At 37.6% G+C, this 108,017-nt stretch overlaps 3 protein-coding genes and 1 pseudogene across 10 annotated transcripts; 2 read left to right on the top strand and 2 right to left on the bottom strand.

Annotated features, from left to right (window-relative positions):
* The first annotated feature begins 7,924 nt into the window (after positions 1–7,924).
* On the top strand, positions 7,925–57,705 carry FASTKD1 (FAST kinase domains 1). 5 transcript variants are annotated; one of them, XR_010410177.1, is made up of 16 exons: positions 7,925–8,055; positions 10,982–11,500; positions 13,238–13,303; positions 28,984–29,109; positions 31,287–31,685; positions 34,525–34,635; positions 35,513–35,644; positions 40,292–40,778; positions 42,268–42,382; positions 44,324–44,452; positions 45,729–45,860; positions 46,222–46,335; positions 51,895–52,033; positions 52,897–53,011; positions 53,973–54,179; positions 54,873–57,705. XR_010410177.1 is itself a non-coding variant. In XM_064586654.1 (15 exons), the coding sequence occupies exons 2-15, from the start codon at positions 11,166–11,168 to the stop codon at positions 54,066–54,068; spliced, it is 2,496 nt and encodes an 831-aa protein (XP_064442724.1). In that variant the 5' UTR covers positions 7,925–8,055; positions 10,982–11,165; the 3' UTR covers positions 54,069–54,221. The 5 variants fall into 5 exon arrangements, 4 of the variants coding, with proteins under 4 accessions (XP_064442724.1, XP_064442727.1, XP_064442726.1 ...); XM_064586654.1 differs by lacking the exon at positions 54,873–57,705 and having other exon boundaries at positions 53,973–54,221; XM_064586655.1 differs by lacking the exon at positions 54,873–57,705 and having other exon boundaries at positions 7,948–8,055; positions 11,149–11,500; positions 53,973–54,221.
* Positions 16,533–24,237, top strand: LOC135363721 (large ribosomal subunit protein mL52-like; annotated as a pseudogene).
* Positions 57,706–59,065: 1,360 nt separating the features above from the next.
* On the bottom strand, positions 59,066–75,095 carry KLHL41 (kelch like family member 41). Its single transcript, XM_045868666.3, has 6 exons — positions 73,896–75,095; positions 69,680–69,837; positions 69,449–69,556; positions 65,253–65,438; positions 63,454–63,600; positions 59,066–59,410 (listed from the first exon to the last, which is right to left on the bottom strand). Exons 1-6 carry the CDS (start codon positions 75,003–75,005, stop codon positions 59,299–59,301), a joined length of 1,821 nt encoding a protein of 606 aa, XP_045724622.1. The 5' UTR covers positions 75,006–75,095; the 3' UTR covers positions 59,066–59,298.
* Positions 75,096–77,879: 2,784 nt separating this feature from the next.
* On the bottom strand, positions 77,880–100,795 carry BBS5 (Bardet-Biedl syndrome 5). Of its 4 annotated transcripts, none has more exons than XM_045868667.2 (12): positions 100,612–100,795; positions 98,392–98,474; positions 93,810–93,875; positions 93,071–93,120; positions 92,813–92,940; positions 90,294–90,429; positions 87,399–87,494; positions 86,124–86,186; positions 84,361–84,495; positions 79,720–79,803; positions 78,770–78,793; positions 77,880–78,616 (listed from the first exon to the last, which is right to left on the bottom strand). In XM_045868667.2, exons 1-12 carry the CDS (start codon positions 100,668–100,670, stop codon positions 78,515–78,517), a joined length of 1,026 nt encoding a protein of 341 aa, XP_045724623.1. In that variant the 5' UTR covers positions 100,671–100,795; the 3' UTR covers positions 77,880–78,514. The 4 variants fall into 4 exon arrangements, with proteins under 4 accessions (XP_045724623.1, XP_064442728.1, XP_045724624.1 ...); XM_064586658.1 differs by having other exon boundaries at positions 100,516–100,652; XM_045868668.3 differs by lacking the exon at positions 100,612–100,795 and adding an exon at positions 100,350–100,509.
* Between the last annotated feature and the right edge of the window lie 7,222 nt (positions 100,796–108,017).

The raw sequence follows: 108,017 nt of genomic DNA, 5'->3' as shown, positions 1-108,017 counted from the left end.
AATATTCTTATTGTATATACCTTGTGATTCCAGTATTGGTGAGAGCCCTCATTTGCAAATAAACCCAGTTTGAGCTAGTTTAGGTAAAATTAGGAATGTATTGCTTCATGAAACAAAACTGTTGCACAGTGTGGTGACTTTAAAATGTCTATAAATTCTCTAATGTGACTTTCTTTTAATGAATAGTAAAAGGCAGAGTGACAGTGTGATTTTGGAGACTAGGTCATAAAAGGCATTTTGATTTCCTCCTCGCTGTATCTCTTGGATCACTCATTCAAGGGAAAATCAACTGCCATGTCAAGAAGATGCTTAAGCAAACTATGGAGAAGCCCATGTGACAAGAAAGGCTTTTTGGCAAAAGTCAGAAAGGAACTGAGTCCTCCTGTCAAAAGCCATGTGAGTGAGCCGTTTGGAAGCAATCCTCCAACCTCGTTAAGGCTTCAGATGACTATAGTCCTTGTTGGTATCTGACTTCAGTCACATAAGAAACTGTGAGCCAGAACCGCTCAGCTAAACTACTTCTGAACTTCTGACCCACAGAAATTGTGGGATGATAAATGTGTTTTAGGTCACTATGTCTTGGGAAGATTTATTACAATAGCAATGGATAACTAATACAGAGAAGAAAGAATAGATTGAATATCAGGGAACTTGCCTCTTGTCTAATTTGGCTTACCTGTTTTTTGGCTACATTCTCTAGACTGAAGAGGTTACCTCACATTTTAATAATCTAAGTCGCGATGGGCGCCTGGGTGGCTCAGTTGGTTAAGCGACTGCCTTCGGCTCAGGTCATGATCCTGGAGTCCCTGGATCGAGTCCCGCATCAGGCTCCCTGCTCGGCAGGGAGTCTGCTTCTCCCTCTCCCACTCCCCGTTTGTGTTCCCTCTCTTGCTGTGTCTTTCTCTGTCAAATAAATAAATAAAATCTTTAAAAATAATAATAATAATCTAAGCCGCTGCCAGCTCCAATGATAAAACTCCAGAGAAGTCTTTGATTAGCACTGTAGTGACAGCCCCAAAATTTGTACTCCCACTTACATAGTGAGGGGTGTTGCTGGGAAGTGTCTGACCTGCCTATATATATATTTTTTTAGCTGTCCCTTTGCATCTAAGTGAGGATAGGTGAATACTTCTCATCAGTGGAAAATAAGTGAAAATTATGTATATTACATCCAGGCCAAGATGTTTACAAAGTGCTATGTCTTCTCTGTGTCCTTTCTTCCTATTTTTGTTAGTTGGATCCAGAGAGTTTCAAGGCCCTGGGAGATTATAAAAGAAGTATAATTTCCTGAATCTCCATATAGTGAAAATTCCTCCACTGACTAGGGATATCCACACTGGAATGTGATATGATCAAGAAATCAAATTATGTTGATGCTAAAGGGCACCTGCACCACAATGTTTATAGCAGCAATGTCCACAATAGCCAAATTGTGGAAAGAGGCAAGATGTCCATCAACAGATGAATGGATAAAGAAGGTGTGGTATATATACATGGGATATTACTCAGAAAGAATGAATACTTACCATTTATGTCGACATGGATGGACCTGGAGGGTATTATGCTGAGCTAAATAAGTCAATCAGAGAAAGACAGTTATATGGTTTCACTCACGTGGAATATAAGAAACAGCACAGAGGACCATAGGGAAAGGGAGGGAAAACTGAATGGGAAGTCATCAGAGAGGGAGAAAAACCATGAGAGACTTTTTTTTTTTAAGATTTTATTTATTTATTTGACAGAGAGAGGGAACACAAGCAGGGGAAGTGGGAGAGGGAGAAGCAGGCTTCCCGCTGAGCAGGGAGCCCGATGCGGGCCTCAATCCCAGGACCCTGGGATCATGACCTGAGCCCAAGGCAGACACTTAACGACTGAGCCACCCAGGTGCTCCACCATGAGAGACTCTTAACTATAGGAAACAAACTGAGCGTTGCTGGAGGGGAGGTGGGTGGGAGGATGGGGATATTGGGTGATGGGCATTAAGGAGGGCATGTAACCTGATGAGCACTGGGTGTTATATGCAACTGATGAGTTACTGAATGCTACATTTGAAACTAATGATATACTATATGTTAGCTAATAGAATTTTTAAAAAAATCAAATTATGTTAGGTAAGCCACTGACATTTGGCTTTATTTATCACAGCAGATAGCATTACCCATCTAGTAGGCTATGGGCCTGAAGTACTAGATTTGGCCTAGCCTAGGTCATTTCAGTCTTTGTAGTGTGAAAAATGGAGTCTGATACCAAAAGAGGGGAAGTTGCTGGGCTGGGCTACTACAATTAACTTACCATTATTTTATTATTTTTAGAGATTTTTTTAAAAAGTATTTTTACTGGGGCGCCTGAGTGGCTCACTCGTTAAGCGTCTGCCTTTTATTTTTTTTAAACATTTTATGTTTAAGTAATGTATATACCCAACATGGGGCTTGAACCCTGAGATCAAGAGTCACAGCCTCAGGGTACCTGGGTGGATCAGTCGGGTTGGGCATCTGTCTTTGGCTCAGGTCATGATCCTGGGGTCCTTGGATCAAGTCCTGCATCAGTCTCCCTGCTCAGCAGGGAGCCTCCTTCTCCCTTTTCCTCTCCCTCTGCCTCTTCCCCTGCTTGTGTGGTTTCTCACTCTCTCTCTCAAATAAATAAATAAAATCTTAAAAGAAAAAAAAGAGGGCGCCTGGGTGGCTCAGTTGGTTAAGCGACTGCCTTCAGCTCAGGTCATGATCCCAGGGTCCTGGGATCGAGTCCTGCATCGGGCTCTCTGCTCCTTGGGAGCCTGCTTCTCCCTCTGCCTCTCTCTCTCTGTCTCTCATGAATAAATAAATAAAATCTTAAAAAAAAAAAAAAAAAAGAGTCACAGTCTCCACTGACTGAGCCCACCCCAACTTACCTTTTTTTAGAAGAATGAAAAATTTCATTTCTACCCACAGAAAATGACAAATTATTGTTTGTTCTTATTTTCTTCTATATCACCAATCATATCATCAAAAATGTTAAACTTTTCAAAAATACATGCTTGTTATCACATATATTTTACAATAATATAAGGTATTGTAAAATTCTGAACATTCCATAGAGGTTTAAAAATAATTGCCCCTTTTTCTAATTCCTTTCCCTTAAGATACCCAATAATATTCTAACTTTTTCTAATTCCTTTCCCTTGAGATACCCAATAATATTCTATTCCTGTACTAACATTTAAAATTTTCTCTCCCTTCCTTCAACAAAAATGAGATCCCTTCACACATATTACTCTTAAAATGCTTTTCTTTGCATAAAAATATATTATGTGCATTTTTTGATATCTATATACCATTCCATAGTATGGATATACTACAATATATCCAGCCATTCTTCTCTTGGACATTTCAGTTGTTTCAAGTTTTGGTTAATACAAAAATTACTGTAATAAACATCTTTTACATATATCCTTATGTATTGATGCTTATAAATCTGCAGGAAAGATAGCCAGAAGTGAGATTAATGCATCTCAGAATATGTACACTTTTCAATGTGACATATAGTGCCCGATTAGTATCCTGAAAGGTTGAAGCACTTTAAGATTGTATAAAAATGGCTCTTTTCCTTCATGAAGGTTTCCAATTTTTTTAGTTTTTGCCAATTTGATGGATGAAAGAATCTTATCATCTTATTTTGTAATTTCCTTATTGCCAGTGAGGTTGCCCTTTTCTTTTTAATTGAATACCTTTTTTTTTTTTTAAATTGTAGTAAAATACACAATCTTAGCTGTTTTTAAAAAAGATTTTACTTAGGGGCACCTGGGTGGCTCAGTCATTAAGCGTCTGCCTTCAGCTCAGGTCATGATCCCAGGGTCCTGGGATGGAGCCCCGCATTGGGCTCTCTGCTCAGCGGGAAGCCTGCTTCTCCCTCTCCCACTCCCCCTGCTTGTGTCCCCTCTCTTGCTCTCTCTCTCTGTCAAATAAATAAATAAAATATTTTTTAAAAAGATTTTATTTATTTATTTGAGAGAGAGTGAGCACAGTGGGGGGGAGGAGAGGGAGAAGCAGACTCCCCACCGAACAGGGAGCCTGACTGGGGACCTGGACTCCAGGATCATGACCTGGACTCTGAGATCATGACCAGAGGCTTAACTAACTGAGCCATCCAGGTGCCCCAGTCTTAGCCCTTTTTAAGTGTATTGTTCAGTAGCATTAAGTATAGTCACTTTGTGAAATCAATCTTTAGAACTTTTTGTCTTGCAAAACTGTAGCTTTATACCCACTGAACAACTCTCCATTACCTTTTCCCCACATCTCCTAGTAACTGCTATTCTACTTTTTGTTTCTATGGATTTGACTACTCTAGGTACCTCATATGAATGGAATCATACAATATTTGTTCTTCTGTGTCTGGCTTATTTCATTTAGCAAAGTGTCTTCAAGGTTTATCCATGTTGTAGCATGTGTCAGAATTTCCTTTCTTTTTAAGGCTGAATAAAATCCCACTATATGTATATATGACATTTTCTTTATCCATTTATCTGTCAATGGACACTTGGGTTGCTTCTACATTTTGGCTATTGTACATAATGCTGCTACAAACATTGCTGTTTAAATATTTGCTGAAGTTCCTGCTTTTAATTCTTTTGAGTATTCAGAAATAAAATCACTAGATTACATGATAATTCTGTTTAATTTTTTAAGGAACCACCATACTGTTTTCCCCACAGCAGCTGCACCTTTTTACATTCCCACCAGTAATACACAAGGGTTCCAGTTTCTCCACACCCTTGCCAACACTTGTTATTTTCTGATTTTTTTAGTAATAGCCATCCTATTGGGTGTGAAGTGGTCTCTCATTGTACTTTGGTTTGCATTTCCCTAATGATAAGTGATGTTGAACATTTTTTCATGTGCCTGTGACCATGGAGAAATGTCTGTTCAAGTCCTTTGCCCATTGAAAAATTTTTTTTTCACTGATTTGTATGAGTTCTTCACATTTTCTGGATATTAATCTATCAGATATATCATTTGCAAATATTTTCTCCCATTCTGTGGGTTGCCTTTTCACTCTATTAACAGTGTTCTTTGATGAATGAAAGTTTTAAATTTTGATCAAGTCAAGGATGCCTGGGTGGCTCATTCAGTGAAGTGTCTGCCTTTGGCTCAGGTCATGATCCCAGGGTCCTGGGATCGAGCCCCGCATCAGGCTCCTTGCTCAGCGGGGGGCCTGCTTCTCCCTCTCCCACTCCCCCTGCTTGTGCTCTCTCTCTCTCTGACAAATAAATAAATAAAATCTTAAAAAAAAATAAATTTTGATGAAGTCCAATTTACTTAGTTTTTCTCTTCTTGACTGTGCTGTTGGTGTTATATACAACAAACACATTTTTACTGGCAGAATTACTCCAGGAGAAAAACATTCAAATTAATTTGTGAGGGGGAAGAAAACAGTCTCTGATGTTGGAGAAACTGGCCTAATGCTCATTGTTAAGACTCAATGTTATTTCGGGGTGCCTGGGTGGCTCAGTTGGTTAAGTGGCTGCCTTCAGCTCAGGTCATGATCCCGGGGTCCTGGGATCGAGCCCCGCGTCGGGCTCCCTGCTCGGCGGGGAGCCTGCTTCTCCCTCTCCCTCTGCCTGCCTCTCTGCCTACTTGTTCTCTCTATCTCTCTGTCAAATAAATAAATAAAATCTTAAAAAAAAAAAAGACTCAATGTTATTTCAAACTATTCTGGCAGGGCTTAAAGCATATTGTCCTCCTGTTGGACATAAAAAATCTCACAGAACATTGACATCAGACAAGCTCACCGTGCCACACAAAATACCAAAGATACACCTCTCATTAAATGAGTGAATGCTACTTCTTTACCAATTTCAGCTTTATCCCCCCGTTAGTCTGCTTTTCTTATACTTAGATGTATTAGATGCCCAATCATAGAATTGCCCTGCTTCCTTAGAGCACCCAAGATAGAGCAAACATTTTCTTCCTTAGACCTTCCCCAAAATTACCCAATCAAAGCCCAAATCCTATAACAGTTTCTTTCTAGTACTCTTTTACTGAGCAGCTAAATGATTCCCTGCAGTGTGCATTTTCCTTAGCTGCAACAAGTAATAAACCTCAACTGCAGGCTTCTTGTGATTTTTGGCTGAAGGGCATTGACATTTGCTAGGAGGAAATTAAGAGCCATACTTTGTTACCCACTTGTTAGCTCTTGTAAAAGATGCTTCAGCTAGAATACAATTTTATAGCTATGGACTTAAATTATTACCTTAATTTTGTTCTCAGGTGTGATTTATACATAAATATATATCTTATGAATGCCCTAGACTGCAAGTAAAGAAAAAAGTTGCTAACAGTGACTAAACAAAAGGGTTTCCTTTCCGTACATAAACAAGATTCCAAAGGAAGGCAAGCTTCTGGTATTCGTTTCTTAGGCCAGTCTCCTTACAATTTTGCAAACTGGTGAGAAGGAGATGAACAGGTCCCAACAGTGAAGCAACTATAGTTAGTTTCTTCTAGATAGTCCTGACACTATTATTTAGGCCTTATTGTTGCCAGGAGCTGGTCTGGCACTCATAGCTCAGCGTTGGTATTCTGTTGAACAATTGCACAGAACACCAACATGAGACAAGGCCACTATCTGACTATGATGGAACAAGACACAGACAAGACCATTCCATAATCATACAGAACTGAGACCAAAACAAGAACATTGTCCAAATCACAAAAAATGACCAAACATCTACCTATCCTGGCTTTTATGAGTGACTGCTCCCTCTTTATCAAATACAGCTGTAACCTCACTTCATTCCTCCTGCCCTATAGACAAAGTTTATTAAGTTACCCAATAATGGAATTATCCCTGCTTCCTCACAGCATCCAGTCCAGAGAAAAGCTCCCTTAGCCTGCCCCAAATCACTTAACACAAGGCTGAATACCATAATAAGTTCTTTCTAACACCTTCTTAATTTGACACTCCTTGGGGTGTGTTCTGCTTCATTGCAACTGGTCAGTAATCCCAACTTTAACTATAGGTCTTTGACTGAAGGGTATTGACACAGGTTATGCCCAGTTTCATCCCTATGCTTTTTCTGATGTTTGTTCTGAAACTCTATCTATTCTGTGCATTAAGGTCAACCTCAATCTTCAAATTTGTTATCAGTTGATCTGTTTCCAAACAATCTAAATCAGTGCAACTCAAAATGTGCTCTCCATTAGCGGTTGTCTATGGTGTTGGAGGTGGGGGATGGGAAGTGACTGCTATTGGTTAGCCGGTTTCTTTTTGGACTTAATGAAAATATTTTAAAATGAATTGTGGTGATGCTCCACAACGCTAATTAGGAAAAACATTGAATTGTACACTGTAAATGGGTAAATTGCTCGGTGTGTAAATTATTTTAAAGCTGTTAAAAAAAAAGTACGGTTCCAAAGACTGGCCTCACTGTGACACAAGGGCTGATACTGAGAGTAAGAGTTTACTCTTATAGACATTTGACAGTTATTTCATATATGTTGAATATTGTAAGAAACAAAATCCACCTGTTTTTTCCCTGTTTACCTTTTCAAATCTCTATTTTCTAAATATTCATTTTTATTATACATATATTTTAAAGATTTTATTTATTTGTCAGAGAGAGAGAGAGAAAGAGAGAGAGAGCACAAGCAGGGAGAACAGCAGGCAGAGGGAGAAGCAAGCTCCCTGCTGAGCAAGGAGCCTGAAGTGGGACTTGATCCCAGGACCCTGGGATTATGAACTGAGCCAAAGGCAGACGCTTAACTAACTGAGCCACCCACGCGTCCCATTTTTTATTATATATTATTAAAATAATCAGTCTTCCATGGACTGGGAGAAAACCTCAGATGATTGGGAAACAATGACCTAAAGCACCTGTAACTTCAACAGTTTAAAACGTGTTGTCCCAGAGTCTCTCAACGTGGAACTACAATGCCCAGAATTCCCCGCGAATGCGTAAGCGACGTCCATTCCGTTGGCCTCGCCGCTGCGTCCTCTGGGGCATGTAGTACGTGCCTTCCGCTGAACACGCTCTGCTGTCCCGGCGTTTTCTCCCGGTTTGGGGACTGGATCGTCAGAAGATAGGTGATGTCTCTCGAGGAAAGGCTGCAAACTATGTGATGTGGGGGGACGGGAGGGAACGCCACAACCAAGCCTGTTACGTCACTTGTTGGGGACCAGAAATAGCCCTGACTTTTGAGCTATCGTGACGAGCGTTACCTGGAATCCTCCAGAAAAGTTGGAGCTTGTTGAGGGAAGAGCTTAACCTGCAAGTCAGGGCCGGGTAGCGGCGGCAGGTTTTCTATCACCCAGCGTGTTTTCGGTCCCGAGATGCAGGGTTTAGCTGAGAACCTCCTTCCGGGTATTGGATTTTTCCAGTGCTTGGAGGAGGGCAGGGCTGAGCCCACTGCTAGAGGGGACGCGGGAGATCACTTTCATTGGTTCAGGGCTTACTGTGCGCCCAGCGTGGAGAATGCTTGTCATTTACACAGGGTTTCACTGTTTACCCTGCACTCACAGTCCCAAGGCCCCTCCTTTGGTTAAATGCCTTCCCCAAGGTCATTTATCTGGGGGCAGATCTGGGGACTTGACGTGTTGGTATTCTAGCCATTGAGCTGCTTCCATTTTCTTTTCTTTCTTTTTTTTTTTTTTTTTAAGGTTTTATTTATTTGACAGAAAGACAGCCAGAGAGGGAACACAAGCAAGGGGAGTAGGAGAGGGAGAAGCAGGCTTCCTGCCGAGCAGGGAGCCCGATGCGGGGCTCGATCCCAGGACCCCAGGATCATGACCCGAGCCGAAGGCAGACGCCTAACGAATGAGCCACCCAGGCGCCCCTGCGTCCATTTTCTATTGTGGGTAGATAGGAGAATCTTGAAGATATCCTTGCTGTGTACAGGGTTTTTGTGTATGTGTGTGACCCAGGTTGGCTTTGGTCAGCATGCTGTACTGATAGCCACAAAGTACCAATACTGTTTTTTTTCTTTCTTGTGAACAGCCTAGCATAGCTATAGAGAGGAGTCTGAGGCAATCTTTTAGTGTTGGTTTTGTTGATGTAAGGTGTTACAAATTGAAAGAATTGAAATAACTGGGTGATTGTCTCAGCTTCACAAGTACTAGAATAGTTTTTTAACCTTTTTGAAAATAGCTTTTCTTATCTGTAAAATGCAAATGATAATATCTACCTGATAGGTTAGTTGAGAGAATTTAATGGAATAATGTATTTTAGAAGTCCTTTGTGAAATGTTTCAGAAGTGTTAGATGCTATGATTTTAGTCCCAGCTTTTCTGTTGTTTCTGAATTAGAAATATAAACATTTATAATGTATTTTTAAAACAAATTATCCTTTTTCATAATTATCTTCGGTTCTTAAATTGCTTCATCATGTCTTGATACATTTCTTGATTTCTTTATATGTCCTGATTGGAGCTTTAATCATCTTGCTTATTGGTTTAAACTGATCTAAGGTCAATAGTGACCAAACCATTTGAGTTCTTTTAGAGTACCAGAAGAAAGGGGCAAGAAATTATCCTGAAAGTAAATATACCAGAAACTATTCTGAAAAAAATTTTTAAAAAACATTTTACTTATTTATTTTAGAGAGAGAGGGAGAGTGCACACTTGCAAGCGGAGGGGGAAGCAGAGGGGCAGGGAGAGGGAAAGAATCTCAGGCTGACTGGGTGCTAAGGGCAGAGCCTGGTCCTGGACTGTATCCCACCACCCTGAGATGACCTGAACAGAAACCAAGAGTCGGTTGCTTAACCAACTGAGTCACCTAGGTGCCCCTGAAAAAAATTATTTGTTCACTTATTTTATAAAAGGTTTTATTTATTTATTTGACATAGAACAAGAGAGAGCATGAGTTGGGTGGGGGGGCAGAGGGAGAGGGAGAAGCAAGCTCTCCACTGCGCAGGGAGCCAGACATGGGGCTTCATCCTAGGACTCTGGGATCATGACCCAAGTTGAAGGCAGATGCTTAACTGACTGAACCACCTGAAAAAACGTTTTTAAAAAAATGTATGGCTCTCGGGTGCCTGGGTGGCTCAGTCATTAAGCGTCTGCCTTCAGCTCAGGTCATGATCCCAGGGTCCTGGGATCGAGCCCCGCATCAGGCTCCCTGCTCCGCGGAGAGCCTGCTTCTCCCTTTCCCACTCCCCCTGCTGTGTTCCCTCACTTGCTGTGTCTCTCTCTGTCAAATAAATAAATAAAACCTTAAAAAAAAATGTATGGCTCTGAATTAATGGCTGTTCCTTGTAAACATGTTAAAGGTGATTGGGCGCCTGGGTGGCTCAGTTGGTTAAGCGACTGCCTTCGGCTCAGGTCATGATCCTGGAGTCCCGGGATCGAGCCCCGCATCGGGCTCCCTGCTCGGCAGGGAGTCTGCTTCTCCCTCTGACCCTCCCCCCGTCTCATGTGCTCTCTCTCTCTCTCTCAAATAAATAAATAAAATCTTAAAAAAAAAATTTAAAAAAAGGTGATATATTTATTTATTGCAAATAGTTTGACTCATTTGTTTAAAAAGATGGTTCTGAGTTTAAGATTTTTTTCCCTTCTGCTTTTGTGATCAAATTTGAAAGCTACATATATGTCAGATTTAACAGACATTTTTTAAATGGAGTGCAGAAAGAAGTCCTTTTTCCTGGACACTTAGTTTCGGACCAAATCCTGCTGTTTGCTTCAGACTAAGAACAAAGTCTCTAGTGGGGTGCCTGGGTGGCTCAGTTGGTTGAGCATCTGTCTTCGGCTCGGGTCATGATCTCAGGGTCCTGAGATCGAGCCCCACATCAGGCTCCCTGCTCAGTGGGGAGTCTGCTTCTCCCTCTTCCTCGGCCTGTCTACCCCCCACCCACCCCTGCTTGTGTACTCTCTCTCTGAAATAAATAAAATCTTTAAAAAAAAAAAAGAACAAGGTCTCTAGTTAATGCAGAAAAAGCTTGTTACTTTAATTTGAATTTTGGAACTCATTTGTTATTAATAATATTAGCATAACCATGTTAAACCAATCCTTTTACAGAAGCTGCATGTTGGAATGAATGGGATTTGGAGTTATAATGGAAGCAAAATACGTGAAGGAAAAATAGTTACCTTTTTATCAGCATACTGCACCTGACTACTAGTTGCAAATGGTTTTCGTTACCTAAGAAAATTTGTGATGTAAATGAAAAATTACCTTTCTTTTAGACTCATTGTTTGTAAATATGCTTCGCCTAAGAGCTATTTGTCCGTTCTCCTGGAGAGTGTTTCAATTTCGAACCTGCAGCTGTAAACCACTAATTAGCCAGATGATTACGTGTACAGATGAAGAGCAAGTATTTGATCTTATTGAAAAAAACAAAGCCATACTTTCAGAAAAGCAAGTGGAATGTGCATTTAATATACTTTGGCAGTTTCAAAAGCAGAAGACCAGCTTTTTGAAAAATGTTGAATGTATCAGAGACCATCCCCAATTTCTTACTCTTCATAATTTAGCTACAAGTCAAATGGAATTCATGAATGATGATACCCTGGTGAATGTCTTGTACATCACACAACAGTAAGTAATGTACTTTCAGATTTTATAGAAATGATTGTAGTTTATTTTTATATCTTAATTTTCTAAAAATCTTTTTAAAATGAAAAACTGCGGTTTTTTTCTGTAAATAGTTTTCCTGATCATCTAATATTTTTAAGATGTTTAGAGGATATTCATTGTATATGTATATCAAATATCCTGTTTTGCAATCTAAATATACACAATTTTTATTTGTTAATCATAATTCAGTAAAGCTGGGAAAGCATAAAAAAAGAAAAGAAATTTTACATTGTTTGCAAGGGAATCCAGCCTGCAGAAGAACTGGATTTTCTGAATAAAGTATCTAGCAGATATATAAGAGAAAAATAACATACAAAAGTTGCAATAAGTCTGTTTCTTTGTCTCACTGATGGAAAAACAGCAGTTTTCTCACATGATTATCCAGGCTGTATATCAGTATACATTTCCTTTCTCAGTGGTCATGTTAACTTGGAAAATGATGCATAAGACAAAATTAAACAAGTATTTTTTGCAGGACTCTTCAGAGCCTTTAATATGTTAATATATATTATAAATATCTATGCAAGGTCAGGTTCCAACTTACCAAAACATTGTGTTAAATACCTCATCAGACTCATTTCTGTTAGGCAGATGGAGAAATGCTGCTTGGTGATGATTTGTCTAAAAACTATATTTCTATGTTTCCCTTCTAAGTCATATTTTAGTAATGGAAGGATTTCAAGAATAAAATATAATTTTGTTTTCAAGTTTTAAAAACAACATGTAGTTCAATTTTGCTTCATGGCTCAACCTGAAAGTCTTTGATTTTTAGGAGACAAACTGATATAGCCTTAACAATATAAAGATGTTGAAATTGGTTAAAAAGAGATTTTTATACATACAAAATACAGTATATGTGTTTTAGTTATATAGAAAGTATTCATTGTTAATGAAGATATACTGGAAGAGGGACTCTTATGTGCTCTGGTGGTACAGTATATATCAAAAACTATAAAAATAGCCTGGATCCAATAATTTTGCTTCTAGGATTTATCCTAAGAAAGTAATTGGAGATACATATAAAGGTTATTGTACATTGATACTCATCTCAACATTTTTTATAATATTGAAAAACTAAAATTCTAGAAGTAGTTGTGTGTTTAAATGATATTATATTCACGTAAGGGAATAGTGTACAATGTTTAAAAATTGTTGTGAACAATATGTCTTGGGCAAATGTCCATAATATAATGTTAACTTACTGAAAAAGGCAGAATATAAAAGTGTAAAAGAAATATGTGTATTTCCTATGTGTGTAGAAAAGATAACTGGAATGAAATGTTCCAAACTAATGATGGTGGTTATTTATTAGTACAGATACCTATAAATGATTTTTAGTACCCTGTTCAAGTTTTTCTTTATTTTACAAACTCTCTCCTATAAAAATATTTTTGTAATCAGAGCAAATTAATATATATTATGTGTACTTATAATATGTATCATTAAACATTTTCATTGTTCAGTGGAAGGCATTGAACAGATAAAAGAATGAGAGAGGCATGGGATAAAATGTAGATGTTTATTATATTGTATCAAGGAAACAGAATACTGAAAAGGGAATGGACCAGAAATAAGGACTGTGTAAGAGTACGATAACTTGAAGTTCACTTTTGCATTATAATTCTTACTTGCATAATTGTTTTTAATAATTTAAAAGTGTTTATGTATGGAAAATGATTTTCTCTTGATTTTATTGAGGTGTGCTACTGAGGCCCATGACCTGGTTGCAGCCCTAGTTACAGAAGCATGGAGAAGACTGGAAAGGCAAGTACTCTGGGTTCATCATCTTAGATCACAGTTACCCTATTGAAGGTTAGCTCAGTAAAATCTTGTAGAGAAAGAATGGGGAGTTGCTGCCTACCTATCAAGCTTCACTGAAAAAAAAATGTGAACTCATTTAGGTTGAGGATTTTTTGATTGTGTAAAGGAAAATAATAAGGAATGTGTATTTTCCCTAAGAGAGAAAGAAAACTCGAATATTTTCTCTTTAAGAGTGGGAACAGTGTGCTTTTGCACATATATAATTAATCAAAATATAAGTAAGGTGCAGTGACAGCTATTTGGCTTTTTGGATCTTCTTTTCTGAAAGATTCTACTTCAGAAAGAAAAGATTCAAGGTGCTTGGTTGACTTAATTGGTAGAACATGAGATTCTTGATCTTGGCATTGTGAGTTTGAGCCTATATTGGGGGTAGAGTTCACTTAAAAAACTTAAAAAAAAAAAAAGAGAAAAGATTCTCTGAGTGATAGTTGAGAAAAGGAGACACCAGTTTACTAGAAAGGGAAACTATTTAACATTGTTTAGCAGCATTTGTAGGTACTTATTCATCACTTCTTTATGGAGAGGCAATGAACATAACTCATAGGTGACTTAGAAGTTTTCAAGTCTACTGCTGTGAATACGATCAGATCTCTTTCCTGTACATAGCTATATTTGTAGCATGTTGCCATAATCAGTAATCACCTAGAAAAATGTAAAATTTGTTCAGGGTGTTCTTATGAGCATAGAGAAGTCTATTTTTTTTTTTTTTTTTAGAGATTTTATTTATTTATTTGAAAGAGAGAGAGAGATCACAAGTAGGCAGATAGGCAGGCAGAGGGAGAGGGAGAAGCAGGCTTCCCGCTGAGCACAGAGCCCGATGTGGGGCTCGATCCCACGACGCTGGGATCATGAGCAGACCCTCAACTGACTGAGCCACCCAGGCGCCCCTAGAGAAGGCTATTCTATAAATAAAGAACTATATTATTTATACTTTATAAGAATATGTGAGAAACTCCATTTATAAAAAAAAGGGAGATAATAACAGACCTTATTTTGGAAAATGTTTAGCTATTTCTGAAAATTTTGAACTTTTTGACATAGGGATTCAGCATAGCCTGTATCCATTATTAGTGGAGTATAACAAATGTTAGTGAAGAAAGGGAAAATCAAAGTGGGAAAGAGAAAGGAGGATTTAAAAAAGAACAGAGAGGTGGTTCAAGATGGTGGCATAGGAAGACCCTACTCACTCTACCAAGGACACACCAAATCTACAGATACCTATGGAACAACTGTCTCTGAAAAAGACCTGAGGACTAGCTGAACAACTCCTCCAAAACAAATGATCCAAGGCCACCTCGAGATAGGTGGGAGAGGCAGAGACATGGTCTCACCAAGAACCCCACTCCCGACTCAGTGACTCACAAGAGGGAGGAATCTAACAAATATGGAGTGGATCCCTGAGGAGTGAGGAGTTTGAGCCCCACATCAGGAACCCCAACTCTTGGGACCTGTACCAGAGAGATGAGCTCTCAAAATTGGCTTTGAAAACCAATGGGGCTTACATCAAGGAAACCCAAGGGTTGTAGGAAACTGGGACTCTGCTCTTAAAGTATTCACACACAGACTTACTTGTCCTGGGACCCAGCATGAAAGTAGCAGTTTGGAGGTGCCTAGGCCATATGTGAGGGATTCACTGGGTAAGCTCAAAGTGCCTGTCAGAGGGACAGGTGTCTGTTGGAACCCTCTCTGTGGCTAGAGGCACTGGTGGGCACTATTTCTGCACTCTTCCACCTTGCTAGCACCAGCACTGGCAGGTGCCATTTTTGCACTCTCTCTCTACCTTGTAAAAGTTGTTTGCCCTGCCTTTGTGCTCCTCTGTGGCTCTGCCCCACCAAACCTGTTGGGCCAGCTTCCCCTGGCCCAGTGCCCCTTGCAGCCCCACACTGCGAAAGCTGGTAGGCAGCTTTGCCTTGGCCTAGTGGTCCTCCTTGGCCCTGCCAAAGCTGGCAAGTATGGCAGTCCATAGAAGGAATGCCCTTTGAACACCTGCCTCTGGTGTCCAGGGAGGCTTGTGTTTCTGGGACCCATGGGACTGAACCAGTCAGAGTTTTTGGCAGGCTAATACCCACAAAGCACTACACAGATAGCAGACTGAAATATCCCAGTCTTTCTGTGACCACTCCTTCAAGACCGAAGAGATAGATGTTTTGCCTAATACATAGGAACAGACACTGAAAGTCAAGGAAGAAAGAAAACAAAGGAATATGTTCTAAATGAAAGAAGATAAAACCCCTGAAAAAAACTTAATGAAACAGATAAGTAACTTACCTGATAAAGAGTTCAAAATAATGGTCATAAAGATGCTTACTGGTCTCAGGAGAAGAATGGATAAACACAAAACTTAAAGAAAGAGATGGAAAACATAAGAAAGTACAAACAGAAGTCATGGAACTGAAGAATGTAATAACTAAACTGAAAGACACACTACAGAAGTTCCAACAGCAGACTAGAGGAACCAGAAGAAAGGATTAGTGACTGGGACCAGGGGACTCAAAAGAACAGCAAGAAAAAAAAAAGTGGAGTTACCTTATGGGGGCTATGGGACAACATCAAGTGAATAATGTTCTCATAATAGGTCTCCCAGAGGAGAAGAGAGGGAAAGGGATAGAAAGCTTATTTGAAGAAATATTAGCTGAAAACTTCACTAATCTGGGGAAGGAAACAGACGTTTAGATCTAGGAATCCCAGAGAGTTCCAAATAAGATGAACCCAAAGAGATTCACACCAAGACACATTATAATTAAAACGTTAAAAGTTAAAGAGAATCTTAATAGCAGCAAGAGAAAAACAGCTTTTTATGTATTGTTATGTACAAAGGACCCCCCCCCCTGCCCCACCGCCAAGACTCTTACCAGGTTTTTCAGCAGAAACTTCGCAGGCCAGAAGGGAGTCACATGATATATTTAAAGTGCTGAAAGCAAAAAAACTTCCAACCAAGAATATTCTACCTGAGAAGATTATCATTTAGAATTGAAGGAGAGAAAGTTTTCCCGACAAGCAAAAACTGAACAAGTTCACCAGTACTAAAATAGACTTATAAGACACGTTAAAGGTACTTTAAGCTGAAAAGAAAGGCCAATTGGTAGCAAGAGAATATATGAAAGTAAAAATCTCTCTGGTAAAGGTAAATATATATATTAAGGGTAGTGGACTAATCACTTATAAAGTTAGCATGAAGGTTAGAAGATAAAAGTAGTAAAAATAAGTATAACTACAACAGTTAGTTAAGGGATATACAAAATGTAAAGATGTAAAATGTGACATCCAAAACATAAAATGTGGGAAGGGAAGTAAAAATGTAGAGTTTTAGAGTACATTCAGACTTAACTTGCTATCAACTTAAAATACACTGGTATATGTATAGGCTAATATATGTAAGCCTCATGGAAACCACAGAACAAACATGTATGGTAGATATACAAAAGATCATGAAAATGGAATGGAAACATAACACCAAAGAAAGACATTAAGCCATAAAGGAAGAGAGCAAGAGTTAAAAGGAGCAGAGAACTACGAAACAGCCAGGAAACATAGCAAAATGACAGTAGATACCCATCTATAGTTATTTTAAACATAAATGGGCTGATGCCCACTTCTGGCTCTGTGGCTTCAGCATGGTTGCTTTAGGTGTCCCGAGGCTGCACAGTAGTGTGGTGGCTCAGGTGGGCAGCCAGTGACAATTCCAGTGAGTGCCAGTCTGGGGAGAACTGGGGGACCAGAAGCTGGGCTGAATCCTCACCGGACTGTTTTTCTCCACCCAGACGGGGCCTGGCTGCCAACCCCTCTGGCTAAGGGCCCCTTACAGAGTTCCCAAACTGGTCTTACACAGATGGCTGCCCTGCACTCCAGTGAAAGGCTAGCTTCAAAGAAAAGCCCAAAGGGAGAAGTTTGCAAGATGAGTTATATTGCTGTCAGAGGAAATGGATGCTAGATTACAGGCATGGCAGCTAGGCAGCAGGAGAAGTTGCAGAAAGGAGAAAGGAAGCAGAAAAAAATGCCCTTAAACCTGAAGGGGCTCTACTGCAGAACGCACTACCAAGTCAATAAAAAGCAATTCCTGTCTCCTTTCCCCAGCCTCTCTCTGGCTTTCTTTTCCATCACCTACATGCCTCATCCTAGCCAGAAAAGAGCCTTCATGTTCCCCATCTGTCTTCAGAGCACAAGATCACTGCTTAGAGGGGTTGGCTCAGTGCCCTCATCCCTGGCCCCATTCCAGTTCAGCAGAATCTTGCTCTGGGATACTTACCCCTTTCGCAGCCCATAAGGCTGGCCCAACTATGAACAGTAACTGCTCTGTGAAGGTGAAGAAGGGGCAGCAGTTTTCCTGGTTTTAGCTAAGGATTTAAGCCTTTAATAGCCCATACACAACTCAGGCTGAGTGTGGTTATTCATTTAATAAATGTTTTGATGAAAAGGGCAACCCCTCCCCCCATAAATGGACTAAATTCTTCAATCAAAAGATATAGAGTGGCTGAAAGGATAAAAAAAAGCAAGACCCATCTATATGCTGCCTATAAGAGGCTCCCCTCAGATGTAGTGACACATACAGGTTAAAAGTGAAGAGATGGAAAAAGTTGTTTCATGCAAATGGAAACCAAAAGTAAGCTGGGGTAGCTACACTTATATCAGACAAAATAGACTTAAAACAGACTGTAATAAAAGGAAAAGATGGGCATCACATGATGATAAAGGGCTCAATCTAGCAAGAAGATACGTTTGCAAATATTTGTGCACCCAACATAGGAACACCTAAAAGTATAAAGCAATATTAACAGACTTAAAGAGAGAAATTAACAGCAATCCAGTGTTAATAAGGGCTTTTAATATCCCACTTACATCAATGAATAGATCATCCATACAGAAATAATAAGGAAACATCAGCCTTAAAATACATCAGACCAGATGGATTTAGATATATGCGGAACATTCTACCGAAAAGCAGCAGAATACACATTCTTCTCAAGTGCATGTGGAATATTCTCTAGGATAGATAATATGTTTGGCTATAAAACAAATCTCAAGAAATTTTAGAAGATTGAAACCCTATCAAGCATCTTTTCAGACCACAATGATATGACAGTGGAAATCAATCACAAAAAACTGGAAAAATTACAAATATGTGGAGATTTAACAACATGCCACCAGACAACCAATGGATCAATTAAGAAATTGAAGGAGAAATAAAAAAATGAATAAATAAATGAAAATGAAAATATAGCTTTCCAAAATTTGCAGCAAAAGCAATTCTTTTTTTATTTAAAGATTTTATTTATTTATTTGACAGAGAGAGACAGCGAGAGAGGGAACACAAGCAGGGGAAGTGGGAGAGGAGAAGCAGACTTCCCGCTGAGCAGGGGGTCCAATGCGGGGCTCGATCCCTGGACCCTGGGATCATGACCTGAGCCGAAGGCAGACACTTAATGACTGAGCCACCCAGGTGCCCAGCAAAAGCAATTCTAATAGGGAAGTTCATAGTGATAGAGACCTACTTTAAGAAACAAGTAAACTCTGAAATAATCTAACTTTATACCTAAAGGAACTAGAAAACAGAGCAAATGAAGCGCAAAGATAGTAGAAGGAAGGAAATGACAAAGGTCAGAGAAGAAATAAATGACATAGAGACTAAAGAGGGGTGCCTGGGTGGCTCAGTCAGTTAAGTGACTCTTGGTTTCAGCTCAGGTCATGATCTCAGGGTTGTGAGATTGAGCCCCGAGTCAGACTCTGCTCTCAGCATGGAGTCTGCTTGAGAGATTCTTTCCCTCTCCCTCCTTCTCTTTTCCTCCCCCCATTTGTGCCTGTGTGTGCTCTCTCTCAAATAAAACAAAATAGAAAATAGAAAAGATTGATGAGGGGCATCTGGGTGGCTTAGGTGGTTAAACATCTGCCTTTGGCTCAGGTCATGATCTTGGTGTCCTGGGATAAAGCCCCACATTGGAGTCTGCCTCTCCCCCTGCACCCCCCCACCCGGCCTGCTTGTGCTCTCTCTTTCTCAAATAAAAAAGGAAAAGATCAATGAAACTAAGCGGGTTCTTTGAAAAAGTAAACAATTGATAAACCTTGAGCTATTTACTAAGAAAGAAAGAGAGCTTAAATAAATGAAATCAGAAATGAAAGAGGGAATATTATAACTGATACCAAAATAATACAAAGGCTAATAAGAGGCTATGATGAACAATTATATGCCAACAAATTGGACAACTTAGAAGAAATGGATAAATTCCTAGAAACAGTTTTCCGAGACTAAATCATGGAGAAATAGTTTGAATAGACCAATTACTAGCAAGGAGATTGAATCAATAATCAAAACACTCCCAACAAACAAAAGTCCAGGAGCAGACAGCTTCAGTGGTGAATTCTACCAAACATTCAAAGAAGATTTAATTCCTATTCTTCTCAAACTCTCCCAAAAATTTGAAGAGGAGGGAACACTTCCAATCTCATTTTACAAGGCCAGCATTACTCTGATACCAAAAGCAGACAAGGACACCATAAAAATGAAAATTACAAGTCAGGGGCGCCTGGGTGGCTCAGTCGTTAAGCGGCTGCCTTCGGCTCAGGTCATGATCCCAGGGTCCAGGGATCGAGTCCCACATTGGGCTCCCTGCTCAGCGGGAAGCCTGCTTCTCCCTCTCTCACTCTCCCTGCTTGTGTTCCTGCTCTCGCTGTCTCTGTCTCTGTCAAATAAATAAATAAAATCTTTAAAAAAAAAAAAAAGAAAGAAAATTACAAGTCAGTGTCCCTGAGGAACATAGATGTAAAAATCCTGAACAAAATATTAGGAAGCCAAATTCAATAATACATTAAAAAGATTTGTGGTTCAACATCCACAAATCAATCAACGTGATATAGCACATTAACAAAATGGAGGATAAAAATTACATGAACCTCTCAATAGATGCAGAAAAAGCATTTGACACAATTCAACATCCATTTATGATAAAAAAAAAAAAAAGCTCTCAACAAAGTAGGTAGAGAGGAATGCCCCTCATCATAATAAAGGCCATAAATGACATACCCACAGCTAAGATCATGCTCAGTGATGGAAAGCCCAACATTTTTCCTCAGGGTCATGAGCAAGACAAAGATGCTCACTCTTACCACTTTTATTCAATACAGTATTGCAAATCCTAGCCAGAGCAATTAGACAAGAAAAAGAAATAAAAGGCACCCAAATTGGAAAGGAATAAGTAAAGCTGTCACCACTTGCAGGTGACATGAAAAAATATTTTTCTATATATAAAACCCTAAAGACTCCACCAAAAGCCTGTGAGAACTAATAAAGTAATTCAGTGAAGTTACAGGATACAAAATCAATATAAAAAAATCTGTTGTGCTTTTGTACACTAACAAACAGAAGTAGAAGGACAATCCCATTATAAGAGAACAGTCCCACTTACAATTGTTTCAAAAACAATTAAATACCTAGGGATAAATTTAAACAATGAAGTGAAAGACCTGTATACTGGAAATTAAGACATTGGTGAAAAAAATCATAAGAGGACACAAAAAATTGGAAGATACTCCATGGTCATGGATTGGAAGAATTTATATTATTAAAATGTCTATGGGCGCCTGGGTGGCTCAGTTGGTTAAGCCACTGCCTTCGGCTCAGGTCATGATCCTGGAGTCCCGGGATCGAGTCCCACATCAGGCTCCCTGCTCAGCAGGGAGTCTGCTTCTCCCTCTGACCCTCCCCCCTCTCATGTGCTTTTTCTCTCTCATTCTCTCTCTCTCAAATAAATAAATAAATCTTAAAAAATAAATAAATAAATAAATAAAATGTCTATATTACCCAAAGCAACATACCGATTCAATGCAACTCTATCAAAATTCTAATGGGGTTTTTCACAGAATTGAACAAATAATTCTAAAATTTGTATGGAACCACAAATGATCCCTAATAGCCAAGCAATCTTTTTTTTTTTTTTTTTTAAGATTTATCTATTTATTTGAGAGAGAGAGTGAGCGAGCGAGCACAAGCAGGGGGGCGGCAGAGGGAGAGGGAGAAGCAGGCTCCCCGCTGATAAGAGAACCCGGTATGGGGCTTGATCCCAGGACCCTGGGATCCTGACCTGAGCTGAAGGCAGCTGCCCAACCGACTGAGCCACCCAGGTGCCCCAGCCAAAACAATCTTGAGAGCAAACAGGGGAGGCACCATTCTCCCTGATTTCAAGCCACATTAGAAAGCTATAGTAATCAAACAGTATATTATTGGCATAAAAACAGACACATAGATCAATGAAACAGAATAGAAAACCAGGAAATAAACCTGTGCACATATGGTCAATTAACTTATGACAAAGGTGACAAGAATATACAATGGGGAAAGAATAGTCTCTTCAATAAATGGTGCTGGGAAAACTGAATAGCCCCATGCAAAAGAATGAAACTGGACCACTGTCTTACACCATACACAAAAGTAAACTCAAAATGGAGTAAACCACTTGAATATAAGACCGGAAGGCATAAAACTCCTAGAAGAAAACAGGCAGTAAGCTCCTTGAGATTGCTCTTGGTGATATATATATATATTTTTTTTGGATCTGACTCCAAGAGCAATGGCAACAAAAGCAAAATAAAGCAAGTAGACTACATTAAACTAAAAAGCTTTTGCATAGTGAAGAAAATCATCGACAAAAAGGCAACCTACTGAATGGGAGAAGATCTTTGCAAATCATGTATCTGAATAGGGGTTAATATCCAAAATATATAGAGAACTCCTACAACTCAATAACAACAACAACAACAACGTGATTAATTAATTAATTAATATGGGTAGAGGACTTGAATAGATCTTTCTCCAGAGAAGACATACAGATGGTCAGTGGGCACACGAAAATATTCTCATCATCACTAATCATTGGAATTGCAAATCAAAACCACTATGAGGTATAATCTCACTACTGTCAGAATGGCCATTATAAAAAAGACAAGAAGTAACAAGTGTTGATGAGGATTGGGGAAAAGGGGATCCTCTTGCACTATTGGTGGGAATATAAACAGTACAGTCACTATGGAAACCATTATGGAGTTACCACAAAAACAAAAAGTAGAATCACCATTGATCCAATAAGTTCACTTCTGGGTATTTATCCAAAGAAAATAAAAATACTAATCAAAAGAAATATGTTCATGGCAGCATTATTTATAATATTCAAGATATGGAAACAACCGAAGTGTCCACTGATGGATGAATGGATAAGGATGTGGTGTGTGTACATACGTGAACACACATAATGGAATATTACTCAGCCATAAAAAAGAATGAAATCTTGGCATTTCTAAACACACAGATGGACCTTGTGGATATTAGGCCAAATGAAATAAATCAGACAAAGACAAATATGATTTCATTTATATATGGAAATCTAAAAGCAAATGAATGAACAAAACAAAACTTTTAAATGCAGAGAATAGATTGGTGGTTGCCAGAGGGCAGGGGAGTTGGAGGTTGGGCAAAATAGGAGAAGGTGGTGGGCAGGAGGTACAAACTTCCAGTCACAAATAAGTCATAGGGTTGCAATGAACAGCATGATGACCATAGTCAGTGATACTATGTTACATATTATGTAACTTTATATGATGACAAGAGGAAACTAGACTTATTGGGGTAATCATTTCACTGTATATAAATATCAATTCATCATGTTGTATACCTGAAACTCATGTAATGTTAAATGTCAATTATACCTCGATAAAATAAAATAAAAACCATGGAGGCTAAATAACATGTTACTAAACAATGAATTGATGAACCAAGAAGTCAAACAAGAAATCAAAAATTACATTGAAACAAATGAAAATAAAGAAACCAAGTTTCCGAAATCTTTGGGATGCAGCAAAAGTTCTAAGAGGCAGGTTTATAGTAATACAGGCTGACATCAAGAAGCAAGAAAAATCTCAAACAACGTAACCTTACACCTAAAGGAGTTAGAAGAACAAACAAAACCCCAACTGAGCAAAAGGAAGGAAATAATGAAGATTAGAGCAAAAATAAATGATATAGAAACTAAAAATACACAATAGAAAGACCAATGAAACCAGGAGCTGGTTCTTTGAAAGACAACAAAATTGATAAACCTCTAGCCAGAGTTATCAGAGAGAACCCAAATAAACAAAATCACTAATGAAAGAGAAAAATAACAACCAACACCACAGGGGGCGCCTGGGTGACTCAGTCAGTTAAGCGTCCAACTCTTGATTTTTGGCTCAGGTCATGATATGGTTCTGGGATTGAGCCCTATGTCGGACTCTACGCTTAGCAGGGAGTCTGCTTAGGATTCTCTCTCTCCTTTTCCCTCTGCCCCTCCCACTGCTCATGCTCTCTGTCTCTCTGTAAAATAAATAAAATCTTTAAAATAACAACCAACACCACAGAAATACAAACAACTGTAATAGAATATTATGAAAACTTATATGCCAACAAATTGGGCAACTTAGAAGAAATGGATAAATTCTTAGAAACATATAACCTAGGGCGCCTGGGTGGCTCAGTCATTAAGCATCTGCCTTCAGCCCAGGTCATGATCCCAGGGTCCAGGGATCGAGTCCCACATCGGGCTCCCTGCTCGGCAGGAAACCTGCTTCTCCCTCTCCCACTCCCCCTGCTTGTGTTCCTGCTCTTGCTATCTCTCTCTCTGTCAAATAAATAAATAAAATCTTTAAAAAAAAAAAAAGAAAAAGAAACATAACCTATTAAAACTAAAGCAGGAGGAAATAGAAAATTTGAACAGACTGATTACCAGCAATGAAACTGAATCAGTAATCAAAAAACCAAAAATCAGAAGTCCAGGACCAAATGGCTTCACAGGTGAATTCTACTAAACATTTTTTTTTTTTTTAAGATTTTATTTGTTTGACAGAGAGAGACACAGCAAGAGAGGGAACACAAGCAGGGGGAGTGGGAGAGGGAGAAGCAGGCTTCCCGCTGAGCAGGGAGCCCTGTGCGGGGCTCAATCCCAGGACCCTAGGATCATGACCTGAGCTGAAGGCAGATGCTTAACGACTGAGCCACCCAGGTGCCCCTCTACTAAACATTAACTAAACAGAGTTAATACCTGTTCTTCTCAAACTATTCCAAAAAATAGAAGAGGAAGGAAAAGTTTGAAATTCATTCTGAGGCCAGTATCGATGCTGATACCAAAATCAGATGACACCACAAAAAAAGAGAACTACAGGCCAATATCTCGTATGTATATAAATGCAAAAATCCTCAATGAAATATTATCGAACCAAATTCGTAATATATTAAAAAAACCATACATCACGATCAAGTGGGATTTATTCCAGGGATGCAAGGGTGGTTTAATATTCACAAAATAATCAACGTGATACATCATCAATAGAAGAAAGGATAAAAACCATATGACCATTTCATTAGATGCAGAAAAAACATTTGACAAAGTACAACATCCATTTATGATAAAAACCGTCTGCAAATTAGGTCTAGAGGGAACAAAGCCCAACATAATTAAGACCTTATATGAAAAACTCACAGCTTACATCATTCTCAGTGGTGAAAAACTGAGACCTTTTTCCCTAAGGTGAGGACAGCACTACTTTTACTCAACATAGTACTGGAAGTCCTAGCCATAGCAATTAGACAACATAAAGAAATAAAAGGCATCCAAATTTAAAGGAAAAGTAAAACTCAAAATTCGCAGATGACATGATACTGTATGTAGAAAACCTTAAAAACTCCACCAAAAAACTACTAGAACTGATAAATGAATTCAGTACACTTGCAGGATGCAAAACCAATGTGCAGAAACTTGTTGCATTCCTATACACTAATAATGAAGCAGCCGCAAGTAAAATTAAGAAAACATTCCCATTTACAATTGTATCAGAATCAATAAAATATTTAGGAATAAACTTAACCAAAGAAGCAAAAGACTTTACTCTGAAAATTATAAAATACTGATGAAAGAAATTCAAGATGATATAAAGAAACAGACATTTATGCTCATGGATTGAAAGAACAAATATTGGTAAAAGTCTATACTACCCAAAGCAATCTACAGATTTAATGCAATCCCTATCAAATACCAACAGCATTTTTCACAGAACTAGAACAAACAATCATAAAATTTGTATGGAACTACAAAAGACCTCTAATAGCCAAAGCAATCTTGAAAAAGAAAAAACTGGAGGTATCACAATACCAGATTTCAAGTTATATTACAAAGCAGTAGTAATTAAAACAGTATGGTGCTGGCATAAAACTAGAGAGATCAGTGGAATAGAACAGAAAACCCAGAAATAAACCCACAATTATATGGTCAATTAATCTTTGACAAAGGAGGAATGAATATCAAATGGGCAAAAGACACTCTCTTCAACAAATGGTGTTTTGAAAGCTGGACATCCATATGTAAAAGAATGAAATTGTACCACTTTCTTTTTTTTTTCACCATACACCAAAGTAAACTCAGAATGGATTAAAGACCTAAATGTGAAACCTGAAACCATACAAATCCTTGAAGAGAGCATAGGCAGTAATTTCTCTGACACTGGTCATAGCAACATTTCTCTAGATACATCTCCTGAGCCAAGGGAAATAAAAGCAAACATCAACTATTGGGACTACATCAAAATAAAAAGCTTCTGCACAGCAAAGGAAATAATCAACAAAACCAAAAGGCAGCTTACTGAATGGGAGAAGATATTTGCAAATGGCATATCCAATAAAGGGTTAGTATCCACAATATATAAAGAACTGTTATAACTGAACACCCCAAAAACAAATCATCTAATTAAAAATCGGCAGAAGACATGAACAGGCACTTCTCCAAAGAAGACATCCAGTGGCCAACAGACACATGAAAAGATGCTCAATATCACCCATCATCAGGGAAATGCAAATCAAAACTACAATGAGATAATTCCTCACACCTGTCAGAATGGCTAAAATGAACAACACAAAAAACAGGTGTTGGCGAGGATTTGGAGAAAAAGGAACCCTCTTGCACTGTTGGTGGGAATGTAAACTGGTGCAGTTACTGTGGAAAACAGTATGGAGGTTCCTCAAAAAGTTAAAAATAGAGCTACCCTATGATCCAGTAATGGCACTACTGGGTATTTACCCCCAAAATACAAAAACACTGGGCGCCTGGGTGGCTCAGTTGGTTGAGCAACTGCCTTCGGCTCAGGTCATGATCCCGGAGTCCCGGGATCGAGTCCCACATCGGGCTCCCTGCTCGGCGGGAAGCCTGCTTCTCCCTCTCCCACTCCCCCTGCTTGTGTTCCCTCTCTCGCTGTGTCTCTCTCTGTCAAATAAATAAATAAAATCTTTAAAAAAAAAAAAATACAAAAACACTAATTCAAAGGGATACATACACTCCAATGTTTATAGCCCCATTATTTACAAAATAGCCAAACTATGGAAGCAACCCCAGTGTCCATCAATACGTGAGTGGCTAAAGAAGATATAGTACATTTATACAATGGAATATTCAGTTATAAAAAAAATGAAATCTTACCATTTGCAACAACATAGATGGAGCTAGAGAGCATAATGCTAAGTGAAATAAGTCAGAGAAAGACAAATACCATATAATCTCACTCGTATGTGGAATTTAAGAAACAAAACAAATGAGCAAAGAAAATAAAGAGAGGGGCGCCTGGGTGGCTCAGTTGGTTAAGCGACTGCCTTCGGCTCAGGTCATGATCCTGGATTCCCGGGATCGGGTCCCGCATCGGGCTCCCTGCTCGGCAGGGAGTCTGCTTCTCCCTCTGACCCTCCTCCCTCTCATGCTCTCTGTCTCTCATTCTCTCTGTCTCAAATAAATAAATAAAATCTTTAAAAAAAAGAAAATAAATAAATAAAAAAAAAAGAAAATAAAGAGAGGAGAGACAAACCAAGAAACAAATTAAGTATGGAGAACAAACTGATAGTTACCAGAGGGGAAGTGGGTAGGGGAGGGATGGCTGAAATAGGTAATGGGGATTAACAAGTAAAAAACAAAACCAACAAAACACAACAGCTCTCCTAAACCAAGTAGAAACCTAGGGCAGAAAGGAAAGGATTGACTAAGATGCAGAAGAAAGAACAGGATATTTTTCAGTAGACAGAGAGGAGCAGGCTTATGACTGGTTATTATTACCCCATCTTATGCCCTTTCAGCATATTGCTTCTTAAAGCACAAACCATGATAAATTCTTAAAATTGTAGTTTTATGTATATATATAATTACATATCTGTTATATCTGTTAGCCTCTGTTAATATGTGCTGGATTAAATGAAATAGGATCAAACAGTTCTCTGGGCTGAGAGATTCTACATTCATTTACTGAATTGTGATTTTAATAAATCTCATGACCTAAACCCATCTGTCTTCTCTTCTCCATTTTTGCATTCTCTTTATCTGTAGTTATCTTTTATTGAGAGTAAGGAGAAATACCTTATTTCTTTTGTAAGCAGTCCAAACTACTGGATTTTTGGGTTAAATTTGGTCATTGTTGAAAATAGCTCAGATTTTAAAATTTTTTCTTTAAAGCAGCATTATTATGTGTATTATGCAGCTTGAACAAATCAGTTGTAAAATAGATGCTTTTTTTGTTTTTCCATTAAACCATTAAATTACAAATGTCCACTTGTACTTCCCAATCAGACATTTCCTTTTAATTTTTCATTTCAAAATAGCTTAGAAGATTTTATTCTATATGATGTTTTTTATTTTTAGTGATACTTTTATTTTTTCATAATGATAATGTTTAAAAAATTTTTAAACTCTAATTTGTATTTCCTATGTAGAATTTTTAATAGTGTCATAAAATAACAACTTCTGATTTTTTGGTCTCTGTGGCCTATGATGTTAATTTTTTGTTACTACATTTGCTATTAATGATTTTGCTAAAATGTTTATAAATGTTATATAAACATAATTTGTAATGATTCAAAGAGGATACATTATGGGTTAACACTGTATGATGGATCTTAGCAAGGGTAATTAGCATGTATTTGAATTAGCATGTATTTGTTTTAAAGATTCCTCCATGATTTGCATGATTCAGTTGTTTGTTCTTTTTTATTGCTGTGTGGTATTTTATGAATATGTACAATTTATCCAATGTACTTTTGATAGATAGTTAGATTGTTTGCAGTTTTTTGCTATTAACATATTGTGCTGCTGTGGACTTCATTATGCTTGTCTTAGTGAATTCAGTCTTTTTTTTTTTTTCCAAGAGTCTTTTAAAATCTGTAACAATTCTCCTTCCCTCTTTTCTGTTGCCATTTACTTGTTGAAGAAATGGGATCATTTTTCCTACAGAAAAATTCTGGAGTTTTTCACAGCCTTGTTATGGTAGTGGTTGTTTTGTTAATGTACAACCTTATGTTGAAATTGATCTGTCACCTCAAAAAATTAATAGATAAATGATTCAAATAATTTCAGGTGATTTTTCCCTTTAAAAAATCTTCCAATAGGATCTGACTTTTTAATTGTTAGCATGGGTTACTTTTATAATAATAAAAAATCAACATTTAAAAAAACATTCCTTTTATGTTAGTAATGTATTAGTAGTATATTAATACTTCTGATTGCTTTTTATTTTATAATTGTGTATTGTGTTTTAAGTGAAAGTAAATAGTAATGATGTCCTTTGTATATTTCCTTTAATAGGTTTGATATTAATGTGCTGTCAAAATTTTCCTCTTGCCTAGCAAATCAGCATTTATATTTCAGTCCATTAATGGGAAAAATAGCTGATATTGTACATAGGAACCTGGAAACCATAGAGGACTTAAGGTAAATGTATTTAAGGTAGATATATGGTAGAGAGATTCTGGGCTTTGGATGCACACACACTTAGATTTGCCACTTACTACCTATGTGACTTTAATCTCTTGAAACTTTAGTATCCTTATCTATAAAACAGTACTACTTTGGAATCTCCTTTGCAATGTTGCTGTGGAAATTAGAGATAAAGTATATAAAGTATAACATGATATTGTTGAGCTCTGTGAAATATTTAGATTTTACTTTACTTGCAAGCTACAGGTTTGCCTGTCCCCAGTGGTCTCATTTAACTTTAATTACCTTCCTAAAGATTCTGTCTCAAAATATACTCACATTGAGGGCTAGGCCTTTAATATATGGAGTTTGCGGGGGACACAGTTCAGTCTGTAGCACGTATCAGTGTTGATAGCATCATTATCATAATAGTCAAAAGGTGGAAATAGCCTAAATGTCCATTGATAGATGAAGGGACAATCAAAATGTGGTATATAGCTACAATGGGATATATTCAGCCTTATAATTATAGGAAGGAAATTCTGTTACATGCTACAACATGGGTGACATTATGCTAAGTGAAGTAAGCCAAACACAAAATGACAAATACTGTATGATTCCACTTAAATGAGCTCCCAGAGTAGTCAAATTCATAAAAACAGAAAGTAGAATGGTTATTGCTAGGGGCTGGCAGGGGTGAAGAATTGAGAGTTACTGTTTAAATGGATAAGGCATTTTAGTTTGAGAAGATGAGAAAGTTCTGCCGATGGATAGTGGTAATGGTTGCACAACACTGTGAGTATACTTAATACCACTGAACTGTACACTTAAAAATGTTTAAAATGGTAAATTTTATGTTATATATATTTTCACACACATATAGCAAAGTAGCTTGTAAAAGCAGAGAAAATAAAAGTCAGTGTAAATTTTTTTAACTTTAAAAAATTCTTATAGATCCCTTTGAGAATCTACTAAAATCTTTGGACATTTCCCTACTCTAATCTGCAATTACAGATATACATACAATTAAAAAAAATCATTTCAGAGGGTTTATGGTTAAATGAAATAGCAATGTTAAGTTACTAATTGTTGCTAAATATTAACATGAAACATTTGAGTAGAGAAGTCAAAGTATTGTACAACTGGGTTTTTAAAATATATTTATTTTATTGGAAAGGTTGAAGAAATTTGAAAACAAAAATAAATGCAAACAGTCCCCTAACCTAATGGTTGAGATAGTTTTATATTTACATTTTTGTGTCTTTTCTGTAAATGTTTTATAATTATCATCCCTGAACATTTGTTATATACCTTTTCCATTTTGCATTCCTTATTCTTATGGGTGCATTCTTGTATTTGTAGTTTTCTGATTTTTGTATTATGTTAAGATCTGTGTTTTGAAAGCAGGGACCTCACCTTTGTAATTTTGAAGTCTCCCTCAATGCCTGGAAGAATGATTTATGTTCCTTAAAAGTAATTTTTAGTGAAGAAATATTAAATGCTACCTTATATTCAGTACTTGCTGTCATATATTACTATCTACCTAGCATGAGACATTAAAAAATATAAAGTCATTTATTAGTGAGAAATATTTTACCAAGAGTTTTATTCGTAAGTTATCGATACACAGAGAAAGGAGTAACAAAGCGAAGTCTACTGCCAAAAATATAAATTGAGACTTTTAATGTTGTATTCATGGGCTTTTGGTCCAAAGTGATTTCTGAGTGAATTTCACTAAAATATTTTCCTTCAAGGCAGTTATCTATAGAGTAAGATATTATACACAGTTAACAAAAGCTACTGTAATTTATTTATTTTTTATCTAAAGGCATTTGATTACTAGGAGGTCTGCGTTCAAGTCCTGTAAGAATATTTAAAGGAAAAATTTTGTGGTAAAAATCCATAATTTTTTTTTAAAGATTTCTTTATTTCTTTATTTGACAGAGAGAGAGACAGCGAGAGAGGGAACACAAGCAGGGGGAGTGGGAGAGGGAGAAGCAGGCTTCCCGCCGAATAGGGAGCCCGACATGGGGCTCGATCCTAGGACCCTGGGACCATGACCTGAGCCGAAGGCAGACGCTTAATAAAATCCATAATATTTTAACTAGTTCTTTTCTGTATCTAATCATTTAGTCTTAGAGTTGTTCTTTATTCTTAAATAAGGTGAAAATCTGCATCTTTTTCCTTTTTAGGTCCCTGTCTGTATTGATGGTCAGCATATCTTCTTTAATATCACAACGTTTTCAAGAACAATTAGTGAACAAAACAGAACATCTTTTTGATACCATAGATTCTTCCCAGGTCAACGTTGCAAGAAGAATAGTACAATTTCTTCGAAATACTAAATATAGTTATTATCCACTCTTAGAAATGTGCAATAAAGTGTTTTTAAGCAATATGAACCACCTTGATTTGGACTCCATCAGTAAAATACTTAGTCTATATCACTTTCTACAGTTTCATAGTTTTGAATTTGTTAAAATGGCTAAAAAGAGGCTAACTGAAATGATTCCTCTGTTTGATCACCCTGATGGCTTTGTAAAACTGTTTGTAGCATTGGGACCTATTGCAGGACCTGAAGAAAAGAAACAGTAAGTTCAGCTAAAAATGCTTTACTTTTCTTGTAACTGCTTGGAGCCTTGCAAGCTTAGACCTCCTTGCAGTTCTGGAAGGCACACATCACTCCATGCAGCCCTGGAAGGGAGAATAATCTCTTATGTCTGCTCCTTGATTCCTTCTCTGATTATTTTAGTTTACATCTCAAGCTCTTAGTCCACTGTTAAATTCTGAGAAAGAGCCAATAACTCCATTGTGGTGACCAACACAAGGAAGGATGAGGGAGATGGATATTCTCTGTGGAGAGTACCGTTTTAAGTGTTTTTATTCTCCCTTCCTGGCCCATATGATTGACTTTACACACAGATATAAGACTCTCCCACCTCCAGTATAGGGTGTAGAATATTCAGAATTATAATAGCCTTAACAATGGACCATTCTATCCTTTGTCGTCTTTATATTTGTCATCAAAGGCATTTCTTTTTTTTTTTTTTTTAAGATTTTATTTATTTATTTGAGAGAGAGAGAATGAGAGAGAGCAAGCACATGAGAGGGGGGAGGGTCAGAGGGAGAAGCAGACTCCCCGCTGAGCAGGGAGCCCGATGCGGGACTCGATCCAGGGACTCCAGGATCATGACCTGAGCCGAAGGCAGTCGCTTAACCAACTGAGCCACCCAGGCGCCCATCAAAGGCATTTCTTTAGCACCTTGGTAAATGTTCCCTTGTCAGGTTGGAGTGAATTTCATCTTTTTCCTATCTTTTAAAAATTCCCAGTTTTGCCAGATATTGATGTAGATAGAACTGCTTGGGATATAAAGATGGGCAAGCATTAAATTAATACATGATTACTAGGTATGAGCAAAGAGAGAAGTATGATTAGTAGATTCAGTTAAGCAGGAGTTCCAAGAGTTGCATAATAGAGGTATCTACATCATTACTCTCTTACCAAAAGATTCATGGAGAGTTTTATTTTTAAGGGTCCTTTGAATTATATGAAGACATTTAAGGATATATTTTAAGAGACTGTTCAAGATGGGAACAAGATAACTACTTAAAAAGCTTTTATTGAAAAAAAATTTTTTTTTTTTTTTGGGTCACCAAGTACTGTTGGAATCTCATATGCTAAAGCAGTACAAAAGTTGAATTTAATTGGGTCCCTGCCTTTAAGGAATTTATATTCCAACTGGGAGGATAGAAATGTATATATAATAAAAATGTGTAAATACCATGATATTGCAATATCATTATGAATAGGTACTCAAATTAGTGATAGAGATAGTAGATAGGAAAATGAGAGAAAAATGTGGACATAAATGGCTGGGAAAATCTTTGAGGAGAAGCTGGGTTTGAAATGTTTGATAAGGTTTATGAAAAGGATGGTGTAGAGCTATCCGGTAAGAATAGAGAATTAGTTTTTCCTGTTATCTTCAGATTTCATATTTTGGGCTTGTTTTCTAAATTATTCTATAGGGGCACCTGGGTGGCAGTTGGTTAAGCCTCTGCCTTCAACACATAATCCTGGGGTCCTGGGATGGAGCCCTGCCTGCACTGGGCTCCCTGCTCAGTGGGAGCCTGCTTCTCCCTCTTCCTCTGCTGCTCTCCGTGGTTGTGTACTCTCTCTCTCTCACAAATAAATAAATAAAATCTTTAAAAAAATAAATTATTCTAAAAGATACAGTTTTATATAGATACTCGTATTAGTGCATGCACTACTTTGGATGGTTTCAAAATGATTGTCTTTGTAAATTTTCAGTTTATAGTGTCACAGCAAGTATTTAGTGTATGAGATTTCTGTTAATATGCAGGTATATTGACTTTCTGATCGGATCTTACTCAATTTAAGGTAATTGGGATATTGTTAGAATGTCAGTTTTTAGTTCTTTAGCTCTGTAGTACTAAATAATTTCACTGAATCGTTGTACTTATAATCATTATAACCTTATTTGAATATCACTTTAAAAACCTTTTGTCTGGAGCGCCTGGGTGGCTCAGTCGGTTAAGCGACTGCCTTCGGCTCAGGTCATGATCCTGGAGTCCCGGGATCGAGTCCCGCATCGGGCTCCCTGCTCAGCAGGGGGTCTGCTTCTCCCTCTGACCCTCCTCCTTCTCATGCTGTCTCTCATTCTCTCTGTCTCAAATAAATAAATAAAATCTTTAAAAACAAAACAACAACAACAAAAAAAAACAAAAAAACCCAAAAAACCTTCTGTCTGTATTTTTTAAGAGCCAGTTTAAGATTAGAGTGTACTGAAGCCTTAATTCCTTTGATAAAAACAATATATTTTTCTTTATTCAGTCATTTATATTCTCCCCTATTATGTGGGGAGAAAATTGATACTGCATATTGAATTCAGTTTTTGTTTGTGTTTCTTTTCTATTCATTACCTAAGAACTTATTTATTTTTTTAAAGATTTTATTTATTTATTTATTTATTTTAAAGATTTTATTTATCTATTTGACAGAGAGAGACACAGTGAGAGAGGGAACACAAGCAGGGGGAGTGGGAGAGGGAGAAGCAGGCTTCCCGCTGAGCAGGGAGCCTGATGTGGGACTCTATCCCAGGACCCTGGGGTCATGACCTGAGCCGAAGGCAGACGCTTAACGACTGAGCAACCCAGGCGCCCCAAGATTTTATTTATTTATTAGAGAGAGAACGAGCAGAGGGAGGGGGAGAGAGAGAAGCAGGCTCCCCACTGAGCAGGAGCCCCATGTGGGGCTCGATCCTAGGATCCTGGGATCTGACCTGAGCCGAAGGCAGCCACTTGACCAACTGAACCACCCAGGCACCTTACCTAAGAACTTATTTTAAAAAAGAACTTTTTATAAGCTAATCATCAGTTCTTCAACATAAAAATATTTTTCTTTACTTCTAGACTTAAATCAACTCTGTTACTGATGTCAGAGGAGCTAACCAGACAGCAGGCCCTGGCAGTGATGAGAGCAATGGAAGAGATGGAAAGCAGAAATTCACATCTGATTAAAAAGTAGTCTTTCCTGAAATTCATGGTGTTAATGTTTAGTTGTCATCCATAAGTAACTTTTTTTGAGGATGCATTATGTTTTTTTCTATAATCTAGCTGTTGGTTTTGAAGAAATAAGGAATTAACACTTAAGGCGTTGTTCATTATCTAAATAGTTTGTTTTTTAAAATAGAGATGTTTAAATTGTTTATAGCATTTTTCATTTCATTTGCTGCTGTTGTTATTTTCAAGCAGAGGATCATAATCTAGGAAAGTAGAGAGCATCTATGTGAACTTGAATTGTTTCACACCACAATTACCTTGAAATCATACTGCCATATATTGTCTTTTTTTTTTTAAAGAAATTTAAGAAAAAAAAAATACATAGTTCAGATTATATATACTTAATGTTTTATTATCTATTATATGATCCTTTTTAAAGTATTCCTTCTGCCCCATTTCTTCCAACATATTCCCTCTTAGCATTTCTTATTGCTTTTAATCCATTCCATTAGAGGGCCAGTGAATTAAGGAAGAAAATTAAATCAGTTTTGCTAATTGTTAGTAACTCTTGGTAAAGATTTCTTTGTGGGGAAGATGTGGAATTTAATGGCTGTTCTGTGAGTTTTTTTTATTTAGAAAGTGACACTTTATGCTTTTCTCTCCTATTGCTATTAATAATTACATATTTACACTTCATTGATAGCTCTTCTGTCATTCTATCTTAATTGTTTATGTTTCTGTCACCATTTTGAGACTGCTCTTTAAGAGCGGAAAACCTTATTTCATTCATTGCTGCTTCTCCAACATAGAGCATGTCTGGCATGAAAGAGCTCCTCAGTAAATACTTAATACAAAATGAATGAGTTGATTGTAATATATGTTTTATCATTCTTTATAGAATTGCTTCAATTCTGCATAAACATTTGGATAACTATAAACCAATAGAGTTATTGAGGATAACTCAAGCATTGATTTTTCTACATTTTCAAAGTAAAGAGCTTTTTGTGAAACTGAGAGAATTACTGCTTAGGTAAGGTTACGGTGTTTATTTATTTTATAATCTAGACTCAATGTTTGTTTTGTTTGATTATGTAGAGAGTTGTTGGAACTTTTGGAGGCAGAATTAAGTGGCTTGTTATTTAAAATGTTAACACACTTACCTCTCCCCGTGTGCATTCTGCCAGTGCTCATGCTTGGTATATTCTGAAATGAAGCCAGTTGGTGATGAGTTCCCCAGGCATGAATAACAGTAAAAGCCAAGGCATTTTCCTGTCCTGCAAGAATACAATAACTATGAAAAGATTGGAGCTGCCCAACAAGGCAAAACTTCCATTTGGGAGCATTTATATTTAGGGGCCTTCAGTCTGCTTACATGCCTGTTTTAAGGCATGTTAGATTGTTTTAAAGCATATTAAATTTTTTAATTTGTAATTTTTAAAATAAAATATTTAAGAGTAATGTTACTGAAAAAGTATTTTACCTTTATAATTTAATGTTTTCTGTTTTTCTATGGCTATAACATTCATATTTTAACAGGGAAGTTACTCAGTTTTCCAAGTATGCTTATGGAAATGGAGTCAAAATGGACTTTTACATGAAAAGGTTTTTTATTTTAACAATCAGAATAATGACTTGAATGAAACTAAAATTAGATTAATCTTTTTCTCCATTTTTCTATGATTTCTGATTTTGATTCCTGGAAGACCAGGCATGGGACTCTATGCCATAATCAAAAGGATTGGTGTAGAGTTGAAAATGATTTTAATTATAGTAAAATGATATGCCATTAAGGTTAAGAAGGATTTGAATTGAAGAATAAGAATTGGCACTTTATCAGGTGCTTATTAGGTATGTTAGTAGAAAGTTCACCCTTTTCTTAAAGAAATAACTTTTTTCAGGGCGCCTGGGTGGCTCAGATGGTTAAGCATCTGCCTTTGGCTCAGGTCGTGATCCCAGAGTCCTGGGATCGAGTCCCGTGCTCCCTGCTCAGCGGGGAGCCTGCTTCTCCCTCTCCTCCTGCTCCTCCTGTTTGTGCGCTCTCACTCTGTCAAATAAATAAATGAAATCTTAAAAAAAGAAAAAAAAAAAGAACCTATACAAAAAAAAAAAAAAGGAAATAACTTTTTTCTTACCAAGGTGATTATATGCAGGATTATTGTTTCTTCATCCTTTTCATATTTAGCATAGACTTTTTTTTTAAAAGATTTTAATTATTTGACAGAGAGAGACACAGCGAGAGAGGGAACACAGGCAGGGGGAGTGGGAGAGAGAAGCAGGCTTCCTGCGGAGCAGGGAGCCTGATGCGGGGCTCGATCCCAGGACCCCGAGATCATGACCTGAGCCGAAGGCAGACGCCTAACGACTGAGCCACCCAGGCACCCAGCATAGACTTTTACATAGCCTCTGAATGTAGAATTTTATGTTCTAAATTAAGTATCATAAACTGGCCCAGGGACATGGTTTATTTGGTCTGCACAATGTTTTTTAAAAAGTGAAATCACACAGTCCTGTTTGCCTATAGATATGTTAACAGAAAAGTAAGAACAGAAGTGGGAGTGTCAAAGGGAATTCCGCTTTTCCCGTGATGTTTTATTTCCTTTGTAAAACGACTTGAAGCAAATACGATAATGTTAAAATCTAGTAATTCTGAGTAGTGAGGGCCCTTATACATCTCTGGAGTTTAAAATCTTATCAAAAAGTTAGTTGGAGGATGTTGTATGGAAATCATAGGTGCTTACTTTCCCAGTATCAAATAGACTTTAGAAGGAACACAGTCTAATTAAACTATTCACATAACTATTACTATAAATAGCCCCTGAAGCCATTCAGGGAACACAGGGAATTCATATACTAGAATAATGTGGCCTTTTTTTTTTTAACCATATTGAAATGTAATCTACATAAAATATATCTTTCTCCTCCTCATTACTTTGCTTCCCTGTCCCCCAGGTTAACTACTACCTCTAGTTCCAACTACATGGATTAGTTTTGCCTATTTTGTGTGTCTATTGTGTCTGGCTTCTTTTGCTCAATAATTATGTTTATGAGATTTACCCATGTTTTTGCTGTATTGTGTTCTCTTTGTAAGGATATAACAAAAATATTTTTATCCATTCTACTGTTGATGGATATTTTATTTATTTCCAGTTTTTGGCTATTATGAATAGTGCTGTTATGAATATCCTGAATATAATGAATAGTGCTGTTATGAATATCCATATCTTTTAGTAAACATATGTATGCATTTCTGTAGATATTTACCAAAGAGTGTAATTGTGGGTTCATAGGTTATACATACGTTGTTCATCCTCAGTAGATCTGGTAAATGGTTTTCTAGAGTGACTGTATCAGTTTATATTCCCAGTAGCAGAATGTGAGCTGAGCATGCCTGTTGCCCCACATCCCTGCCAACACTTGACATATTTTTATTTTCCAATTTTAGCCATGCTGGTGGGTGTGTGGTGTATTGTAAATAAACACGCATGCACATGTAAGTTTTGGAATTTGAAGAAGTGTTTCCAGAAAAAATATCAGGTGGAGGTTGGAGAGATTGTATCTTTTGGGGGTTTATTTTTAGACAATTATTACAAGGTTGGTTCATATTGAGAGTTCTACCCCTTAGGTCAATTCTGCAAACATAGCTTCTGGGGCTTTCTTTATATAAAAGGGTATATTTATTTTTTGTGGTTATAAGAATAAAATATTCATTTAGTACTAATCGAGTACCTACTTTGTGTCATGCAGTGGGCCAAATATCATATAAAAATCATTTTGAAAATTTTGGAAAATAGAAAAAAGTATAAAAGAGAAAATAAAAATCAGTCCTAAACTCATTTATCCACTGACAACAATTTGATTTATTTACCTGTGATATGTACTTAACTTACATGTGTGTATAAAATTTTTCTTCCCTCCTCCTTGAGAATACAGTTTTGTACTTTTTTCCCCCACTTAACCTTACCCACTTAGCATTTTCTCACATCATTTAGAACTATTTGTATATCTTTTTAATGACTGGATATTACCCATCATATGACTATACCATAATTTATTTAAGTGTTCTCTCATTGAACATTTAGTTTTCAAATTTTAGCCATGTAAAAATATGATACATAACACAAATCTTTGCTAGCATTTTATCTATTTTTCTGTTGTAATCCTGTGTATTTAAAAAAAATTTTTAGGAGCTTCTGGGTGGCCCAGTCAGTTAAGCGGCTGCCTTTGGCTCAGGTCATGATCCCAGGGTCCTGGGATCGAGCCCCACGTCAGGTTCCCTGCTCGCTTCTCCCTCTCCCTCTGCCTGCTGCTCTGCCTACTTGTGCATTCTCTCTGTCAAATAAATAAAATCTTCAAAAAAAAATTTTTTTTAATGAAGTATAGTTGCCATTTGCTCACATTTTAGATTCTTTTTTTTTTGAAGATTTTATTCATGAGAGACAGAGAGAGAGAGAAGGCAAAGGCAGAGGGAGAAGCGGGCTCCCTGCTCCACAGGGACTCGATCCGAGGACCCCAGGATCATGAGCTGAGCCGAAGGCAGATGCTTAACTGACTGAGCCACCCAGGCGCCCTTTAGATTATTTTCTTAGTCTGGTTTCCTAGACCGGGATTGACCATGTCAAATGATATTACTTTTTAAGTTTAGTAAGTAAAGGAGAATGCCTGTGTCGATGGGCCTTACTAGCATTGCTATTATGATTATTTTAATATGCTAATTTAATATTTTAAAAAGGAACTCAACAACTTCATTTTAATTTACATTTGATTTTTTCTAGTACTTCTAAGCCAAAAGATTCTTTAAAAGCTCCCAACTGTTGAATCACAGATCTGTACCTCTGAAACAAATAATGCAATATATGTTAAGGAAAAAAAAAAAAAGAAGAAGAAAGCAGGAGGGGAAGAATGAAGGGGGGGGAAATCAGAGGGGGAGATGAACCATGAGAGACAATGGACTCTGAAAAACAAACTGAGGGTTCTAGAGGGGAGGGGGGTGGGAGGACGGGTTAGCCTGGTGATGGGTATTAAAGAGGGCACGTTCTGCATGGAGCACTGGGTGTTATACACAAACAATGAATCATGGAACACTACATCAAAAACTAATGATGTAATGTATAGTGATTAACATAACAATAAAACACTAAAAAAAAATAAAAGAAAAAACAAATAAAAGCTCCCAACTTTTAATTTGTAATTTAACAACTGCTGTCCTGGTGGCTGGACTCTTACTCTGGGGGTGGGACTGTTACCATGGGAATTTGGGAAAAGAGGAGCGAGAAGGGAACTAGTGTCACTGAGTGATCACTGTATGGCAGGGCCTATACTAGGTCATACCAGCTCCTAACAGGTCATATCAAACATTCAGCCCAAAATCTGTCTCTAGCAACAGCACTGGAAACATTGTTTTGACCCTGATCTTTGGTATGTTAGGGACTGTGGTTTCATTTTTGCATAAAATATTTGAGATGTGCCTTAGAAAATCTTAAGACTTCTCGTGGTAGTCCTTTGTGGACCTGTCATCTTTGAATTTATCTAATCCTTCTTAAATTAACTTGTATTTTACACCTACCACACCTGTTAATTATAATAATAATTATGTATTCAGACTTTAAGTACTTTTCATTTTGTTGCTGATTTATTAATTTTGATCTTTTCATTTTCATTTTCTCCCCCTTCCTTATAGATATTTGAAAATTAGTGTTATACCTAGTGAGATTTCCATCCTGGTCTATGCTCTGTCCATTCTTCCATCTCCTCACCTAGATGAAGTGGGGATATCTCGAATTGAAGCCATTTTACCGCAGTGTGACCTAAATGACCTGAATGGTTTTGCTACATCTGTTTTAAGATGGATTCATTATGATCACAAATATCTGGATAATACCACTGGGAAACAACTGAAACTGCTTCAAAAACTAGATCACTATGGTCTTCAGAGACTACGAAAATACAACAATTTGAATCTTTTAAGGGAAGAACTTAAATCTTTAAAAGGAGACTGGTTTGCTGAGTCACTTCTTGAAGAAACAGCTGGTACTTTACACCGTTTGATGGATGAAATTAATTACAAAAATGTTGCAGAGATTGCATCTTTTATTGCTAGAACTAACTACCTCAGTACTTTGCTACTTGATAGGATAGCCTCAGTGGTTGTTCAGCAGATTGAAAAGGTGAAATTGAGTTTTAAATAGTTGTCAACTTCTAAAAGCATAAATATTTATCATAAGTATTTTGAGAACTTAATTGTAATTGGAATTTTATTATTTTTTATTTTTTATTTTATTTTATTTATTTTATTTATTTTTTAAGATATTTATTTATTTATTTATTTGAGAGAGAGAGAATGAGAAAGAGCGAGCACATGAGAGGGAGGAGGGTTAGAGAGAGAAGCAGACTCCCCGTTGAGCAGGGAGCCCGATGCGGGACTCGATCCAGGGACTCCAGGATCATGACCTGAGCCGAAGGCAGTAGCTTAACCAACTGAGCCACCCAGGCACCCTATTTTTTATTTTTTAAAAGATTTTGTTTATTTGGGAGAGAGAGCGCGCATGCGAACTTGAGCAGGGGTGGGTGGGGGAAGGGCAGAGGGAGAGGGACCAGCAGACTCTCAGCTGAGCAGGGAGCCCAACACTGGGCTGGATTCCAGGACCCTGAGATCATGACCTTAGCTGAGGGCAGATGCTTAACTGACTGAGCCACCCAGGCACCCCTGGAATTTGAATTTTAAAAATTCAATTCTAGCGTCTGGTTCAGCAATTTGTTTCTCTAAAGTTGTTTCCTCCAGCAGTGTAGATCTGGGGAGTATAGCAGTCATCTTTTGGTTCACTATGATATTTTTAAGATCTGTAGTCAAAATTTATTGTCTAGAAAGAAATACTTAAAACAATACTGTTTTAAGAAAATGAAGTATGAATGATTTTTGTTTTATTTTCTATAATCCTATGGTACTACCTTTATCTTTAAGAACAACTACATTCAAAAGTGTGAAAAATGAGGAAAACATAAGGTGTACACTGACTTCTATATTCTTAAATTGTCAGTGTGTCTTCTTACAAATTTATTTCTGGCTTACTCCTAAAATGTTGCTTTTTGGATTATGTGAGAAGAAATTCACTTATTAAATCTATATCGGGATAAGGCTTTTACTTAGGAGACAGTATTTCTCCCAAAATAAAATAAAAGTCTGTCCTACTTGTTTAGCATAGTACTTGGCAGTCATTAAGTTTTAGATGAATGAGTGAATAATGAAATTTTAAAAATGAATGAAAGAAAAATGAATGAAAGAAAAATGATTATAAACTAACTTCCTTAATTACATTATATGATGAGTCTATAAAATGCACTGAGATCATGGAAATTAGTAATACTATTTCCTATTCATTTTAATGATTAATGAATTCTGGAACAGGATTTTACACCTAACAAAAATAATTTGCAGATTATCTGATTTTTTTCTGCATTGATAGTTAGAGTTACTAGAAACTAGTGGTGGGACTAAATAGATTATAGCAGGGTGGAAAAAGTAATAAGTAGTGATGCATTTATCATTTTACTTCTAGGCATGTTAGAAAAAGATTTCTACCGAAAATAATAATTAGGTTAAATTTTTGTTTTATTTTACTGAAGTTTAAACTATAACATTTTGTTGTGTTTATACAGATCCACCCTTTTGTGATCCTTGGTATTATTCCTCCATTTAGCATCTTGAACTATGATCCACCTCAAAATGATGAATTTTTCAGGATTTGCATTCAATACCTGAATTCTTACTTAAGTAGGTATATTGTTCGGTAATACATTGAGTAAGTAGGTTGGAGAATACCATTGCCACTGTGGTAAGAGAGAGCTCTCATTTAAGGGGTAACTATAAGAACCATGAGTTCTAGACCTAAAAAAAGTTGTACCCATTTTTGAAACATTTTTATTATGAAAAATATCAAGCTTAAGGAAAAAATGGAAAGAATCAAAGAGTGCCTGTATACTCACTGGGCAGACTTAGTAATTGTTAACATTTTATCCTATTTGCTTTACTGTTTCTCTTGCTCTCTTATTTTTTTCGGAACCATTTCACAGTAAGTTGTAGGCATCATGACCCTTCACCCCTAATTGCTTAGGCGTATGCCTGCTAAGAATAATGACCTCTTATATCACCACAATACTATTATGACACCTGAGAAAATTAATAGTCCCTAATATCTAATACACAGTCCATGTTTAAATCTCCCTCATTCGTCTCAAAAATGGTTATTTTGGACCCAGCATCCACTCACTGCATTAGGTTGATACCTCTTTGGTCTTTTATAGTCTAAATACTGGTTGTTGTTTTTTTTCCTTACCCCTGCCATTGACTGACACCATGATATGATAACCATGTCTGATACTACTTTGTGAATAGACAAGTAAAATGGGCTGCTGTGATATGTTTATATTTAGTCATGAATGGGCGTATGCATGTGTGGCATTCATGTATACCTCTTTTTAGTAACATAATTATGTAGAAAGAGGAGATTTGAAACTGAGACTTAGTATGCTCTCCTGGTTGTTCAGTCTTGTGCCAACAACCAGAAGGAAGTGAAAGCACATCTTTTTTTAAAAAATAAATAGAGAGTTTAAGAGAAGAAAGGTTGAGAAATACAGCTTTGATTTTTTTTTTTTTTAAGCCTTACCAAGAGAATGTTTGGAAAATCCTTGGATACCTTTATAAGTAAAATTTTAAGTAATGGCATAATAATTTTATTCTGAATAAATATTAGATTTGACAGGTCACTATTAACCTCATTTATGATTTGATCTTGATTTATTAAATAAACTCAGCAAACAATCCAAAAGGAAAGATTTAACATCTTTTTTGTCCTTTCTAAGAATATTGCTGCCAGTAGGGACCCCTTCCTTCTCATCAGAAATGTCTCTTGGACGAGGCAAATCAGCTAAATAACCTCAGTCTTGTACTCTGGGACATGTGCCATGCTGTTGGGTGACAGTTAAGGGAGGAGGTGCTATTTGAAACTTGAGCTTCATATGTGTCTACACTCAGCCCGGATATTTGAGATCCCTAACAGCAGCACAGAATAGTAGTCCAGGCTCCGGAGCTGGGCTCTCAGGGTTAAACCTCACTGCCACTTGCTAACTGTGTGACTGTAGGCAAGTCGTTTAACTTCTCTGTGCCCCTGTACACTTATTTACAAAGCGGAGATAATAATTATTCCTGCTGTATACTGAAATGAGATTTCAATGAGTTAATATATGTAAAGAGCTTAGAATGATACCGAACACATTCTGAGCACTATTATATTGTTATCATCAATACATAGAGACTCAGGCCACTTATTACATACACTACTGACCTTTTGTTTTGAGTTCTTTCTCTTTACAAAGCAATTTTTGAAACTTCTTATGAAGTAAAATAATAATATAGGAATATTTACATATCCTTAGCACATAGTATGAATTTATATAAATTGAATCACCCAAGGAGTCAATACCCAGGTGAAGAAACAGTATTACCACAGTGTCCTCTCCTGTCCCCCTTTCCTACTCTACTCCCACCCAAAGGTAAGCACTTCACTACTATCCTGACTTGTAACAGTATAGATTAGCTTTGTCAAGGCTGTGTTTGTATCATTATTTTAAAACCCAGCTTGACCTGAATAAAGTGTGTGCATGTATATGTGAGGTGGCTGTACATTATAATTTTTTTATCTTAATTTTGTTTTAGGTGGATTGGATCCTTTCATGTTAGTGTTTCTTGGTTATTCTTTGGCCATACTTGGATATTTTCCGGAAGATCTGCTGAAGGCAATTTTTAACATCAAATTCTTAGCCAAAATGGATTCTCAACTTGAATGTGTGTATCTACATTTTTTAATTTTAATTTTAATTTTTTTAATGATTTTATTTATTCATTTGAGAGAGAGGAAGCACAAGCAGAGGGAGGGGCAGAGGGAGAGAGAGAGAGGGAGAAGCAGGCTCCCCGCTGAGAAGGGAGCCTGATGTGGGGTTCAATCCCAGGACCCTGGGATCATGACCTGAGCTGAAGGCTGATGCTTAACCTACTGAGCCACCCAGGTGGCCCTGTATCTACATTTTAATTTATTAAACTATTACCTATACTTTATATCCAAGTTTCAACTCTACCTATACTAAAGCATTTAAATGTTAACATATTTTTTTTCTGTTTATGAAAGTATTTCCTTCTTACGGAAAATTTGGAAAACAGGAAAGTATAAAATAGAAGATAAAAGATTACTCATAATCTTACTACCAAGTGAAACTACCACTTTTAATAATATTTTGGAGTGTATCTTTCTTTTCTGTCTCTCTCCTGCTCTTATGTGTATGTTTATATATCTATATGTATTTTATTTTATTTTATTATTATTATTTTTAAAGATTTTATTTATTTATTTATTTGAGAGAGAGGATGAGAGGAGAGAGAGAGCACATGAGAGTGGGGAGGGTCAGAGGGAGAAGCAGACTCCCTGCTGAGCAGGGAGCCTGATGCGGGACTCGATCCCGGGACTCCAGGATCACGACCTGAGCTGAAGGCAGTTGCTCAACCAACTGAGCCACCCAGGCTCCCCTCTATATGTATTTTAAAACAAAATTTGGATTATTAGTATATTCACTTTTGTATGTTGCCTTTGTCACTGAACTGTATTTTGAACAGTTTTGCATGCCATTAAATATTTTTTGGTATCATGATTGTTTTAGTGTTTATGTAATCGGCTATGATAGGAATGTAATAACATTTGTTATCATGTAGGTTGTTTCCAATTCTTCATTATAAATAATGATTATTATACATGAATCATTGACCTCATCTTTGTTTCTTTAGGATAGATACCTAAATGTGGAATATTAGGTCAATGAAAATTATTTGGTGGTATTTTTAAAAATGTAGTTGTAATATTCATGATTAGTGATTATGACATAGGAGTTAGTCCTAATCTTGCCACTGAATAATTTAAAAATATAAAGCATGTGTGTGCAAATGAAACAATTTTATAAGGTGAGAATAAAAGTACTAACAAATAATGGGGATAAATGAATGTGAAAAAAATGGATTGTCTTTGTTAGGTCCAACCTGTCAAAATCAATTAATATTTTGTTTTTGATTTCAGTTTTATGTTCATCTCTAAATATGAAGGTCCAGTTTCGTCTTATGGAATTAAATAGAGCAGTCTGCTTGGAGTGCCCTGAGTATCAGATTCCCTGGTTTCATGACCGCTTCTGTCAACAACAGTATAATAAAGGTTTGCCTTGTCTTTGGGTCAGACAGCAAAATTTAATTCCCAAGTGAATTATTAGTTAGCACCTTGTTAAGCCCAACCTTGACACCAGAGTTACCGAGAGTGCCATGACCTGTTTGATAGAACCATTTTATAGGTGAGATTTGTGTTATAAGAATTTCTTAATATTTAGGACACTAAACCTCTCTGGTAGAGAGCACAGAACTTGTATCGTTCTGAATTTAATACCATTGCATGTGCTATTATATCGAAGCTCTTTTTGAAAATATTAATCTTGATTTTTCGGTTTGTAGAATTGGGTTGATTTTCATTTGAAACTGATGAACTTATTTTAAGTGACCTAATTATTTTTATTTTCATAAAGATATTGGCAGCATGAATGGAGCACAACAGCAGATTTATAAAATGTTAGCAGAGGTGCTGGGAGGAACCAATTGTGTAAAAGCCTCGGTTCTTACGCCTTATTACCACAGAATAGGTGAGTCTGTGGTAGGTTATTAGGTACTCTCAGAAGACTGAACTAATTAAAGTAGAATCATCTCATCAAATGGAAATTTCCAAACAGACCGAAATAGAAGAGTGCAATGATTCCTCAAGTTCCCATGGGCCAGCTTTGATAACCATCAGCATTTTGGTTTTTTTGTTTTAATTTTTTACCAATCTTTCACCAATTCTAAGTAAAACCGATTCAGATTCACTGAACATTTCTAGATCTTCAAAAGTTTTTTTCCTCTCCACTAAGTACCCTAAAGTCAGGGAAATGACTTAGCATCTTTTCATTGTTTTATGTCAAAAACAAAGTTGGATTATCCACCTGGATGAAGATTTCCATAGGTTTGTGCTCAACTCTAAATAAACTCATTAACCTTCTCAGTCGTCTAGTTGTAGAAGGCATTCTGATTTGGTAGTGGGTGACATAAAATTAGTAGGCTAGCTGATAAATTGGATGGCAACATAAGATTTAAAAAAAAATAGCTAAATTCAAGTGGTGGACTTAAAGGAAAAGATGAAATTTTAAGAGAACATAAACTTTCTAAATTTAGGTTTAGAAAACATCTGCATACATACAGGATGTTATATAGGATTATAAGCCTGATATTAACTAATACTGTAAATGGTTGCCAAAAATCAAATACTATTTTAACCTATGTTATTAATAATAAGAAGAAAGCTGGTAGTACCACTGTGTTCTGTCCTTCAGACATTTCTTAGTATTCTTTTTTTTGAGTGTTGCATTTTGTGAGAGACAGTGACAAATGGGGCCTGGAAACAAAGGAGTCTAGAAATCCTGTCTTAGAACTACAGAGGACGGGAACTGCACAGATTTCAATCCTTCAGCAAGTTCCTCAACCTCTGAATATTATTAGTTTCTTCATCTGTAAATGGGGATAATAATACCCGCTTAACAGGGCTAACTGATATATTGTATGAAAAACATTTAGCACTGCCCTTGGAACATAGTGAGGGCTCAATAAATTTTATTAAAAAAAAAAAGCTAGGAATGTTTAATTTGAAAACTGGAAAAATTGTGAGCATAACTTATAATCTTTGAAGGATTATTATGTGAAAGAAGAATTAGATATCTATTTCAGGATAAAAGTATGGTAAAAAGTAAAGGAATCATTTTAAGTCAATAAAAGGAGAATTTTATGAGAGATTTGTCAAAAAATGAAATAATGGGCTGCCTTGTGAAGAAGAAATGTTTAGGCAGAAGCTGGATGATCAGATTGTGTGTTCAGAAGACTGAACCAAATTAGTCATTTATACCCCCATCTTGCACTACAAAACACATTTTCTCAGTTGTTTGGTTTTACATTAGGATTTCATTTGCCTATGAGTGACAGAAATCCACAAATAACAGGAACTTAATAAAGTTTATTTCCTTCTCCCATATGCATAGGGTATCCAGGGCTGGGATGCCAGTTCCACAAGCCTTAAAGATCAAGATCCTTCTATTTTATTTTTAAAATATTTTATTTATTTATTTGTCAGAGAGAGAGAGAGAGAGTGTACAAGCAGGGGGAGGGGCAGGCAGAGGGAGAAGCAGGCTCCCTGCTGAGCAAGGACCCTGATTCAGGACTCGATCCCAGGACTCCAGGATCATGACCTGAGCCGAAGGCAGATGCTTAACTGGCTAAGCCACCCAGGCGTCCCAAGATCCTTCTATTTTATTATAAACTACAACCTCAACATGTAGGTAGCTTCCACTTTATGGTCCAAAATGGCTCCTTGTGCTTTAGCCAACACATCTACAATCTAAGCAGAAGGTGGAGGGAAGGAAATGGAAGGGTGTCCTTTTAAGCACAGTTCCTTGAAGTTGCACATACCATTTTTAATTATACCATATGGCCATACTTGGCCATGAGTGAGTTTAGGAAATGTTTTCATTCTGGGTGGCCATGTACCCAGCTAAGAATTAGGAATTCTATTATTAAAAATGAAGGGAAGTATTAGATATTGGGGGACAACTTGAACTCTCTGCAAGAGGGTCGTTTTAAAATATTGATACAGATCTTCCTTGACTTACCATGGGATTATATCTCAATAAACCCATTGTAAGTTGAAAATATTGAAGTCAAAATGCATTTAGGGGCACCTAGGTGGCTCAGTCAGTTAAGTGTCCAACTCTTGATTTTGGCTCAGGTCATGATCTCAGTGTTGTGAGATCAAGCCCCTCCTGTGGGTCTGTGCTGGGTGTGGAGCCTGCTTGAGATTCTCTCTCACTCCCTCCCTCTGCCCCCCTCCATCCCCCACTTGCACCCTGCTCTTGCACACTCTCTCTAAAAAAAGAAAAAAATGCATTTAATACACCCCTAACATGCTGAACTTCATAGCTTGGCCTAGCCTACCTTAAATGTGCCCAGAACACTTACATTAGCCTACAGTTGAGCAAAATCATCTACAACAAAGCTTGTTTTACAGTAAGGTGTTGAATCATCTCATGTAATTTATTGAAAACTGTACTGAAAGTGAAAAGCAATCGTTCTAAGTTTTTTATCCTCACTACTGCTGCCCAGCATCAAAAGAGATCCAAATTCAAAATCTGAAGTATGGTTTCTATTGAATGCATATCACTTTGGTACCATTGTAAAGTTGAAAAATCATAGGTTGGGGACCATCCATATACTGTTAATCTGTACTATTTAAAATATATCTGTATTTTAAAATATACTCCTGTAAAAATAATGCTCACAGGAGGAAACACACTAAAATATGAATATGAAAATGGTCTGTAATTCCATCTCATAATTTAAAATTATTGAGCACCAACTTTGTGACAGGCACTGTGGCCGGCTCTTTATTCCTGTTATTTCATTTTATTCTTTTTGTTTTGTTTTTGTTAATGTTTCTTTCAAACTATAAATAGTCCTATCTGTGTAAAACATTTGGAAAATACAGAAAAAAAAATCACGCATAACAAATCATGCATAACGTGTAATTAGTACTGAAACTAAGATTACTCTGTCCCAAGACCATTGTATTTCCAATTCATATTTGTACCTCCTGTTGTCAAGAGGCTTATTTTTATGTGAAATGTATATAAATCATTAAAAAAATATTTAATTGGTAATATTTATGTACATGGATTAGCATAATTAAGACAGTATAATAGTATAATTAATAACTATGGGCTAGGGGCACCTGGGTGGCTCAGTCGTTAAGCGTCTGCCTTCGGCTCAGGTCATGATCCCAGGGTCCTGGGATCAAGCCCCTCACTGGGCTTCCTGCTCGTTGGGAGGCCTGCTTCTCTGTCTCCCACTCCCCCTGCTTGTGTTCCCTCTCTTGCTGTGTCCCTTTCTCTCTCTGTCAAATAAATAAATAAAATCTTTAAAAATAAATAAATAAATAAATAACTATGGGCTAGAAGCATTGCTTAAGGTTTTAAAAAAAATTCAGTTAAAAAAAATCACAGGATACCTACTTATAGAAAAACCAGAAAGGACAGATAACAAAAGAGAAATTATCATGATATGACCATTGTTTACTTTTGCTGTCTGTTTTTGTAACTGACTTGTTTGAAACCAAAAATAACTTATACTATAATGTTTGTAGCTATGTTTATATATTGCAAATATTTTTCTGTGCCCAGAAATAATACATTATTTTTAGTGACTGCATACGTATTTCATTGAATTGAGTAAATGATGGTTTATTTAATCCTTAGGGCTTTTTGTAGGTACATGCATCTGTCAAACAGTGCTGCAATTTTCATGTAACAACAGCAATAGAAAATGATATACCTACATACTGTTCATTATGTGTTAGACATTGTTTTAAGTGTTTTATATATACTAAACTTATTATCCCCTACCAGGTACATAAATTATTCTATTTCATAGATAAGGAAATTGAGGCTGAGACATTATTGTTTGCCCAAGGTTATATAGTTGACAAATGGTGGAGCCAGTGTTTGACCTAGGCATTCTAGCTCCAGAATTCATTCTCTCAATGAGAGAACTATATTTCACGTTTGATAATTAGCTCGAAGCTGTTTCAGTGCCCCAGTTTCCCTTATGTATAAAAAGCAGATAATTAAACCTACTCTTCCCTTTTCATTTGTTGTTTCTTTTTTCATTTGTCCTTTTTGTCTTGGTTTAAATACTTTTACAGTTGTTTTTATTACAGAAAAATTTCAAACATATACAAAAAATAGAATAGTATGATGAACTCCCATACAGCATCACCAGTTGTCAACTCACCAGAGTCCCACCTGATCCTTTTCAAGCAAATCACACATATCTTAAAATGTTTATCTAAAAAGATACATAACTACAGTACCATTATTATCACCCCACCGCCATTCATAAAAATTTCTTAATATCATATAGCTTGTCAATGTTCGAATGTCCCAATTGTCTCTTATATGTTTTATTTTAGTTTATTTGTTAAAATTGGGGTCCAGACATTACATTTGGTTGATAGGCCTTTTTAAGTTCTACCTCTTTCTTTTCCCCTTACAATTTATTTATTGAAAAAAAATTTTTTTTTCACATTCTAGACTTTTCAGTTATACCTCTGTTGTATCTCTTAACCTGCTCCTGCATCCCTGGTTTTCCTGTAAGTCACTCCTTAGATCTAGAGGCTTGATTAGATTCAGGTTAAATTCAGGTTGGGTTTTTTTGTTTGTTTGTTTTGCCCAGACTATTTCATAGTCGTATGTACTTCTTATTGTATCATATCAGAAGACATACAGTGCTGGTTGTCTTATTTTTGTTATATTAAAGATTTACCAGCTCGTCCATTAGAAAGTTCTCCTATCAGTTTTTCACCTACAGATTTTATCAGTCATTAAAATTATTGTCTAAATCCATTATTCATTAGGAGTGGTAAAGTAGTGATTTTTTTTTTTTTAAAGATTTTATTTATTTGACAGAGAGAGACACAGCGAGAGAGGGAACACAAGCAGGGGGAGTGGGAGAGGGAGAAGTAGGCTTCCACGGAGCAGGGATCCCGATGCGGGGCTCGATCCCAGGACCCTGGGATCATGACCTGAGCCGAAGGCAGACGCTTAACAATTGAGCCACCCAGGCGCCCCTAAAGTAGTGATATTCAACATCTATCATTTTTTCTGCATTAGCTGGAATTTGTCTAAAAAGAACTTTCCCATACCAACTATTTAGTTACTCTTATGTACAGTTCATACAGGAAAGACAGGATACATGTTTGAATCTTTGCCCTTACTAGTTTTCAGATGAGTAGGTTCAGCTTCCTCCAAATGCTACCAAGAGATTTAAGAGGATTAAAATAAAACTCTTAATGTTATTTGACCTATACCAGCACTAAATATAACTCCGTACTAAATACAGTTTAGTAATACTTGCTGGTTGATTTTTATTGATTGATTTTCAAAGAGAGGTGCCATTGGACCAGATCTTATAAAACAAGTTGGATAATTAGGGAGCTGTACATCATTCTTTCATATGTGTGTGTGTGTATACATGTATATTGCTATATGTATACAAATTTAAAATATTATCTTAAACTTTTAGCTGTAAGCATTTACTTAATTCATACTGTTGATTCCTGTACTTAACAGATTTTGAGTGTATCTTGGATAAAAGAAAAAAAGCTCTTCCATATGGAAGCCACAATATAACTTTGGGAAAACTGCCAGAAATGCACTGGGAATCAAATACCCAAATAACTGGATCAAGACTGCCACCAGGAGCTGAAAGGTAACTTATTTCTTAGTTTCAGATTTTGTTAAACGTTAAGTTTGGCATAATTTAATGAACTCCGTTATCAAGGATCAGTTGTAGGAGAATCTGCTTCTCATTTATCTCCTGCATTCTGCCTCTGTGCCTTTGCTTTTCCTCTGCCTTCGGCATTTATGTCTGTCCTTTACTGTCCAACGCCTGGCAGTCTAACTAAAGTGCTAACCTTCTCATTGTCCTCAGTGGAAGCAAACAGTATCTGCTTTGGAGCTCCCCTACCTCTCCGCTTATCCAGTAGCACTTCTTCCTACACTGTATTGCAGTTACTTAATATGTATCCCATGTTGTTAGACTATAAGCTATTCTCTATGTTTGTATCCCTCACGGTGCCTTCCATATGGTAGTTGCATGGTAAATATATATTGGACAAGGAAACGAATGAAAACATGGAGATTTTTACTCTAATTTGGTGTAAATTATAATGAATAGGCTTACTTGTCATCAATTACTAATTTAAGTAGAAAAATAGAATACTCATTTATATTCATTTGTTTTTTGTATAAATTAATTTATAAAGATGCAACTTTTTTTTCTCCACTTTTTTTTTTTTTAAGATTTTATTTATTTATTTGACAGAGAGAGACATAGCGAGAGAGGGAACACAAGCAGGGGGAGTGGGAGAGGGAGAAGCAGACTTCCTGTGGAGCAGGGAGCCCGATGCGGGGCTCAATCCCAGGACCCTGGGATCATGACCTGAGCCGAAGGCAGACGCTTAACGACTGAGCCACCCAGGCGCCCATAAAGATGCAACTTTGTTCCTGAAAGGCTTGTAATTATTGTTTCTCGTTTTGATTTCAGAAGCAAATTTTTTTTATCTTCTGTAGGATTGCTCTGCAATTTTTGGATTCAAGAGCTTTTTGTAGAAACATCCCTCACTTGAAAGGAAAATCTGCTATGAAAAAACGACAGTTGGAAATTTTGGGCTATCATGTAATTCAGGTATGAAATACTCATGTAATTTAGCCTCTAAAAAACCCCTCAGGGAACTGGCTGTACATATGTTTCCTTTTTTAAAAATTGGAGTATAATTAACATACAGTGTTTCAGGTATCCAACATAATGGTTCAACAATTCTCTACATTACTCAGTGTTCACCACGATTAAGTGTAGTGATCATCTGTCACCATTTTTTCAGTCTTATGGACTACATTCCCTATGCTCTACTTTTCATCTCTGTGACTTATTTTGTAAGTGGAACTTTGTACCTCTTAATCCCTTTTATCTATTTCACCCATTCCCCCTCTAGCCCTTGATAACCACAGGCCTGTTCTCTGTATTTAAGTCTGTTTTTTTGGTCTCTCTTTTTCTTTGTTCATTTGTTTTGTTTCTTAATCACATATGAATGAAGTCATATGGTATTTGTCTTTCTCTGTCTGACTTAATTTAACTTAGCATTATACCTTCTAGGTCCAACCAGTATGTGTTCCCTTTTAATGTGGAAGTTCTAGAATTACCTTTTTTTAATATTAAAAAAAGTTATATTAAAATATCTCTGAAACAGAACATCCTTCATTTTTCTTGAATAGTAAATAAAAATCATTTTATTTTATTCTCTCTAGAAGATCTATTGGTTTTTTTATTTATCTTATGAGAGGCACTGTGGAGATGGGTAGAGATACAAGAGAAAAAGGCTAGTATATGTATGTTGGAAAGGTAATAGGAAGAATGTCTACTGTTGGTATTGTAGGAACAGGAGGATTAAAGGAACTGTAAGGAAGAAGTAGGTCTCTGGGCTTTACCAGGAAGAAAGACCGACTTGGCTTCTAAAAATCGTTTATGTTTATGTAAACTAATTTCACAGGTTCCTACAGCTCAGCTCAGTGGTGCTTACAAGTCTTCCCTGATGTCTTTTTGTTGTTGCTTTAAAATTTCCATTCAAACTACATGGCTTATTTTACAGATCCCGCATTTTGAATGGAACTCTATGGCATTGTCAACAAAGGAAGCTCGGATGGACTACCTGAGAGAACGTATATTTGGAGAAGGCAAATCATGATTGTAGTTTTTATTTAAAATTAGTGACGATGGTGTGTCACAACTGAACTTATTTTAATTAAGTGGCCTGACTCAATGAAAAAATAATAGTACAGAATTGATTGATTTGAAGGTCAGTTGAATACCTATTAAAATAAACAGACATTTTAATTTCTCCAGTATTTCTTTACTATCTGGTTGGGAAATTGTATAAAATTCTTAATATAAAGGACTTGTAGCTTTTAAGAAACTTAAATAGTTTATAATTCATTCTTTGTCTACTAAGTGCCAGAAAGTGTTGTAGATGCTGGGGATATAGCAGTGAATGTAGCGTATTTGCCATGGGTAGAGTCAAACAAAATAAATGAATAAATTACATTATACCATAGATGATACTAAGTGATATGGAGAAAGATTTGGGGGAGAGGGGATAGGAATATTTTGGGTAGGTATAATTTTAAATAGGGTGATCTGAGGACTCACTAAGGTGGTATTTGAGTAAAGACTTAAGGAGGTGAGGCTAACTGGCAGTAGAGTATTCCAGGCAGAGAGACCAATAGGTACAAAGATCCTGAGGTAGGAATATGCCTGGCATATTTGAGAATAACAAGGAATCCTCTGTGGCTAGAGCAGAACAAGTAGGAGGTTGAGGGTAGAAGTGTAATAGGAGAAAAGGTAAAATAGAGTCAAATACATATGACCTGACCTCATGGCTATGGTGAGTGAGATAAGCAGCCATTGGAGAGTTTCTATAAAGGAATGATAACCCATGTTTTATTTTTTTTAATTTTTATTTATTTTTTATTTTTTTATTTATTTGAGACAGAGAGAATGAGAGACAGAGAGCATGAGAGGGAGGAGGGTCAGAGGGAGAAGCAGACTCCCTGCCGAGCAGGGAGCCCGACGCGGGACTCCATCCCAGGACTCCAGGATCATGACCTGAGCCGAAGGCAGTCGCTTAACCAACTGAGCCACCCAGGCGCCCAAGAACCCATGTTTTAATTGAATCACTTGGGCTACTCTGCTGAGATGGGAAAAGACTGCAGTGAGGCAAGTGTATAAGCAGGGAAACCCATTAGAAGATCATTGCAATAATCCAGACAAAAAATAGATGGTTGGTGGGGCGCCTGGCTGGCTCAGTCAGTAGAACATACAACTCTATCTCAGGGTCTTGAGTTCAAGCCCCACATTGGGCATGGAGCCTACTTAAAATAAATAAGTAAAAAATAGATGGTTGGCTTAGAGTAGTAGCCGTGGAAGTAAAGAGAAGTGCTCAGATTTTTTTTATGTATTTTGAAGGCAGAGGCAACAAAATTTGCTCACTGATTGGATATGAAGTATGAGGGAAAGGAGTCAAGGATAATTCTAAGTTTTTGTCCTTAGCAACTAAAAGGATGTTATTGCTATTGACTGAGATGGGAAAGTCTACGGGAGGAAGAAGTAGGAGGTGCAGTGGGTGGGAGGATCATGAGTTTGGTTTTAGACATGTTGAGTTTTTGATGCCTTTTTATTTTTTTTAAAGATTTTATTTATTTGTCAGAGAGAGAGTGTGTATGTGTGCACAAGCAGGGGGAGTGGCAGGCAGAGGAAGAAGCAGGCTCCTTGCTAAGCAAGGAGCCTGATGCAGGACTCGATCCCAGAACCCTGGGATCATGACCTGAGCTGAAGGCAGACGCTTAACCGACTGAGCCACCCAGGCGTCCCTGTGATGCCTTTTAAACATCTGAAGTGGAGATATCAAATAGGCATTTTAATGAGTTTGGAGAAGGCAGAGGTCCAGGGCCAGATATAAATTTGGAAGTTGTCAGCAGTATTTAATGTGATGAAAGTAGATGAAATCACTAAAATGTGATTAGAGGAGAGTGTGAATGGAGGAGAAGTCTGAGGACTCAGCTCCAGGTGCCCCAACATGAGGTCAAGAAGAAGAGAAATGAGCAAAGGAGGCTGGGCAGGGGTGGCCAGTGAGGTAGGAGGGAAAGTCATAGGTAGTGATACTTCCTAGAAGCCAAGTCGAGAAAGCATTTCAAGGAGGAGGAGGTGAGCAGTTGTATCAGATACTGCTGATGGCTTAGGTAAAGTGAGGACTGGGAAATGTCCATTAAATTTAGCAGCATGAAGATCATTGGTAACCTTGAAAAGAGGAGTTTTGGGAAAGGGGTATGTGTGAAAGCCTGACTGGTTTAATAGAAAGTGGGAGGAGACAGGTTTTGTTTTGTTTTGTTTTTTAAATAAATGGAAAAAAAGATATGGAGTGGGAAATGGACTGATCTTGACCTGGTCTGATCCTACCCATGATGGGGGAATAATGATTTTCTCTTGTCTTACAACACATTTATTCAATAAAATAGTTACTAAGGGTCTACTATGTGATATAATCCCTAACCTTTCTTCCAATAGTGATGTATTTGTGCTGGGCAGAAAGCCATGTTGTAACTATCCTCAGGCCACCTGGTGGGAATGTAGGTAATTAGCATCTGAAACTTGCTGTCTTCTGACTTCATGACCATCTAAGTTCATTTAAGCTGGTAGCCAGAGTGCCTTGAGTCTTTTTTTTTTTTTTAAGATTTTATTTATTTATTTGAGAGAGAGAGAATGAGAGACGGAGAGCAGGAGAGGGAAGAGGGTCAGAGGGAGAAGCAGACCCCCTGCTGAGCAGGGAGCCCGATGTGGGACTCGATCCCGGGACTCCAGGATCATGACCTGAGCCGAAGGCAGTCGCTTAACCAACTGAGCCACCCAGGCACCCTTGAGTCTTAAGCATAGCTATAAAACATGTGTCCTGCATAGATTTTGGTCTGTTGATATTTGATTTAGGTGTAGTTGAAGTACTTGTTCAAAATATTGTTACTTCGTGGAATGCCTGCATTGCTCATTTGGTTAAGTGTCTGCCTTCGGCTCAGGTCATGATCCCAGGGTCCTGGGATTGAGCCCCGCATCGGGCTCCCTGCTCAGTTGGGAGCCTGCTTCTCCCTCTGCCTGCCAGTCCCCCTGCTTGTGAGCACTCTCGCTCTCTCTCTCAAATAAATAAAATCTTAAAAACAAAAAAAATCATTACTTTGCATGATGTGAAACCCAATACATAATCGTTTTGCAACATGTAAACTTCACAGAACCTTTTGTGAAAAACAGGATCAAAACAGTAAGCAAATGAAAGATGTCTCCCCTAACCATTCTCCCTCATTTTGGATTTCCTTATGATATTCATTTGTATTAGCTGAAATGCTAAATTCTAAGTGTTTGTCTTCTATATTCATGAATGTGTTCTCTTTCCCAAGCAAATTATGAGAAATAAACCCTGAATAGGTTAAAATATTTTACTCAGCAACTTTTAGAATAAAATGATTAGACTGATGAGGATTATAAATTGTTTCTTTTGGATATAAATGAAAACCCAGTTATAGTATACTTTGAATACATGGAAATCTTGATTAAATGACCCTGTTGTACCTTTCACTTACTGTTACACATACTCTGATGTCTCATGTACCACATCTCTTACTGGTCTTCCTCTAGGCTGCCTGATTCAAATGGTTTTCTTTATATATATACTCTTATATTTTGTGTTTGATGGTTTTCCTGTTTACATAACTGGAGTTGTTAAAAGCATTTTTTTAAAGCATTCTTTTTTTCATTGAAATATAATTAACATACCATAAAATCCACCCTTTTAAAAATATACAATGCAGTGGTTTTTAAAATATTCACTTTTGTGCAACCATTACCACTATTTGATTCTAGAACATTTTCATCATTGCAAAGTATTATTTTTACAGTTTAATCTCATGTCTGTATAGATCAGCACTCTCTGCCCAATAGTAACCACTCTCTTGCTTTTATAGTAAGCACTTCCTGTAACAGTTTTTATCACTCAGGTTTGCATCTCTATAGACACCATAATTTGCACCTCCCCCGCTTTTAAGTGTGTCTTAATCTATAAGCATCTCTCACCATCCCTTTCTCTTCCAGTTTTTCTGCTGAACAACCTGTGGAGTTTCCCACCCTCAGGATTTGTTGATTGTATAATCGTGGTATAGTCTAGAGCAGTATTTGTCAATACAGAAAAGTACCCAGGATTCTACTTCAGAGATCCAAAGTAAAACTGGTTTTTATTGGATGTTTCCATAGAGACAATAAAGCTGTATGAACACTCACCTGTTCTTTATGAAATTGCTTGAACACTCCAAATTAGTTCCAAGTCAGGTTTCTCAGAAAATAAGATGTGTAACGATAGAAGTCAAACATGTCTATGAAAGCATGTGAAACCCATTAGTGATGCTTAGTTGATGATTGCAGAGTTGAATGTGATGGTTGTGGACAGACCGAGGTGTCAACTTAGTGTGTACACTAAGAACGACATCTTGAATATGGTGTTTTACATCCCAGAAAATGCAATGATACAGTCACCTTTCTTTCTATCAAAAATTTGTGAATAGGTAGCTCTTTCATGGAAAAAATAGATAAAACTTAAACCAACAAATACACACCCTCCTCCAGTACCCTCACTGGCCCCAACTAATGCCCAGCAATTTAAAGAATCAATTCATTTCCTAAAGACAATCCTTAACCCTTCTATCACAGATACTGTAGTTAGGAGCTTGAAGACTGTGGTTTACTGGTTTTAAATTAAAAAAAAAATTAAATTTGATTTAAATCATGAACAATATGCTAGTATCACAAAAGGAATGGAGAAAAAAGACCCCTTGAATTTGACTACTTAGAGATTTTTCTCCTTCAGATGAGACCCACTTATTATACTTCTTAAAAAGCATTTCCAAAGTTTTCTCATGGCATGTAATCTTTAACATAATGCATAGGATTCTTGTCATATCTTGAAGCACAAGGGAAAGTGATATTTGATACTTTAAACATTAAAATGTAGATGTACATATTTCTTTCCAATTTAATTTATAATAAAAAATGAGTGTGAAGTTACCGTAACAATGCAAATGAAAGAATTAGTAAACAACTCAAATTTAGAAACATTTACAATTGATTGAGACAGATTAACAAAAGAAATAATCCATTCAACTTAATATTTAATTTCTTACTAGAAAATGGTTTTAAACAATGATCATTACACCAAAGATTTCAGTGACTTTGAGGTTTTGATGCCCACTGCTAACCTCATGGACAGTTATTTAGTGAATAATTTCTACATGAATCTCTGCATAGGCTTTTGAAAACAGAGTAAATTAAAGCCCTATTTCCAAACAAAACACATCCCATTCTATTGTGTTTTTTCACCTCCCTGTTTACAGTTTAGACAGTTTGAAGAGGTTTAAACGTGTTGCTAGGCAACTAGCTCCTGAAGCATAACGTATTTCCTTCAACATCCCAGCCCATTCTTTCTTATCATCTTCATACCTGATGGAGAAAAGAAAAGTAATCAATAAGCAGTTTTTAAATAGTTCTGTAGGTCTCCTTGTATTAAATATACAAATAAGGGTTTTCGAGAAAACCCTACTGGCTCTTGTCCAGAGGAGCATGCACCTGACTGGTAGAGTAGCATTTGAATTCCTCCCCAAATATGCCTTCTCTGAATGAGCGTATGTCTGAACTTCCTGCCATGGTATTTAATCGGGATGCTTAGGCAGTTAAGCCTTTTCTGGGGATCAAAGACTGTTCAGAGATGAGGAGTAATCAACAGTTAAGCAATCAGTTATTCACCTTTGGACAGATTATGATGGCTGGTCTCTGAGTCAAGGTCAGCAGACTACCTTAAGAGTAAGAACTGGGAAGAACAGGGATGGCAGGTTGCCTTGATTATAATTTCAATTGTTCCAATATACTTGTGTGGAGCATGGCACCTAACAGTAGGGATCCCTCCGAAGAATCCATTCCCCTCCTGCTTTAATGTCCCGTGTGAGGACTACTCTTAGATTTTGCACTTGGTGTTAGGTGAGAACTAACATTGGGTTGTTTCCTGCGGGGACTAGTCACGGTTATAAAGATGCAGGCAACTTGAATTGCTTTGAAATATGTGTGCCTCTCTTCTGCCTGGTGCCTGGAATGCCTTCTCTGCCTGACGAATTCCGAAACGCTGCCTTTTCTCTGAAGCCTTTCTCGCCCTCCTCAAGCAGAGTTCGTAGTTTCCCCTCGTTTCTCATGTTGTCCTTTGTATAGTATCTATTATAGCAGTTATCATTCCTTTAATTTTTTCCCCTATATTTATGTTCTCAACAAGCTCAAGGGTACTTGAGGGCAAATAACATCTTATGCATTTTAGTATCCTCCCTCCTTCAGAAGCTATCAATAATTGACCCATAGGAAATACCCCCAAATCATTCGATGATGATGAATAAGATTTAAAGTAAAAAATTAAAAAAGTTGGCTAATACCTATGTAAGATATGTGCTATCTGACTTAATTTCATCAGTGGTCCAAATTTAATCTTAATATTTGCACTGAGCACTAAGTGATTTTTATGTTGAGAAAAGTAGACAAAAATATTTTACCACTAATAAAGGGAAGAACCCTTAATTATCTCTACAAAATTTGGGGCAACACACTAAGAGATAAGGAATAGTTTTAAAGACCTAATGAAAAAGTGACCACATTTAAGCAATAGGAGGTTAAATGAGTCTTAAAAGCATTTGCTTCCTAGCAGTTATATTTTTACTTTCAGCTTGGCCAATCCTAAATAATGGGAAGATTTCAATAAAAAATACAAGAATAAAAAAAGGTTTTTACACATCACACCAAGAGGGTCTCTAGGTTTAGAAGGTGCTATACCGGTATACCGATAGTTTTCGTCTTTGAATTTCATCTCTGCATGTGTGGGTAGATTCACTAGGAAGTTGAGGACAAGTGGGCCGCCACCTTTCTGCAGGTCAGTTGCTGTCAATGTTAGCACACATCTGAGTCACCTGGAGGGCTTGCTCAAACACAGACTGCTGGGCCCCATCCCCAGAGTTTCTGTAGATCTGAGGTAAGGTCTGAGAATTTGCATATTTAACAAGTACCCAGGTGGTGCTGATGCTGCCTTGGGAACCACAGCAGATCACTGGTTCTCAAACTTGACTTGCACATTTGGAACCACCTAGAGACATTAAAAATACTGATGCCTGGCTCTCACCCCCAGAGATCGACTTAACTGGTATGGCATGTGGCCTGGGCATGATCATTTTTTAAAGTTTCCGAAGTGATTTCTAATATGCAGCAAGATTTGAGAATTATTGCCCTAGATTTTATCACCCGCGCGGAAAACACCCATACCTAGATTAAAAATTTTACAGCCAGACAGACAGTGATGAATTCATTCTTGCCTTTCCCCAGTCTGGTTGTTCCCAAACTTGTCTGCACATGAGACTCATCCAGGGGTCTTTTGAAAGTTTCAAAGCCCAGACTATACTGTAGACTAATTAAATCATAGTCAGTAAGGTAGGACAGAGGGGACAGTACTTTTTGAAGCTCCCGAGGTGAACCTTGGGAACCACTGCCCTACTTGCAAAATACACCATCATCAGAGAGGATCCCTTTTTCAGGCTCCCCTCAGCAAGGTAAGGGCTACTTTTAGCAGAGATGCTCTCTCTCCTTTGCTGCCTACAACATGCTCCTGCTCAAACAACTTGGCTTTTGGTCACCGTTAGGAAGCGTACAGGCTCATGTGGGATTCAGCTGATTGATGGCACCATTCCCTAACATCAGTGTTTCTCAACCCTGGCTGCCTATTCGAATCACCTGAGAAGGTTTTAGGACCTAACTGCAGAAATCCTGATTTAATTGGCCTGCACTGAGGTCCAGGTGCTGGTATATTTTAAAAGCATCCCAGGTGATTTAAATGTGCAGCCAGGGTTAAGAATCACTGCCTATTCACTGTTGGTATTTATCCCTGTTTTCCAAAAACCTGATCTTCTCAGCCCTCCATTAATTCATTCTTTTTTTCCTACTGCTTCCAGTCTTTTTCCATCTCAACTTCTCCCTAAGTCTCACCTCTTTCTTCCCTGGAAATTTCCACTTTCTTTTTCTTCCTCCTCCTTTTTTGGGGGGAGATGAGTTAATAGTCAACTTCCCTTTATAGCCACTTTTTTTTTCTTGCCCTCTACACAGCTAGTTACTATTACAACAACACTAGGAAATGATGTTTGATGCATAAAATAATTGCTTGGTTAAGCCATGGGCCTTTCAGCCTTCCTGTTCACCAGGGAATAAGGCATGTGCTGGGTCAGGTATAGAACCAATACCACTTCCACTCTCAGCCTTGGTGGTATGCCTTCATTGATCACTCTTCTAAAGCTGTACCTACAAATTTAAATGTGCATGCAAATCACCTGGGAATCTTGTTAAAATGAAGTTTCTGATTAAGTTTGGGGTGGGGCCTGGGATTCTGCATTTCTAAGCTCTCAGGAGATGCTACCACTGCTGGTCATAGACCGTCCTTTGAGTATGTCTGAGGTTCTGGACAATCTGGTGACAGACCAGGTAAGGGCATCCATCCTTGAGAGTGAGGACTGGCCTTCAAGCATGAGTTTGGCAATTTCTGATGAGTGTACAGTATGAATTCACTAATGCTCACCTCAGGCAACTGAGATCTACCTCCTATAAATTTTTCTCAGCAAGCACAGTTCCTGGGCTGAAGGCAGCAGGCACCATTTGGCAGACCATGCGGTATCCTAAGGTAACTAGACATCTGCATACTGTATGCCCTGCCCAACTATGTGACTCTCCGTGCAGGACACAACCTACACTTCTGCTCCCAAGACTTCTTGTATATACCCTGGTCTCCAGGCGACAGTCACAGCATTAGAAACGATGGTAAAATTTTCCACCCCCCACACACTGTAGAAATACTACATTCGTTTTAAGCCTAACTTTAAAATATTCAACTGAGTAACAACTGCAAGTGTCATACTTGGGACATCTGCCCAGCACCTATCTGGGAGGTAAAATGGATTGCTACTTTTCACTTTTTTCTTTTTGAAAAACTTCTGTAACTGAATCCTCAAAAACTGGAAAACCACTTAAATTAGATTCAAAATAGGATTAATGAATTCATGGAAAATTCAAGAAGCTAAATGTTTCTTCAGAACTCTCTTTTCTTAGGAAATAAAGTACTCTCTAGTAGAAAGGTTTGGAAGTAGCCTTTGCTCTACCGGATGCCTAGAGCATTACACTTTTAGAGCTAGAATGGAGCTTAAGGGATCACCAGTCCATGTCTCATTTTACTCATTTTCCTGATTTACAGGCCCAGAAAAGTCCTTCCCCAGGCACAGTTAGAAGCAGTACTTGATCCTCAAGTAAGTGGCACATGCAGAAGTCCAGTTAGGTTCAAAATGTGTTTACTACCAAGAAGAAGCATACATGTTGGGAAAGTCTGGCCTACTCTTTACTGCAGAATTGTTTATTTTATCCATTATCAGTTATTTGATTGAATATTTGGTCCAGAAATGGGAGTCAAAAAAACTTACTTCCATATGTCATTGACTTCAGTGGGTGCAAACTCTTTGGACTCCAGTTGAATCATGGCAAAACCACCGATGGCATACAGGGACCCAGCTAGGCCGACCAAACTGATGGAACTTCTTTCTTGGGGAAATTCAGTCATTACCTCCCATCTAGGAATTATTGAAAATAGAGTCAATGTAAAACCTAAGGAAATGTCAAATGTATTTACTGAACAATTATATAAAATTTTAATTTAAAAATTCAAGTAGCAAAGGCATCTAAAATTAGGTTTGAGTTTGTTACTGAAAAATACCTAAATATTCCTTTACTTGAAAGATGCAGCCAGATTAAATATAAAGCTCTCAATATGTCCTCCCAGAAAATTTCACCTTCATCAGTTAGCATATTCAGCAATGGTGCTATAAACAGGGGGCATTTTGTGGCAGTTCTAGGCCTCCTAGGTCCTACGGTGTTGGATTTCATTTGAATGCATATATATACATTTTGAGAAACTCTGATTTCTGTCATTTCTCAAGAAATCTTTAAGTCCTTTGCAATAAAGGCATGTGACTAACCTTATATTATCCTAGTTTAGAAACTAGGGTTGGTAATTTTCTTTTTTATGACTTATACATCATCTTTTTAAATAAAGGATTTAAGGGAACTTTTTAATGTTAACAGCCACATGACAACTAATGATAAAATCAATCGAATTAGTTGGAAGGATCAAGAGTCTAGAATGAGTTAATCATTTTGGCAACTCTCTATTTTATTACTCTGGCATTAAAAGTGGACCTTTAAACATATTATCTGTTTTTCTAACTATAAAAGTAGTATATGTACATTGTAGAAAACCTGGAAATACAGAAAGGTATAGAAGAAAACAAATACCACCCATGATCATAGCCTCCAGAATAATCACAAGGAACATTTTAGTGTAATTTTGTTATTTCTCAAAAAGCATACAAATTTAAATATAAACATCTATACATACCTATAAAAAAAACTAAGAACATAAAGTATTTACAATTCTGTGTGCTGCTTTTTAATGTCTTATGAGTGTTTACCCATACTATATAGTTTTCCAAAAAGATGATTTTTAATGATCATTAAATCCTCTCCCATAAAAATTCCTTGGTGATTTTCAGATACTAAAGTCTATTTTGTAATCAGGCATAACATGCTTCCTTAAAAAAGTAATGACAGTGCTCTAATTTTTCTTCATTGCTAAACTATGAGTATAAAAATTATATACTTACCCAGATGAGTGAGCTCAAAAATTTGAAAAAGACTGATTTTACATAAAGAATATCTGTCAAGTATCTTTTCACATTAACTTTAAGCGAGTAAAACCTTATATATGAATATTTTAGGAAAATTACAAAGAGCATAAAAAAATTTCTGAAGCATTCGTGTTTTACAAACATCACAAGCTAAGTGGAGGTCTTTCCATCCTTAAACAAACTACATATTTCAAATCAAATAACCCGTATGGGGACATGTATACCCATCCACATGCATATGATTATTCAGAAGTATTGCCTTTGCGTGACTAAATTCACAAAAGTTAATAACAAGGATGAATTGGACATTCTGGCATTAACTTGAGGGTTATGTGTTCCAAGTTGCAAACACATGTAATGCATCAGAATGTTAGGCATTTCACACCCAGTAAGAGCAGAAGAAACCCAGATCCAGATGCTTTCTCTTAATCCTTGCCTCCCTGCTCTCCTCTCCCCATGTCCTAATTAGAAAGCTTAATTTTCATCCAGAGTTAGAAAGTAGAGTGATTCATACGCTGTAGTAAGATATAGCAACTCACTTATTGGTTGTGAGGTCAAAAGCTTCCACTGAAGCTGAAAGACCATCTTCAGTGACACCTCCCGCAATCACAATTTTGCCTTTATGCACTGCCACTCCAAACATGGAACGGGGGGTTTTCATTGGAGCCAGATCCTTCCAGTCTCCTTTTTTTGGGTTGTAGATAAACACCCTGTTTGTACACTTTCTGTAAACATAAAAGACAACAAAATGGTTAGAACCTTCCTTTTCTGAAGGAAGCAATTTCACTAATCATTTAGCTTTGCTTCCCATCTGAAACACATCAAACAGAGTTAGAAAAACTTGGAAGTATTCTTAATCTGAACATGACACAAGTGAAGGACAATTCCAAATGTGGGGAACTTAATTATACTAATGGAAGGTAGGATAACTTTCCTTTTGGCAACTGCCCAGGCAGAGTAGATTTTAATCCTATCTCCTGCTAAATTCAATGGAAGACAGGAATAGAGTTAAAAAAAATTCATAAACCCTTTATTGTGCCAAGTAACAAAAATGTGAAGTTTATCTTATTATTTGAATCTCCTAGGAATGAATCAGTTAATTTAAAAAAAATAATTAGGTATGAAAGTATTTTAAATTTAACTATGTAATATGATGGCTCATTTCATTTTAGTATATACTGATATACCAATGCATTTTAAGAAATCTGGGACTAGGGGTGCCTGGGTGGCTCAGTTGTTAAGCGTCTGCCTTCGGCTCAGGTCATGATCCCAGGGTCCTGGGATCGAGCCCCGCATCGAGCCCCGCGTCGGGCTCCCTGCTCAGCGGGAAGCCTGCTTCTCCCTCTCCCACTCCCCCTGCTTGTGTTCCCTCTCTAGCTGTCTCTCTCTCTCTGTCAAATAAATAAATAAATAAATCTTAAAAAAAAAAAGAAATCTGGGACTATAGATTAGGCAAATAGTCATCTGAGTAGACGAGTAATGAGAACAGTTTTTACATGCTAAATGCTACCAGGAAAACCTGTACTCATCTGAATTATTTTTAGCATGTTCCTTATGGTTCATTAAAGTTATTCATAATTTAGTGATGGGAGTTCAAAATGCTAAATAATAATTGATTAACTGGATATATTTGTGGGGTTTTTTGATTTGCTTTTGCTTTTTTTTAAGATTTTATTCGAGAGAGGGCATGTGCTGGTGGGGGGGTGCAGAGCAGAGGGAGAGGTAGACTCCTTGCTGAACAGGAAGCCCAACACGGGGCTCAATCCCAGGACCTGGAGATCATGACCTGAGCCAAAGGAAAACGCTTAACCATCTGAGCCACTCAGGTGCCCCAGTTTTTACTTTTTTAAAGTAAGCTTTATGCCCAATGTGGGGCTTGAACTCACAACCCCAAGATCAAGAATCACATGCTCTACCAACTGAGCCAGCCAGGCGCCCCTGGATATATTTGGTAAAGCCAAAAAGCAAACAAACAAAACCCCTAACTTTCTGTGAGGACAACTTTTTTCTTTAGTCTTATGAAAGACCAGGTATTGGGAGTAGAAGCATTTCCTCTAATATTTGACTATAAGTATTACTTTAAAACTTTTTTTTTTTTAAAGATTTTATTTATTTGACAGAGAGAGAACACAAGCAGGTGGAGTGGCAGAGGGAGAGGGAGAAGCAGACTCCCTGCTGAGCAGGGAGCCCGATGTGGGGCTCGATACCAGGACTCTGGGATCATGACCTGAGCTGAAGGCAGTCGCTTAACCAACTGAGCCACCCAGGTGCCCTACTTTAAAACTTCTTGACAAGGGCATGATTACAAAATCATGTTCCTCAAATTCAGTGGTGTTAACTAGTGCCATTCAGTGCTTACTTTTAGATAATGACTCATTTCAAAGTTCTTGACTTTGGCATTCGTCAAGCAATGTAGTCTTGGTTAATCATATTCTCAAGATTAATATATTCTTACTGCCAAGACCTGTATGCTTTTACTGACATATCAATTTCCTAGTTACTAATACCACTTGAAGGAAACAATTTAAATCATTTGGCAGGGTCACTACATTTCCAAAGTCAGAACACTGCTTAATACACATTTTCCATTCCATTTAGTCAGGAAAAATACCCAAAATAAGATTTTGCACTAAGTTTATAATATGGCCTTCCTTTAAATATTTATTTGATGGGAATAGCTGGGATTAAGGAAAATATCAAAATTTCAAAATATGTTATCTTTGAATATGGATAGACTGTATAAAAGCCCATTATTTTTTAAACAATTAATCATTTATTTTTATTTTTTAATTGAAGTATAACTGACATGCCACATCTTATTACTTTCAAGTGTATATCACAGTGAGCTGATATTGTTATACATTATGAAATGATCACCCATGGTAAGTCTAGTTACCATACAAAGTTATTACAATATTATCCGTCCATCCTCAACCTTTCCCCTCTCTGGTAACCACCAGTTTGTTTCCTTATCCATGAGTATGTTTCTGTTTTGTTTTTTCATTTTTTGTTTGTTTTTTAAGGTTCCCATTGCTTTTTAAAATCACGTTTCCTGTGCTGTCATTTTAATTTAATAATGACCATTAATTATTCACTCAGAATATAGATCTTTATTTCTAGCACATTTCCATATTTTATTCTCCTTTCCTGCTTTGTCCATGTAATTTCTTAATTCTGGTTCCCTTTCCAGGATTGACATCTTCATTTATTAAGGAACCTGCGCAAATGAGGACAAGCCAAATTAGGCAGTTTTCAGGGGCAGGAAATTAATTCTATTTAAAGTGAAAATCTTCATTTTACCAGATGGGCTACTGGTTTAATTAACTGACTTCTGGAGCACTCTGAACTCACATCTCCCTTTGAGTTACAAAATCTTTTTCCTAATGACCTATCCCTTGAGAAGTGCCTAGAAATCAAGTTATATGATTTTTATCCTGTTTTCTTCACAAGAGACTGGGAACGAGTGAGTGAACCAGGTGTAGTAGTTCTGTTTGATCAGTGCCTCTTTGTGACCAGTTGTTAAATGTTTTGAATATCACCTCCCTCCAGCAGTAAGTCAGTGAAACATTGTTTCGGAAATAACTGCCCTCTTTTCAGTCCCCATGCTTTTCAGTTTCAAACTCATCTATCTAAATTCTCTTTTATGAATGTAAAGTATAAATCTGTAATATTTTTATGCACTATTGCCTTAGCAGTTATATTTTAAGTATTACAGTACAGAGGTACACTTAATTTTTATTTAGTTATGGCCAAAAGAATAAGAAAACCCACTATTTTTTTTTTTAAGATTTATTAATTCATTTTAGAGAGGGAGAGAGAGTGTAAGAGCACAAGCAGGAGGGGCAGAGGGAGAGGGAGAGAGAATCTCAAGCAGACTGTGCACTGAGCAGGGAGCCCGACTTGGGGCGCGCAACTAGGAGTGCCCTACTAGGGACTTGATCTCAGGACCCTGAGATCACGACCTGAGCTGAAACCAAGAGTCCGAGGGTTAACCTACTGTGCCATCCAGGTGTCCCAAAAACCCACTGGTTTTAATGTAGTGAAATATAATGAAAAATTAGCTCAATTAAAGACTTGATTATGCTCCTAAATGCTGCTTTTTCACTGTAAGAATGCTTATGATGGAGATATCATGCTAGTTCCTAGCAATATGCTGGAATCTACAAGTTCACTTCAGCAACTTTTTTTTTTTTTAAGATTTTATTTATTTTAGAGCAAGAGAGCAGGGGGAGGGGCAGAGGGAGAAGGAGAGAATCTCAAGCAGGGTCTGTGTTGAGCGTGTAGCCCGATGCAGGGCTCCATCTCACAACCCTGAGATCATGACCTGAGCCGAAATCAAGAGTCGGACGCTTAACCAACTGAGTCACCCAGGGATCCCATGTTAGCAACTTTTAAATTTTATTTAAATTTCCCTTCAGTTTCCCTTAGAAATAATTTATAATATCCTCCAATAGCTTTTCAAAATTTTATTTTGAAACTTTAACTTCCACAATATTACGGGTGAGAACCAAGTCCCATTTCAGTATGTAGATTCAAATGAAAGGAGGAAAGAACTCTCTCAATAAAAAATCATTTGGAGGAGTGCCTGGCTGGCTCAGTCAGTAGAGCATGCAAATCTTGATCTCAGGCTTGTGAATTCAAGCCCCACACTAGGGGTAGAGTTTACTTAAGAAAAACACAAAGTTTTAAAAAAATCATTTGGATGTAAGCCAAAAGGGGATTTTAGGGTACTTACTTGTCATCTGTCTTTCCTCCTAGACAATATATCATCCCCTTATGTGATATCACACTGTGGCCATAGACTTTGATAGGCAGTTTTTTAACTTCATTCCACTTTGCAGCCCTGCAATGAAAAGATGATAGAATTTCTGTGCTTTCAGTTAGTACCAGGGCCTAAAATTATGAATATGTATTAGGCATTCATATACCTAAATGCTTAGGAAACAGGAACGTCATGTCAACTTACACGGGATCATAGCATAATACTGAATCCAGCGAAGCCTCTGTTTGAAGGTCTTTGCCTGCAACTACATAGATTTTGTCATCTACCTCTCCCAGACCAAAGAGACACCTGGCTGAAGGCAGAGGCGGAAGTCCAATCCACTCAGATGCTATGTTATCAAGCTGCAAGAAAAACATATGAAGAATTGTGGAACTTGTTAGAAAAAAGTTACAGTTGTACCGAGAAATATGTTATATTTTACATGTTGTGTAGAATACACTGAGATAGTCAAAGATATTGCAGGTAAAATAAAACTGCAATCTGAAAGTATCATATTTTACCTCTGGACTACCAAGAAGAATGAGAACATCTACTTGGCTCACTTAAAATACCAAACTCTGCAGAAAAGAAGGAGAGAACAGAGTCACTAGAGGTCAGTTAGAACTGTGAGGTTCCTTGTCAAAGTTTCTTCCCCTGTTGCCTTCTTCAGGTTCAAAAAAGGCATCGTAATACTTTGAGGGAATTGAGGAAAGAGAGGTTGTCACTGTAGGGAGGGGTCACAGTATGTGAGTGACCCCCGAATGCTATATTTAACACGCTCCCCAAGCCAGCACCCAGGACAGCTGGACCTGTCGCTCAGTCCACAGACAACTGGGATGTTAGGCAACATCTTCTTTCTTTCCTTCAAAATTTGTTTAGGTTCTCTCTGTTTCGCTTTATGACTTCTGACATAGGCAGGTGTTAACAGCTCTAACCTCCCAGCCTTTTGTTGGAAGTCATTTGAAATACCCTTGTCTCTTTTTTTAAAAAAAATTATCTTAGGAAGCAACTTGCTTGTTTTTGCTACTGCCACTTCTGCAAGCCTAAGACAGCTCTCTAAGTGCTCATGCTCCCGCAGGTCATTCTGGTATGGCTGGTGTCGGTTCCAGCATTTACTATTGGTCATTTTAAGATTTTTCCAGTTTGCATTTTAGGACACCAAGGCACAAGAACACTGCTTCATGAGGGAGTGCAGTTACAGATTTGTTGTTCTCTGTAGTGCTACTTCTGTGTAGCAGAAGAAAAAGGAATAAACCCGAGAATAACTGGATACCAAGAGTAGGTGCAGATATTAAAGGCTGCGGTCAAGGGAGGGATCTCCGTAGAAGTCTGTGTATATCTTGCCAGTAACTCTGGTTAAAGCAAAGCACTAATTAAGACTAGATATGATGAGCAGTTTACTCCTCACATATGTATTGTTAGCTCTACATTCACGAATTGTAACATCTAGATTGTGAGCCGTAATGTTTTCATTTTTGAAAACAAATCCTTTGATCAAGAAAGTGGTGTGTACTCCAGTAGAAATAATGAACATTTATGAAGTCTTGGTTCTGTGACAGGCTTTATACTAAATGCTCACAGAGCTTTTAAGTGATATTCAAATAGAAGCTATATAAATCCCCTGTTTGTTTTTTAAATGGGAACAGTAGCCATCGTAATCTCAGACCGGAGGGTGTACTGCCCATGCTGGCCGGTACTGCCCACATCCCCCACCACCCCCAGTGAGGGCACTTACTACAGCAAATGTAACAGGAGACTGCCTACCAGGCTCTTTCACAGACGAGCTGTCAAGCTATTTAACCTCTCTGGCTCTAGTTTCTTCATCCTTAAGATCAGGGTTTAGACCAAGATTACTTTAAGATGGGGTGCTATTCAAAGATTTGATGAATCTATTAATTTATGAAAAAAATCTCCTCTCTTACCCAGGTAAAAAATTCTCATTGTCTATTTATAGCATACAATCAAAGATCATATTATTCCTAACTTAATACATTTTAAACAGATGTGGCCAAGCAGAAAAATACAATATAAAACCTGATATTCTCATACATGCATTTTCTTGTGAGTCATAAATAACCCTTTTTATAGTCAGGTGTTTTTATCCTGGCATCTTGCTCATTATTTGTGCCTTTTTTTTTTTAAGATTTTTATTTTTTTATTTGAGAGAGAGAGACTGAGAGAGAGAGAGCACATGAGAGGGGGGAGGGTCGGGAGGGTCAGAGGGAGAAGCAGGCTCCCTGCCAAGCAGGGAGCCCAATGCGGGACTCGATCCAGGGACTCCAGGATCATGACCTGAGCCGAAGGCAGTCGCTTAACCAACTGAGCCACCCAGGCACCATATTTGTGCCTTTTTAAAGGAGCAAGGCAAGGGCAATGACAGGAAGTCGATCTTTTCAACTTTGTATAACTGTTTTTGTAGCTATAAAGAGCATCAAACAGGTTTCTTAAAACAGAAATGTGAAGCTGTACCAATAAAAGTAAGACTAGTAACAAGATGGAAGAGAATAAAGACTAAGTATTTCTTGGATCTATGATTTCTAGATATCTGTCCATCTGTATTTTTTGTTTTTTGTTTTTGTCAATCTGTGTTTTTTTTTTTTTTAAAGATTTTATTTATTTATTTGACAGAGAGAGACAGTGAGAGAGGGAACACAAGCAGGCAGAGTGGGAGAGGGAGAAGCAGGCTTCCCGCTGAGCAAGGAGCCCGATGCAGGGCTCGATCCCAGGACCCTGGGATCATGACCTGAGCTGAAGGCAGATGCTTAACGACTGAGCCACCAAGGCGCCCCTGTCAATCTGTGTTTTGATGTCATTTTTACTTCCTAGATATAATTATTGCCTTTTAATTTGAATTTGGCTTTTCTGAAATTTCAGTGAATTTAAAATTAGGGCTTAGGAAATTTTCTGGCATGCATTCAAATACTTATGATTATGGCTTCTATTTTATTTTTATATTTCGTAGTTAACACTCTTCAACAGAACTTTGAAAATTAAGAATCATGATTAACATGTATTATTACATTTTTCAAGATTAGAAAAAGCTGGTTAAAGGTAGTATTTTTGTGAATACACAGCATGTCACATGCTCTCAGAGCACACAGTGACTGTGATGTGACATTCTACACTTATCTTTGGCCTTTCCAACTCAAGTGCCCATAAACCTCAGGCTATGGGTAGCTATGACCTAAACAAACTCCTCTGAGCTAGCTGTAAGCTACAAAGTACTGGTATTGGCACTTTTTTTTTTTAAGATTTTTTATTTATTTAACAGAGAGAGAGACAGCGAGAGAGGGAACACAAGCAGGGGGAGTGGGAGAGGGAGAAGCAGGCTTCCCGCTGAGCAGGGAGCCCGATGTGGGACCCGATCCCAGGACCCCGGGATCATGACCTGAGCCGAAGGCAGACGCTTAACGACTGAGCCACCCAGGCGCCCCTGGTATTAGCATTATTACAGATAAAGGTTAAGCCACTGATTCCTTCATAAACTGATAAAATATAACATGTTGATAATATGAAACAAACTCTCTTCAAATAAACCACAAAGAATCTATTAGTTTGGAGGATTTGTTTTCTCGGGCACTTCTGTGGTTTCACAAAACAGATTAACTTGTAATAATGTCTAAGTACAACTCTGATCCAAATACATGTGGTCACTTGTAATAAATAAAAATCAATGGGGTGCCTGGGGGGTTCAGTCCATTAAGCACCCAAGTCTTGATCTCAGAGTTGTGAGTTCAAGCCCAGCGTTGGGCTCCACACAGGGTATGGAGCCTATTTAGAAAAAAAATCATCATGAATAAAAATTTCTAAATATAATGAATGAGTTCAAGTTAATGGCACTGGTATAGGTACTTTTCCCCAGGAGGTAACCCCAAGAGTGTAAATTAAGTACTAAGTTCTCTTCATTTGCAGCAAAATTACATTTTAGGCAGTAGATATAAATGACACTTAAATGCTACCTTTAAGAACTTCAGATCGGTTCAAGAAAACCTGGAAAAAGGCTGAAAACCTGATCAATTATCATTTTTGTAATGTGTAAAGTACTATGATTTAGGGAAATACATTCACCTGTTTTTCAGAAAAGAGGTACAAGATTAAATTTAAGTTTTACTAAAACACCGGGTTTGGAAAGATCATAGTCACCATCAGCTATAAACTTGACATTTTGGGTAAGAGTATAAAGAAAATCTTGAGTCATCACTTACACATTAATTAGAACCTCATTCTTCAGGTTCTGAAGTGAAAGGAACTGATTTAAGCATTTCTGTCAGCTCTCGAGGTGGCAAAAGTGCAAGGGACTGGAATAGGATATCAAGTAGAATAAAACACAAGCAGCCTGAATAATTCACACATCAGCTGACGGGACGGTAAATAACAGTTTCCTTTATGCCTCTACTTTTATAAAAATAGTGCTTCTTACCTGGAAGAAGTAGGACTGTAGAGGTTGATCTTTATTTTCTTCATCCACATACAGTCCTCCTACCACATACACTTGATTTTGTTGGGTAACAATGCTAGAATGATTTCTGGGAATCTGCTCAGCCAATGCAGTAAGGTAACACTCATTTTCTGTGGGATCATAAGCCACGGCAGCTGTGTCATTAACCAAGAGGATGAGGTCTTTGACAAACATTCCATGCCTGGGAATGTCATTCAGGTAACCGGGAAGTAAATCTTCATCACCAACATCCCCATTCACCTCACCAGCCCCAGCCTTCTCTGTATTTTTGCTGGGTTCTGGGAGTTTGCCTGCAAAGGCATCTTTGAGAACTTTGATTTTTTTCTGGAGTTCTGGGTTGCTTTTAATTATATCATCTTTCTCAACATGATCTTTAAAATATTTTTCTGTCATAAGGCGAAAACGGATGCAATCAAACACTTCGCTAAGGTTTTTAACCCTGTTTTCTTTGTCTGTTCGCACCCATTTCATCACTGCCTCAAATACTGCTTCTTCCTTTTCTACGTTTAGGCTGTCATTTGAAATGACTGAGATCAGTTCCTGTGGAGATAGTTGCATAAAGTCCTCTTCCTTACAAATCTGTACAAAGCGATCAGACACAAATTCACGGGCAGAGATGGCGAGTCTCGGGCAGTCAAGAAGAAGTCCTAATCTTAAGATGGCTAGACAGTTACCAGGAGCAAGTCTTTTCTGAAGGTAAGAAACACAGACAGTGAACACCGAGGGGATCTGAAAGCGGCTGGCCAGGGCAAAAATATCTTGTACATTTCCGTCGTTGAGATCAATACTGGCGGAGTACAGGTACTTGATGATTAAATCCAGTACCGCAGGATCCACGTTATCTAATACTACCTCCTTTTTTTTCCCCTCATCAATTTCAGATAAAAAATACTCACGGAAGTAAGGACTACAAGCTGACAAAATCAGTCTGTGGCAAGGAAGACTTTGGTCACCTGCTTTTAGGGTGCAATCGATGAATTTTTTTTCTTCCAGGAGATCTTTTAGACCATCCTGAAGAAGGGTGGATTGGTAAAGCCGCAGTTCCTCTGTGAGCTCCCGCTGGGAATCCATTTTGTGGGTGACCTGGGTAAGGAAGGGGACACTGAAGGCCTTAGCTCCTTGCAGCACGCAGGTCTAGCTGTAAAAAGGCAGATCAGTGTGCTTTGCCCAGCTTGAAGCCTTTGCAATTTAATCCCACCAGCTAAATATAGACACCAACTCTAACAACGGGAATTCGGGAGAGCTAGTTTGGAAAGAAGAGTTGTTCTTGCAGCTGTTCTAGATTGAAGGGAACAACTGGAACTTTTAATCACTAAGGAAACAGCTAAGAAACGAGAGATTGAAATGCAGTGGGAAGCTTTAAGATACATAAAGCATTAGAGAACATATGCCAATAAAGGTATGTTTAAAGAAAGTGTTTATTGAACTGACAGAAAACTGAATCGTAAAAATGAGTCAGTCCGCTAAAAATGGTCTAGTGGCAAACTCCTTGGCTGTCTGAATTAATGATGCAAAGGTCAAGAATATGAGGTGAGTTCATTTGAATACTCACAAGCAAAACCCCTTTTCCAATTACTGTTACATACAAATTTTTATTTTCTACTTAAAACAGTGGTATTTACAATTTTCTTTTAGAAGTAGGAAACTTAAAGACTTCTATTTATGTACTATTAATATAATTAAACAAAAACCTTTAATAACAATACCCCATCATAATTGAAGTAACAAATGCAGAGAAACTGCTAATTTTCTAAGACATTCTAAATTATCCTTCTTAAGTGGAAAAACTATAATTGGTATTGAATTACATTATAAAATTATTTAAGTTATTCATACCCTTTCTCTACAAAGGATCTGATGTGGCAAACAATTATAAAACAAGTAGCATAAAGGCAAAAGGTTAAAATGAATCAAGTCCAGAAAGAAATAGAAATAGTTAAAAGTCAACACAAGGTAAAGAAAAAAATCACATATGATTACTAAAGATATCCTGTGATTTAAGTGAAGATAAAAAAAAATTAAATAAAAAGTTAAAATACAGAACAGATGAAACACCATGCAAACAATGTTATCAACAGAACACAGCAAAATCGGGAAGAAGTGCTATATCACCTGCATAATTTGGAAAACAAGCTTATTCAAGGAAAAAAAAGAATATATAACTGAGATAATAATCTAAGTTGTTGACTCTAATAGAACACTCTATTAATTACAGAATGAAGAAGTCATTTGAAAAAAAAATCTTTTGTTTATATGCATATAACATCATATATACCTCTTCATGAACTATTTTATTACAAAATTATACTGTCACATTTTCTGAACTCAGTGGGGCTGCAGAAATACTGTATAATTTCGAAGTTTGGTATTTTTTTTTTTTTGAACATTCTATTTATTTGAGAGAGAGAGAGAGAGAATGAGCAGGGGGAGAGACAGCAGCAGGCTCCCCATTGAGCAAAGGGAGCCCGATGCAGGGCTCGATCCCAGGACCCTGGGATCATGACCTGAGCCGAAGGCAGTCGTTTAACCGACTGAGCCACTCAGGTGCCCCTCGAAGTTTGGTATTCTTAAACATCAAAAAAATATAAGCTCCTTGAAGACAGGAATTTTTTTTGGTTTGCTTTGTTCAGTGCTATAGCCCCAGGGCCTCGTGTGCTCTGTAAATATTTGTCGAATGAATAAATGCCCCCAGATCAGTGAATTGTGTATTTTTAAACTTCCAAGGTCTCTATCTATGAGTAAAGGTTTTTTTCTTATTTTACATCACAGTGAAGTCAAAGGTACTGTCAGCTGCTAAAACAACAGCTGAAAGAAGAGCTCATTGACTCTTTTTTCCATTTATAGATGTCACTAAAGGTTTTAACACACTAGAAAAAACTAACAGCTGCTCCCTTGTTTAAACAATAAATGACTCATTTCTCTCTACTCATAACAACTAACATTTGAAAAGATTACTGAGTCAGATGCAAACACCATGATAGGACATTTGAGATTTCTTACTAGTCAGCAATTATAAAGTCTGTTTTGCTTCAAAAACTATTTAAGCATATTCCTGGCAGCATTTTGTGACCTGTGTAAATTTTTCAAACAACCTTTTTTCCCCCCTTAATGTAGGTTGCTTATTATAACCCCATCTCTTAAAAATGTACAAATCCTTTCCTTTTTAAATAAAGAAACCAATGTATAGCTTTTCTTCATTGATTTTAATTAAACTCAGGTTAGCACTTGGCTAGCATTTTTTTAAATGTTTTTTTTTAAAGATTTTATGTATTCATTTGAGATACAGAGATTCAGCGAGAGAGAGAGATAAAGCATAAGCAGGGAGAGAGGCAGAGGGAGAGGGAGAAGCAGGCTCCTCGCTGAGCCAGGAGCCGGATGTGGGGGCTCGATCCCAGGATCCTGGGATCATGACCTGAGCCGAAGGCAGATGCCCAACCATCTGAGCCACCCAGGCGCCCCCTCCCTTTTTTTTTTTTTTTTAGATTTTATTTATTTGTGTGAGAGAGACAGAGAGAACAAGCAGGGGGACTGGCAGGCAGAGCAGGCAGAGGGAGAAGCAGGCTTCCCACTGAGCAGGGAGCCCGATGCGAGACTTGATCCCAGCACCCTGGGATCATGACCTGAGCTGAAGGCAAATGCTTAACTGGCTGAGCCACACAGGCGTCCCGCTAGCATTTGGTTTTACTATGTGTTCATGGTTGTACATACAGTTGCATCTTATTTTATATGTTATTACACACTCCTTTCCCTCTAGAGAAAGAGGGGTTCTTTGGCTAATTTCAATGATTTGACAAAGGTTCCTTACAATGTTTCTTTATACCAAAGCAGCGGCAAAAAACACGGATGCCAGAGAAGTTCCCAAATCACAGCTAACCAAGAAATCAGAGAATATCCTATTTTTTGAAAACTTCAAAGAGGTTTCAATGAGTACAAACAAAGAGAAAGTCAATAAATGAACAATTTATTTACGAACTATTTAAAACTATTTCCTTACAAAATAAATGTATATTTGCCAAAACTATATTATAAGATAGTGCCCAAAACATTACATAGGGGTTGATATACTCCAGAGTTAACCATAATTTTTAGGTTTTACAGAAATGGTCACTTAAACATGACAAGTTTAAGGGCTACAATTTATATTAGAGTTGGCTTACATTTGGAACTATTTGATAATTTATTTAAACCAGATTTTTACAATTAAAAAGGCAGTATTTTGATTACTCCATAAGAATAGTCTTATTCTTTTAAATAACACTTTAAAAACACTAAATGGTGCTGTATAAATTCTTTATTAAACCCAACATGATAGAGTCATTTATTATCTGCAGACTAATAATTTACAAGCATTAGGTACAAAATAAACATATTTACAAACCAGATACATTTTGATTACAATTTTAAATATAAGTTTTAGAAAGGTGGCAATAAAATCTTAAATGAGTTTTTCCTTAATCATTAAAAAACCCTTTCTTAAAAGCTTTTTCTGTAAAAGTAGAAACTATTCCATGCCTTATAGCAGGCGCCTAGTATCTTTAATCTTGAGATATCTTTAAATAGAAATCCAGCTCAACTCAAGATCAACTCATTACTTCCCAAAGTCCCTGTAGGGTGAATCCATCCTTCAATTTCTCTATTGCAAGCCCCAGTTCTTCTGAAAATACAGGTTCACGATCTTGTTGCTTTTTGGGAGATAAGAGGATGAGATGGGAAAAGAGAAGGTGGGCAAGGAAGAGGAAAAAAACAAAAAATAGGTTTCACGTAAGTGTCGTGAATACTAAATTTTGGAATATAGAAAGTTTTTATTTCATATACTATAGATAAAATGTCCTTACCTTATTGCCATCAGCAAAATAAGCCTATAAGACAAAGAAATTATATTTCACATACTTGACATATAACAGGTCAGTGGACCAAGGAACAAGTAATTAATTTACAGAACAATTGTGTAACTAAATGTATTTTACATTCTGTTACTGTGTCTAATGGTCTTCACACCTATCTTTACTATGCTAGTAGTGGACTTCACTTCTTCCGTCAATCATTAGTAATGACTATAAGAGTTATGCTTTGAGCTCCAAAAAATGTGTTTTGTAATTTAGTATACAATTAGCATTGTTAACTTGAAAGGAGATAAAAAGAATGACTTAGAAGCTATAAAATTTCATCCCTACTTTTGGTTTAGAAGAAGGTGCTGGCAAAACAAAACAGTCAGTGCTTCAATGTGTCAGCAAATGCTGTAGTTTATAATTAAATATTTTATACTAATTTCACACTTTTAAAAAAATATTTATTCCCAGAGAGGTATGCTGGTCAGATTCATACACTACACTATATAGAAAGTATTAGTATTATTTTGGCTATGAATAATACAAATTTGGAAACAGGAAAGCTCATAGTTCAAATACACTTTTTAAGATAATATACCAATAAATTGAAAGGACGTCCATCTCATAAGGATTAATAATGAAAAGTATAGATTTTAAATTAATTTAATTAACTATTTAACCTGTTCTATTATTCTAAGGTATAAAAAATTTTTCATAGATCTGAAATCCTCTGAATAATAGTATTCTAAAACTATTTCCCAGTTTGGTAATTTAGAAGTAATTTCACACAAGGAAAAAATCTTTAACTTAAAAAAAATTACTTTCCAACTCATGTTTAAGATAACTCTCAAAAGTCTCAAGTTCTATGGTGTTTTATACACTTAAGCCATTACTTAAACATGACTCAGATAAAAAAAATCATAAGAAATTTAGTAGCTCTTCTTTGTCATGCTCACCACAAAAGCGTCCGTGTGATCATCAGAGTCTATTTCTACATCATCTTGAATCTGTTCAACTGTCAGAGCTTCAAGGGGCTGTGGCTAAAAATCAGTAGATATTAAAATGCATCAAGGAAAAAAAATGCATCAAGGAGACAATATTAATTAATTTTAGTAAATTGTGCTGTGAGAATTGTAAATACTTGTAAAAGGATAAAACAATTGAAAACTACTCAAGTCTTAGAAAAATCATTGTATAATTTATATTCTATTAAAACTAATGAGTAATAAATCAGTTAAACCTAAGCTTTTAAATCTGAAGTCAATATCATCAAAAGTATTAATATGACAAATTTACACAAACTTAATATGATACTTGGGAGATATCCTTAAAGAAAAACTCTCAATGGACTTAATTTGATTTCTTTCACGTAGTTTAAAAAAACTAAGTTTGGATACAGCAAATTTTCAATTTTCTTCAAAATAGTCATTAAATAGAATTTGTGAAGAGTAAAAGAACTAAGATTTGCATGCAATATTCCAATGGTAAAGCAGAATAAAATGTGGTGCTGATATTAGTTCATTTTTCAAATTTTTTTTTTTAAAGATTTTATTTATTTATTTGACAGAGAGAGGGAACACAAGCAGGGGGAGTGGGAGGGGGAGAAACGGGCCCCCCGCTGAGCAGGGAGCCCGATGCGGGGCTCGATCCCAGGACCCTGGGATCATGACCTGAGCTGAAGGCAGACGCTTAACGACTGAGCCACCCAGGCGCCCTTTTTTTCCAAATGTTTTAGTATTTTAGGTGAGTTAGGCACTATGCTAACACTACCAAGGGTAAAAAGTCCTTGCCCCTACTCACAAAAGGTTTGTAATCTAGTGGGGGTGGAGCAAAGGATAAAACACAATTACAAATAACTAAATATTAGGTTGGAACATATGAAATTGCCATTTTTATTAGTCAAACATGGTCAGATATTAATATCATATGGTTCAACCTATGAAAATAGTTGTAACATATGTAGTATCTATTATAATAAAGAAGTTTAGAGACAGCACAACTTCTGGCTTGTGAATCCCAGAAACTTTCATGCAGAAAAGAATGGCATGTAATCTAGGCCTTTTAGAATGAGGATAACTTCCATAGGTAGGATTATGGGAAAGGTATTTCTGGCAGAGGGGACTAGCATCAGCAAAGGTGAGAAACCACAGGATGTGCTGAAGAATGATGAATAATCCAGTATGGTCAGAACAGAAGAGTCCCATGAGACAGAAGAAGCTGTGCAGGGCTATTGTACTGAACAATCCCAAGGAGCATCATTCACACTAAAGCCTATGTTTACCTGTTCTCATAGTTGAGCAGTGCACAGCCTGCACAGCCTGCACAGCCAGATACTGTGGCTGTGCAGATAAGGTAGGAAATGTAGGCTGGTGTCCACTGAAATTCTTTAATACCAGCCCAAAGAATTCAGACTTTATCTATAGGTAATTGGTGGGAGGGTGTGTAGGGTAGAAGTATATTGCTTGATTAGAGTGACCTGATCCCCTAATCTGAGGATAGCCTCAATGTTTCAACCATGTTCAGAGTTGTGTGACTATGTACAATTAACTTTTTAAAATTTTTATTTACTTACTTATTTATTTATTTATTTTTAAAGATTTTATTTATTTATTTGAGAGAGAGAGAGAGTGAGCACGAGAGGGGGGAGCGGGAGAGGGAGAAGCAGACTCCCCGCTGAGCAGGGAGCCCGATGTGGGACTCGATCCCGGGACTCCAGGATCATGACCTGAGCCGAAGGCAGTTGCCCAACCAACTGAGCCACCCAGGCGCCCTATTTATTTATTTTTAAAAGATTTTATTTATTTATTTGACAGAGAGAGAGAGAGAGGGAACACAAGCAGGGGGAACAGCAGAGGGAGAGGGAGAAGCAGGCCTCCTGCAGAGCAAGGAGCCCGATGTGGGGCTCGATCCCAGGACCCCGGGATCATGACCTGAGCCGAAGGCAGACGCCTAACTGACTGAGCCACCCAGGCGCCCCGTAACTTTTTTTTTTTTAAAGATTTTATTTATTTATTTGACACAGAGAGCGAGAGAGAGCGAGAGAGCAAGCACAAGCAGGGGGAACGACAGGAAGGGGAGAAGCAGGCTCCCTGCTGAGCAAGGAGCCTGATGTGGGGCTCGATCCCAGGACTCTGGGATCATGACCTGAGCCGAAGGCAGGTGCTTAACCGACTGAGCCACCCAGGCGCCCCTCTGTACAAGTAACTTAACCTAGCTAAGCCTCAGTCTCCACAACTGTGAGATAAGGATAATAATAATGCTATACTTTATAGTACGGTTGGGAGGATTAAAAGAGATGATGCGTATAAAGTTCTTAGAGCAGTGAATGGGAACAGTAGGTGTTCAATGCAGTCATTCAACATCTATGAATATTCACTAAAGCGCCTATTATGTGCTAGTTCTAACTGCTGGAAATACAGTGGTTAAATAGATGAAAATCCCTGACTTCATGGAGATTATTTATAGTGGAGAAGACTGATGAGTGTTACCAAAAATAAAGCAAGCAAGCAAACAGGGATAAGGAACAAAAAAATGATGGAGGCTGCTGTTTTAGACAGTGGTCAGGGAAGACCTTCCTAAAGAAGTGGCTTTGGAGTAGGGCCTTATATGAGATGACAGAGTGGGTTATTATGGCTGGTTATTATTACGTACTGGGGGCCAAAAAAAGAAAAGAAATGAAAGGTAGAGAGACAATGGGTAGGAGAACTAATATACTGAGTGTCTCTCATGTCCCAGGCATTTCATGAATGTCATCAATAACTTTGTGAGAGAGATTATCTTCATTTTTTTTTTTAAAAGTAAAGATTTTATTTATTTATTTGAGTGAGAGAGAGAGAGACAGTGAGACAGTACGAGCAGGGGGGAAGGGCAGAGGGAGAAGCAGGCTCCCCGCTGAGCAGGGAGCCCAACACAGGGCTTGATCCTGGAATCCTGGGATCCTGACCTGAGCCAAAGGCAGATGCTTAACTGACTGAGCCACCCAGGCACCCAGATTATCTTCATTTTATAACGAGAAAATTGAAGCTCAAATCTGCCTAGCATCACAAATAAATGGTGAAATTGGGACGAAAGTCAGGTTTGCCAGGTTCCAAGGACCAGGCATGTTTTACAATATTATTATGCAATCAAGAGTAATAATGGTAATTGTGGTTTGAGTGAAAAGAAAGGGATAGGAAAAGGGAGGAGACTGTATGATTGAATGTGTAAAATAAGACAATCAGGAAAATAAAAAATGAAATCTCTGAGGTTCTGAGCACAGCTGACTTTGCCAATGCTAAAAGTAAATCAGTAGAAAATAAATAGATCAGCAGGATGGTGCTTTTGAGAAAAATGATAGCATTTTAGGTATACCAAGTTTGAGATACTCAAGTCCCAGTGTATCTTACAGATTTGGAAAATTACTAGGACAAACTTTTAAATGAGAAATTCAATTTATGTTGTTTGGAATGCTCATTTACATGAAAATATTCAGGAATATTTAGAACCATGCTCGTCTGAGAGAATGTGTCAAGATCAGAATAAAAGATGTGGGAGTCATCTACAGAAGTATAGGTTGAGGAAACTGGAAGAGGGTTTATATTCCTGAGGGAAATACAGAGAAGGCAGAATGAAAGGGAGAGTTTTGAAAGAAGTGCAGGTTGGGAGGAAAACAGAAAAGGATGGTTAAAGATGTGAAAAACATGAGTGTATGTATAATATAGTGTCAGCAACCCAGAGAGAAGTTTCAGCTGGAAGGGAAGGGGGATATATAGAGAATATTACAGGGAGAGAAAAAACTAGCAAGGAATGCTACCAGGCAACAAGGGTCTGTTTTAAGTCAGAGGGTGTGAATTTGAACTCAGCTGCCCAGCCCTACTTCCCGATCTTCTCCGGTCACACGCTGCAGTCCAAGAGCAGAGGAGATATAGATAATATATGTGCTATGTGATAGGGCTCAACACGCTGAGCACCAGCAGGGACGCTGCTGAAAGAGTGGGTGGCAAGGGCACCATCGCAGGGTACAGTGAGGGCGCCAGCAAAAGAACAGACAGCAAGGGAACCTGTCATGAGTGGTCAGTGAGGGCACCCGAGACAGAACCTCTGGCCAGAATACCGCTGACAGAGCAGAAAGTGAGGACATCTCTAATGGAGTGGCTGGTGAGGACACCAGTGACAGACCAGATGACAAGGGTCCCAGCTGGAGAGGCTGAAGAGTAAAGTCAAAGGAGAGCTGAGGTACCTGGAGAGCAGGGTGGGTGTGGTGTCTGTGAGGCCTGTGAAGTTTGCCCAAATGCTAGTGGGAGGCAGAAGTGGAATAAAAATAAAACAGAGTGAGAGACTGAAGTCTGTCCACATCAGAGAAGCCTTGCACATGGACACTTCTCTGGATAAACTGCTCATCTAGAAGGGCAGGAATGTATGATGAAGCAGCCAGTGAGAAGACAGGTAGATGGCACAAATTAGTGATGGCTGAGGGGTCATGCTCTCCGAGCAGAGTCTGTATATCCATCATTTTAAACATGGTTCAAAATTAAACTGTACAATGTGTTTATATCTGAATTTTATAGACTGTAAAAGCAACTCAGCAAACTATGCATTTTATATACTGAACAAATTACCTTTTCTTCCATCTCATAATCCACTCCAAATATAGGACTGGCAGAATAGACTTTGTGAAGTGAATTGATTTCCTTAACTGATTCTTGTAGTTTTTCCACAGGATCTATTTTAAAGCCAAGAACATATCCTCCGCTCTGTAAGAAAAAATAATGAATAAACAAAAAACAAGCCTGAGGAATGGGTATTTACAGTACATAAAAACTATAGCTCTAATGTCCTTATTTCAGAGCACCATAGGTAAGCTGATTTTTTTAATTAAAACTTTTGTAATGAAAAACATAAAGCATATACAAAAATAGAAAAAAGGGTACAGTAAGTGTCCATGTAGCCATGATCCAGCTTCAATAAGTAGCAACATATGGCCAACTCTGTTCCATCTTTAACCTCCCCTTTCCCCAAATCTCCTCCCCTTACACACTCAGGATTATTTTGAAGCATATCCAGATATCACATCATTTCATCAGTAAATATCAAAGATATTTTAAGATTTAAAAAAACAGACTATAGATTGTGAAGGCCAATGGAACTAAGTTTTTCTTGAGCTAGACCTTGAAAAGGAATAGACCATATATTAAAAGAAAGGGAATGGCCCAGCTGAGGCTAATTCCTTGAAGAATTAGAAAGAAACCTGACCACGACAGGTTGTTGTTGAAAAGTGTTGAAAAATTAAGTAGCATACTGTGAAAGGTGAGAGCATATGCTTTAGGTTGAGAGCATATAATTTTGAGTTTAAATTCTGGTTTTACAACAAATTTACTAGCTATATGATGCTGGGAAACATACTTTTCTTAATCTTTTAAGCCTCAATTTTCTTTTTCTTGTTATTATTATTTATTATTTTTTTATTATGTTCAGTTAGCCAACATATAGTACATCATTAGTTTTTGATGTAGTGTTCAATGATTCATTAGTTGCGTATAACACCCAGTGCTCATCACACCATGTGCCCTCCTTAATACCCATCACTCGGCTACCCCATCCAAGCCTCAATCTTCTAACCATAAAAGTTATCTAATTGTTGTATTAAACAAAATAATGTACACATGATATGTGATACAGTTCCTGGAACATAGTAAGCACTCAGTAAATGGAAGCTACAAATCTGCAGGCCAGGGGAAAGGTGTGACTAGACATTCATATTTATATTTAGAATTTAGAAGAGCGCTGATTTTACAAATAAGTAAATGTTTTATTCAAATGTATTTCTGCAAAGACCTGGCCTAATGGGGCACAGCAACTATAATTAGATATAGTATAATCTGCATGTGAGAATATCAAATCCCAAATAGGGTGCATGTGTGTGTATATTTGTATATATCTGTGTTTCTCAATGACATTCTGGTGAGTCAGTCAGACCTGAATCAAAACTTATTCCCACCACTTACTAGTTGTGAGGCTATGGGCAAGGTTCCTAACTTCTCCAAGCCTCAGTTTCCTTGAATGTAAAATGGGGAAAAATAGTAACTGTATCATAGGGTTGTGCAAAGATTGAGAGAATTCATGAAAAGTACAGTGACTTAACTGTCATTAAAAATGATAATCATAATGATAATAATGGTTATGTCTGCCCAACAAGTAAACATAAAAAGATTTTTCCTATGTGGACAATTACTATATGACTTTAAACTCTTTATTTAACATGTTACAAGCTAATATTCCTCTTGGATGTAAACTGGTTACTATATAAATAAAACAAAAAATATAGACTGTCACATAGTTTAAAAAACCTATTAAAGATTAATACAGACATAAAATATCTTACCTGCTGAGAACTTTCTATGACAAGAGCTAAACCAAATTTTGAATCTCTAATCTTTATTGAACGCTAGATGTAAAATGGAAAAGAAGAAAATGCATGTTTTTATTATCTGATAGTAGTGATTCTTTAGCACAAACAAGTTTTTCAACTTCTATACAGTAACTGCTTTTCATAATTTAAAGATTCTCCCTCTTTCCTTCATTATACTCCCATAGAGATCAAGTAAATGAAAATGTTCATACTAGAAATAGGCAGCAAACTTGTACAGTAATACAAAGAAGGCATCTCTGAAATATGCACAAAATTATCTGACTCGAATATCCCCCACAATCAGGGAGTCTACAACTTTTCTGAGTATTTTAAACCAAAGGCCTGCAATCTTTTAGTACTGGAGAGCAAGTGTTTTTTGTGGTTCCCAAGGCTGGGTTAGTTTTTAAAAGTCACATGAATATGACTGTCCTAGTGACAGACTGTGATATCAGATTGCAAGTTGTTTGGAGCAGGCTGAATTCATTCCAGAGGCCATATTTGGTAACTGTATTCTTAAATAACAAAAAGTGTCTATCTGAAGAATAAAAAGCACAAGGTTGTTTACTACTCAGTAATTTTTTAGTATAATAGAGATTAGGTCAGACAAGCTATTAACACATGTAAACCATATAAAACAGCAATGAACAATACAAACACCAGTTTATCAAATGGTTATGTAGACTCTGTCATATCTTCCCAGCCACGATTATAAATTCTTGTATTTCTTTAGATGGCCAGAAATCACTTTCTTCCTATCAGATTCTATGATTTTCTTTCTTTCTTTTTTTTTTTTTAGATTTTTATTTATTTATTTGACAGAGAGGGACACAGCAAGAGAGGGAACACAAGGAGGGGGAGGGGGAGAGGAAGAGGGAGAAGGAGGCCTCCCCTGGAGCAGGGCTCGATCCCAGGGCCCTGGGATCATGACCTGAGCTGAAGGCAGACGCTTGACTGACTGAGCCACCCAAGTGCCCCTGTATGGGGACTATTAAAAATTTTTAAATCCAGTATATTTCTCTCTTAATAGCGAGTTGATAATGGTGGGGTTTCCCTTGAATGTAAGTACTATTGGGTCTTTTCTATGTTGAAATTGTAAATTATCAACATTTTAAAGTCTGCTCTCAGCTACACTGCTGCCACTTAAAAAGAGGGAGACAGAATTCATCTAATCCTGAAAGTTCTATTAACTAATGAACAGAAATTATTTATTCTACATTAAAATAAGGTCACCAAAATGCATGCACTTACAATTTGTAGATATGGTATGCTGACGTTAAAACTGTCATTCATATTTGCATGCCACACAATTCTCACATTGGTAATAAAAAAGGTTCCTAAATTTCCCTGTAAAAGATAAGAGATACATCAATGATCATTTGCTTGACTACTTACTCTTTATTTTCTAAACATCAGAATGATTCTGATTATCACAGTAGCAGAGAATACCAGAATTATCATGGAGTATTAATGACTTCATTATTCACTGGATCGAAGAACAATTAGATGACTGAGGGCCTGGATTCTTAAGTCAGACTCTAATCATTATACCATCAGTACTTATCAGTTGCCTGACCATGGGCAAAAATTTGTTCTTGGTGCACTGTGTCAAACGTAAAATGGAGATCTGATAAAATAACCCCTATAAATAAAGGCCTTATCACAGTGTCTGACACACAGTAAGCATTCTGCAGTGTTAGATCTTATTACAACTATTATTCAAAACCTGGGATAAGTTAAGACAAGGAAGTTGTGGTAAGAGAAAGACAAAACTTATGTGATAACCCCCATTAGTTCACAAGAAATGTTTTACAGCTTTTCAATACTAACTATAAATCAAAACTGTCTTCCAATTATATGGCCCCTCAACATCTACTCAAAATTATTACAGTATGGTAACTAAATGATCTAAAAAAATCTTTAATACCTAGTACATGGCACCAAAATTAGCCACCTCTACCATTTATCCATATCATTATCCACCTCCACCTCCACCTCCTCCCCACCATATACTCCCAGAGGAATTTATTTTATATGCTGAGGTTGGACACAAAACATTAACTTACAAACCTAAATCCTGAAAAGTCCTCTTCTGGGATGACCAGGTTTGAAACAGCAGAAAAGACCACCTATTTCTTAATTATAATTAAGTTAATAAACATATGTGTAAGTGTCTAGATTTCCCTCCTCTACTCTCATCTTGCAAAAAATTGTTATACAAAAAATTTTAGCCCCCTTTTCCTGGCCCACGTCCCATTAAACAGTACTAAGTCTAATTTTATAAGGAATAATTATTTATGTCATTCTTTCTTCTTATTTTAGGAGAGAGCAACTTGCAAAACTAAGGATTTTTTAAAAGAATAGGAGGGCATATTTTATATTTAATAAACATACGTTAGGTTAACAATAACATTCCTATTTTCAGTACAGTATTTCTGATAATTCTGAACATCTTAATTAATTAGTTTAAAATGCCAGGTGTGGTGCTAGATGGTAAGGATCTAACAGAGTGATGCCACCCCTACCCTTATAAAGCCTACTAATGTTGGGGTACAGACAAGCTCAGTATTTTAGAGCAGGAACAATGTAAAGTGGTAATTAAGTATAGCCTGCATAAGTAACACACAGAAGGAAGCTTATAGAAAGTGACATCTAAGCTATGACCTAAAGTAGGGATCTGTAAACTATGGTCTGCGGGACAAATCTGGCCTGCTGCCTCATTTTGTATGGCCCACAAGCCAAGAAGCCAAGTTTCTTGGCCTCACAAACCAAGTTTTAGATTTTTAAATGGCTGGAAAAAAGTCAAAAGAATAATAATTCATGATACATGACTACTGTATGAAATTCAAATTTCAGTGTCCATAACAAAGTTTTATTGAAACTTGGCCATGCTCATTTGTTGCCTATGGCTGGTTTCACACTACAATGGCAAGTCTGAGAAGTTATGACAGAAATGGTATTACCTGCAAAGCCTAAAATATTTACTATCTGGACCATTAGAGTAAAAAGCTTGCTGATTCCTGATGAGGACTTATTCAGATGTAGAGCTGTCTATATACTACAGAACCATTATCACTGTTTAAAACTAGTTTTTTTTTTTTTTTTTAAGATTTATTTATTTATTTGATAGAGAGGGACACAGCGAGAGAGGGAACACAAGCAGGGGAATGGGAGAGGGAGAAGCAGGCTTCCTGCGTAGTGAGGAGCCCAATGAGGGACTCGATCCCAGGACCCTGGGATCATGACCTGAGCCAAAGGCAGATGCTTAATGACTGAGCCACCCAGGCACCCCAAAACTAGAACTTTTCAAATGAGCAAAATTTAATTGCAACTTAAGTTTATGATTCAATGTTCAGCAAGAAGCTCTTCATTCAAATGCTATAGCTTTACCCCAGAGGTTATCAGTCTAACCTAGGGTGTAACACACACACAGGCTGGAAACTATTCTTAGATAAGAGAAAATTTTTCTTTAGAAATTGATGTGTTACTTATTCCAACTTAGATGTTTTAACTGGTCATAACTTCAAGAGCAAATGAGAAGTTATAATGGATGTAGGAATCACCAAATGAGTTATACGTTTAATTCCATAAGGACCAGATTTTTTTTTTTTAAGATTTTATTTTTAAATAAAATACACCCAATATGGGGCTTGAACTCACAACCCCGAGATCAAGAGCTGTATGCTCTTCCAATTGAGCCAGCCAGGTGCCCCTAACAGATCAGATTAAAAGTCTTCCATGACTGTCCACCTCATGGCTATCCTCCATCAGCATAAGTTATTAAGATGTTGAGAGTAGTGCAGCATGTGGGGAAGAACACAGTTCTCAGATGAACTAGATGTGTGAAGTCATTTAATTCTTTGGGGCCTGAGTTTTTAGTCTGTAAGTGAATGGACACTGAACTAGATAATCTCTAAGGACCACTCCACCTGTAAATTCTATGTACAACAAATGTTGCTAAAAAGAACACAAAACCATAAAAATATGAAAATCAGAATATTATTTCATATCAAGAGCTATAATACTAGCTTATCAGGAGATATAAAGCTAATTTTAAGAGTTAAGTGAATATTCAAATTCAATGACAATGGAAAAATGATTACCAAAGTACTGACCCAAAAGGTTCATTAGCTTTTTGCACAATACCTGATCACTGGATAAATTCCATACTCCATTGATTTTATCATATACATGTTCTTGTGGTAATAATCTTAGTTGCTTATTTTGAATTAGTGCACTTCTCAATTTAAAATCACGATACATTTTAGAAGTTTCATATGCTCTATAAAAAAGAACAAAGACCAACCCAAACTGAAAATGTGGTTTTCCTAGGTTATGTTTACTTATCTACCAAAATATACAGTTATTAATACTTATGTATATCACTCAAGTAATTATCACAATAAATTTAAAAATTTGCTTTTCAATAAATTTTGGTGTCACAGTCTTTTATAGACTTTATCATTTTAGTGTAGTATTTCAGTAACCTATTTTTAGAGGTCTAATTTTTAAGACAACGTGTATCATACAGCACAAATGAGAGGAAACATTTTCTCTTTAAGCTGAAAAACAGTGCTTGCATATAACAGACATGGAAATTATTTTTCCCTATCAAAATGCTTCCCTCCATTTCTGTTTTAATCAAAGGCACCTTTTAGTCAAAGGCACAATTGGGAGTCCAATTACTTTTCTCATTGCAACTACAAACATTGTGCTCACAGCTACCTCTATACAGAAAATTGGAATGAATCTGTACCGACTCCAAAAGGGACCCTAGGACAGCGTGTAGCTGCGTGCAATTTATATATATATATATAAAATATATATAAAATCCCTCTTTGTTTTCTCTCCATGCCTTCCTATTGATAAATAATAAATACAGAAGAAAGTTCTGTATTTATTATTAGTTTTGATTAGTTTTTTTAAGGATTTATTTATTTGAGAGAGAGCAAGAGAGAGAGAGCACACACAAGCAGGGGGAGCGGCAGAGGGAGAGGAAGAAGGAGAGGAACAGAAAGAATCTCAAGCAGACTCCCCACTGAGTGTGGAGCCCATCATGGGGCTCAATCTCACAACCATGAAATCATGACCTGAGCCAAAATCAAGAGTTGGGATGCTTAAATGACTGAGAGTTCTCTTGGAAATGAGAAAATGTCAACTTGCATTTCCTTATAGAATTAAAAAAAAAAGAGAGTGGGGGCCCCTGGGTGGCTCAGTTACTTAAGCAGCTGCCTTCGGCTCAGGTCATGATCCCAGAGTCCTGGGATCGAGCCCTACGTTGGGCTCCTTGCTCAGCAGGGAGTCTGCTTCTCCTTCTCCCTGTGTGCTCTCTCTCTCAAGTAAATAAAATTAAAAAAAAAAAAAAAAAGAGCTAAGGTAGTGAAAATAATTTAGCAAACAAATGAACAAACAACCACAAAGGAAACAACAACAAAACTCCTTAGGGAAAATACCCAGACATGCCTTCTACTGCTAGTAAAAAATATATATACATATATATATTTTATTTTATTTATTTATTTTTTTTAAAGATTTTATTTATTTATTTGACAGAGAGAGAGACAGCGAGAACAGGAACACAAGCAGGGGGAGTGGGAGAGGGAGAAGCAGGCTTCCTGCCGAGCAGGGAGCCCGATGTGGGACTCGATCCCAGGACCCTGGGATCATGACCTGAGCCGAAGGCAGACACTTGACGACTGAGCCACCCAGGCACCCCATATATATATATTTTAAAGATTTTTTTTTTTTTAAAGATTTTATTTATTTATTTGACAGAGAGAGACACAGTGAGAGCAGGATCACAAGCAGGGGGAGAGGGAGAGGGAGAAGCAAACTCCCCGTGGAGCAGGGAGCCCGATGCGGGGCTCGATCCCAGGACCCTGGGACCATGACCTGAGCCGAAGGCAGACGCTTAACGACTGAGCCACCCAGGCGCCCTATTTTAAAGATTTTTATTTATTTATTTGAGAGAGAGAGAGAGCATGAGAGAGGGGAGGGTCAGAGGGAGAAGCAGATTCCTCGAGGAGCAGGAAGCCCGACGCGGGACTCGATCCTGGGACTCCAGGATCGTGACCTGAGCTGAAGGCAGTCGCTTAACCAACTGAGCCACCCAGGTGCCCCTAAAATATATATTTTTTAAGATTTATTTATTTTAGAGAGAGAGAGAGTGCGGGGAGGGGGGAGGGAGGGAAAGGAAGTGAGAAACTCAAGCAGACTCTGCACTGAGTGCAGAGCCTGAGGTGGGGCTCAATCTTATGACCCTGAGATCACAACCTGAGCCAAAACTAAGAGTTGGGGGTTTAACTGACTGAGTCACCCAGGTTCCCCTAAAATAATCTTTTTAAATTCATTAATTGAATTATCCAACTTGGTTATCTATATTGAATGAACTCTCTATTTCACTGTAACTACCCTGGTAGCTTAAAAATTTAATAGAATCTTCAAGTAGAAATTTTTATGAATCTTCAGTAGTCTTATTGTTTTAAAAATACTTTCAAAGTGCTTATTAAATGATAATGCAATACGTTCTTCTATCTATCTTCAGGATATTGCAATTTTCTGAGCTTGGAGGAAAATAGTACCACACTTACACACTTTATCCTCTAAACCTCTGTATCATAGAATTGCCTTAAAATTATTCAATAATCCATAAAGTATTACCATACCTGTGTACTGCAATCACAGAAGTAAAAAGTCTAGGACTTCCAGGAACCAAATTTGTAAATATAAACTCAAAACGAGTACTGTTACATTTTGTTAGTATATAAAGAGCTTCAGTCTGGCCTCGTAATTTCTGTAAGGACAAATTTATTTAAAAGTTCAGATTTCAAGAGCAATTTCCCATTTACAGTGAAAACAAAGTCCAATCTCAAATATCTAATGTTTCTTCACTATATATATTTCAATAAGTTTTTCAGACTTACAGAGTTAGCAGTCCTTGTTGTAATGTTCAATATGCAGTTGTAACCGATAGCTGAAATTCAAAAGCAAAGAATTTCAAGAACATGATATAATAAACTGAGAGATAAAAACCTCTACATACAGAACTTTAAGTGTTAAAAATTAAATATATGGAAAGTACAACTTTAAAACGTTTTAATAAATTATTAGAAATTTAAGTTAAATAATTAAAAGAACTAAAAGTAAATTCTGCTTCTTTGGACAAACAACATTCAAAGCTTCTCTAAGGAAGAAAGAAAGGAAGTTTGCTTCTCTAAAACCTATACAGTATTATTTACTGAACATCTTAGCACCACTACCTCAAGAGAAAAAGTCTAGCTGGACAATCTAAAATAATTTTAAAAAATAAGTAAAACAAAATTTAACACAATGGAAGGTTACACTTTTATTACAATTTAGATCTTCCTTCTTTGGGATTAGTTGAAAATAGGTCACAGCAAGTTGTCAAAGATAAGCAAAGAACAAAAACCATTCAGTGTAAAAGCACTAATCTCGTGTATGTCCAAGAGACAAAATGGACTGAAAAATATTTCTTTTGCAAAATGGTACAGTCTGTGGTTAGTCTAAGATTGCTAAAGTTTTTATCAACTTAAGTTTTCCGCATATTTCATGGTATAGCTTTTTTCGTTATCAAAAGCCACTGTGCAAGTTCACCTGACAAAGTATTTTTTTTCTTTAGTGTAATCTAACAAAGATACTTACAAAGATTAACTCTGGGTAATGCCAAAGAATGCCAGATAATTCTTAAATTTGTTACTAAGAGTCTACCTAAGAGCAAACAAACAAAAAAATAGGTTACTTTAAGTAAGGACCCATTTTTACAGTACAGAAAGAGGTAGACATGGAACCTCTAGCTCAGTAACAGCAGTAATCCCCACAGATGTTCTCATACATTTATCAACTGAACATGTTTGTTGCTCATATCTATCCTGTGTAAGGTATGCAATGCATGATTCAGAATCCCAGAGAAACAAAATCTGATAGTTACAGAAGGGATACAGGTATTCAATGCCAACAGCTTGGTTTGACTCAAATTAGCAGAGAGAACTGTGTCTTGGATTTTTGTCTTGGTGGAAGCTGTTCTGGGAGTCCTGGCAGGTCATATGTGCACAACTGAGAATGAGTATGGGATAGAATAATTACAAAGCCATTTAGTGAAATCATACTTCTCAAAGGACTTTCATATATACACTAATCTCTGCCACAGGACTGCTCTCTTAACAGTTCTCATTTACATGAGCCACACTTATAAACCCATTTTTTTTTGTAATAAGCAAAGAATTTTTGCTCATATGAAGTTATGACCAGGCTGAAGTCTGCTTAAGGCTTTATGCTTTTCATTCCTAACTTCAGACTGATGTTCTTAACTGAAATAGAGTTAGATAAACTTCATTTCTCAAAGTGTGTCTTATGAAACCGTAGTCCCTATAAATGCTCTAGAAAAAAGTCAAGTAAATCTGAGCATGGTAAACTGTCTTACAGATTTATAATGTAATTAACATTTTAGCATAACTTTGTGATATCCTGAATAAAACTCACTTAACTTTAACCAACATTTCTTCAACAAATTATAACCACAGAATTCTTTTGATGAGTAATCTATAGCCAGGTAATACTTCTTCCTCCCTGAAAACCTCTAGAATATCCAAAATCAGAGAAACTAAGCTTGTATGAATGCTAGAGTGAGAATGATATAAGGCGGTTACCAAAATAAAGGAAGGCCTTCTTCTTTTTTTTTTTTTTAAAGATTTTATTTATTTATTTGAGAGAGAGAGCACATGAGAGGGGGGAGGCTCAGAGGGAGAAGCAGACTCCCTGGTGAGCAGGGAGCCCGATGCGGGACTCGATCCTGGGACTCCAGGATCATGACCTGAGCCGAAGGCAGTCGCTTAAACAACTGAGCCACCCAGGCGCCCTAAAGGAAGGCCTTCTGAAGAGAAACTGTGGAACATAACATAATATGTTTGACAAAAAATAAATAACCCGGCATGGCAAGAGTATAAGATTCACTCAAGATCATAGAAGAGTAGACACTGCTCAAACAGACAACAGATGGCACACTCAAATTAAGAGTAACTGAGATTTATTTATAAAAGGACTTATTACAAAGGTATGGGTGGGGTGTCAGGAACCATAAGTGAGTGCTGCAAACCTGTTACCACCCCAAGCCCAGTGGGACAAGGACAGGGAACAGTTAGCCAAATCTGGAAGTCCTGCACAGCTGAATACCTTGAGAAGAAAGAACCAGGGGAATAAATACCCAGACCTCACTCTCCTGCCTCCCTTTGATCTTCTGGCATGGCTCTTCCAACCCAAAGCTAGAATGCATAAGGAGCCCCTAGACGTAGTCTATACAAGTCATTTTTCCAGGGCAAGGGGGAAAGGGTGATGGGTGCTGGACCTGTAGTGACAAATGTAAGCCAGTGGCGCAACCAAGAAAGACTGTTTGTGGACAAACTAGAAGTTCTTCAATGCTAGATCAAGAAATTCAGACTTAGAAACAAAAGCAAAAATAAACTACTGGCTAAATATAAATAAAAACCTTCTTTGCAGCAAAGGAAACAATAACAAAACCAAAAGGCAACCTATGGAATGGGAGAAGATATTTGCAAATGACATCTGATAAAGGGTTAGTATCCACAATATATAAAGAACTTGTAAAACTCAACACCCAAAAAACAAATAATCCAATTAAAAAAACGGGCAGAAGACATGAACAGACATTTCTCCAAAGACATCCAGATGGCGAACAGACACATGAAAAGATATTCATCATTTACCATCAGGGAAATCCAAATCAAAACTACAATGAGACACCACCTCACACCTGTCAGAATGGCTAAAATCAACAACACAAGAAACAACATGTGTTGGTGAGGATATGGAGAAAAAGGAACTTTCATGCACTCTTGGTGGGAATGAAAACTGGTGCAGCCACTTTGGAAAACAGTACGGAGATTCCTCAAAAAGTTAAAAATAGAACTACCCCCACACTACTGAGTATTTACCCAAAGAAGACAAAAACACTAATTCAAATGGATACATGAACCCCTATGTTTATAGCAGCATTATTTACAATAGCCAAGATATAGTGCCCATTGGTTGATGAATGGATAAAGATGTGGTATATATAAACCATGGGATATTATTCAGCCATAAAGAATGAAATTCTTTCCATTTGCAATGACGTGGACAGAGCTAGAGAGTATAATGCTAAGCAAAATAAGTCAGTCAGAGAAAGACACCATATGATTTCATTCATATGTGGAATTTTTTTTTAATTTTAAAGATCTTATTTATTTATTTGACAGAGAGAGTGAGAGAGCGAGAGCAGGAACACAAGCAGGGGGAGTGGTAGAGGGAGAGGCGGGCTTCCTGCCGAGCAGGGAGCCCAATGTGGGGCTCGATCCCAGGACCCCGGGATCATGACCTGAGCCAAAGGCAGACGCTTAAGGAATAAACTACCCATGCGCCCCTCATAAGTGGAATTTAAGAAACAAAACAAACAGGTAAAGGCAGGAGTCCCCTTCTCTTTTCTACCTTCTTATTAACCAGAAGCTCTATACCCTCCTATAATATTCCATTTTCTGGGGAATTGTTTCTGAGGTGAGTACACATAGTTATTTTTTTGAATAGGAAGATTTCAGGCACTCACTGTGATGGATACTTCTGGCCAGGGAGGTGTTTTGCCCCCCCATTCCAAAGTCCTAGTATAAGATTCTGCACTCAATGAGTACTCAATGAATTGAAAAATGTTCTAGTACCCATAGTCTTTGTCTGGACTAGTGGATGGACGGTCACATAAGAGTTCCTGCCAGTCTGTATGAGAACAACCGAATTTTCTCTTGGCTTCTTTAAGTTAATTCAGGTTTGTCAAGATCCAGATATCTAGAGATTATTATTCCACTCTCAAAGGTCCTCAAAGGCACAAACTAAGACTTCTTGTTTGCTGCTAAACCTTCATACCTCACTCTCACCTGGGCCTGCCTGACACTAGGAAGCATTTCATAAATGTGATCTAAGCATTCTTTTTTTTTTTTTTAAAGATTTTATTTATTCATGAGAGATAGAGAGAGAGAGAGAGAGGCAGAGGCAGAGGGAGAAGCAGGCTCCCCGCGGAGCAGGGAGCCCGATGCGGGACTCGATCCCAGGACCCTGGGATCATGACCCGAGCCGAAGGCAGACGCTTAACTGACTGAGCCACCCAGGCGTCCCATGATCTAAGCATTCTTTTAAGGATGGGCCCTTGCCATTGACAGGATCTGCCTGTAGCTGGTGGTGACGACAGGTGCCCTTCACAGGGAAGAAAGGCCCACAACTAAACCTGCTGCTCACATTCCACCCCAGAGCAGACCAGAAGAAAGACTAAGAGAGCAAGTGGCCACTTGAAAGGCTGCAGTGAGCATGTTCTCCCAATAAGGGTTACTGTGCAGACTCTAGGATTTACTGATCTTTCTCACCTGAAAGAGGTCTGCTCCTTTGCCCCCATTTACTCTTCTTTTCAATAAGAGGTTTATGACCCATCCTCCTAAACCTCCTTTCCTCTAAAAAACCTTCTCAGATATACTAGGCTGCCCACTCATCCCCTATTTTTTTTCCAAAAACAACAGTAGTGATACTTATAAGACCTGGTCACTGGATACTGGCTCTATGTACAGCTGTTGTATGCAGCCTGGACTTTTCAAAGTTCCAGCCTTTGGGAAATTTGGTTTGAGACGCACTCTAGAGTCCAACTCTGGCTGCTCCTCAATGACATACACAGATATCTCACAGGACTTTTCAGTGCTTAACCTACAAACAGACTTCACAATACAGCACTAAATTTGCTCTCCACATGTCCATCTCCAGGTGTCAGTCTGGGGGATTGTGAATTACTCTTGGATTTCTTAAAAGGAAGCATGGCTCCAGATAGCACAGCTATGACCTACTCATGTTCTATGACCTCATATTCTTTGTGTGGGGAGGCAGATTCAAAAGTCAGAACTATCCCACGCCCCTTACAAACAGGGATCCCGGAGTTTTAACAGTTATGTTGGAGAAAGCTGATGTCAAAACTGGGACTTGCTGAAGGACCAAAGTTCCGAGGAAGAATCTGCATTCCCTGGCTACAGGTTTAATACCCACCTTTTCTCCTGTTTAAGTCTGAGAAAAGTCTTATGTGGATTTAACTCTTTGACTGTCACAATTACATTTACATATAATGCTTATCTTATTCTCCAGCTAATATGATTTAACATTTGTAAATCAAACCAGAAATATAAAAAATATTAGAAAATATACTCACCTCTATCCCCATTATTTCCTTTGGTGTCTTCAATTGAATCTAAACAATCAATAAGGACTTCTCCAGGTCTTGTTTTCATTTGTCTAAAGTAAATATCAAGGCTTTAATAGCTACAACTATACCCACTTACAATCTAGTTAAGGAGAGAAGAGACTTATGCACATAAAACAGCCAACAGTATAAATGAAATAGTATCAAATGCTCATGCATTTGAAAATAAGGGCTTAAGAACTTTAAGAATCTGGAGACCACTAGGGCCTGGAGTGACCAGGGACATGTAGAGAAGCCTGAAATAGGAGAGGTAGGATTTGGAGAAGTAAGAGAGAGAGGGAGGAGAGTCCATGATTAAAGACCAGAAAAAAGAAATGATATGGGAATGTGGAAAGATGGGCCTGGCTAGGGAAGAAGATCCATGTTACGAGGTAGTGAGAAATATATGCCACGACCTCTGAATGCTAGTCGGATAGGTATGGGCCTTGTCCTCTGGACAATGGAGAGCCCTCAGAGGTTTCTGAGTAGAGGAAAGGAAGTCAGGCTGTTATGGAAGGAGCTAGTTAAAGCAAAGCATCATCAGGACTTGGCAAACAATTAGATATAGGAAATAAAAGGAAATAAAGAGTGAACTATAGTTTGCTGACTGGTAGAATGCATTCTAAATGTGTCCTAAACAAAAACCTAGCAGAATATGTGGTAAAGCCTTCTAACACATTCTCCATACAGCTGACTCAATTACCTACCGAAAATACAGATATAATCATAATATAACTTCCCTGCTTAAGAGTTTTCCTGCCTAGAAAATGACGTCCAAAATCCTCAACTAAACATTTTGGCTAATTTACCTTTCTGTTTGTTCCTCCATCCTCTACCTGCCGACCCTGCCTTCCAGCCAATGACGTTTATACTTCCAAGACTATGCTCCTAATGTTTTGTTTTGTTTTCTTTTTTTTTCTGGAATACTCTCCTCCTGTCTATCCTGACAAGGCCCTGTCCAATCTTCAGGGTTGAACTCAAATATTATTTCTTCTTCAAGGCCTTCCCCAGGCAAAATGAACTATTCTGTTTCTATTATACCCCAGCTTCTTGTTCATTTTTTTCAGGATGGTATTTACCACATTTTTAAAAATAGTTAGTTGTCTATGTGTATCTCCTGCACTAAAATGGGGGGCAGATAATAATTTTCTATTATTTTTGTATCTCTAGCTATCAGCACAGTAACTGGCACATAGTAAGCATTTGATAAATGTTCAATAAAATGGAATTATTCATGAAATAATAATTTCATGAATTTTGCTTTTGCTTGGATTAAGAACCCTCCAAGAATAATAGAAAAAAAATCATAGAATGTGTGCAATATGTAACCATCGTTTATAATTTTATAAATTCCCTTCCCTCACAACTTTTTAAAGGATCTAAGATCATGTTATTATTAGATATCTAGCCACAACTAAGCCTGGGAAATTATTTCATTTTCTAAGGTTTTGGTCATAATAAGGAATCATAAGAAGTGGCTAAGAAGCTTCATTCATTCCATTAACCCTAGAATCTTAGCTTCACGGTCTTCCAACAGTTAATATCTCAATGGGAATTTTTTCCCCTGGTCTTTGGGTAGGAGGATTTTAAGTATTCTCTCTTTAAAGCATGAACTTAAAAACAACAACAACAAAAAACCCCCCAAAAAACCCAGAGTTTCTGTTGAGAGGTTCCAAAAAGTAGCTCCTTCTTTCCATTGGTGATTAAATGAAAGCTTATCATGGAAATAAAGTCTGCGTGGTTAGGAATTTTGGAGAATCCTTATTCCCACCTCCCTTGTTTCACAGACAGAGAGGCTCAAGCTCAGGATGGCGAAGCCTAAGGGCCCACAAGGTGTGTCGCTATTCCAGACCCAGTTCCAGAACCCTCGTCTCCTAAGTCCCTGCCCAACGTCCCTCCACCACAGGAAACTGGCACTCCAAGCTCACTTGGGGGTCCTGGACGCCCAAGCGCTACATGGTCCCGGACGTATTTGGGCTCAGCTTCCCCGGCGGGCCGGGGATCGCACTAGACTGAAACGGTTTAATGGAGATGCATTCCCTCAGCGGTCGGGCCAGCCCGGGGTCCCCCGGGCAGCAGACCACAGGATCAAACCTCCTCCCGCTCTCGCGAGGGCCGTGAGCTCCGGCGGCGCAGGCTCCTCCTGAAACCGCGCTGCGGCGCCCTCTACAGGCCCCGGGAGCGACTCACTGCGAGGAGACGTCGAAGCGGACATCCCGGTCCTCCCAAAGCGCGTCCAGCACCGACATGGTGACCGAGGACCAACGCTGGCACTCTCCACGGCGGCGGAGGCCGAGTGGCGTTTCACTGGCTCCCAGGCAACGGGCCGCCTCGGTCACGACGTCTACGGCGGGCGCCGAGATCCAAACTTCTGAGGTAGGACGCGCTCTTCCCCACCCCCTTCGCCCCCAGGCGCGTCATTAAGCGGATTTGACGCTCCAGGCCGGGTTGGGCGGCTCGGAGAAGCCAAACTGGTCGCGGCCCAGGAGCATGTGCTTGACCTCTGAGTGACTTTCCTAGCTCCAAACACACATGCCTCTTCCCCCATTTTGCTAAGGTCAAGAAATTTAGACTTAAAACTCTTAATTCTTTACCTGGCCCCGCCGGATCTGGTCCTGCCCACCTGTCCGACCTCTTCCGACCCGATCCTTCTGCCTACATTCCAGAGAGGCAGGGCCCCCTTTTTCTGCCAGGAACTCTCTTTCCCCAGATCTCTGCATGGCGTGACCTCTTTCACTTAAGTCTCAGCTCAAATGTCAACAGAGGCGGTCCCTGATCTTTCTGTCACCGTACCCTGAGTACCCCGAGGACAGGACCTGATCTATCTAGTTTACTTTGACCGGTAGCTGGCGCAGCGTAGGCACTGGAAAACTTTTCGAATGAATTAAAACGCCTTCCTTCCCTCAACCTATGACAATTCTTTAAAGCAGTGGTTTTTAAAGTGTGGTCTGGGGATCCCTGGAGTTCCTTAAGATCCTTTCGGGACACCTATAAGGTCAAACTATACGCACAATAATATGAAGACATTCTTTGCCTTCGTAACTTACTTGTTCATTGAATGTACAGTGGCATTTTCCAGAGGCTGTATGATGTGTAATTATGTGTGGAAGCAGGTATGAGAGTCTAGCTGTCTTCCATTAAGCCAGGCATGAAAAAGATTTGCAAAATCTTAGTTTTACAATGCTACTCTTCTCACATTTTTTTTGGATAATATAATTATTATTATTATTTTTTTTAATTTTTTTTTTTTTTAAGATGTTATTTATTTACTTAAAGAGAGGGACACAGCGAGAGAGGGAACACAACCAGGGGGAGTGGGAGAGGGAGAAGCAGGCTCCCGCTGAGCAGGAAGCCCGACCCGGGGCTCGATCCCAGGATGCTGGGATCATGACCTCAGCCGAAGGCAGACACTTAACGACTGAGCCACCCAGGCACCCCTGGATAATATAATTATTTAAAAAAAATGTTATGTCCGTTGAGCACCTGGGTGGCTCAGTCGGTTGGGCGTTTGCCTTCAGCTGGGGTCGTGATCCCGGAGTCCTGTGCGGGGCTCCCTGCTCTACCGGGAGTCTGCTTCTCCTTCCCTCCCTTGGCTTGTGTGCATTCTCTCTCTCTCTCTCAAGTAAATAAATAAAATCTTAAAAAATGTTATGTACATTAACATATAATGAGTTTACTACTTTTTAATCAATCAGTAAATGAAGTTTTCAGTGTCTTACTAAAAATCAATACATACAACCCATATAAACAAAAGTTCTTTCAGGTCCTCAATAATTTTTTTTAAGTCTCAATAATGTTTTTAAGAGTATAAAAGGGGTCCTGAAATCATAGGTTTGATAACTGCAGCTTTAAATTATCTAGAGCTCCTCTGTGTTAGGCTACTAGAAATGTGAAAGACCATAGGAGTTTTTCTCAGGTTGAAGAAAATAATGGAGACAAAGGAACATACTAAGGTGGCCCCCAATGAGTCATGCCCTTGTATAATCCTCTCCTTAGATGTGGGCAGAAGCTGTGACTTGCTTCTAGCCATATCTAGCCAACAGAATATGGCAAAAGTGATGGGATGTAAAAGTGACGGGAGATCATTTCCATGATTATGTTGTTATGTAAGACTTGATCTTAGCTGACTGCAGCAAGACTCTTCTGCTTGCCTTGAAGAAGCCAGTTGCTATGATACGGCCTTTAGGGCCAGTAGCCTCAGTTATATAAGTGCAAGGAATGGGAATTTACCTACAACCTGAATGTGCTTGGAAGCAGATCTTTCTCCAGCAATTCTTCTGATAAGCCCTTTGCTCCAGGAAATACCTGGGATGCAGCCTGGCATGACCATAAGCAGAAAACCTGATAAACCATGCTTGTAGTTCTGATCTACAGGAACAGGGAGATAGTAAATGTTTGTTGTTTTAAGCTGCTGAATTGGTGGTAATTTGTTATATGCAACAACAGAGAACTAAGACAGGTTTTAGAATGAAGGGTGGTGCTACTCTAACAAACAGCAGAGGCTAAGACCCAGCAAAATTCTGTTAGGAAGCAGGCTGATAAAATTACTCACCTGCAAGTTTGTTATACCTTTCATGAAAAGGCAAGGATGGAAGTTTTGAACTGAAATATATCTAACTGTTCTATGCCTGGTCCACCATTTTGTGATGGGAGTTCGGGGACAGACAACTGATCTCTTTAGTTTCCCAGGTCTGCCAAGAGGAATTGTGCTTCGAGGAACTGTACTTAATGGATTATACCCGGGAGCATTATTTGTACCACATATAGATGATTTAGATGATGAGATCATGGATTTTGAGCTGCCAGTGTAATGGCAGGGGAAGGGAACCTTGGGAGGGAGTGAACTTCTTTTTCTTTTGTGAGGGGCATGAATTATTGAGTGCCAGAGGGCAGACGATGGTAGACAGAATTCTGAATAGCCCCTAAGATTCCTGCCCTCCTTATGTGCATACCTTATCTAGTCACCTTCTCTTGAACATGGAAGAATCTATGAATATAATTGGATATCAGCCCTTTCATGAGATTATGTTATGTGGCAAAGATGAGATTTTGCAGATGTTATTAATGTCCTTTGAATTCATCAAAAAGGGAGGCTATCTGTGGTGGGCCTGACTTATCAGTTGAACCTTTAAAGGAGATTTTTCTGCTGGATTTGTTGAAATAGTAGCCAAGGTGTGAGAAAGCCATAAGGCTAGGAACTGAGGGCAGCCTCTAGGAGCTGAGAGAGCCAGCAAGAAAACAAACTCAGCCATCTAATCATGACGAACCTAATTCTGCCAACCTGAATGAGCCTGGAAGAGAACCCTAAGCCTCAAATGAGATCACATCCCTCTGACACCTTGATTTCAAGTGAGACCCTAAGCAATGAACTCAGCCCAGATTCCCAACCCATGGAAACTGTGAGACAATAAATTTGTGTTGTTTTAAATTTCTAAGATTGTGAAAATTTATTGTGCAGCAATATTAAATTAATACACTGACATCACAGTAGGACTTTTGTAACAAAGACTGAAATGAAGACTTATTTCAATGTGCTTATAACTGGAACTTCATATACTTTGTTTCCCAGACTTTCGTTTTCTCCTGCCTTTGTAAGGAAAGTTTTGTGTGTGTATGTGTGTGTTTAAAAAATTTTTTAAATTTTGTTGTTGTTTTAAAATTTTTTAATAAATTTTACTTAAGTATAATTTACATACAGGGGCACCTGGGTAGCTCAGTCGTTAAGCGTCTGCCTTCGGCCCAGGTCATGGTCCCAGAGTCCTGGGATCGAGCCCCGCATCGGGCTCCCTGCTCAGTGTGAAGTCTGCTTCTCCCTCTCCCATTCCCCCTGCTTGTGTTCCCTCTGTCGCTGTGTCTCTCTCTGTCAAATAAATAAATAAAATCTTTAAAAATATATATAATTTACATACAAAAATGCATCTATGGGACGCCTGGGTGGCTCAGTTGGTTAAGCATCTGCCTTCGGCTCAGGTCACGGTCCCAGGGTCCTGGGATCGAGCCCTGCATCTGGCTCCCTGCTCAGCGAGGAGTCTGCTCTCCCTCTCCCCCTTCCCCTGCTTATACTCTCTCTCTGTCAGATAAATAAATAAAATCTTTTAAAAAATGCGCCTATTTTACTTAGCTGTGCTCTTCGATGAATTTTGACAAGTGTATGCATCCATGTAGTCACTCCCATAATGAAGCTATAGAACATTTCTGTCACCCCAAAAAGTTTCCTTGTGCTTTGCAGTCAACTCCAGGTCCTAGGAAATCACTTGTGTGCTTTCTATTACTGTAGATTGCTTTTCTTTTTCATTATTTTATTGTGATAAAATAATTATAACATGAAATTTGCCATACTGGTAAACTAATTTTGAATGTTATAGAATTTTATATAAACGGTGTAATAAATTATATATATACTACATAAGACTAGTATATGTACTCTTTTGTATCTGGTTATCTTTTATTTGGCATAATTTTTTTTTCTTTTTCAAGTTTTTATTTAAACTCCCATTAGTTAACATACAGTATAATGTTAGTTTCAGGTATAGCATTTAGTGGTTCATCACTTACCTACAACATCCAGTATTTGGCATAATGTTTTGAGGTTCATCCATTTTTTTAAAAAAATTATTTATTTATTTGAGAGAGAGAGTGTGAGAGGGAAGAGGCAGAAGGAGAGGGAGAGAGAGAATCTCAAGCAGACTGTGCTAAGCACAGATCCTGACGCGGGGCTCAGTTTCACAACCCTGAGATCATGACCTGAGCGGAAACCAAGAATGGGATGCTTAACCGACTGAGCCACCCAGGACCATATGGTTAATATGTCAACAGTTCATTCCTTTCTATTGCTGTCTTGTATTGCAATTTTTTTTAATGATTTTATTTATTTATTTGACGGAGAGAGCACAAGCAGGGAGAACAGTAGAGGGAGAGGGAGAAGCAGGCTCCCCGCCAAGCAGGGAGCCTGATGTGGGGCTCGATCCCAGGACCCTGGGATCATGACCTGAGCTGAAGGCAGACGCTTAACCATCTGAGCCACCCAGGCGCCTCTTGTATTGCATTTTTTGATATGCTGCACTTTGTTTCACCTGTTGGCATGTGGGTCATATTCAGTTTTTGTCATTAATAAAATTGCTAAGAATATTCATGCACAAGTCTTTCTTTAAAATTTATTTTTATTTTATTTTTTTATTATATTATCTTAATCACCATACATTACATCATTAGTTTTTGATGTAGTGTTCCATGATTCATTGTTTGTGAATGAATAAATCATCCATTTAGTACGTGCCCTCCTTAATATCCATCACCAGGCTAACCCATCACCCCACCCCCTTCCCCTCTAGAACCCTCAGTTTGTTTCTCAGAGTCCATAGTTTCTCATGGTTCGTCTCCCGCTCCAATTTCAAGTTTTCATTTCTTTTGGGTAAATATACCTAGGAGTGGATTTGCTGTGTTATATGATAGGTGTATGTTTAACTTTTTAAAAAACTACCAGCTATTTTCCAAAACAGTTATACCATTTTACATTCCCACCAACAATGCATCTCCATTACTTGTCAGTCTTTTTCATCTTAGCCATTCTAGTGGGTATGTAGTATCTCATTGTGGTTTTAACTTATATTTCTCTGATGACTAATGGTGTTGAGCATCTTTTCATGTGCTTACCAGGCACTTGTAAATATTTTTTATAAAGTGCCTGTTTATGTCATTTCACATTTTTTATGGGGTTGTTTGTTTTCTTATAACTGAATTTTGTAAGAGTAAAGTCCTTTGCTACATATGTGTGTTGTGAATATTTTCTCTCAATCTCTGGCTTGCCTTTTCATTCTTAATGTTTGTCTTCCAGAGAACAGAAGTTTTTAGTTTTTAATGTTAATGGAATTTATCACTTTTTTCTTTCCTATTTAATAATGTTTTTTTGTGTATCCTCTCAGAGAAATTATGCCCAGCCCAAGATCGCATACTTTTTCTTCTGTTTTCTGCTAGAAGTCTTACAGTTTTGGATTTTCATATAAGTTTATGATCTGGTTTAGGTTAATTTTTACATATGGCGTGAGGAAATGTAGAGGTTCATTTTTGTTCCCCATAATGTGCCTTTATTATGGGGAACAAATGTATGGATATCCAGTTGTTCTAGTACTATTTGTTGGTCTACTCTTGCCTGCTCACTTCTTTCAAGAACACCTATTTTTGTGTGTGTGTGTGAGTAAAGCGATAGAAGTTTATTAAGTGAAGATACAGAAAAAGCTTTCAAGAGTGAGAGGGGTCCCAATAGGGTTGTCAATGAGGGCCTTTAGGGTTGGCCAAGAACACCTATTTTAATATAATGTTGTATGTCAATTGTACTTCCATAAAAAAGAATACCTACTTATATTTATTTCTAAAAGCAAACTTAAGGGCATGAGGGTGTGGGGAGGGGGCAATATATGATGACCTTGAGCCCAGTGAAAGACAGTATATAGCTCGGGTAACAAAGAAGTACAGTAAAGTCAAAACGTGAATAAAAACTCATTGTTACCTTTATGTCACTGACTCATTTCTTCTTTCCTCTACTCCACTCATCTCCTTTTTAAAATGATCACTTTTATTAATGTTGAGAGTTCATAGGTAATGATAATCTTTCCTTCAAGGTCTTAGTTTCTACTTTTTATTGTGTGTTCATAATACGTTGGATACCCCAGTATTCTTTCTGCCAAGAAGACACATCTTACTAGGAAGACATTCAGTAGGCCAAAATATATTTTATAACCTTAATATTTAAAAAATATAAAATCTAGAATTTATATAACAAAATATGCATTAGTGCAAATATGTTACTCTGTTCAATTAGGTGGCAATCAATATTGATTGAAATATATTTCTATCAAAATAAAATTATTGCACTTAGAAATGAATTTCCAAGTCCAACTACTAGAAAATGGGTACTAAGCAAAAAGCCTTTAGAGGAAGAAGTAATTATATTTGTGCTTTTTCAAGTGTTTGATCTGTTCCTTAACTCTGATCTATTCCTTAGCTTCTATGTGAAGACAATCATTAAATACATGTCACGAGTCCCTGAGTAGCATTTACTATAAGCTGTCTTAAAATGTAAAAGAGCTACTAGATGGTTTTAATGTTCCTATAAAAATTTTTATTTTGAATTAATGTATATACTGAAATACTGAATTTATGGAATCCTTTGTTCTTTTGTTGAACAAAGATGTTCTTACTATAAAGAAGTTGTGGAATCCGAACTTTTCAAACTCAACACCCAAAAAACAAATAGTCAAATCAAAAAGTGGGCAGAAGATATGAAAAGACACTTCTCTGAAGAAGACATACAAATGGCTAACAGACACATGAAAAAATGTTCATCATCATTAGCCATCAGGGAAATCCAAATCAAAACCACACTGAGATACCACCTTACACCAGTTAGAATGGCAAAAATGGACAGGGAAAGAAACAACAAATGTTGGAGAGGTTGTGGAGAAAGGGGAACCCTCTTACACTGTTGATGGGAATGCAAGTCAGTACAGCCACTTTGGAAAACAGTGTGGAGGTTCCTCAAAAATTTAAAAATAGAGCTACCCTATGACCCAGCAATTGCACTCCTGGGTATTTACCCC

Source organism: Mirounga angustirostris, unplaced genomic scaffold (assembly GCF_029215605.1).
Source record: "Mirounga angustirostris isolate CCGP_5_RB_7025 unplaced genomic scaffold, mMirAng1.0.hap1 SCAF_3, whole genome shotgun sequence".
NCBI lineage: Eukaryota > Metazoa > Chordata > Mammalia > Carnivora > Phocidae > Mirounga > Mirounga angustirostris.
Note: the sequence above shows the minus strand (reverse complement) of the source record. Positions and strands in the feature narration are given on the sequence as shown.

Bases quoted from the DNA above. Each gene is read 5' to 3' on its own strand.
- BBS5 (XM_045868667.2), bottom strand. From the start codon at position 100,670: ATGTCGGTGCTGGACGCGCTTTGGGAGGACCGGGATGTCCGCTTCGAC. The intron at 87,495-90,293 runs GTATTGTGCAAA...TATCTTTTACAG, and splicing joins GGAATTTATCCAGTGATCAG to GGAAATTTAGGAACCTTTTT. The intron at 86,187-87,398 runs GTAAGTGCATGC...TTTTACATCTAG, and splicing joins GCATACCATATCTACAAATT to CGTTCAATAAAGATTAGAGA.
- KLHL41 (XM_045868666.3), bottom strand. From the start codon at position 75,005: ATGGATTCCCAGCGGGAGCTCACAGAGGAACTGCGGCTTTACCAATCC. The intron at 63,601-65,252 runs GTGAGTTGCTAT...AATAATTCCTAG, and splicing joins TTTGACCTCACAACCAATAA to ATGGGAGGTAATGACTGAAT. The intron at 59,411-63,453 runs GTAAGTTTTTTT...TTTCTCCATCAG, and splicing joins GAAGTCAATGACATATGGAA to GTATGAAGATGATAAGAAAG.
- FASTKD1 (XM_064586654.1), top strand. From the start codon at position 11,166: ATGCTTCGCCTAAGAGCTATTTGTCCGTTCTCCTGGAGAGTGTTTCAA. The intron at 31,686-34,524 runs GTAAGTTCAGCT...CTTTACTTCTAG, and splicing joins GGACCTGAAGAAAAGAAACA to ACTTAAATCAACTCTGTTAC. The intron at 52,034-52,896 runs GTAACTTATTTC...TATCTTCTGTAG, and splicing joins CTGCCACCAGGAGCTGAAAG to GATTGCTCTGCAATTTTTGG.